This window comes from Papio anubis, chromosome 11 (assembly GCF_008728515.1).
Source record: "Papio anubis isolate 15944 chromosome 11, Panubis1.0, whole genome shotgun sequence".
In the NCBI taxonomy this organism is placed as follows: Eukaryota; Metazoa; Chordata; class Mammalia; order Primates; family Cercopithecidae; genus Papio; species Papio anubis.
Genome location: NC_044986.1, coordinates 1,360,788 through 1,494,299, shown reverse-complemented (window position 1 = coordinate 1,494,299; position 133,512 = coordinate 1,360,788). Strand labels below are relative to the sequence as shown.

Genomic DNA, 133,512 nt, shown 5'->3' with positions numbered 1-133,512 from the left:
TCTAAAACACCAAAAGCTTAACTTGGCAACAAAAGCTAAAATTGACAAATGGGATCTCATTAAACTAAGAGCTTCTGCACAGCAAAAGAAACTACCATCCAGAGTGAACAGGCAACCTACAGAATGGGAGAAAATTTTTACCCGTCTACTCATCTGACAAAGGGCTAATATCCAGAACCTACAAAGAACTCAGAGCAAATTTACAAGAAAAAAAAACAAACAACCCATCAAAAATTGGGCAAAGGATATGAACAGACATTTCTCAAAAGAAGACATTCATACAGCCAACAGACATATGAAAAAATGCTCATCATCACTGGCCATCAGAAATGCAAATCAAAACCACAATGGATACCATCTCACCAGTTAGAATGGCTGATCATTTCAAAGTCAGGAAACAACAGGTGCTGGAGAGGATGTGGAAGGCCAGGAACACTTTTACACTGTTGGTGGGATTGTAAAGCTAGTTCAACCATTATGGAAAACAGTATGGAATTCCTCAAGGATCTAGAACTAGATGTACCATATGGCCAATACATCCCATTACTGGGATATACCCAAGGATTATAAATTATGCTGCTATAAAGAGACACATGCACCATTATGTTTGCAGCACTATTCTAATAACAAAGACTTGGAATCAACCCAAATGTCCTCAGTGACAGATTGGATTAAGAAAATGTGTACATATACACCATGGAATACTATGCAGCCACATAAAAAAGGATGAGTTTCGTCCTTTGTAGGGACATGGAGCCTTGGCGGCTGGTATCATTCTTAGCAAATATCACAAGAACAGAAAACCAAACACGCTGTGTTGTTCTCACTCATAGGTGGGAACTGAACAATGAGATCACTTGGACTCCCAGGAAGGGGCCATCCCACACACGGGGCCTATCATGGGGAGGAGGGAGGGATTGCATTAGGAGTTATACCTGATGTAAATAGCGAGTTGATAGGTGCAGCAGACCAACATGGCACAAGTATACATATGTAACAAACCTGCATGTTATGCACATGTACCCCTACAACTTAAAGTATAATAATAATAAATAAATTAAAAAAAAAAAAAAAAAAAACTCGGCTGGCTCCCCAGGAAGGGGCTAGCTAGGCCAGGCCTTGGGTTATGGGGAGCGAGAGTTCCAACAAGGCCCCTCAGGAACTGGGACTGTGGTCGGGGGAGGCTCACGACTCATCCAGCACCACAAGCGTCCAGGCCCTCAGGCGGGGGTCGTGAGGAAACCCAACTAGGCTTGGACAGCTTCCAGGACACCCTGGAGAGGAAGAGCTGAGGATACTTGTGGTTCCTCCTTGACACAGGCTGAGTGAGAGGCCAGCAGAGACCACGGGGACCTCACACCCACAGCCTCCCGGAACCTGCAGCATTGCCCCAACTCCAGAGCCTCTCTCGGTCCCACACCAGCGGGGTCAGCACACCTGGCGTCCTCTGTCCACACCCGAGGGGTCGGCACATCCCCACACCCCCAGCCTCTTTCCTGCACTCACCTGCTGGGGTCCTGCCTTTATCTCCCCCACACCCTCAGCCTCTTACTGTCCTCCCCCTCCACACACCTACCAGGTGAGGCTTCCTTCTGGGAAAACAAAGAATGTCCAAGAGGCCGTTGGCTGCTGCCAGGGAGAACAGTGACAAGAGATTCCAGCTGGCAGGAGGCGACAGTCACACACCTGTGGGCAGGTAGGGCCAAGAGCTGGAAGCCTCCAAGCTGTGCCCACTCCAGGGAGGTGGCCAAGGGACAGTCTTCAGCATCCCCAAGGAGCTGAGCTGCCTGAGAGTCACTGTAGGAGCTACCACCCTTTGTGTGCCCCCCACACTCAAGATGGTCACTGAAATCCTTCGTGTTCTGAGGCTGAAAAGGACAAGCAGGCCATGCAGCAGGCGTATGGACCCCAGCACCCGGGGTGTATTTGCCATCCACCCCCGGGAAACACACCACCTCCAACTTCAAAGCTACAATAGTGCTTATCCCTTCACTCATTCCGAGGGTGGGAAGTGTCCAAGCACCCTGCTCCCAGTGCCGAGAGCTGAGGTCAAGGTGTGGGCCGGGCAGAGTTCTCCTGTGCCGGCCTCAGGGTGCTGGCAGAGTCCACTGCCGCGTGGCTGCAGGACCAGGGTCCCTGCTTGCTGGCTGGCTGTCATCCAGGCCCACACCCAGGTCAGCGTGTCTCCCCTGTCTTCAGAGTCACGCAGCCCAGCCCCAGAGGAATCCTCCCAGATCCCTCCCGCTTTGAATCCCACCTGCCTGGAATTTCCCAGGCCCCGTTAAGAACTCACCTGACCAGCTCAGGGCCCAGCACACGCCCCCAGTGAAGGTCCACTGAGTGGGGGCCCCTCATTACACCTGGAGAATTCCTTCCCAGAAGCACCTGGACTTGTGTTGATTGGATGACAGGGAGAAGGTGTGTGCCCTGCGAGAACAGGCACTTGGGGGCCGGTGTGAAAATCTGCCTTCCCGGGGTTATGGGGAAGACGAGCGGAAGCTGACGCGGCACTCCCAGGACGGCCAGCACCTCCAGACGCCAGCCTTGGCAGAGCCCATGCCCAGGACCAGGCCCATCCATGGGCTACTGGTTCTCAGGGAGTGGTTCCTCCCTCCGGGACCCCCAGGCCTGTCCTGCCAGGACCCATCCCTGCACAGGGACCAAAGCCCCCTTCAAGCTGAAAGTCTGATTCCCACAGCCACACCTCCCAGAAGCACAGAAGCTGCAGCGGCAGGAACCAGCGGTGCCCTGGTGCTCTCGGGCAGAAGCCAACAGTGAACAGCCAGGGTGGGCAGAGGCGGGGGCAGGGTAGAGCCCAGGTGGGCGAGGCCGGACCTCCTGGAAATGCCGGTGCGGGCACCTCGACCGGGGGAATCAAGAGCTGTGACCGGCTGTGCCCACCCTGCCGGACCGTGTGACTGGCGGTGTCTTTGGGCACATCTTTGAGTGTCTGTAACCCCAGAGGGACACTCTGAATGTCACTGAACCCCAAACATTCCTGCCCTGGAAAGTCAGGAGCAGAAGAGGTGTCGCCCTCACAGGGTGGAGCAGGAGGGCCCATGGTCATAGCTGTGCCCAGACGGGCAGGAGCCTCCTAAGGAGGGAGAGGAGCAAAGCCTTCCAGGGAGTGTGAGGAGCAGCCTCCGGAACCCCGAGGACTTTCCAGGCAGCAGGTGTGAAGGCCCTGGGGCCCCACAACGTACAGGCTGCAGAACGGCTGGGCAGCCAGCCTGGGGGAGGAGGGAGCGGAGAGGGGAGGGAAATCAATCAGAGGAGCAGGGCGGGCGGGGGAGGCTGGGCAGGGCCTTGTGGGCCTTCAAAGCTTTGGCTTTAGGCCAAGTCTGAGATGGGAGCCCCAGGAGGGTGCTGAGCCCCGGAGTGACCTGAACTCTGCCCCGCGGACAGCTGCGTGGAGATGGCCCGGGTGGGGGCCCATGCTGTGTATTGTTCAGTTAATGGCCCTTAAACCACGCTCACAACCCCGGTATTGAGGGGGTAGGCAGAGCACAGATATGGTGGCCCCAGAGTAAGCTCCGTGGCAGAAGAATCCAGAAGGAAAAGCTCAGATTCCCAGAGGCAAGCAGGCGGAAGACACCACAGAGACACGTCAGAACTTAGAGAGGCCAGCGGAGCTCGGCCGGTAGAGGTCTGTCAGCCAGAAACCCGTCAGGGCCAGTGTGAGCTCAGGTCAATGCCTCGGGCAGCCACAGGGAGGGAGAAGCCAGCAGGACGCGTGGAGATGGGCAGCAGGAGTGCAGCGGCCCCAGGTGCGGCCAGGCCCAGCCAGGGAGACGGCGGATCTCACAGTGCCTCGGGCACTGGGCACAGCCCTGGCGTTTTGTTTGGTGGTGCCGATGCGGGTTTCCTTGGCACTGGAACTAACCGCCACGTGCCTCAGTGGCTCACAGCACCACAGATGTCTGTCTTCACACTCCGGGGGTCCGTGTGGAGTGAAATGGGGTCCTCTGGGCTAGACTCCAGGTGCTGGCAGGGCTGGTTCCTTCTAGAGGCCCCAGGGGAAAAACCCTCCTCTCGGCCCTTCCAGGTTCTAGAAGGAAGCTGCCCCCATTCTCAGAGTCAGCAGCGTCCAGCCGAGTCCTCACACTGCCCTCCGCGGTCCTGAGCCCCTCGGCTTCTCCACACTCCTCCCCACGGGGTAAGGTCAGCTGATGAGCAAATTGAGCCCCTCACGGCACCCCCCATGGCCCCCCACAGCCTAGCGTATCTACAGGTCCCAGAGTGGGACAGCAGCATCCTTGGGGACATGATTCTGCCAACTCCAGTGGCACTCTCCAGTCTGGTGTGGAGGAAGCGATGGAGGAGAAGCCTGGGTGCATGCCTGGGGCAGGATGTGGACCCCAGCATGGCCAGAAGCAGCAAATCAAACTGAGACCGTGGACCTGCAGCGGACTTGAGTCAGGGGTGCTGAGAGGCAACACCAGGGCCTTTTCTGAGAAGTCTGTACAGATGCGTAAACCGGAGACTCATCCAGGGGCGGCCCCGGGCACCCCCATCCCGAACAGGTCTCTTGTGGAGTTCATCACCAGCGTGCAGTGGTTCAGAGCCTGCTTCTGACGGAGGCGGCCGCCCAGGGCCACAGGGGCGGCGGGGATCCCAAGTCCTCACGAGGCCATGCTGAGTTGGTTGGCAGCACCCGGGGAGTGACTGTGGAGGTCTGATCCCCATCTGGTCCTCAGGCAGGGGCAGTACAGCCTTCACCCACAGTCTCCTCCAAAGCTGACACCACGATCTCTAAAGCCTGGGGCAGGCGGCCAGCCTCTGCCACCACCGTGCCACCTGAGAACAGGAGCGAGGACCAACGTTCCGCGCTCTCGTTCACACCCAAAGGACGCTGGTGTTGACGGATGGAGCCACGGAGGGGGAGGAAACTGTCTCGACAGCCTCGGCCCTGCTGCTAGCCCATCAGGAGGCTCTAAGCCGGTTTCAGGATGAGGCAGTGCTGCGCCCCATTTCCTCCCCAAGGGCCTGGAGTGACTTCAGAGAATCAAATGCATGGTGAGCGGGTGGGATAGGGGGAGCAGGGGGCTTCCTGATGGTCATTCGAGTCCAAGAAATGCTGAGCAGGAGAGATGGGGGCACATTTTTAGGAAGAATGTTTCTGAAGCATGTGTCCACGGTGCCGCAACCCCTGAGTGACTGCGGGAGGCATGAAGGGCCTTAGATGCATACAGGTTCGACGGCCCCTCGGCAGTGCGGCCCCTCGGCAGTGGGGCCAAAGCGCCATCGCCGGCAGCTGGTCAGAAGGAGGGTGAAAGAGAAATCCTGGCTGCACACAGAAGGCACCAACTGTTTGCTCATCCCAGAGCAGGGCAGTGGTCCCAGGAGGGTAGGGCATCGGATACTGAAACACGAGCAGGTTTCCGGCGTGGAGACTACGGGGCTGGATCAGTCTGAGTCCTCCGGAGAAGCAGGAACAGGAGGACGACCTGTCCTATTCACAGGCCGCACCTGCCCTCAGGGAGGGATTGTACAGGCAGGAATCCCTGCACCTGCAGCGGACCCAGCACAGTGTCTGGCTCGCGCGAGGCCTCACTTAACACGTTGTCATTGTTATGTCATTGTCCCTGACTTCAGGAAACCTCATTTTCTTCCCCAAACATCCACCCTTTTCTTTAAAGTAGGCCAAAGGCCTCCATTCCACGCTGTGTGAGCCAGGCAGACACAGCAGTCAAGGCAGGTGTTTCTCAGGGCAGGCTTTAAAGGTGCTCGGGCCCTTCGGCCGGCGCTCCCTGCAGGCAGGGCAAGTGGTGGGGCCGTGAAGTCCCTGCAAAGATCAGGCACTGGCGGGGAAACTGAAGCTCTCCCAGGGTCACCTGCTGGACAGCGGCAGTGAACGTGGGAGACCCACATGGCTAGTAGGAGGGTGGCAACACCAAAAACATAGTTTTGAGGGAGGACGTGAAGCAGCAGTCAGCTGTGCAGAGTTTCTTCCTTAGAATCTTGGGGAATGAATCAGGACCGGCCAGTGCGACAGCTGAGTCATCAACAGGGATCTGTCCAGGCTGGTCCAGAATTGGCTCAGCCTCTCATCTCACTAAAAATCCTCCAGTGGGGACAGTACCAGGGGCTTGGAATGGAATATTCCCAGCAGAATGACTTTCAGCCTAGGTGCTTGACAGAGCCTGGGGAGAGGTGCACAGGCAGCAACGTCCATTCAGGCTCGGTGAGTCACTGCAACGAGTCACTGCAGCGAGTCACTGCAAACTCCATCCCTTTTTTAGGACTTCAGCTCCTCATCAAATGGCTCAAGAACCAGCGTTTTAGAGACACTTTTTTCCCAGTGTGACTGTCTTGGAAAGGGGTTTCAGGAACAACCCTCTTTCTAGGCCCAGGACCCTCCCAGTGACCTGGTGGACAGAACCAGTTCTCTTTGGCCACCAGGCTGTCTCCTGAAGTAACTAGAGCCTGGGGACCTTGATACAGCGACCTCGTTCCACAGCAGCCTGATAGCCAGTCACACCTGCACGACTCCCATGGGGTTGACAAATTGCTTTGGTCTGGGGATCCCCAGCCACTGAATACTGGCCATCGTTACCTGCGTAGGGACCTGGTCCCTAAACGCCCCATCACCTTGGCTGGACTTGACTTGCAGCCTCCACACCACAGCTACGTCCCAACTGCTGGGAGGAGGAGCGTGTTTTGATCTCTTCACCAGCCATTTGTGTCTCCCGTTCTGTGGGATGCCTTTCCATATTCTCTGCTTACTATTGGTGTCTTTTTATCAGGGTGTCAGAACACTTTAATGTAAGAGATATTCACTTTTTGTTTAAAATTTTTGTTTAAATGTTGCCAAATGTACCAGAAGCAAATAATCGAGGGGGGAAATTTTGCACCTCATAAGACAGACTCTAATTCCCTTTATGGCTTTTAGATATCCCTTCTCATGGGAGAAGCTCTCTCCCATCCCAAGGGTATAGAATGCTATCTTTAGTTATCTTTTAATATTTTCACACTTTACATCCAAGTCTTCATTCTCGATGGAGTTTATTTTTATGCATGGTACGATACAGGATTCTGGATCTTTCCTTCATCGCCCATCATGCCAGCACCTTCTGTTACTCAAGCCCCCAGCTCCCACTGAGCTGCCTGAAATTCCCCTGGAACTCGGACGCGCTCCAGGCAGCTCTTCTTGCATGTTCCTGGGGCCAAAACCATGCCGTCAGGATTCCATCGGCTCTGTTGGGATCTAAGTATCTGATAAGGTGTGATTCTGGCTCACTGTTCTTTCGAAAACATTCTCAACTATTTTCAGACACTATTCCTCGATGTGAATCTAAATATTTCTTTTTATTTCAAAAAAGAAAATGGAAAACATCTCTTTAGGATTTCTATTTAAGTGGCATCCCATTCATACATTCATAGGAGAGGGACTGAGGTTTTCATGACACTACCTCGTTCACCTGCAACCTCCTTGCATTTCTCTAGGTGTTGCTCTGTGTACACGCACCATCTGCAAGTGCTTCTCCTCCACACAGACAAGCCTCCCAGTGTCATCCTCCTTCTTAGAAGCTGCACCTGCTCAACTTTCCGCTCAGGTCTCACATCAAAGATTTTATTCTCCTGCGCATTCACAGGGCCTTTCCTTTGGGGGCACCATTGCTTAAGACCCCTGGGATGGCAAGTTTTATGTGTCAATTTGGCAAGGCCACAGTACCCAGACATTTGGCCAAAAATTGTTCTAGCTGTTTCTGCGAAAGTACTTTCTAGGTGAGATTAACACTTAGATCAGTAGAGTTGGAGTAAAGCAGGTTACTCTTTGGGATATGGTGGATCTAAGACAATCAGCTGAAGGCCTCTGTAGAAAAAAGGCTGAGGCGTCTTGGAGAAGAGGGAGCTCTGCCAGAGGGTGGCCCTCGGCCTCAAGCTGCAACACCAGCCCCTCCCTGGTTCTCCAGCCTGCAAACCACCCTGCAGATTTCAGACTAGCAGCCTCCACAATCCTATGGCCAATCCTTAAAATAAGACTAATTAAATCCTTAAAATAAATCCAGAAAGAGAAAGGTAGAGTGTCAGAGGAGGCGTAAATGAAGGTTAAATAAAAGTATTTGTTTTTCTTATTTTTAATTGGTCTAAAAGATAGCTGTTCAAGGCCAGGCGCAGTGGCTCATGCCTGTAATCCCAGCACTTTGGGAGGCCAAGGCGGGTGGATCACCTGAGGTCAGGAGTTCAAGACCAGCCTGACCAACATGGTGAAACCCTGTCTCTACTAAAAATACAAAAACTAGCCGGGTGTGGGGGCGCATGCCTGCAGTCCCAGCTACTCGGGGGGCTAAGGCAGGAGACTTGCTTTAACCAGGGAGTCAGAGGTTGCAGTGAGCCAAGATTGCACCACTGCACTCCAACCCGGACGACAGAGCAAGACTCCATCCCAAAAAGAAAAAGAAAGCTACATAAAATAATAATAGCAACAATGTATTAAGTGAGTATAACACATGGACAAATAAAATAAACGAAAGTAAAGTGTTGTCACAGAAATGAGAGGGAGGAATTGAGAAGACTTTCTTATAAGTTGAAGGCACCACATGGAAAGGGATAATGGTGTTATTTAAAGCCGAACTTAGATGAGTTAAAAATGTGTATCCAGCATCCTTGGGGGCTTGGTTCTAGGACCCCCCACGGACACCAATATCCAAAGATACTCAAGTCCCGTATGTAAAATGGTATAGTATTTAATGTAACCCACACACATCCTCCCATATTATCATACCTAATACAATGTAAATGCTATGTAAATTGTTGCAATAATGTATTATTTAGGGAATGATAACAAGAAAAAGAAGCCTGTACATGGTGCAGGCTTACCATCCCTTTTTTTTTTTCTTTCTCCGAGTATTTTCAATTGGTGGTTATTTGAATCCACATAACCGGGACCCACAGATGTGGAAGGCCTGCTCCATCGTAAACCCCGAAGCAATCACTAAAAAGTGACTGAAAAAGAAGTATGATTGACATTCTAACAGAGGAGATAAAACAGAATCATAGAAAATGCTCAATTAAAACCAGAGAAGACAGAAAAAGTTGGAGGGAAAAGCAACAAAGGATAATCACAGTGTAAAAAAGTCACAAACATGAATTCAACACTATCAATAATCACTTTAGATGCAAATGGTCTCAACACACCAGTTGTAAGACAGAAACGGTCAGAGTGGATAAAACAAGTGAGACTAGAATAGGTTGAAAGTAAAAGGATGGAGGGAGTTATTCCATGGAGCAGTAACTGAAAAATCTCTAGATTCACCGTACAGGAGCCCCCCTTGTCCTCCGGGATACATTCCAAGGCCCCCAGTGGATGCCTGAAACCGAGGGTAGTGCTGAACCCTGTATATACTGTTTTTGGGGGGTTTTTCTGGTGGGGGGGTATCTGTAACTGAGATGGCTGCTGAGTGGCTGACAGACGGGCAGGGTAAATGACAGGGGTACAATGGACAAAGGGAGACTCACATCCAGGAGGATGGGGAAGGACAGCATGAGATTTTGTCATGCTACCCAGAATGGCATGAAATGTTAAACTTATGAATTGCTTATTTTGGAAATTTCCATTTAATACTTGTATACCATGGTTGATTGCGGGTAACTAAAACCACGGAAAGTGAAATTACAGATAAGGGGTGACTACTGTAATAATTTCGGATTCCTGGACTAGGAACATTATCAGGGATACACAGGGGCATTCAGGCTGGACGCAGTGGCTCACACCTGTAATCCCAGCATTTTGGGAGGCCAAGGAGGGCAGATCACCTGAGGTCGGGAGTTCGAGACCAGCCTGGCCAACATGGTGAAATCCTGTCTCTACTAAAAATACAAAAATTAGCCAGGCGTGGTGGCAGGCGCCTGTAATCCCAACTACTCGGGAAGCTGAGGCAGGAAAATCACTTGAGCCTGAGAGGTGGAGGTTGCAGTGAGCCTAGATGGCACCACTGCACTCCAGTCTGAGTGACAGAGCAAGACTCTGTCTAAAAAAGAAAAAACAACAACAAAAAAGTGGGCATTCCAGGGAGTCTATTCCCCAGAAGACACAATAATCCTGACACAATAATCCTGACACCCAAGTGTCATCATACATGAAGCAAACACTGGGAGAGCTGAAGGGAGAAGGAGGCAGCCACCACTCAGGTGGAGATTTTAACACCATTCTCTCAGTAACTGACAGATCCAGCAGACTAGAAATCAGCAAAGATCAAGTTGAACTGAACAGCCCCATCCATCAAATGGATCTAATTGACATCTATTGAACACTCGATCCAACAACAGCAGAATACACATTCTTCTCATACAGCAAGAAAAGCAAAAGCTGTTACTTTTCTATATGCCAACAATGAACAACTAGAATTTAACATGTATAAAACAATACAATTTACAATAGCTCTGAAAACAAAAATATTTAAGTATATACTTAAGTAAGAAAATATTACATCATCTATATGCAGAAAACTAAAAAACACCAGTGAAGGAAGTCAAAGAAGGTCCAAATGAATGGAGAATATTTGTGGTTACAGATTGGATGTCTTAATAGTGTTAAGATGTTAGTTCTTCCCAACTTGATCTATAGATTCAATGCAGTTGCAATCAAAATCACTGCAAGCCATTTTATAGATATTGACAAACTGATTCTAAAGTTTATGTAGAAAAGCAAAAGACCTAGAATAACCCATTCTAAAACAGGACGAATTTGGAGGACTCACTCTGCCCAATTTCATGAGTTACGATAAAGCTACAGTAATCAAGACAGCTTAATACCGGCAAAATAATAGACACACGGGTCAATGGAACAGAATACAGAGCCCCATTATAGACTGACATAAATATAGTCAACTGATATTTAACAAAATCACAAACGCACGTCAAAGGAAAAAGGATAGTCCTTTCAGCAAATGGTGCTGGAACAACTGGATGCCCATATGCAAAAAGCTGAACCTACACATGGGTGTCACACCTTTCACAAAAAAAAAAATAAGTAAAAGAATTCAAAATGAATTACTTTTTTTTAATGAGACAGAGTCTCACTCTTGTCACCCAGGCTGGAGTGCAATGGTGCAATCTCGGCTCACTACAGCCTCCACCTCCCAGGTTCAAGCTGTTCTCCTGCCTCAGCCTCCTGAGTAGCTGGGACTACAAGCATGTGCCACCATGCCCAGCTAATTTTTGTAGTTTTAGTAGAGATGGGGTTTCACCATGTTGGTCAGGCTGGTCTTGAACTCCTGACCTCAGGTGATCCACCCACCTTGACCTCCCAAATTGCAAGGATTACAGGCGTGAGCCACCATACCCAGACATTAATTACTTCTAATAGGTCCAGGGTTTCTTTAGGGGGTGACTGAAATGTTTTGAAACTAGTGATGATAGATGCACAAACTTGTGGATACACTTAAAAAAAAATTGTACATTTTAACAAAGTGAGTTTTATATTATATTGCAATGAGTTTTACATTATATGGCAATAAAATAAAATTAACTCAAAATAGTTCATACACACAAATGTAATGTGCAAAACTATAAAATTTCTAGAGGAAAACATAAGAGAAAATCTATATGACCTTGGGTTTACTGATGAGTTTTTAGATATCACACCAAGAGCACAGTTCATGAAAGAAAAAAAATTGGTAAGTTGGACTTTATTAAAATTAATTTTTCTGCTCTGTGAAAGACACTGTTAAGAAAATTTTTAAAAAACTCACCAACTGGAGGGAAATATTTGCAAAACAAATATGTGATAAAGAACTTTGTGATAGTCCATTTTAATGTGTCCTCTTGGCTGTGGCATGGGATGCCCACACGAAACATTATTGCTGCAGTGTGTCCTTAAACTGGTGGACTCAGCAACAGAGATTGTCCTCCCCACTGCAGGTGTTTAAACTGGTGGACTCAGCAACAGAGATTGTCCTCCCCAATGCAGGTGTTTAAACTGGTGGACTCGGCAACAGAGATTGTCCTCCCCACTGCAGGTGGGCACCATGCCATTCACCGAGGGCCTGAACAGAGCAAAAAGGTGGAGGAAGAAGGAATTCTCTCTTTTCTTCTTCCTGCCAGCCTGTGCAAGCAGGGCCATTGGTCTTCTTCTGGCCTTGGACTGAAATTTATACCATCAGGTCCTCTGGTTCTGTTTCTCTTGAGAACACTAATACAGATTTGTGTCCAAAATACACAAAGAACATTTACAACTCAACAATATGAAGTCAGGCAAACCAATTTAAAGATGGGCAAAAGATCTAGAAAGCTACCTCTCCAAAGAAGATAGACACATGGCAAATAAGCACATGAAAAGATGCTAAATATATATTATAATTAAGCAATTCCAAATTAAAACAACAAGGAGACCCCACCCCACGTCTGTTAGAAAGGAGAAAGCGTTTTAATTGATGACACCAAATGCTGGTGAGGATGCAGAGCAATGGGAACTCTCATTCGTTGCTGGGGGATGCGAAATGAGCCTGCCGCTTTGGAAGACATCGTGGCAGTGTCTTATAAGGCTAAACAGAGTCGTACCACATAACCCAGAAGCTTCGCACCTACATATTCACCCTATTGATTTGAAAATTTTGTCCACGCTAAAGCTTCCACTGATGGTGGCAGCCTTTATAATCATCAAAAACTGAAAGCAAAGAAGACATTTCTCCATTGGTGAGTGGATAAACTGTGGTACATCCATACAACAGAGTATTATCTAGCATTAAAACGAAACGAGCTACCAAGTCACGTGAAGACATGGATGAATCTTAAATGCATATTGCCAAGATTCCAGTCTGAAAAGGCTACATGCTATATGATTCCGTTTATACGACATTCTGGAAAATGCCAAACTGTAGACAGTAAACAGATCAGTGGTCGTCAGGGGTCCCAGAGGGTGGGGAATGGGACGGGTTAGTTGAATAGGTAACACACGGGATTATTTTAGGGCAGTGAAACTCTTCTGTATGATACTATAATGGAGAATATATTACACTATGCATTTGTCAAACACCATAAAACTTTACAGCACAAAGAGCAAATCTTCATGTATAGAGACTTTTAAAAAATTATTGAGGAGGTTAGGTTAGCTAAGTGTTTTAATTTTTTGCAGAGTTGGGGTTCCACTTTGTTGCCCAGCCTGGCCTCAAATACCCAGCTCGAGCGATCCTCTCACCTCGGCCTCCCAAAGTGCTAGGATGACAGGCATGAGCCACAGGCCTGGCCTATGTTCCCATCTTTTTATAATTCAAAATAAACTTCAATAAACATCTTTGCAGCTAAATCTCTGAAATATGATTAATTACTTCCAGGAAATAGAATGGTTGCAAAGCTGTGCTCAACCTAAAGATTTCGATAAATGCCAGTAAGTGGATGTCAGGAAAAATTTTACGATCTTACCCTCTTATAACTATTATATACAAGCATCTTCCTCCCTAAAGATTTGCTAAATATTTGTAACTTCACAGGTTAAGTGTTGGCTTTAGGATTGTTTTGATTTACACTATCTTGATTGTGAGTGAGGTTAATCATTTTTCACATACATTTCTCCATTTTATTATTTTTGTTGTGTCTATTGACGTACATATTGTTTACATTTTGATTTTATAGCTTTTCCTTTCCTTACACATATGACTTTATTTACATTTGTCATGTAAGTCGCAAATATTTTCTTCATGTAAAAATCTATAGGACAAAAAAAATCCTTTGCAACTATCAGATTGTATCATATGCCCCATGTTCAAAGTGGAAAGCTATTTCTTTTGTCTCATTTTGTGTCACTTACTCTCCTGAACCTTCCCCTCCCTCCCTCCCTCCGCTCACCAGGGGCCACCATGCCAGGCTGTTCGGTGGAGATGGGGTCTCACTTTGTTACCCAGGTTGGTCTCAAACACCCGCCTGTCACGTGGTCCTCCGTATCTGGGCGGAAGTGGTGTAGGCAGGCGATGATGCTCTTTGCTTTTTTAAAATAGAGTCATACCTCTTGGTTTCCTCACTTACTAAATGACAACACAAGACTGAAAGTCCACCAGGCTCATTTTCCCAGGTCGACTCACCTCCGTTTGAAGTGGAGGTGACCATAGTGTTGGTGACCTGCAGGCCCAGGAGACTCACACGCTGGCTGGAGGCCCTGAGGCTCCGTGTGGTCAGCAGCCCCAGCCCAGGGGAGAGAAGAGCCCAGTGTTTACACCCAGGGTCAGGAGTCACATCACAAAACCTGATCCTGCTCTACCCTGAGTCCTGGGGTGACACTGAGCCGTTCATTGGCCTCTCTGAGCCTCAGTGTTCTCATCTGAAAAATGGGGACTATCACCAGACTTACCTCAGAGGAGAGGTCCAAGGATTACACAGAGTCTGTGTTAACTATGGAGTACAGCTCCTCACACAGAACACTCCTTAATAAATATCTGTTACCAACATCGCTATTTCTCTTTTATCTATGCATATAGAGAACTTCCTTTTGGTGAGCCATGGGAAAAAATGAATTGTCCTGAAATTTGTTGGTAGAAGTATTGGGTCTTGTTATAGTCATGGTTGTTTTACTATGTTTAACTATAGTAGTTACTATGTTTAACTACTAGCAAGGAACCTAAACTAGCTAATAAATAAGTGAAATAATTGTGAATACGTCTGCTCCTTCTTGATGCATTAAAGGCACTGAAAGGTGGCACATTTGCCCTCACCGCGCCAGCAACTGCCAGGGCCTGGGATTTTGCGGACGTGCAGGCTGCCTTGTTGGTTCCACAGTGGCTGCAGACACGAGACTCAGGCCGTGTGGCACTCATGGCACAGCGGCAGCACGAGCTCCATGCTCACCGTGCAGAGCAGCCCGGTGGGAGCTGCCCTAGGACAGGCTTCGTCCCAGCCGAGGAGCCCCAGGCTTGGGACACCACAGTCTACAAGGCGCTGCCAGCAAAACTGCTGAACCCTCACCCTGAAGGGAGACAGGGCCTTTATCACCCTGGTGAGAAAGCAAAGCTGCCTTCTGCTCTGAAGGGAGACACCGTCTCTCGCTTCCCAGGCTGTGTGCTGTGTGAACACCCTTGAAAAACAGCCCAGGACAAAAGCTGGACGTCCACGGTCACAAGCCCCAGCAACACCGTGGAGACCTGTCCCCAGACGCAGGGGAGCTATGGGAGAGGCCAGGGAAGGTTTGCCTGCTTGTGAGGCCTGGGGAAGGTCAACACTAGCCCCCTTTTTGAGATGTGTGTGATCTCCACTTCTTCTTCTGAGAAGTGAGACTGTGAAAGCAGCCACTTCTGTCCCAGTTAAGATTGGAGTCAAGGTGCACACGCAATGGAAGTCACTGTGCACACACAGTGGAAGACGAATGGCCAGGATCCTTCTCTCACTGCTCACCCACTGTCATCCTCTTGGCTCTTTCACGAGAGGACTCAGCCGCTAAACCACTTCCACAGTTTGTCATCGAAGCCTGGGGCTCTGTAGAGCCTTGGCTCCTGCCTCTGACCAGCCTGGAATCGGGGGCTGAGGCACTCAGGAAGCTTTTTCTGGGTTCTCTGATGCCACAGGGCAAGTTCAGGAGGCACTGCTGGGTCTGCCGAGCGTTTAGTGCCAAGCAAATCCACCACACTATCCTGGGCCTGCTGTGGCCTTCTGGAAGCTCCTCACATTCTTTCCCTGCTCTCCCTGGCCCATGGAGGAGACTCTGCCATAGCCAGGACAAAGACGGCCTCCTGCCGGCCCCGGCGTTCTGTGTTCCCGCAGAGGGACTGCTGGCCGTGCATGGCCCAGAACTTCCTGGCTGCCGCGCTGCCTGGGACCCGGCGGGCTCCACGGTTACCACCCTTGTGCTTCTCCAGGGCAAAGAGGACATGTCCCGAGAGCACTGAAAATCTGCGTTCAAGTCATTCTCATCTCAGATCACCCAGTCTCATTCGGAACGCCTGCAGAATGGACCACATCCACTTGACATCACTCCCTGCAGTTCCCAAATGAATTCAAGCCAACACCCAGCATGCCCCGCCTCTCAAAGGCGATTCTCCAGAGCTCTGTGGAGAAGAAAGCTGCGGAATGGCCGTCAGCCGTGGGAGGAGGAAGTCGCTGCAAGCAAGATCCTCATGGAAACGACTGTCACCATCAAGCAGAAACAGGCCCGTCCCGGCTCCATTCTGCTTCGGACAGCAGGCTCCGTTCTGTTCGAGTGCAGAAGCCAGGCTTCTTCATGTGACACACCCAGGGGCACCTCCCTTGGGGGCAAAAGGAAGAAATGAAATTATTTTGTCGTTTGTTGGAGTTGGAGTCTCCCTCTGTAGCCCAGGCTGGAGTGAAATGGCACGACCTCGGCTCACTGCAACCTCTGCCTCCTGGGTTCGAGCGATTTTCCTGCCTCAGCCTCCTGAGTAGCTGGGATGACAGGCACATGCCAACACACCTGACTGATTTTCATATTTTTAGTAGAGACGGGGTTTCACCATGTTGCCCAGGCTGGGCCTGAACTCCTGACCTCAGATGATCCACCTGCCTCAGCCTCCCAAAGTGCTAGGATTACAGGCGTGAGCCACCACACCAGGGCCCAAAGGAATCTCTTGAGCATAACTGAAGCCACCTGGAGATGAGAACTAGCTCTGGGCAAGCACATTCTGGGTGGGAACAAAACCCAGGAGGTCAACTCTGCTGATGGCAAAGCTCCCAGTGCACCTGCAGCTCTGGGTTCCCAGCCTCCCGGTTCTGCTAAACGGCAAAGCTCCTCTGTGTACCTGCAGCTCTGAGCTCCCATCCTCCCAGCCAACGCCTGGCCCCCTCTCCCAGGCCCAGAGAAAACAGTGGAAGCCTCAGCGAGTGCAGCTAGGAAGCAGGCTCTCCGAGGGTCCTGTCCGTCCGGAGCCTTCAGAAACCATCTGTTTTCTCCTAGGCCCTCCCTGTGCTGCCGGCCTGTGTGGGTGCAGCATCTCCTCGCTGGTCTCCTGTTGCTAATTATGGAAAATGTTCGTCTCCGCTTTTTGTGCTGGGCCAAAGTTCCAGTGTTAGAGTTGTTTTCAGTGGTTTTCTCAAGGAGGCTTTTTTTCCCACTCACACGTTCTGCAGTTTGACATCACAGCTCCTTGGTGCTTGGGGACAGCGTCTCCATCCTGCTCTGTGGATGAGCGAGTGGGAGGCTTGGATGCAGCCTGCGACGTCCCTCAGCTCCCAGCGTCCAGGGCCCATGTCATGCCCCAGGTGGGCCTTCTGCCTGTGCTCTGTGGGAGGAGGGAGTTTAGGACCCCATTCCCTGGCAGGGAGGACTTGCCACCATCAGACTGGAGCCTGGGCAGGTCTGTGGAGCCCTGTTTGGCCGCCTCGCTCAGCTCCAGCTACTCAAGGCTTCGCCGTTTACCCATCTATCCCCACTGATATGTGGGCTGCACTTAAGTGCAGGGTTAATGTCTGGAATGCGTGTCCTTCTGCAAAAGCAATTGGATTCTCGCATATAAAATTAAAAGTGGCATTTCTCAGTTCATCCTGTCTAGAGCCCATGCCAGGTTTTCGGCAGAACGCCATCTCTGGGTGACCACACACATCTCCGTGGCTCGATGTTGGACCAAACCATCGGGAGCCTCTCTATTGCTCCAGCTGCCAGGTGTTCACCACGGGTCTGGGCTGTGCCAGGGAAACAGCAGAAATTCCAAATTAGAGGCCAAACTCATGAATAGGTGTTTAATATTCTCCAAACATGGAAAGAAAAAAACACGTTTAGGTGAGTTGAAACGTCACAATGAGAGCGCGGGTAAGCTCTCTCCTGGGCAGCAGGCAGCTTTGTGTTAGGGCTGGAGCCGCCGCCCTCACCTTGTTCACCACGTCAAGGATCGAATGCTGGGCAGGTTGCTCCGCAGCCCAGACTGAGCGCCCCACTGCCCACTACAGATGAGGAGCCGCTGTCCAAGCTGAGCCAGGAGGTCATTCTACACAAAAGAACCCAACCTCCACCAGCCAGAGCAAGGCTCCTATTTTCAGAGGTCACCTCCCTCTGCTGGTGCTCCTCGGTGCCCTGCCTGCATGTCCAGAACCCCCCAGGGCTGGTGTCTGCCTTCAAGCAGTGAGCAGCGGCCTTCTTCCGAAGAGCTCACGTTAGCAGATGCCCCCTAGCTGGAGAGCCCCCAAGGCTGGGCCTGGGGCTGGAAAAACAGAGGGACCTCAGGGTGGACAGCGGGGCCTAACTGTGGATGGTCATCAAAGGCCTAGCAGAAGATGCCACTGCTGTCCCCTGACCCACCTGCCAGGAAGGCCCACAACCGCTTCCAGATGGTCTCTGTGCCCCTTTTCCATGACAGATCCCACCAAGCCTGAAAGGAACTTGAAAACACTGCCCATGATCCAAGCAGACACCTTCAATTCCCCAGGGGTGCAGGTGAGGGGTCAGCCTATGAAGAGGCCACAATTCTGCCACTTACTTCCTGGGTGGCCTTGAGCAAAAACACAATTTTACTGAGCTTGATGTCATCGTCTATACATAGGCTGTGAGCCTCCACAAGGCCAAGGGGGCTGGAGGGGCTGGCGGTGGCCACACCAGGGAGTGATGGGACAGGCAGGTAGCTGATGCCTGATCACCGGCCCTCAGGCTCAGCATCCTGGGCAGGTCTCTCTGGGCTGGGCTGGCCCATGACACCCACCCCAAGGGCGTTGGCAAGGACCAAACACAGTGTGTGCAAGAGGGCTTTGTCAATCGCCAAGAACTAAATAAATGCTGGGACTATTATTATTATTATTTCTTAGCCAATTAACTACCCATATTACATAATTGCAAAGTGTTTCTGAGCTGAGCAGATCAGGACAGCAACACTCATTAAAAATTCCAAGTGACTCCACATGATTTGCTGACCTTTGCATTAATTCTTGCCTTTTCTCTCCTCATTAAATCCTATTCCTGGAGCTGTTATTAGCTCCCCAGCCTCTCCCCTGATTAAATAATGACCCAGGATCACTCACTTAGGTGTTTCCCATTTTCACTTTAGCTCCGGCCCCAGGCGCCCCACCCTGGATGCGATTGCACTTGTGGCTGGTGCTGGCTGATTAGGCGAACATCACTAAATCGCCCAGACTCCTATGCACAGAGTGTGCCTCTCACACCAATTATTAAAAGCTTGCAATTTTTTGGGGGGTGGAAGGACTTCACTTTTACAAATAATTAGGTTGGGATTTGATCTTCCCTGCCGTGAAAGGACACTAATGACTCCCAATCTATCCAAATTCTTATCTTGAAGGTTGGGACAGTATGAGGAGTTCTTCCTGCTGACAGCAGAGAGGAAGCCCTCAGCACAATGTCTTCTTTTGAATGGAACCAAGGCCACCTTGTTAGCCGGCACTTGAGCATCAAAACAAGTCTTTAAGATGACCGAAAGAAGCACCGATTCCCTACAGCCCCAGCCCATGTTTTCTCAAGCATTTACTGACTTAAATGAGAAATAATGGCTCTGTCTGGATGCAGTGGCTCACACCTGTAATCCCAGCACTTTGGGAGGCCAAGGTGGGCGGATCACGAGGTCAGGAGGTCAAGACTATCCTGGCTAACATGGTGAAACCCCATCTCTACTAAAAATGCAAAAAATTAGCCGGGTGTAGTGGCAGGCGCCTGTAGTCCCAGCTACTCGGGAGGCTGAGGCAGGAGAATGGTGTGAACCCAGGAGGCGGAGTTTGCAGTGAGCCAAGATCATACCACTGCACTCTAGCCTGGGCAACAGAGCAAGACTCTGCCTCAAAAAAAAAAGAAAAATCCTGGCTCTGATTTCTGGCAGGTACACATGCTGCAGAGTAAGTTTTAAAGTGGGTTTGAAGTTCAAGAAGGATCCATCCAAAAAATCCAATTCAAATATGGGTGAAAGACTTGAACAGACATTTCATCAAAGAAGACATACAAATGGCCAATAAGCCCATGGAAAGATGCTCAACATCACTAATCATCTGGGAATTGCAAATCAAAACTATCCTGAGATATACCTCACATCTTGATAGCCACTATCAAGAAGACAAAAATTAGCAAATTAACTACCCATATTCCATAATTGCAAAGTGCTCCTGGGCAGAGCAGACCAAGACAGCTTCGCTCGTTAAAAATTCCAGGTGACTCCACGTGATTTGCTGACACTCACATTCATTCTTCCTTTTTCTGTCCTCGAGTGTCGAAAGGGATGTAGAGTAATTGGAACCCTGTGCACTGCCGGTGGGGGTGCAAGATGGTGCCTCTGCTGTGGAAAATAGTGTGTCAGTTCCTCACAAAATTAAAAACAGAATTACCATATGATCCAGCAAATCCACTCCTGGCTTAACTAGGTGTGGCGGTGGGCACCTGTAGTCCCAGCTACTCGGGAGGCTGAGACAGGAGAATCGCTTGAACCCAGGAGGTGGAGGTTGCAGTGAGCCGAGATTGCGCCATTGCACTCCAGCCTGGGCAACAAGAGCAAAACTTTATCTCAAAGAAAAAAAAAAAAAAAGTCCACTCCTGGGTGTACACCTGAAAGAACTGAAAGCAGAGGATCACACAGATCTCTGCACCCCCATGCTTACTGCAGCACCATTCACAACAGCTGGAAGGTGGAAGCCACCCGAGTCCATTGCTGGATGACTGGATGAACCAAATGTGGTCTCTCTGGACAATGGAATATTATTCAGCCTTAAAAAGAAGGAAATCCTGACACATGCTACAACCTGCACAAACCTGAAGACATTGTGGTGCGTGAAATAAGCCAGTCACACAAGGACAAATACCGTGTTATTCTACTCATGGAAGGAAACTGGAGTACTCGAATTCGTAGAGAAAGAAAGCAGAGTGGTGGTTTCCAGTGGCTGGGGGAGGGGAGATGGGAAGCTGGGTCTAGGGAGAGCAGAGTGGTTTGTGGTCCTGTTCTAGAAAAGTCTCTACTTGGCCAGGCGTGGTGGCTTACCCCTGCAATCCCAGCACATTGGGAGGCCAAGGCAGGTGGATCACTTGAGGTCAGCAGTTCGAGACCGGCCTGGCCAACATGGCAAAAACCCATCTCTACTAAAAACACAAAAATTAGCTGGGTGTGATGGTGAGCACCTGTAATCCCAGCTGCTCAGGAGGCTGAGCCAGGAGACTTGCCTGATCCTGGGAGGCGGAGGATGCAGTGAGCTGAGATCATGCCACTGCACTCCAGCCTGGGAGACAGAGCAAGACTCTGCCTCAAAAAAAAAAAAAAAAGGAAAACTCTCTATTTGACCATATGAATAGGGTTCTTTACCCATGGGAAACCTATGTGGGCTCTTCAACTGAGGACTTTATTACAAAAAATAGACTGATACAAGCGAAAGGACTTTGGAGCAGCCTTTGAGTCTTAAAACCTGGCAGGTGGGTTTTCCTACCCGTGGAGGAGTTGTCCTTGCTGAGGGAGAGCTGCCACTGCTGCTGCCCAGGCCTTGGGAAGAGATTGCTGGAGGTTTGCTGAAAAGCTGAGGGCAAACGGGGTCATGATTCACCAGTGGTTCACAATAAGAGTCGTAGTAAATTTCATCCTAAATCTACTTAAATGGAGATGAGGGGAAACTGATTCACGTGAAGAAGAATCAAAGGAAGGGGTTGAGGAAAGGTGGTCTCGCCAACGCGGGGGCGGTTGTCATCCCTAGCCACCTGCCTCCCGCCGCCCTTCAAGGCAGCCCAATGCTCCCAGCATGCACGGGGTGGCTGGATCTCCCCTCCCTGGATTCTGGGGTTTTCCCAGCATGCACCACGGCAACCTGGACCACCGCTGCAAAGAGAAGGGTAGGTCGGCTGCAGGGAGAGAGAGACGGCCGGGCGCAGTGGCTCATGTCTGTAATCCCAGCACTCTGAGAGGCCAAGGTGGGTGGATTGCTTGAGGCCAGGAATTCAAGACCAGCCTGACACCATAGTGAGTCCCCATCCCTACAAAGAGAGAGAGAGATGAGCTCTAAGCCTTCTGCCAGAGCCGCGCTTTCCCAAACACACAGGGCTATTGCATTTAATTTTTTTTTTTTTTTTTGAGATGAAGTTTTCCTCTTGTTGCCCAGGTTGGAGTGTAATGGCACGATCTCGGCTCACTGCAAACTCCATTTCCCGGGTTCTAGCAATTCTCCTGCCTTACCCTCCCAAGTAGCTGAGATTACAGGTGCCCACCACCATACCTGGCTAATTTTTTGTGTTTTCAGTAGAGACAGAGTTTCACCACGTTGGCCAGGCTGGTCTCAAACTCATGACCTCAGGTAATCTACCTGCCTCAGTCTCCCAAAGTGCTGGAATTATAGGCATGAGCCACCATGCCTGGCCTAAATTCAAATTAATTATAATGAAATGAAATCTGAAAATCAGTTCTTCAGCCACACCAGCCACATTGCCAGTGCTCAGCAGCTCTGTGTGTCTGGAGGCTGCTGCACTGGGCAGCAGAGACCTAGAACGCTTCATCTTGGTGGGAAGTTCTAGAAGGTTCTATTCACAGAGCTCTCCTGGGGGTAAAACTCGGATTCTAACCTTTCATCTTGGTGGGAAGTTCTAGTCACAGAACTCTCCTGGGGGTAAAACTCAGATTCTGACCTCAGGGCCCCATTCTCCCAGCCTGGGAATGAAGGTCCCAGACCTGGAGGATTGGTTGTTTCGAGTCTACTTCAAGGATTCCACAATTCCAGCAGCAAGAGGAGACACTTGAGAGGACTCCGCCTTCCTGCCCAGGTGTGGGGTGGACGCTCCCCAAATACTCCACAGTTGGGAAGTCAAAAATGAAGCCGCAGTGGTGCTGGTCTCCCAGGAAAATGGAGGGCAGCTTCAGCTGGGCTGGGAAGAATGACATTGTTGGTGTGTAATCTCAGACGACATAAATCCACATCTACTAATAAAATCTCCAGCATCATCTATGTAAGGCAGAGTTGACTTTTCACCTCCTAAAGCCTTCATAATTGCTCCTATTTTTATGCCAGAATGTTATCTCTGTTGAAATGTTGGGATTTTTGCATCCTAGTAAAAGTGTTAATAAGCTGTATTTAAGACCTTATTTGCAATTATGTTGAGCCAACTAAATAAAACAAGACTGACTTTCACCCCATTTAAGGGGTAAAATTGAACTGCTGCTATTTTAACAAATATTTTAAAAATCAGAGCTGATGAACATGTTAACAATGTCTAAAATAAGTGTATTTAATTTGTGATGATAAACATATGAGGCCATCGCCCACCAATCCTTCGGCGGAGGGGTGGGGAGGACACAGGAAGAGGGGGGCAGGCAACAAACTGCCTTTGGCGGGGCCGGACTGCGGGGCCTTCCCACACGCCTGTCCGTGGTTTCCACTCATCTGAGAAGCAGCGTTTTCAAAGCACCGCCTTCCCCTTGAGTCAGCACACGTCCAGCAGAGGCAAGTTCAGAGGAGCTCTGTGGGGGTCCTTGGGTCCCCAGGACCTGTCTTGCCAAATACTTTCCACAGCTCAATTCACCAACAATATTGCCTTTCTTCCCCCAAAGTGTCACATGCTGTCATCTTTAAAAGGTAAAAATGAGCCCAAAGACTAAACTCCAAATCAATTCCCAGGCAAAAGCTTCAAAACCTTCAGATGGTCATGTCTTGAATAAACAGCAGACGTTGGTTTAGATCAAAAGGTCTGAGTGACTGAAGCTGACGTCACCCACCAGCCTGGGGGGAGGGAGGGGCCGGGCAGGGACAAGCCTGCCCGGGACCAGGTCCCCTCACGCTCGCCTACTGGGATCACACCAGGGGACAGAGCCTGGAAACAGAGGCTCTCCAATTGGAGCAACTCATCCAAGATCACCCACGGAGTAACTACGGGGCCTGACGGCCAAGTTGGGCAGGATGACACCTGCCCCAGGGCTGCCGGGGCTTTCCCCAGATTCAAGGCGAGTGAACTTGCTGCACCAGGGATCTGGAATGTGGCCTGGACCCACCAGCCACACAAAGAAAATGTCCTACAAATTTGATTAACTCTTTTGTAATGCCAATATTTCACTATGTATAATATACTTATTCATTTTAATACGGAAAACAATGTTTCCGTGAGTCGTCATGGAGTAAGATCAGTGCTCCGGGAAGATGCATCGTTTTTATGCAGATACATGGTGTATACATTGTGTGCTTCTGTGACTCGGCGGTGAGGGAATCGATCGGCAATCTGGCCTGAGGTTGGATTACAGACGGGAGCTCCGCCCAGCAGATGGAGAGTTGGCAAAAGACACACATTTTCTTTTCCTGGCATTAGCTTCTTATCAGCCTAGATCGCATGATTAGGGATGAGGCAAGGAGACTTCCAACGCGAGAGCACGCTTACTCACACGCCTTCCCGTGAAGCTCACTGCCCGCAAGTCACAGGGTGTGGCCCGGGGCCCAGAGCATCCCTGCCTCCAACTCGTGGAATCACACGTCCTTCATGGCAAACTAGTGACAATAAACAACACGTACCATTCTAGACCAGCATTCAAGTCCTCAAATATCCTGCAAATGCACCCAAATTACTCTTTTACTGTTATTTATATTATTTATGGAGTCTTATTTTTCCAAGTAAACTATTCTCTGCTTGACTCTGATATATTAGTTTGAAATGACAAGTATTAAAATAGGGAACACAAAATGAGCTCCCAGATAAAGGAAAATGAATCTTCAGTGCTAGTGATAGAAGTTCCTGGAACCCTGTTTGAAAATCTGTGTACTTAGAATATCAGGTGACTGAGAGACACTGTGAAGTGTAATGAGTCACACTCCGTGCTCCTCGGAATCGTCTTTGTGGCAGGAACTCTGTGAGGTTACACAGCACCAAGGGGTCTCGAGTGTCTACAGCATGGGGCGCTCACTGTTCTCAGCTGCAGATTTCAGACACCCTCACAGGCTGAGTCCAACCAAGAGGGAATCGGGAGGCTGGGCCCAGGGTCCATGCAGGGCCTGCCCTTGAGTCCTGCAAAGGTTTTCTGAACAGCTGTGGGTGTTCCAAGCGACAGAGGGTTCTGGAAAGTCCTCCTGGGGACCGGAGGTCGGAACTGAGTTCATCGATCTATAACCAGAAGAATCAGAAATCCCTGCTGTCTCGGACCAGTGGAGTCTCACCATGACGGGGAGCTACCAGACAAGATGGAGAGGAGAACATGGAGTCTTCCCAGCTCTGGAATTAACAGCAGGGTATTAACCCCTGACGTCAACGCAGGAGCCTTTAGTCCCAGCCAGGGACGCAGTTGAGAGGCCCCATTCGCAGCAGCCGGAGTCCACGGCAAACCCTGAGCAGGCCCGGGGGTCTCTGTGGTCCCTGAAGGCAGAGACAATGGCAATCAGTGGGACCCTTGGTTGGACCCCAACTCAACTCACCTGAGGCTTACATAGGGGGTCCTCTGCGAACAAGCACCCCCATGGTGTGCACCCTCAGAGAGGTGGAGGCCCACCCTGGCCCTCCAAGAGACACAGGGCTGCGTGCTGTGTCTTGGGACATAATTCTGGTCCCTTCCCTTTTGTTTGCCGGGTAATGTCTTCCCAGGAAGTCCCTCTCACCTCCTCCACCCCACCCTCAAAACGCCAGGAACCCGGGTGGGTTTCTGAATCCACCACGGTTGCTCTTGCTGCCACCAGGTGCCACTGCTGTGGACAAGTCCCCCCCAAGGACGGGGGTCCCCACAGGTCCTCAGCGGCACCCATCCCTGGACTCTGGGCTTCATGCTATGGCCACAACCACCGCCCCAAACACCCCATGCATCAGGGAGGCCTCACAGGGCCCAGGCATCACCACACCTGCTGAACCCACCTCCTACTCAGCCAGACCCCGGGCTCTCCCTTCCCTCAAGCACCCTGTGATGTCCCCGGGTCCCACCCTGCCTGGGATCTAAGTCAGGGCCCTCCTAATCCAACAGAGGACTTGCCCGAATCCGAGCCTCGAGAGGAAAGGATCTCTAACTGGATCCCATCCTCCAGAAGTTCCCAGGCTGTCACGCCCTCCCAGGGAACTCAGGGAGGCAGCCCCGGTCCGTGATTCCATGAAAGCAAAGAGCCTGCTGCTGACCCCCCGGCGCTGCACGTCCACTCTCACTAACCACACAGGGGAGAGGCCCCGGCTCGTCCTCACACTGCACTCGGAGCAGGCAGGACCCGGGCGGCCCAGGCTTGGCCGCTCCCTCTCAGAACAACCCCAGGTGGTGGTGGCTAGAGGCCCAGCTCCAGGTTCCGCCCCTGCTAGGGAGCTGTTTCCTGAGTGAACAGTGGTACTAGGCGTGACGGGCGTTGGGGGAACGCAGGCAACGCAGCAACCTGGACGCTGGCTTTGGAAGGGGTGGACTCTGCTCCTAGGTGGTCTGGGGACGCCCCCATTCCTGGGTCGTAGCAGCACTGAGCAGAGGCCCTAGGCACTGGAGCTAGTTCTGGATAGCACCTGGCCACTTCCCCTCCACAGCCTGGCATGTCCGCAGCTGCACCCTGCAACCACTCCCTGCAGGAACCCCTTCAAAGTCAGAGGATGCCTCAGGCTGCGATTCTCCTCAGTAGGGGACCCCCATAAGCAAGGAGGCCTGTTTCTACAGGCAGAGCTTCCTGGAGATCTGGGATTCAGAGCAGACATTAATTCTACTTTTTTTTTTTTTTTTTTTTCCTTGAGACAGAGTCTTACTCTGTCCCCCAGGCTGGAGTGCAGTGGTGCAATCTCAGCTCATTGCAATCTCTGCCTCCTGGGTTCAAGCGATTCTCCTGCCTCAGCCTCCAGAGTAGCTGGGACTACAGGCACATGCTGCCATGCCCGGCTAATTTTTTGTATTTTAGTAGAGACGGGGTTTCACCGTGTTGCCCTGGCTGGTCACCGGCTCCTGAGCTCAGGCCATCCACCAGCCTTGGTCTCCCAAAGTGCTGGGATTATAGGCAAGAGCCACCGTGCCTGGCCAACATGAATTCTTTAATTCAATAAATGTGTATCTGGTCTACCCCAGAGCTCGGTGGGAATTCCTGGGAGGCCAGGAAGGACAGGTGCTCAGGCCAGGCCCAGTGCCATGCAGGGAGACCTCAGAGGCTCTGACCAGTTCCACCAGGAGAGAGCAGAGTGGTCCAACCACACCCACCCCAGAAGGAAAATGCCTCATCGTGGCCGCTCTTGTCTGGCTTCCTCAGTATCTCTTTCCTCTGTGCTAGAAAATGGCTTTGTTTCCCTCAGGGTGCTGGAACAGGACCCCATGCAACTTCTTCCAGGAAACCGGCCCATGTGGCCGCTCTGGGAAGCCCTCATTCCTGCATCCTGACACCTGCTCTTCCAAGGGGAAGATTCCACAGAAACAGACTCCTATCCCCCACCTGAGACCCCTCCACCCTTAGACTCCATTCTGGGGGGCTAGAGCTTTGAGAGGCGTCTCCACACTCACCCAGCCAGTGCTTCCCTGGCTGGGGGTGGGGGGGTCAGGGTTTGGGGGGCAGCCCCCGAGGAGGTGCGCACTCACCTCCTGGCTGCTTCCTGGGACGCTCGGCAATGCTACGCATGCCCAGCCCTGCTCCAGAAATGCAAAGTTGAGGGACCCGTGGAAAGGGTGGAGGTGTCCCTGTAACCAGCAGCACATCCGCAATTGCACCCATGATTTGGCAAACCTACTTCTTTTCTCTTAATGTTACTGGCCCGATTTGGTGACGTCAATAAGCAAAGCTCTAAACCCAACATCACAAAACCTTTTTGAAGACTGAGTCGCAACAGAATCTCGCACACTTTCTTCCTCAGAACTCGAGTGGAAACCAGATTAATATTTAAAATGAAATAGTCATGGAATATTTTAATAGCATTTCTGAGACCAGAACTTTGTTCCCCAGTGGCCAACCCAGGAGGAAGATTTTGTGTCCAGACTCAGGAGAAATGAGCTTTTTTTTTTCCTACCTGTTTCTTATAAGGTGAATGAAATGGGCTTTTTGTTTGTTTGTTTTTTCTCTTTCTTTCAGAGAGTGACAGGAAAATGCCTCAGTCTCCTCCTCTCTAACACAAGGAAAGTTAAAAGGTGATGACAGATGAAAAAGGTGGAGGAGAATGAGGAGGAGCTCGAGGAGGAGGGGAGAGTAGTCTTGGGAACCAGAACCTGAAAGTTGTGATAAATTTCAACAATGCTGTGTCTCACTTCAGATGTCCTGCGTGTTTTGCAGACAACTTAGCGAAGTCCAGCGAAAAGTGAAGTTGCCTTTAAAGATCCGGCTCCCAGTCCTTTCAAACGAGGTACGAGGGCGCCACCCCGCGGCAAGTCCCTGTCATCGCTGTTGCTTGCGTTTGCTTTCGGAGACCCTCCTCCGATCTGGTGCATCTGCCTCCTCCTGCCAGGAGCATCCCACGAAGGAGCCAGGAAGCGAGAATGCACCTCCCCAGGGGCTGCCGGCCAAGCCCTGAGCCCTGCCCTCCCTCCCCAGCCAGGGAAGCACCGGCTGGGCGAGTGTGAAGGTGCCTCTCAAAGCTCCAGCCCTCCAGAATGGAGTATAAGGGCGGAGGGGTTTCAGCTGGGGCGGGTGGGGGCGGGAGTTTGTTTCCATGGGAACTTCCCCTTGGAAGAGGCAGGTGCCAGGATCTCCTGGTCAGGGACGGTGTTTGCATTCGGAATGGGTCCCAAGTCTAAATATTTAGGCCTTGTCTACACAACCTGCCAAAGAGTGTTTTTGCCCCGCCTGCCCCTCCCCAGAGGATATGGCAGTGGCGCTGAGGGGCCTGGGTCCTCCCCTCCAACTGGATCTTAAGGAAAAGTGACCCACAGGCCACTGCCCCCCAACACCTTCAGCTGCTTCTGCCTCAAGGGGGATGCTGCCCTCTGTTTCTGCACAGTTTGTGTGTTTGGGGGCAGGCCCAGGCCCATGACAGGTGCAGGGCTTTGTCTCCCATTGGGTGGCTGTGGGTGGCCCTGTTCCAGGCCATCAGCAGGACCCTTGGAGCCCCAGCCCCAGCCCCAATCCTCCGGGTGTGGGAGGGTGGACATGCCCAGGCATTAGGGCACAGTCCCCAGGAGCCACACAGGGCCTGAAGGGGCTTCCACCTGGACCCAGGCTTCTCCCTCCCCTCCCTTGCAGGGAGGCTGGCATCCTGGACGCAGGGTCAGGGGTCGAGCTCAGGCTCTCCTTCTGGTGGCTGGAGGAGACCCCACAGTTCCTGCCTCCCCTCCACAGGGACCCCACAGTCCCTGCCTCCCCTCCATAGGCCCCACTGCCCACTTCTCTCTTCTTAGCTCTTCCTTTCTTTCAAGACAGCCTTCTTGTCTCTTGAGGCCTAGAGAGGGAGGGGACCACTAACCAATTCCCTGCCAGTGGTCACTGCAGGCCCCATCCCATTCCCCACCCAGCTGGTCCGCCCACCCTCGCCTGGAGGCCAGGATCGGAAGGGAAGATAGAGAAGCATCTTCTCCTGCTCAGACTCAGGTTTCAGACTCCAGGCCTTGCTTGCCACAAATTAGCCGTGTGACTTTGGGAAGTTACTTCCTCCTGCTATGCCTCAGTTTGCTCATCTGTAAGAGGGGATAGATAATAGGCGGCCATGTCCCACCAGGTCGCTGCACCCCCACCAGGAGTGTCACTGGGACTCTGCCTAGGTCCCACCTTCCTTTGTCTCCTGAGACCCCCAGGTAGGCACAGGACTCCCTGGGAGGGGGGTGGTGATCCTGAATCCTGGCCAAACATACTAACTGCCCCTCGAAGGTGCTAATAAGGTATTGAAGGAAGCCTCAGCAGGGATTACAGCACCCAGCATGTAAAACTTCGTTCTTCAAATCTGCTTTAGGAAAACAACTTTTCCTTTAAAAAAGGCTGATTAAATCCAAAGATGCCACTTCAGTGGTCTGACAATTTTCCAGACTGAAGGAAAGGCTGGAGTGGCTGAGGGGACTGGAGCATGGGAGGCTCTGACAGTGAAGAGACCAGCAGGCAAGGGGAGGACAGAGGCCTAGGTGCTTCGGGAGACACACGAGAGGGGCCCGGGGGGTGGGAGCTGGCGGGTCTGCCTGGAGGGAGGAGGGGTCTATCCTGGAACAAAGAGGATAGGGGAATCTACAGGCAGCCCATGGAGAGAGAGCCTCCCTGAAACATGTTTCCACTCTTAATTCTGGAAAATAACTTTCTAAATAGATTTTTTAAGAAAAGAACTTCTTATAGTAACTTAGTAAACTTTCTTTTTTTTTTTTTTTTTTTTTTTTTTGGAAAAATCGTACTTTTTTCCCGGGGCTGGAGTGCAGTGATGCGATCTCGGCTCACTGCAAACTCTGGCTCCTGGGTTCAAGCGATTCTCGTGCCTCAGTCTCCCGAGTAGTTGAGATTACAGGTACCTGCCATCACACCTGGCCAATTTTTGTATTTTTGGTAGAGATGGGGTTTCACCATGTTGGCCAGGCTGGTTTTGAACTCCTGACATCAGGGGATCCGCCCGCCTCCGCCTCCCAAAGTGCTGGGATTACAGGCATGAGCCACCATGCCCGGCCGTAGTAACTTAGTAAACTTTTTACATAATGGAGCTTCCCCAAATAGATAAGGAACACCTACAAAGAATCTACAGTTAACATTAGGTGGTGAGAAACTAGATGTTTTTCTTCTAAGACCAGAAAGAAGGCAAGGATGTCCCCTCTGGCCACTCCTATTCAACGCCATACAGGAAGTCATAGCTAGTGCAGTAAGACAAGAAGAGGAAATAACATGTGTATAGATTCAGAAAGAAGAAACAAAACTGTTCACAGATGACATGATCTTCTATGTAGGAAATCTCAAAGAATCACCCCCAAAAATCCTAGAATTAATAAGTGACTATAGCAAGACTACAGGATACAAAGCTAATATACAAAAGTCCATTTCTTTACTCTATAGCAGTCATTGGACAATTGGAATTTGAGATTTAAAACACAACACCATTTACATAACCTCCAAGAAAATGAAATACTTAGGTATAAATCCAGCAAAATATGTATAAGATCTATATGAAGAAAACAACAAAACTCTAATGAAAGAAATCAAAGAGCTAAATAAATAGAGAGATCCTCCATGTTCATGGATAGGAAGACTCGATATTGTCAAGATGCCAGTTCTCCCCAACTTTATCTATAGATTCAATGCACTCCCCTTCAAAATCCCATTGAGTTAGTTCGTGGATACTGACAAACTGATTTTAAAGTGTATTCAGAAAGGCAAAGACCCAAAATAGCCTACACAGAGTCAGAGGACTGACACCACCCAACTCCAAGTCTTATTATAAAGTGAGAGTAATGAAGACAGTGTAGTATTGGCTAAAGAACAAGCAAATAAGTCAACATCGTAAAATAGAGAGCGCAGAAATCAACCCACATAAATATCAACTGATCTTTGACAAAAGCACGCCGCCAAATACAATAGCACAGAGACGATCTTTTCAACAAACACTGCTGGAACAACTGCATATCCCATGGGGAAAAAAAATCAGTCTAGACATAGATCCTCTACACTTCACAAAATTTACTCAAAGTAGATTAGAGACCAAAATGTAGAATGCAAAATGAACAGTTCCAGAATATGCCATAGAGAAAATGTATGTGACCTTGGGTTTGGTTTTCAGATACAACCCCAAATTGAGGTTTGATTTCATTAAAATTTCAAACCTCTGCTCTATAAAAGATGCTGTTAAGTAAATGAAAAGACAAACCACAGACTGGGAGAAAATATTTTCAAAACACACCTCTCATAAACAGCTTGTATCCAAAATACGCAGAGAAGTCCAGCAAAACTAGGTTGGAGGGCGTCTCAGTTTCCCACGGCTGCTGTAACAAGCTGCCATCAATTTTACAACTTAAGACAACAGAAATGTATTCTCTCACAGTTCTGGAGGCCAGAAGTCCAAAACCAGTTTCACAGGGCTGAAATCAAGGTGTCAGCAGGGCTGTGCCTCCTCAGGAGGCTTTCTTTCCTCCTCCCGCGGCAGGGGCTGCCGGCAGTGGTTGGCTTTCGGCCACATCACTCTGCTCTCCCCACCATCTTCACACCGCCTCCTCCCCTGAGTGTGTCAAGTCTCCATCCGCCTCTCTCTAATTAGGATGCATGTGGTGACATTTAGGGCCTGCCAGGATAATCCAGGATGATCTCACCATCCCAAGACTTTTAATCGCGCTACAAAACCCTTTTTCCAAGTAAGGTCACATTCACAGGTTCCGAGAATCACGACGGGGACTGATCTGTGGAAGGCGTGATTGACCCACCACGTGAGCATTAGAAAGGGTTCTCTTGGCTGGGCGCGGTGGCTCACACCTGTAATCCCAACACTCTGGGGGTCCGGGGTGGATGGATCACCTGAGGTCGGGAGTTCAAGACCAGCCTGACCCACATGGAGAAACCCCATCTCTACTAAAAATACAAAATTAGCCAGGCGTGGTGGCGTATGCCTGTAATCCCAGCTACTTGAGAGACTGAGGCAGGAGAATCGCTTGAACCCAGGAGGTGGAGGTTGCAGTGAGCCAAGATCGTGCCATTGCACTCCAGCCTGGGCAACAAGAGCGAAACTCTGTCCCCAAAAAAAAAGAGTTCTCACCGAGGAAAAGACAGCACATCCAGACCCACAGGGAGAGGCTGGGGACTGAGGAGAGAGCGCCCCGCTTGGTGGGCAGACGCTTTGGGGAAGGGCAGGATCCGTTTTTCATTCGGCACCATTCCTCTCAGACACTTCTTGAGACGCTACAGCAAAGGTTTTCAGTGGTTTTTCATTCCTTTGGGTGTCAGCCCATCTTTCTCTGCATTTCTTCTAAGCGCAAGGTGGAGCTCAGAAAGACGCCGGGAGGATGAGGCGGCACAGGCAAACCTCGGGGCCTCGTGGGCTCGGTTCCAGACCGCCGCAACGCAGTGGCGATCACAACAAATCCAGCCACACACACTTTTTGGTTTCCTAGTGCATGTCAAATGTATGTTTGCACTGCACTGTGGCCTGATAAATGTGTGATAGCATTATGTCTAAAAAATGTACATACCTTCATTTTGAAATATTTATTGCAAAAATACACTAATGAAGTGAGCACGGGCTCTTGGAAAAGTGGTGCCTATGGACTTGTCCAGTGTGGTATGCCGGAAACCAACGTGTGAAAAACGCAAAACAGTGAAGCGCGATAAGAGGAGGGGAAGGAGGTGGGCCTGCACGTGGAAAACTGTCGTCGGAAGAGTCACAGACAATGAGGTGGATGCAGGCAGCTCCAGCCAGGAGGCTGGTCTGCAGGGGGGCCGGGATGTGGGTGGGACCTGGCCGGGACTGTTGGATAGGTCCATGTGGCCAAAACTCTGGAGGCAGGTGCGGTCGGGCTCAGGGGCTGACCCGGGGTGCTGATGGGTGGGGGCTGCATGAGTCCACTGGAGAGATCCCACACCCCTCCTTCTGGCCTCAGGCGTGGGCAAGGGGTGAGGAAGTGGCCCGGGCAGGCCCCAGAGCATCCCAGGCTGAGATGCAGATGACCAAAGTGTAGTCCTCCCCTACACAGGCAGAGTCCTGGAAGCCAAGGTCTCCACTCCAGGCTCACGAGGTCCTCACTCCAGGCCCGCGAGGTCCTCCCCACCACTACCACCATTGCTGTCCTCCGTCCTGGGGATTCCGGCACTCTCCGGCCCCACTGGCTGAGCTGATTCCACCCCTGCCTGGGCTCAGGGGCATTTCTCACTCTGACCCCTCTCTCTGCTTCCCTCTGACCCCCCACCGTCAACTTTGCCTGGAGCCGGGAAACAGCTCCAGGCAACACTGAGCTTTATGTCTCGACAGCCCCATGACCCAAATCCTCCCCTACCAGGTCCCGTCAGAAATCCTGGGAAGAGCTCAGATCAGGCTGACCTGGGTTCTGCCCACGAGTGGCCCAGCTAGTTTGCAGTGAGCTCCTATCACTCGGGGGTACTAGTGACAGGGAGAGGGTGTGCGGGAGAGGAGAAGGCCATCACCTCCCTCCCCTCTGAGGCAGCAGAGAGCAAGGACCAGGAGGCCTCTGGCCAATCAGCTTTCCCTGGAAGTGCAGCCCCTCCCCACACTTGCTCCCTGAGGCTGCTCACATCCCCTGGGAGGCCACACTGGGTCCAGGCTCCTCTTCTCCCCCTTGAGCCCTGCTCTGGTGGAGCAGAGGCTGGTTCTGCCTGGGCAACTTTGCAGCCACTTTCTAAAGCACTGGGAAGCTTCCCGGCTACAGGGTGCGGGGAATCATCCTGAGACTAAGTGACCAAGGACGCTCGCCCCATATCAAACATCACCTCCTCCACACCATGCTCTGAGCCCTGGGCTTAGAACTGGAGACCACCACGGTAGGAGGGGGTCTCCACCCTCACAGAGCTTCACATCCGCCAGAGAACAGAGAAATTGATGCCCCGCCACCCAGACATCGTGGTGTAGCAGGACGAGCACAGACAAAACCCCTCAGACACTGGATTAAAGAAGGAAGTGGCTGCTTTATTCAGCCGGGAGAGTCAGCCGACTTGCGTCTCAAGAACCGAGCTCCAGAAGAAAGAGTTCCTTTTAAGGGCTTACAACTCTAAGGGGTCTGCGTGACAGGGTCGTGATAGGTTAAGCAAGCATGGGGTACGGACTAGGTAGGCGTAAGCAAGGCAAGCATTCTCCATAGCATTGTCTGTGATCTATAGACAGCACAAGCGATTTAGGGTTGGGGTTCATCTTTAATCTCAGGCCTGGCCAGTGGCACTGATCAGTCTGTTATTTTTCAGTTTTACTTCCTCCTTTTCTTTGGAGACGGGAGACAGTAAGAGAAATGGCCTCTCTCCTCACTGGGAAGAATCGTTGCTGTAAGAGACGGCAGGCTTCCTCCACATCCAGCCCAGCCCAAGGCTGGCGGGAGAGAGGCCCGTTCCTATGGAGTGGGTGCAAGGCTGCTCCCCGAGGTGGCTGCACACCAGGTACCACACTCACCAAGTACCATGCATAGCAAGTGCCAGGCAAACCAAGTACCATGCTTACCAAGTACCAAGCTCACCAAGTGCCATGCACACCAAGTACCAAACACAGCAAGTAGTAAGCACACCAAGTACCACACTCGCCAAATACCATGCACACCAAGTACCATGCTCACCAAGTACCATGCACACCAAGTATCACCCACACCAAGTACCACACTCACAAAACACCATGCACACCAAGTACCATGCTCACCATGTACTATGCAACCAAGTACCACACTCACCAAGTACCAGGCACTCCAAGTACCATGTTCACCAAGTACCATGCACACCAAGTACCACACTCACCAAGTACCATACTCACCAAGTACCAGGCATACAAAGTATCACACTCACCAAATACCATGCACATCAAGTATCATGCTCACCAAGTACTCTGCACACCAAGTACCAGGCTCACCAAGTACCACACTCACCAAGTACCATGCATGCCAAGTACCAGGCTCAGCAAGTACCATGCTCACCAAATACCATGCTCACCAAGTACTATGCTCACCAAGCACCATGCACACCAAGTACCACATGGGCTACATCTGTCTGGTCCGACGACAGGAAGAACAAGGGCTCCCTGCAGCCCACTTCCTGGAGCATTCCCTGAGGCTGAAAGGCAGTGAGCTGGCCATGCCCGGCATGGTGAGTGGCCCAAAACCTGCAGCCATGCCACATGGACCCTGCTAGAAATGGCCAAGATGGCCTTCGAAGTCAGTGTGGGGCTGGAGGGCCCAGCCAGGATCCTGCTCCCCATCCCCCGCTAACCCCTGACAGCCCCAAACACTGTGCCGAGTCGCAGGGGTGCCCACCCGTATCTCCCTGACTGCCTCCTTCCAGGGCACACTCATCCCAGGAGGCAGGCAGCTGTGTGGTTGGCACATTGGCACCAGCCTGCACCTTTGAGTGTTGTGGTGTGTGTGAGTGTGTGTGTGTGCATACGTGCAGTGTGTGGTGGGGAGTGCGATGTGTGCCATGTATGTGTGTAGTGTGTGTGTGTCTAGTTTTCAGTATGTGTGCTGTGTGTATGTGGGAGGGCTGTGGTGTGTGGTGTGTGTATGTGCTGTGTGTGATGTGTGGTGTGCATGTGTGTGTGATGTGTGTGTGTGGTGCATGTGTAGTGTGTATGGTGGGTTTTGTGTGTGTGTGGTTTTGTGGTGTATGTGTTTGGGTTTTGTGTGTGGTTTTGTGTGTGTGTCATGTGGTGTGTGTGTGGTGTGTGTGTGTGGTATGTATGTGGTGTGTGTGGTGCATGTGGTGTGTCCTTGTGTGGTGTGTGTTGAGTGTATGTGGTTGTGATTTTGTGTGTGTGAGGTTTTGTGGTGTATGTGTGGTTGTGTTTTGCATGTGGTTTTGTGGTGTGTGGTGTGTATGTGTAGTGGTGTGGTGTATGTGGCGTGTGTGTGTTGTGTGAATTATTATTATTATTGGTTTTGTGGTGTTATTATTGATGTGTGTGTTGTGGTGTGTGTGTGGTTTTGCAGTATGTGTGGCGTGTGTGTGTGTTGTGTGGGGTGTGTGTGTGGTTTGTGGTGTGCGTGGTGTGTGTGTGTGTTGTGTGGGGTGTGTGTGTGGTTTTGTGGTGTGTGTGGTGTGTGTGTGTGTTGTGGGGTGTGTGTGTGGTTTGTGGTGTGTGTGGTGTGTGTGTTGTTGTGGTGTGTGTGTGGTTTGTGGTGTCGTGTGTGTGTTGTTGTTGGGTGTGTGTGGTTTTGCAGTATGCGTGGTGTGTGTGTGTGTTGTGTGGGGTGTGTGTGTGGTTTGTGTGTGGTGTGTGTGTTGTGTGGGGCGTGTGTGTGTGGTTTTGTGGTGTGCGTGGTGTGTGTGTGTGTGTTATTGTTGGGGTGTGTGTGGTTTTGTGGGTGTGTGTGTGTGTGTGTGTGTTATGATTATGGGGTGTGTGTGTGGTTTTGTGGTGTGCGTGGTGTGTGTGTGTGTTGTGGGGGTGTGTGTGTGGTTTTGTGGTGTGTGTGGTGTGTGTGTGTTGTGTGTGGGGTGTGTGTGGTTTTGTGGTGTGTGTGTATTGTTGTCGTGTTGTGTGGGGTGTGTGTGTGGCTTTGCGGTATGTGTGGTATTATTGTGTGATGTGGGGTGTGTGTGTGGTTTTGTGGTGTGCGTGGTGTGTGTGTGTGTTGTGTGGTGTGTGTGTGGTTTTGCAGTATGTGTGGCGATGTGTGTGTGTGTTGTGTGGGGGGGTGTGTGTGGTTTGTGGTGTGCGTGGTGTGGTGGTATTAATGTTATTATTAGGGTGTGTGTGGTTTGTGAGTGTGTGTGGTGTGTGTGTTGTGGGGTGTGTGTGTGGTTTCTGATTAATGCGTGGCATGTGTGTGTGTGTTAGTGTGGGGTGTGTGTGGTTTTGTGGTTGTGTGTGGCGTGTGTGTGTGTGTGTTGTGTGGGGGTGTGTGTGGTTTGTGGTGTGTGTGGCGTGTGTGTGTGTGTTGTGTGGGGTGTGGTGTATTATTGGTTTGTGGTGTGCATTAGTGTGTGTATTTTATTGTGTGGTGTGTGTGGTTTGCAGTGTGTGTGGTGTGTGTGTGTGTTGTGTGGGGGTGTGTGTGGTTTTGTGGTGTGTGGGGTGTGTGTGTGGTTTTGTGGTGTGTGTGGCGTGTGTGTGTGTGTTGTGTGGTGTGTGTGTGGTTTTGCAGTATGTGTGGCGTGTGTGTGTGTTGTGTGGGGTGTGTGTGGTTTTGCAGTATGTGTGGCGTGTGTGTGTGTTGTGTGGGGTGTGTGTGTGGTTTTGTGGTGTGCATGGTGTGTGTGTGTGTTGTGTGGGGTGTGTGTGTGGTTTGTGGTGTGTGTGGTGTGTGTGGTTTTGTGGTGTGTGGTGTGTCCACACTCACCCGGCTATGATGTACCTGCTGGGTTCCCTGTCCCTTCCTTGGTTCACCCACATCTCTCTACTGAACGCCCAGTTTCTTCAGAGCCTTCTCCAAGGCTTCCGCTTTCTCCACGAGGAAGGGGTGTAGCCCAGGCCACTGGGCTCCTAATGGCCAGGCACCCAGGGGCACACAGCCCAGGAGCACTCACCCCAGGGCCACTCACCTCAGGAGCGTTGACCCAGGGGAAACTCATCCCAGGAATGCTCACCACAGAGGCACCCACCCTAGGAGATCTCATCCCAGGGATACTCACCCCAAAAGAACTCACCGCAGAAAACTCACCCCAGGGCACTCACCTTAGGAAACAGTGATCCTGGCAGAGAAGGGGTCAGGCAGTGCCACTGGCTTCCTAAGGAGAAAGCCAAAGGGACAGAAGAATTCTTTGTGAACCCTGCCAGGAGAGGCACTGGCCACTTGCTGGGGGGCACAGACACCTGCTGGGGGGCATAGACGCCTGCTGGGGAGGGACAGACACCTGCTGGGAAGGGACAGACACCTGCTGGGGGGGCAGAGACACCTGCTGGGGAGGACAGACACCTGCTGGGGGGGACACAGACACCTGCTGGGGGGCACAGACACCTGCTGGGAGGGACATAGACACCTGCTGGGGGGACACAGACACCTGCTGGGAGGGACAGACACCTGCTGGGAGACAAGAAACCTGCTGGGGGACACAGACACCTGCTGGGGGGACAGAAACCTGCTGGGGGACACAGACGCACCTGCTGGGGGGACAGAAACCTGCTGGGGGGACACAGACTTGCCTGCTGGGGGACATAGACACACTGGGGGACACAGACACCTGCTGGGGGACGGGAACACCTGCTGGGGGGACACAGACACCTGCTGGGGGACAGACACCTACGGGGGGCACAGACACCTGCTGGGGGCACTGAACACCTGCTGGGGAGGGACAGACACCTGCTGGGGGGGGGACACAGACACCTGCTGGGGGGACACAGACACCTGCTGGGGGGGACACAGACACCTGCTAGGGAGTACAGAAACCTGCTGCGACCCACGCCAGAGCCAGGGTTTCCGGACTTGGTGTCTCCACAGCAGGCGCCCGCGCCCCACACCCAGGCAGCCTCCGCTCCCTATCCTAAGTCCCTGGGTGTCCACAGGGTCAGCACGGGCAGGAGTGCGGGCCTCGGCCCGGGTGCGCTTTCCATTCCGGAGGTCGTTTGTAGGAACTGGGGTGATGCCGCCTCCCGCCGGGGCGGAACCTGCCAGGCTGAAAGGAAGGTTTGAGCGGAGCGGCTGCTCAGGCTCGGCCAGCAGGGGGCAGCAGAGGGCAGCCGCACCCTGGCTGGGAGACGCCCGGGGCGGGAGGGTCGTGGTCTGCAGGGTGTGTATCTGCAGGCCTGGGCTCAGCTGGCGGGATCGCGGGTCTGCAGGGTTTCTCGGGTTGTTTGTACTTTGACAGTAAGAGCTGGGCCCAGAAAATGATTTCCTAACTCTGCAAAGATTCACAGTAAGAGCATTTCACAGGTAGGCAGCACGTCACCAACGTTCGGAGAGCTTTCATTTATTTTCTTTTGGCCTCATAACTCTTTATGGCAGGCAGGTCGGCAGAGCAAGAACTGTGACTTTTCAAGGATGAGCAAACAAACCCGGAGAGCCTGGAAATGCACGCGGAGTCCTTGGATTAAAGCTGGGCTGGGAATACCGTGACTCAGAATCCCAGTGCCCCAGCCCCAGCCCCAGCCTGGCCAGGAGGGTGGTGGCCCTGCCCCACCCAGCTCCACCCAGCTCTCTGTCCACCCTGCTTCTGGTGGGCCGCCTGGGGCTGAGGCATCTCCAGTTCTACTCCCATCCACCGCGATTCCAAGGTGCCAGGGTCTTGGTCTTACACCCCCAGGCTCATGGACACTCGCTGAGACTTATTTTTAGAACTCGGAGGACTTGAAGTGCTCCCTGAACCAGCATGTGTGGGTCAAGTTGGAAAGGGCACATTCTAGAATTTCTTGTTTTCTGTTGGTTTTTATAATGCCTTTTGTTTGAATGTATTGACGGAAGACTCAGTAACGGGCCCCTGAGAATGAGTCACCCCTCTTAATGGTGTCCTGCCCTGACGGTGGCACTTCTCAGGAGGTTACCCACTCAGCAGACAGCAAAGTGCTGAGCCCCATGATGGTTTCCCAGGGAGAAGGCAGATCCGAGTCGGTGACGGGAGAAGGGAAGAGACAAAGGCCCACACTGCGTCTTCTGGGAGCGGAGGAGCCTTTCTGGAGCAAGCAGAAAGTCATCTTATCAATCAACTCGGCACTTCCTCCCACGAGAAAGTGAGAAGATTCACATTGTTAAGGAGCCTTTGATGTACAAAGATCTTGTTTCATTGTACAGGATTTTTAAGTTACTCAGATAAATAGGGGAAGACTTGACATTTATTGTGCATAATTTAAATTCAAATAGGCTCCCAGCGAAGGGAAATTACCAGACACTCTGAACAGAGTCTGTGCCTTCCATTCTGTGCCTTCTGCTGATATTTGGGCTCAGAACTGCCTTGGAGCTGCCCTGATTTTTATAATCTAGAGAACAAAACCATATTTTGGAATACCATAAAGCTGGTATTTTTATTTTTGAAATGCAGTTATCCCTACTTGTGAATTATTTCTAAAAACAACAACAACAACAACAACAACAACCTCTTAGGCTGGGCGCCATGGCTCATGCCTGTAATCCCAGCACTTTGGAAGGCTGAGGTGGGCAGATCACTTGAGGGCAGGAGTTTAAGCCCAGCCTGGGTAACATGGTGAGACCCGTCTCTACTAACAGGACAAAAATTAGCCGGGTGTGGTGGCACATGCCTGTAATCCCAGCTATTCAGGAGACTGAGACACAAGAATCGCTTGATCCCGGGAGGCAGAGGTTGCAGTGAGCCAAGATCGTGCCACTGCTCTCCAGCCTGGGCAACAGGGCCAGACTCTGTCTCAAAAATAAATAAATAAATAAATAAATAAATAAATAAATAAATAAATAAAATGGATCATAGACCTAACTGCTTCTTGGCCTTTTGGCTGTGGTAAGTGTAAAATAGATCATAGACCTGTGTGTAAAATGCAAAACTATAAAACTCCCCCAAGATTACACAGAAGAATATGTCAGTGATTTCTGATTTGGAGATGAGTTTTTAGATATAACGCCAAAGGCATAATCCACAAAAAAAAATATGATAAGTTGGACTTCATTAGAATTAAATATTTCTGCTCCATGAAAGACAATGTTAAGAGAATGAAAAGACAAGCCACGTACTGGAAAAGAATTTGCAAAACACATACCACATTGCCCAGGCTGGTCTCAAACTCCTGGGATCAAGCAATCCTCCTGCCTCAGCTTCCCAAAGTGCTGGGACTACAGGTGTGAACCACCATGCTCAGCCGTGAAATGGTTTTATATGATACTATAATAATGAATACGTGACATGATGCATTTGTGAAAACTCATGAAACCATACAACACCAAGAGTGGCCCCTAATGTACACTATGAACTTTAGTTAATGACAAGATATCAATAATAGCACTTCATCAATAGTAGTAAATGTCAATAATTACTAGTTACACTAGTACGAAACATGACTAATAGCAGAATTTGTATCTGTGTGTGGAGGAAGGGAGTATGTGTAAACTCTCTGTACCATCTGCTCAATTTTCTGTAAACCTAAAGCTTCTCTAGAAAATAAAGTCGGCCGGGTGCGGTGGCTCAAGCCTGTAATCCCAGCACTTTGGGAGGCCGAGATGGGCGGATCACGAGGTCAGGAGATCGAGACCATCCTGGCTAACACGGTGAAACCCCGTCTCTACTAAGAAATACAAAAAACTAGCCAGGCCAGGTGGCGGGCGCCTGTAGTCCCAGCTACTCGGGAGGCTGAGGCCGGAGAATGGCGTGAACCCGGGGGGCGGAGCTTGCAGTGAGCTGAGATCCGGCCACTGCACTCCAGCCTGGGCTACAGAGCGAGACTCCGTCTCAAAAAAAAAAAAAAAAAAAAAAAAAGAAAAGAAAGTCTATTAAAAGTCTATTAATTTTAAAAAGCAATTAGGAGCCAGACATGGTGGCGCACACCTGTAGTCTGAGCTACTTGGGAAGCTGAGGCAGGAGGAACACTTGAGGCCAGGAGTTCAAGGCTGCAGTAAGCTATGATCATCCCACTGCACTTCAGCCGGGGTGACAGAGCAAGACTCCATCTCTAAAACAAAATAAAAATCATTATCTGAAAAATTAAAAAGCAATTAGGGTATCATCTTGGTTTAAACAATGTCAACAACCTTTACCCTAGATTCATACTAGTATATTCACAATTCTAAGGTCCACATGTGGGTTCCCTTGCCTGGAGTAACTAAAATCCCAGACGTGCTCTAAGATCCTGTCAACTCCCTCTTGGGAAAAGCACCATCCGCTCAGAAGTCATCACCGCCTTCTCCTTTGTTTGAAGCCACATGAGTAAATCTCTAACGGTGGGATGATTGTACTGCAAGGCTCACATATGCATGGAGGAGGGTGACATGCAGGTCTTTCCCATTCTTTCTGCAGCCATCCATGTGGTCGTTGTGCCCCTGTATCACTCCCATGCTCCCTATCAGGCCCAGGACACTTGGGGAGGCCTCAGGGAGCAGGTGCTAAAGTGGCCTCCCCACTGAACAAAGCAAGTGTGCTGGTGAGACACACATCCAGTGTGTTTGCCTTTCTCAGTCTGCAAACATCAGGCGACAAGCATGGCACCATTCTACAACTTGGTTTAGGGTTCATATCAGGCCCGGGCTCTGTCAAATCTGTGTAAACGCACTGGTTTGAGGTCCCGTCCCTCTTTCTCTCTGTTGGTGTCTCGCAGGGGAGGGCTCTGGCTCTCCGTTGGCAGGCGTCTACACTGGTGTCTCTCAGACCCACAACTACCCTCCCAACCCTCGGCCAACACCTTTCTTCACCCTCTGGTGGGGGCCCCTCATGATATACAAGACCTCTTCCAGGGCCTACACTGCTTTTTTACATACACAGAGACACACAGAGAGACAGACGCAGAGACGGACACACGAAGAGACAGAGACACACACACACACACGCAGAGACAGAGACACAGAGACAGACACACACAGACACACACACAGACACACACATAGACACACCTACAGAACAGACCGCACAGACAGACAGACACAGAGATGAACCTACCACCACGAACCTGAACACACAGAGACAGACACACAGAGACACACAGAGACAGACACACAGACAGACAGACACAGAGATAGACACACACAGACCACAGACACGCACTGAACCTGAACCACCACAGGGCAGAACACACACAGAGACACACACATGCCCACACACAGAGACACACACAGAGATATACGCACAGACACACACACAGAGACAAACACACAGAGAGACATACACACACACAGAAACAGAGACATACAGAGACAGAGACACACACAGAGACACACACAGTAGATACCAGAGACAGATGCCTCACAGAGACAGGCACACGCCCCAGCAATATGGACACAGACACACACAGGCATGCTGAGCTCAGTCCTCACCCATACAGGGAGAGCAGGAGCTCCTCCACGCCCTTCAGGCACACTCTGGGGCGACTTGGTGCCCTGCAGCTACATCCTCTTCCTGAGGAGAGCCCAAGGCCTCTGCTGAGGCCACTGCTCCAAGGGTCCTAAAGAGGCTGCTTGGCCCCCAGCCCCCATATTCTCCAACTTCCCTGGGGATGCATATTCATTCTCTGTGGCTGCTCTAGCTAGTGACCAAAATTTAGTGGCTTAAAACAGCACAAAGTTCTCGTACGATTCTGCAGGTCAAAAATCTCAAAGCAACCTCACGGGTCTGAAATCAGGGCTGGTGCCTTCTGGAGGATCCAGGGGAGCCGCCAGCCCTCGCCTCTCCCACCGTGACCAGCCCGCCAGCCTCTGCTTCTGAGTCACCTCTCCTCCCTCTCCAGCCCTCCTGCCCGCTCTGCGACTCCCCCAGGCCACCCGGTCTCCCAGGATCCTTCACTCAATCACGTCGGCACAGTCCCTGTGCTCCAGAGGCTGCAGTCACAGGTCCTAGGGGTTAGGACGTGGATGTCCTTCAGGGGCCGTTCTCCAGCTGACCACAGGTGCCAGTGTCCCCGGCCCCGCAGGGTGCGACACTTGTGGCAGGCTGGCTTCTCCTCCGAGGCCCCCCTCTAGCTGTCCTCTCAGACATCTGCTCAGACATCCAATCCAGAGACTCAGGGACGGAGAGCTGGCACACGGGGCAAGGAGCCTTCCACATTTTTCTGTCTTACACCTGTACTTCAGCTCGTAGTCTTAAATTGAACAGTGAAGCCTTTGAGAGTGTGTCCCCTGCTTCCGTTCGGAGGGCCACACCTAGAAGAAAAGGAGCTGCTCCACCCAATGGGAGGAGTCCAGGGAAAGATAAGGGGACAGGGTTCGGTTCCCCACAAATCTAGTCCCCTCCAGCTACCTGGGAAAGGACCTGAGGAATACATGCCTCTGCCTCTGCCTTTGCAAGGTGAGCTCCAAGGGCCACGCTGCCAGGCACTCTGGGCTTAACCTTCTGCACAGAAGATAAGAACACCAAATTCTGGGAAGGTGGGAGTCCTTCCTGGTGGCTGGGCTTAGAAGGAAGCTGGGAACCGGAGAGAAGGCCTTCGTAGAAACTGTAGGGAGGCTGCTCCAAGAGCAACCGGGAGAAATCCGAGGGGAGAGAGCAGAGCCTACGGCAGCCACGCATGTGGAGAAGACTGGAAATCCTTGAAAAAGAGAGCTATTGGGAGGAAGGGCTAAGGAGTTCACACGACACGCTCCCCTGGCCAATCTGCAAAAGTCAAGGACGGTGGGTCAGAAGCGGCCCCTCCAGCCACGGCACAGGATCCACTGTGTGTTCCCCGCAGCACCGGTGAAGGAATCAGCCACAGAAGCTGGGTGGAAAATCCCGCCCCACAACCATCCTCTTGTCCCCAAGCACGACGATCCCAGGAGGCGGTGACCAGAGGGCTCAGCTTCCAGGTCACTGCATGAGGGTGTCCTTCTTGCCAGGCAGAGCCAGTGCTGAGGCTCCCGCTGTGGCCTCCCTGTACCTCGGAGCATGGAGTCTGGAGCATAAAAGCCCCTGCACTGCTCCACGTTTAATAACATCCAGACTCGAGGTTATGAGCCCCAGCCTCAAGGTTAGAACTTACCTGAAGCTGGGCTTCGATTCTTGGTGATTGTGAAGCCTTAAGCAAATTATTTAATCCCTCTGAGCTTCAGTTTCATCATCTGAAAAAACAAGATGACAATACTTAGCTCATAGAGCTTATTAAGCATTAAATGAGATGCATGCGAAGTGTTCAGTGCTGTTCTGGACACTTGGGCTGTGTCCACGGTGCCGCTAAGAGCAGGTCGACCCCTCTTCATACCTGCACCTGCCAGCTGCTCAGATGGTGGCCCCTGCTGAATAAAGCAGGGGCAATTAGTAGTGGTCAGCTCATACCCGGCTACGGTGTCAGCATGTCAACATGAATCGATGATTGAACCAGACACCGCGGCTCAAAGATAGCAGGGACGGCAAGATGAGTGAGTATATGAAACTGCATGTATTTCTGCACGTACACGCACTTGCTTTCTTTCCCTGCCAAAGCACATTACCGCAATCTTAACGGCTTACAACACCTATTTATTCTCTCACAGTCCCTTAGGTCAGAAGGCCGGGCAGTTTGCCTGACTGGTCTTCTGCTTAGGGTGGCGGGAGCCTGAACTCAAGATGACAGCAGGGCCGCGCCCCTTTCCGGAGGCTCTCGGAGTGAATCTCCTTCCAGACTCTTCCAGGCTGTTGTCTGAATGCTGTTGGTTTGGTCAGATTCCCGTCTTCATGCCGGCTCTCAGTCAGGGGCTAGTCTTGGCTCCCGGAGGCGGCCCAGGTTCACACTCACGCCTTCCACGCAGCCCTCCAGCACCTGCAGGCCAGGTCCCTCGTGTGCTCTGACGCGCTCTGACTCTCCTTTCTGCTGCATTTCTGACTGCGGCGGAGAAAGTGCTCTGCTTCGAAACGTTCACAGGATTAGATTGGGCCCGCGAGGATGATCCAGGATAATCTGCCGAGGTTAAATCCTGGAACTTTAAGCCCATCTGCAAAGTGCCTTTAGCCACGCAATGTGACATAGCCACAGGCTGGCTCTGGGGATTGGGGCATGGACATTTGGAGGGTCATCATTCTGCGGACCACACACGTGCACACATCTCTCTTGTTCCTGGAACCCTGATGTTCTCTCCACCACATTCCATTCAGCATGTAGAGAATTTTTGTTGTTGTTGTTTGAAACAAGGAAGGAGTGCAGAGGAAGACAGGGGACAGGCAGATGCCCCCAGGCCAGAGAAGAAAGGCCCAGGAGACAGGAGAAGGTGACTGTGGGGTTTTCCTTCTCAATTCACAACACAGGGCTAGTCACAGCCTTCCGTCCATCCCTCTCTTCCCACCTCCCTTTCTTTTTTCTGTTCCTTCATTTCTTCCTACCTTTCTTCCATTCCCTCAGCCTGTGACAAAAATATGAGGATCAGATCCTTTCTGGCAGGAGGAAAGAAGGAACAGAATGATGGGATGACGTCTAATGCCTTGCTGGGCTCCAGCAGTACGAGGCAGCCACGTATCAAAAGTCAGAGACACAAACCAGCATGTGCCCCTCTCTCCACAGAGTCCCGGTGCAGGTCCTCCTGCCGCTGCTTCCCAGCCAGCCCACAGGCCGGGCAGACAGGGTGCCTCCTCCTCCTATTAGCAAAACTTCTAAATGTGGTTTATTTTCCACAGAAAGATTGCACATCCTACCAATAGGCTACATCTATGATAACACTGAGATTGCTATTAAGTCTGAACTTAAAAATAATAAACATTTGGCATTTTTGAATAATATTTAGTAGTTGAAATCTAAATAAATCTAAATTATTTCAGTCTGGGTGTGGTGACTCATGCCTGTAATCCCAGCACTTTGGGAGGCCAAGGCAGATGGATCACTTGAGATCAGGAGTTCAAGACCAGCCTGGTCAACATGGTAAAACCCCATCTCTAATAAAAATACAAAAATTAGCCGGGCATGGTGACACACACCTGTAATCCCAGCTGCTCAGGAGACTGAGCCCAGGAGGCAGAGTTTGCAGTGAGCCAAGATTGCACCACTGCACTCCAGTCTGGGCGACAGAGCAAGACTTTGTCTCAAAAAAATAAAAGTAAAGGCCGGGCCAGTGGCTCACGCCTGTAATCCCAGCACTTTGGGAGGCTGAGAAGGGTGAATCACGAGGTCAGGAGACAGAGACCATCCTGGCCAACATGGTAAAATCCTGTCTCTACTAAAAATACAAAAAATAGCTGAGCGTGGTGGCACGCACCTGTAGTTCCCAGCTACTCCAGAGGTTGAGGCAGGAGAATTGCTTAAACCAGGGAGTCGGAGGTTGCAGTGAGCCGAGATTGCGCCATTGCACTCCAGCCTGGTGACAGAGTGAGACTCCGTCGGAAAAAAAGAAAGAAAGAAAATTAAATAAAAAATATTTTTAAATAAAGGTATTTGGGGGAAGTGTGATTTGCAGACTCTTTAGATATAAATTCCTTTATAGACTTGGAGAAAATGTATGTTAAGTTAGACTTTAAAACAACCCATTTGAGCTCTTTCCTTTCGCTGCTGCAGCCACAGCCATGAGAATGCTCAGGCTTCAGAAGAGGCTCGCTGCTCGTGTCCTCCGCTGTGGGAAGAAGAAGGCCTGGTTGGACCCCAAGGAGACCAATGAACTCGTCAATGCCAACTCCCGTCAGCAGATCCAGAAGCTGATCAAAGATGGGCTGATCATCCACAAGCCAGTGACTGTCCATTCCCGGCTCAAGGCCGGAAAAGCACCTTGGCCCGCTGGAAGGGCAGGCCCATAGGCATTGGTAAGCAAAAGGGTACAGCCAATGCCCGAATGCCAAGACGGTCACGTGGATGAGGAGAATGAGGATCCTGCGCTGGCTGCTCAGGAGAGACCGGGAATTGAGGAAGATTGAACACCACGTGGTTCACAGCCCGTACCTGAAGGAGCAGGGGAATGTGTTCACAAACAAGCGGATTCTCATGGAACACAGCCACAGGCTGATGGCAGACAAGGCCCGCAAGAAGCTCCTGGCTGACCAGGCTGAGGCCCGCAGGTCTAAGACCAAGGAAGCACGCAAGCGCCGTGAAGAGCACCTGCAGGCCAAGAAGGAGGAGATCTTCATGACTTTGTCCAAGGAGGAAGACACCAAGCAATAAAAGCTCCCCCTTTGTCTGTACATACTGGCCTCTGTGATTGCATAGATCAGCCATTAAAATAAAACAATCCGTTAAAAAAACATCCATTTTATGTAGGTACCATTCACGTACAATAAATGGGTCCACTTTAAGTTTCTAGTTCAATGAGTCTTGACAACCACACACGCTATGTAACAGCTGCCGCCATCAGAACGCAGAACGCTTCCACCAACCCAGGGAGTTCCTTCCCGCTCTCTCCAGTCAATCCCCCCACCCTCGTGCCTCACGCCTTTTTTCTTTGTTTTTTGAGATGGAGTCTTGCTCTGTCGCCCAGGCTGGAGTGCAGTGGCGCGATCGTGGCTCACTGCAACCTCCGCCTCCCGAGTTCAAGTGATTCTCCTGCCTCAGCCTCCTGAGTAGCTGGGATTACAGGTGTGCTCCACCACGCCTGGCTGATTTTTGTATTTTTAGTAGAGACGGGGTTTCACCATGTTGGCCAGGCTGGTCTCAAACTCCTGACCTCGTGATCCACCCACCTCAGCCTCCCAAAGTACAGGGATTACAAGCGTGAGCCACTGCGCCTGGCCCCACGCCATTTTTTAAATCCCTATAGAGCAGTTTCGCCTGTTCTTGAACTTCAGGATTCTTCAGAGAAACCGTGTATGGAATGAGCTTTATTTTCAGGAACTTGCTCACACGATTGTGGAGGCTGACGAGTCCAAAAACAGAGGGTACATAGGGTGAGCAGGGCAGGCCAGCAGGCGAGAAGCTCAGGCAAGGGCTGATGCAGGAGGCTGGAGGCAGAATTTGTTCTCCAAGAAACCTCAGTATTTGTTCTGAAGGCCTTTGATTAACTGGATGATGCTCACTCAAATTATTATCAAGGGTAATCTCCTTTTCTCAAAGTCAACTGACTGTGGGTGTTAACCACATCCACAAAACATGCTCATGGCAATGGTTGGCTTAGTTTTGATGAAATAACTACATACTATACCCTCGCTATATTGACACATGAGGCAAAGTATGGTAAAACAAAGGGGTGCATGCAGCTTGCACGCCTCCGTGTCCGGTTCCTTTCATTTTCATAATATTTCGGGGACTATTTGGGACTGCTGTTCGTATCAGTAGTAGCTCATGCCTTTTTGTTACTGAATAGTACTGCCTTCTTTGATGACAACAGGCTAGATTCTAATATATACCAAGCGTTTTCAATTCAGTTGTGAGAATTTTAAAAAATAAAATTGCTGTCAATACTCAGAAACTTGTAAACACCAATTAGAATCCAAACACAAAAATTCATTGAGCTATTATTAGGTTGGCACAAAAGTAATTGTGGTTTAGCCAAACATTTTAAGTTTTTAGCATCATCAGAAGAATAGTTAAAAATCTCTTGCTGGTCAGCTGATGCACAGTGGAATGCAGGGAAGGCAGCCCACCAGTCTCAGAAATATGTTACTTTTGTGGCTACATCTTGTTTTTACAGTTTAATGGTAGCTAATTAACCAGAAAATATATTCTAAACAAAAACTAATTATCTTGTCATCACTTCAAAAGACATATTTAATACACATTAAAGCAATTACATATGAACTAAAAATCCTATGTCCCCCACTGGCTGAACAAACCCCCGCTGTGGCCAGGGGGACCCCAGGAAAACCTTAACACTGAGGCTATAATGGGGGATGGGAAGTCAGACAGGCCTGATACCCCCTCCCTTTTGTGGTTTAGACACAACAGACCAGCGTTAACGTTAAGCTAGAGACCGTAAGACTGACAGAATGGACTCTGTGGCAGTAAGATGCCAAATTATAAACAGGGCCTAAGGCTGTGCTAGGGGAGGGTGAAGCCACACACGGCACACTTACAGAGAAAAGGACGTTCCCACTGCTGTCGGGTTGCCTTCCCTCCAGCAGCTAACTAAGCACTGGCCTCGAGATGAGCAACCTTAAGCAACTGCAGCTCCACCAGCCATTAAGTGACCCCCAGTCCTGCTCCAGGAGCCGTAACTACAGCTTTCATTGGACAGAAGACTGTAACTTTCTCCTCATAAGAAAATGCTGACCTGGGACCGGTTCTGGCCGGTTTACAGAGGCTGCACATCTGCATGCCTTCTGTCCTGAAAAGACCTCTGGAGGTACAGGGCCTAGTCGTAAGTTATTTATTTATTTATTTATTTATTTATTTATTGACAGAGTCATGCTCTGTCGCCCAGGCTGGATTGTAATGACACAGTCTCAGCTCACTGCAACCTCCGCTTCCCAGGTTCGAGGGATTCTCCTGCCTCAGTCTCCCAAGTAGCCAGGACTACAGACACATGCCACCACACCTGGCTAATTTCTGTACTTTTAGTAGAGAGGGGGTTTCGCCATGTTGACCAGGCTGATCTCGAACTCCTGACCTCAGGTTATCTGCCAGCCTTGGCCTCCCAAAGTGCTGGGATTACAGTCGTAATATATTCAAAGGTTTAGTCTGCCCCACAGAGTGAGATTGGGTCCGTGTTACACAATACGCATGTGTCAGGACCCCCTTCCTGAGTATTCATAGCTCCTCCCAAAGCCTGTTGACTATGTATGTTTAGCCAACCTGTTCAGCGTAGAGCTTCTGCCCCAATCCCTCCTCCTTCGAAGAGCCATCTCCCATCTTGGCCTGGGGGATGGCCACCTTGCTGGCTGTAACCATGTATAAGAAATAAAGTTCCTCTTTTTCCAAATGTATAAATTGTCGGGTTTTTATAAGAGGGATCTGGTCATTAACCCACTTTTTCAAGTGCCTTCCTGGGCAGATAGGCTAAATCTACATTTTAAAAAGGAGATTACAGCCCGATTTTTCTGCTCTTCTCCTCAACAGAGAAGTAGGTATTCACTGCCTCCAGTTCCCCTCCTGCCACTGTCCCCAGAGCCCTCTGCAAACTTGTCATTCCATAGTCACTGCTCCATCCAAGTCAGTAATGGCCTCCCAGTCACTACAACCAAATGGTCTATCCTGTATACTCATCACACAGCATCACAGAGCAGCCACTCCCTCCCGTCTTCAATGGGTCCTGAAGTGGGTTCTCCAGGAGCCCACCTCGCAGGCTGATCGCTCATCCTCCACATCCTCACCCCTTCAGGGTTCTGTCCTTGGTCCTGTCCCCCATCTGTCCTCCCTCCTGGGGTGACCTTACCCAGTTTCCTGACTTGAAACTCTAAGTGCTCTCACCTTGATGCTCTGGCTCTGACTTCCCTGTGTGCTCCAGGTTTGTCTGTGCAACAGCGCTATGTGTTGACAGCGAACCTCTGGTCGGGCTGCACCGCCCCCACCCAGATGGGCCTTTTGCAGCCCTTCTGTTGCAGAAACTCCATCCTTCCAGGTGCTCAGACCACCCGAGAGCAGTCATTCCTAAGTCCCTGCATTCTCTCACACCACATCTTTTCCATCAGCGAATCCCAGAGCCTCTGCTGTCAAAGTGCTTTTCTCTGAAATCTAACTGGTTCTCACCATCCAATCCCACGTTCACCACTCTATCCTCATCCCCATGCCTGGTCAGCCCAGCTGGCCACTTGATTGGTCTCCCTGCTTCCTCTCTTGGGGTCCCCACAGGCTATTCTCAGCAGAGCATCCACGGTGGCTCTGTGAAAGCCCCAGTCCATCACGATCCTCTTCTGTTCATGAGCCCATCTCACTCAGAATTCAAGTCCCCTAAATGGCCTGCCCACCGTCCATCCTCCTCCACTTACCTCCCTGCCTTGACCCCAACCCCTGGCCTCCCCTCCACTCACTCTGCACCCATGCGGCTTCCGGCTGCCTCCTGCCCATGCCAGGCATGGCCCTCCTTCCTGTCCTGGCACTTGGTAGTCTCTCCTCCTGGCCAAGCTTTCCTAGACGTCTGCATGCTTACTCGTTATCCCTGAGTCTTCTCCAGTCACCCCCCTGCAAGATTCCAACTCTCTCCATACACGTTTCCTTCTTCTCTGATTTTTCTCTCCAGCTCCGACTGGAGTGGACGAATGTTCTTGATTTGCAGCGACTGTCTTTTAGTGGTGCAATACCATCAGCGCCCACTGCAGCTATACTGAAAGAAGCTCTGATTCCGGACATCAATCCCATAGGGACAGTCTCCCTGATGATAGCTCGACTTCACATTTTTCAACTTTACGATGGGTAGCTTGGGTATTAGATGCATTTTTGACTCAGGAAGGGCTTATTGGCGGGGAGGGTAGCCCCACTGCAAGTCGAGGAGCACCCGTAATCGCTCAGTATGCCAGAGAAAACCACCCGCAAATGAAGAAACGATCGGCCCTGTTTCCCCAAGACTGCACTGGGAGCTCCGAGAACCTGTAAGGTAGCCATCTGGTGAGCAACGGTGCGCTACGAAAGGGAGGTGGACGGGGTTGGGAGACCGAGGCAGGCAGACGGCTCGAGCCCAGGAGTTCGAGACCAGCCTGAGCAACATAGACCCCCGTCTCTACAAAAAATTAAAAAATTCGCGAGCCTGGCAGCGCGTGCCTGTGCTCGCAGCTACTTCCGAGGTGAAGCAGTAGGATGGATTGAGCCCAGGAGGTCGAGACTTTAGAGAGCCGAGATGGCGCCCCTACACTTCGGCTCGGGGTACCGAGCGAGACACCGCGCCGGGGGCAGTGGGCGGGAGGTAGGGCTCAGGTGCGGCGCGCTCAGGTGAGGACGGCCCACATGCCCGCCCACCGCCGCCAAGCGCGCCCTCCATTGGCGGTTCGGTGGAGAACCCACGCTCCCATTGGCCGAAGCGGGATGGGGGCGTGTCCGGCCCAGCGGCGCCCTGAAGGCGTGCCCGGCCGCAGTCCAGGCCCGCCCGGAGTTCCCGGAAAGTAGGGGCGTTCGGCGGCGCTAGTCTTCAGGGGAGCGCCGGGCGCACACCGGACCACTGCGGGAGGCCTAGCGCGGAGGGCCGAGGACTCGGCCTGCGCCCGCCGACCCCAGCTACCCTCCGCAGTCGCCCAGGCGTCCCTTCCCCCCAAAGCCGAGCGGCGCCGGGCCCAGGGCCGGGGTCGGCAGGCGCAGGCGCATTGGACGCCCCCGGCATCCCCCGCGTCCCGCCCCGTCCGCTGCCTGTCCGAGGAGGCGGAGGGCGATGACGTCATCGAGCGGGGCGACGGGCATTGGGCGCCATTTTGAAAAGGGAAAAAAATCCCTCCCTGGCGGCGGCGGCGGCGGCCGGGGCTGAGCGCTCGGCTGTAGCGGCGCGGAGGCCGTCTCCCTGGTCCGCCGCGGTCCCCGCCCGTCCCGCCGCCGGCTGCCATGGCAGGTGAGGGGCCTGCGCGGGCCGGCGGGGGCCGCGGGGGCGGGCGGGGGCCGCGGCCGGCCTGACCGCCCCGTTGTGTTTGCAGGAGCCGGAGGCGGCGGCTGCCCCGCGGGCAGCAACGACTTCCAGTGGTGCTTCTCGCAGGTCAAGGGGGCCATCGACGAGGACGTGGCCGAAGGTGAGGCCCGCGCCGCGCCCCGCCCCGCCCCGGGACCTTCGCGGGCAGCCCCCAGGCCGACCGCGGCCTCCGGTCCCCAAGCGCCCGAGGAAGGCAGGCAGGAGGATGGGGGCCGGGCGGGGCAGGGGCCAGGGGCCGGGCTGGGGTCCGTGGTGGGGGACCGTCGTGGGGTGGCCGTCGTCTGTCCGCTGTCCTGGCCCGCGGGGCACGGGCGGAGGCGCCGGGCCCGCGGCGGGGCTTATGTAAGTCACCAAGGTCACGGGCGGCCGGGCCCTCCGAACCCAGCGCCCGGGGCTGCCTCCTGCCCGGGGCGGAACCGTGGAGACCGCGGCGGAGTCGGGGACGGGAACGGAGTCCAGATTCTGCGCTCAGGCAGCGCGGCACAATGGCCCGGAGGATGGGAACGCGCCTAGGGCTGGGTCGGGGCCTCGGCCCCCACCCGGCTCTGCGTTTCCTCGCCGGTGCGCTCTTGAGCAAGCTGGTTGCCTCGGTTTGTCCACCCTTAACAAGAGAGCTGGACGCCCTGATTGTTAAGGTCTGCTTTCTGAGGTTCTAAAATCCTTGAATTTTACTGTGAAGTATTGCTCCTTTCTCTTGATATATTTTGAAGTCTCTACTCCAGATTTTAATCTTGAACTTTATGGTATTACTGGAAGTTCGCTGGTCTTTTCCTTAAATCATACCCTTAAATTGGTCCAGGCGCAAAGTTTTAGGGTGGTAGGAGGAAACTGGGGAGTGCCTCCCGCTTCAGCTTCCCATGAAGCTTGCATGTCACCCTCGAGTGAAAAAGCTGTGTAGCTTTCCTTCTTCACCGTTGAATGGAGAACTTGGTCGAGTCTTAGAAGTTTGATTAATATTTCAGATTTAGAGCCATAGTGACTTTTTTGTTGTTCATATATCTTACTGAACATTGTAAACCTTTAACCTTTTCTTAAAAATGATTTGTGTTTGCACCAAATACACCTTCCCTGCCTCAAGTTACTAGAAGCCCCTTGTCAGACATTGTGTTCACTTCCCTCCATCTCAGCCCCTCCCATGACATTTTACTCCCTCTTCCCTACCCTGTACCTCTCCCTGGCAGTGTCTGGTTTGGAGCATGACCCCTGAGGACATCTGGAAATTCTGAGCCCCCTGGCACAAACAGGGCCTAGGTTATTAAGCAGGTGAAACTGCGCTCTAAGAAATGCATAATGTATACTGTTTGAGATTAAAACTAGGTACATTTTATGTGATGTAAAAAGTTTATTGATTTTATTTATTTAAAATACGTGATCTTTTTTTGTTTGATTTTGTATATGCCAAGCAAGTTTGAAGTGTGACTTCTATCGCAAGTAAAGCAAAACTTGTTTGGGAGTAAGGAAGGTGAGAGGGCTTAATGCCTTCCTTAATTTCTGTTTTTTTTTTTTTTTTTAACTCTTACTTTCTGTTTTGGAGACAGGGTCTCACTTTGTAGCTCAGGCTGGATGGAGTGCAATGGCGTGATCTGGGCTCACTGCAACCTCTGCCTCATAGGCTCATAGGCCCATCTGAGCCTCTGGAGTAGCTAGGACCACAGACATGCACGCGCCACCACACCAGGCTAATTTTTGTATTGTCGTAGAGGATTTCACCATGTTGCCCAGGCTGGTCTGAACTCCTGGGCTCAAGTGGTCTGCCCACATCATTCTCCCAAGGTGCTGAGATTACAGGCGTGAGTGACCACACCTGCTTCGTTTCTTTACTTGAAAAAAAAAAAAAATGATAAACTGAATGAATTAAAATTTAAGTATAACTAAAGTAGTGTATTTTAACTGTGAATTTACACATGTGAAAATAGCATTCTTTCTTTAAAAAAAAATTCTTGGGCCAGGTATCGTGGCTCATGCCTATAATTGCAGCACTTTGGGAGGCCAAGGTGGACAGATCACTTGAGGTCAGGAGTTTGAGACCATCCTGGCCAACATAGTGAAACCTCGTCTCTTTTAAAAATACAAAAGTTAGCTGGGCGTGGTGGTGCATGCCTGTAATCCCAGCTACTTGGGAGGCTGAGGCAGGAGAATCACTTGAACCCAGGTGGTGGAGGTTGCAGTGAGTGGAGATGGCGCCACTGCACTCCAGCCTGGGCAATAGAACAAGGCTCCATCTCAAAAAAAAAAAAAAAAAAAAAAACTTGACAAATACTTTGTTCTCTGAATTAAACTGATGGGAACTTTTTGCAGTTTTAAATCCCTATTTTAAGTTAAATTTTGAGTAAATCCAAAAGTTTGGTATTTTGAGTTGTCGTGGTTTATTTTTTGTAATATTGTTTTGTGGTAATTATCCACACGTTTTGGTTATTGTAGGTATTCACAGCTTTCTATTTTAATCCATGTATGCTTTGGCCATAGTAACCCATCCAGATTAACACATTTATAACTCACCATCGATTTGTCCCATAGTTGTGATACTGTTGGTTTGTATGAAGACCACACAGTCAGTGATGATGAAGGGAAGTGTAGTCGTTGGTCACCAGTGATTGCTGAGCAGCAAGAATCGAGAAGCTGGTCATGCCCAACGCAGCCTTGAGGGAGAGATGTTGGTGAGAGATAAGAGATGGGTGGCCGGGTGTTGTGGCTCACACCTGTAATCCCAGCACTTTGGGAGGCTGAGGTGGGTGGATCACTTGAGGTCAGGAGTTTGAGACTATCCTGGCCAACATGGCGAAACCCCGTCTCTACTAAAAATACAAAAATTAGCCAGATGTGGTGACACCCACCTGTAGTTCCAGGAGACTGAGGCAGGAGAATCACTTAAACCCGGGAGGTGGAGGTTGCAGTGAGCCGAGATTGTGCCATTGCACTCCATCCTGGGCGTCAGAGTGAGACTCCATCTCAAAACAAACAAACAAAAAAAATAGAGATGGGCAGTTCACAGGGGTTTTTATTGTGCACTGCTGCGCAGGCTGTAGAACTTAAGGTATAGCGGATTTTATTTGTTTAGATTTGTGGCTCGTGAGGCATTTTGTTCTTGAAGGCTCTGTTCTGGGCCTGGTTCAGCTCTGTAGAGCTCTACTGTAGCCCTGCACTCTGGCCGTCTTTCTGCCCTCTCTACAATGGGTAAGGAGAAAGGGCCTTAGAGATTGAGGCCTGGGTCCTCTCCTGACTTCAGTGGGGTGGTGCCCAGGGCACAGGAGGTGGCGCAGAGGTAAGAGCAGGCACTCCTGACTTTGGAGGTCATGAAGTGAGTAACATAGGAAAAGCCTTAGGTTTTTGCTTTGATTTCTGTCTTGTTTCTAAAACTAATAATTTTGGGCTGTGGGTCAGAATCATAAGCTCTGATGAAAGTGATGGCCTGTGTAAAATTTGATGCCCCCCCAATTTTTTTTTTTTTTTTTTTTTTTAGAGAATTGGGTTTAGCTGTGGGTCAGGTCATTTTGCTAAGAGTCATGATCCCACTGGGTAATCAGACTTCTCATCCCCTGCAAGTAGGAGTAGAGCTGAGCTCACAAGGAAGTTATCAAGTGTCCTGCTGGTAAGCAGGTGTATGGGCAGCAGTCAGTGGTGACTTGCCTCTCCTGCCCTTTCTGGAAGGTGAGACTAGGTGAGTTCGTATGCTGAGGTGACCACGAGTTAAAATAGTAAAACCAGGGGGCTTCCGGCAGGAAGCGAGGAGAAGAGCTGTTTGTTAGCTTCTATCTCCACAGTGTTTCGATTCTAAATGGTGGTTCCCTTGGAAATTAACTGTTGTGCAGATTTTTTCTGCATGTTATGGAGTCACCTTCACCCAGCCCCTGCTCCCTCTCCTGGAACGTACTCATTCAGCGTGTGATGTGTTCTGCAGTGTCACATGGTACTTCATCCTTTGCTTCTCTCTCTGGTAGACTGTGAGCTCCTCAAGCTTGAAGGCTGGGTGTCCCCCTTCCCACCCCAGCCCTTGTAGAGGACCCGGCACGAAGGTCATGATAGGTAACCGTTGCTGAGTGGTCATTCTCTGCTAGAGATTGCGCGCAATGCTTTTCCCACGTCAGTTAATCTTCACACAACCCAAGAAGGAGGAACTATTGTTCTTCCCAGTCTCAGATGCAGAATCCAAGGTGTGGGAGCAATGAACTTGGGTTACAAAGCGAGTATATGGCAGGGCCAGGGTTTGAAGCCGTGCCGACTGGCCGCAGAGCTGTGGAGTTCTGTATTGCTTCAGTGACCATTTGCAGCCAGCACAGTACTGACGAAGCTGCATTGTGGCATGTGGCCGTCCAGTCTTGGGACGGAGCTGTTCTAAAGCTCGGTAAAAATCTTACCACCAAGAATCGTATGGAAATGTTTTTGAAGGCAAATGAAAATGGAATGCCTTTAAAGGAAGTGCGTATCAAAACGATAGAACGTTAGTAACAAGGATTCAAGAATAGCATCGCTTTCCAACCAATTCTCAAACTATTTGAAGAGTAGATCTCACAGAGACAGTAAGTGAGTGAAACACCTGCGTGTCAAGCAAGTGCTGCGGTACCTTTGCCTGCGACGTCACTTTGCACATGACTGTGACCTGCTTACCTGCAGGGAAGCTTTGGGTCTTGCTCCTTTGTATGTTACACTAATTGCTGCTGTGGAGAAACCATGGGGAGGGGTTGGGGGAGGAGAGTCTTATATCGAACCCAGTTTTATGTAACTTTATAGCTTGATAACAGCTGGTTCCTTCTCAGAATTTGTAGTTTTAAGTGTATTGAGTTTTTGTTGATTTTGCTTTAATCAGTTTCTTAATCCATGATTTATTGCTTTGAATTAGACATTAACCTGTTTCTCAAGAGACACACTAAACAAAATTGAAGGTTTGTTTGCTTAAGTCAAGCTTGAATCTGGCTAGTTGTGTAAGTAACATGGATATCTGGTTAATCTGGTAGGATAGCCTTTCCAAGGGGTTTACATTGGTACTTTGAAAGAAACATTTGAGGCCGGGCGCGGTGGCTCAAGCCTGTAATCCCAGCACTTTGGGAGGCCGAGGCGGGTGGATCACGAGGTCAGGAGATCAAGACCATCCTGGCTAACATGGTGAAACCCCGTCTCTACTAAAAATACAAAAAACTAGCCGGGCGTGGTGGCAGGCGCCTGTAGTCCCAGCTACTCGGAGGCTGAGGCAGGAGAATGGCGTGAACCTGGGAGGCGGAGCTTGCAGTGAGCCGAGATCGCGCCACTGCACTCCAGCCTGGGTGACACAGCGCGAGACTCCGTCTCAAAAAAAAAAAAAAAAAAAAAAAAAAAAAAGGAAACATTTGAAGTCACAAAAAGGTAACAAAACTCAAGGTAACTTGAGCATCAGTACCAGAAAGTTACTGTGTTTTCATTGAATGTAAGATAATGTCTGGTTTGGTGGCTCACGACTGTAATCTCAGCACTTCAGGAGGCCAAGGTGGGAGAGGATCCCTTGAGCCCAGCAATTCGAGACCAGCCTGGGCAACATCGTGAGATGTTGTCTCTACAAAAAAAAAAAAAAAGAAGTTTAAAACATTTGCCAGGTATGGTGGTGCACACCTGTAGTCCCGGCTACTCAGGAGGCTGAGGTGGGGGAACCACTCGAGCCCGGGAGGGAGAGGCTTCAGTGAGCTATGATTGCAGCACTGCACTCCAGCCTGGGCAGTAGAGTGAGACCTTGTCTCAGAAAAAAAGAAAAAATATGTAATATGTAATATATATAACATATAAAATATGTATTATGTATTATATAACATATCTGTAATATGTATTATGTATTATATATAACATATAAAATATGTATTATGTATTATATGTATGTTATATATGATGTGTATTGTATATTATATATGTCTGAAATTAAGTATATCTTTTACATATAATCTTTTATAATATCTTTTATATGTGTATATATAAAATCTACATCTAACTTTGGAAATACTAAGATGTAGGGAAATGCACTGAGAATCAATGAAATATGGTATTGGTGAATGCAAAACTTGTCTGTCATATTTATTGATTTCTTCTGTGTGTAGAAAATGGGCGTTTAGTATTTATCATTGATTTTTTTTTTTTTTGGTCTTGAAGGGACATGGTGTTTGCTTATTTGAGTTATTCCTGGTTTGATTTCTGTATTCCATTGTAGAATTTTCATTTACTTAATATTTACATCTGTGTCATTAAAGAGAACTTTTCAGGAAAGCATCCTCTGGGGAAGGCCGTCAAACAAGCAGTCAGTCTAGTAACATTTTGCGGTTTGACTTAGAGAGTTTCATAGGAAGCCTCTGTCTTTAGGAAATCAGTTGTGTGCCTTACGATTCACAGACTCATCATGCTTAGTACAGCCAAATCTTAATGCTCTGGAGGCTGGCCTGGTCATAGGTACGTCGTGAAGTTAAGTTTGCAAGATACATGGTGGTACTGAGTCATAGCTGGTGATTTTCCATATTCCCTGATTTTAAGCAGTCTGCTGTTCTGATGGGAAGTTCCAGGTTGGGTCTGTGTCTGCTGTTTTCAGCTCTGAGGGCCCCTTCCTGAGCCTCAGCTCGCTTATCTAGAAGTTAAATCGGAAGATTTTTGTTAAGATCAAACAATGTGCAGTGCTTTTATAACTTGAAAAATGCTTTTCAAGTGTTAGATACAACTGTTAATTCTTTTGTATTTTAAGGTATTGGGGCTTGGTTTTAGCTATATTTAAACACAAAACACAAAAATAGTTTCTTGTTTTTCTTCACCTGCTTCATCTCCACCTGCCCAGATCCCTTCCACTGGACCTGGCCTCTTAATGTTTCCATTATTATTCAGTGATTATTGCCATCCCTTGATCTTTGCCTCTGTTTCTTTCTCTCCCTAAAGTATTCTTTTTGCTTCCTCTTCACTCCCTAAGCCCTGTTGATCCTTCTAAATCCATCTCCAATCCCCCTTGGCGAGTCCCTGCTCCAGCTCCCCTCAGCATTCAGTGTCGTCTTAGACTTCCTTTCACTCCCTATTCCGTGTTGTTTAGCAATTGGCTGTGTCCTGCTTGTGGTTCCCTAATTTTATCACATGTATCATTAGGCTTGTCTCTCCCACTGGATGTCACTCAGTGTATGGAATGTCACTATACTACTAGGTGATAGAGAGGCATTGTGAATGTGGAATTTGGTACACATCCCTTTTCCCCCTCTTCAGGCTTTGTGTTAACTTGGCAAGTTACTTACTGTCTCTTTTCTCATCTGTAAAACGGGTACTATTACTTGTGACCGTTGCAGGGTTGCTATGAAGATTCCAGAAAATGTATGGAAAGTTCTGGCAAACACACACGTAACTGGTAACTGTTTAGAGGCTGTTGTCTTAAGAGACCCTCTTGCGTAGGAGAATAGCTGGCTCGCTCTCTCCAGGGAGCCAGTTTAAGAAAAATGAAGGGTAATGCAGGGGCCAGCTTTCAGCCTGGCACGTCTGAAAAGTTCACAACAGTGTACCAAGGGGCTGCTAGTGCTGGCTGTTGGAAATAGAAATGCGGTTCTTGCCTTCAGGAAGTTCTGTTCGGACACAGACAAGCAGGTGGGTCCTGCACCATGGCTGGGCCAGGGCACATTGAGGCAATGTGAAGAAGTACCCAATACACAGGCTTGGGTCGGGAGTGGAGGGGAGGACATCAGGGTATAAGAAGAGGGAGGAAGGGAAGGGGAGAAGAAGGTTCCAGGTGGAGAGGGCTTGGTGTGGAGGTTGGACAGAGCATGGTATGTTCTGAGAAGTCAGTGCTTGGCATGGTCTGACTTCTGGCAGAGAAGGAAGTGGCTGTGATGAGCAAGAGGCTGGCTGGGGCTGGGTGATGATGAATAAAGGACTTGAATACTGTGCTGAGGACTCGGAGTGATTGTGAGCTTTTCAGATCCTAAGCGGAGGAGTGACATCAACTTTGTTTTTAACAAGGTCACTCTGCCCTTTGGAGAATGGATGGTGGTGGATAAGAATGGAGGTAGGAAGTTACTGCAATAAAGGTTGGGAAAGTTGGCTTACTCTAGTTCCAGGGTGGAGAAGCTTCTTTGTAAAGGGCCAAATGGTAAGTATTTTAGACTTTGAGGCCATACTGTCCCTGTTGCAACTACCGAATTCAGCTCTGCCTTTAGCAGGAAGACAGCCATAGACCCTGCAGAGATGGATGGGTGTGGCTCTGTGCCCTGCTTCCACACGAGTGTGCCTACAGAAACAGGCAGCTGGCCAGATGTCGCCCAGGTTGTGGTTTGCTAACCTCTGCCCTAGAGTTGGTTCGCAAAGTCTATTGGTGCTGGAATACTTTTATGTTCTTAATAGTTCTACTCAGGATCCAGAGAGCCTTTGTGCTGGTTATAGCTGTTGACGTTTTCTATATTTGAAATTAAAAGAGAACAACTTAAAATATTTATTTTACTTTAAAATAATCTACTACATGTTAACATTTTTAGTGAGAAACAACTTTTCAAAAACAAATTGAGCGAGAAGAACAGTGTTTTTTTACACTTTTGCACACTTTTAAAATATGTGGCTTAAGAGGTGATGGCTGGATTCTCAGAACTGCTTCTGCATTCAGTGTGTTCCAGTTACTTTATTGAAATGTGTAAAGAAAATGTGGCCTGACGCTTCCATGTGGGCAGAGGAGGGGTCATCCCGGAGGCTCTTCGCGATGCACCATAACTCGCCAGGTGGCAGCTTGAGTGTGCTGGCCCTGTGGGGTCAGTGGCGTTTCTGTCCTCTCTTCTGTCAGAACCCTCCGTGTGGGGTCAGTGGCGTTTCTGTCCTCTCTTCCATCAGAACCGGCCCTGTGGGGTCAGCGACATTTCTGTGCTCTCTTCCGTCAGAACCTGAGGTCTGTCTTGTGCTCAGAGTGGGTCTTTTGCTCATGGACATGATTTGGTTACCATCACATGGGGGTCGTTCGGAAATGTTGTTACATAGAGTTCTTTTTTTTTTCTAAATGTTAACACATTCCATTATATAAAATTGAAGAAAATCGTATTTTTTAATGTCACCACTGACCTCATCAGAAGAGAAAGTGAGAAACTGTCTAATTAGCAGTGGTAGATAAAAGTTTTCCAAAATTCTAATTTTCTGTTGAAAGCTTGGATTTTATCATTGGTAACAAATACCGTCAGTTATTTTCTGTGAAAGGAGAGGCTCACTGTGTTCATTTTCAAGTAAATTTCTGCCATATACCAAACTCTTAATAAGCCAAAGTTGGTCAGTTTTTTCAAATAAAAATGGCATTCCATGAAAAAAAGGGCTAGTTCAGTTTGTGTGGGACTGTGGAATGTGTATTTGGTCTTCACTAGTACACACCTCCTAAAATCATTGGGCTCTTCAGTGGTGTCTTTTGGGAATGAGTTGGCTAAGGGCTGGCAACCCCTGGGTAACTTCACAACGGGGGCTGGTCAGGTCACCAGAAAGACTAGGCAGGATTAGAGGGTTGGGACTTTCAGCCCTAATCCCCAACCTTGGGGAGTGGTGAGGGGGAGCTGAAGGTTAAGCTGATCACCAGTGGCCAGTGATTTAAACAGTCTTGCCTATGTATGGGCTGGGTTTGAAGATAGCTTCCAGATGTTTCTGTAGGGGGACCCGCCCGAAGAGGGCATGGGAGCTCTGCATCTCAGCCCCCATCCCTCGCCCTATGCATCGCCTCCGTTTGCATCGCCTCCATGTCCTTTGTGGTAGCCTTTATAATAAACCGCTAAATTAAAGTGTTTCCCTGAGATGTGTGTGCTCAGTCGGGGTTGTGGACACTCTGATTGATAGCGAGTTAGTCAGAAGCACAAGTAACACAACGTGAGGCTTGCCTTTGGCTTTCGAAGTGGGGGGCAGTCTCATGGGACAGAGCACTCAACCTGTGGGATCTGATGCTTTCTCCCAGCGTCAAGATCTAATGGAATCAGGGGACCCCGGCCGGTGTGCGGCTGCAGAATCGATTGCTTCCTTGCTGATGGGAGAGGTCCCCACACATCCGGTGTCTTAAGTGTGCTATGAGGATGTGATGGGAGAAACTCAATTTTGTGTTTTATTTTTCAACACAAACAACTACTGTGTGCTTTTTCTTGGGACAGTTGTACTTGGGGATGCATCAAAAGTTCTTTTGTGGCACATTTTATCACAGGGTTGGAATTACATAAAGTGGAGAATTATTTTAACTGTTCATCAGGGAATAAGCTAAGCAAAACTGGCCTTTTTCCTTTTTCTTTCCCTTTTTCCCTGCCTGTGTAGGGTGTGGAAAGGAGAGCTTGGGGCTGCTGCCACAGATCGTGCTGAGCCGCCAGCAGCTCCACCTGCCCTTGGCTTTGCTCATCCGTGGAAATGACAACAGCATGAAAACGGCAGATGACGTACAAGGATTATGATGAAAATAGTCTCGACCTCATGGACCCTCTGAGAGGTTCTTGAGGACCGTTGCATCCTCAGAGGCCCACAGACCACCCTTTGAGAACTGCTGCTTGAATGCCAGCCGTTAGCAGTAGGAGTGAAGGACAGGGCAGACCTCAGGGTTCACTGTCCTCTCTCCTCTTTACCAGACTGTACTGGTTTTGTCTCACAATACAAAAATAGAGTGTTTATTATTTAAAGAAAATCAAATGATAGAACAGCTGAGAACAGCTGGATCAAGAGCACAGAGCGCAAGTTCCTCTTCATCCCACTGCTGTCCTGGAGCCTTCCTCAGAACCCACTGCTCTTAACTGTATCTTTGTAGATCATTTTCTATGTGTTTATGTGTTTGTTTATATTTTAAAACCTAGTTTGTGTATCGGCAATCTTTTTTAATCCACAAATGTGGAACGTTTTTGTAGACGTTGAATAAGATTTTCTGTATTAGTCAATATTGTTTTTTGCTATTTCTTTTCCTTTCCTTTCCTTTTTTGGAAATAGGGTCTTACTTCTCTGCCACCCAGGCTGGAGTGCAGTGGTACAATCAGAGCTCACTGCAGCCTGATCAGGCTCAAGCAGTCCTTTCCCTACTTAGCCTCCCGAGTAGCTGGAACTATAGGTGTGCACTGCCATGCCCAGCTTTTTTCTATTTCTTTGTAGAGACAGGGTTTTGCTCTGTTGCCCAGGATGGTCTTGAACTCCTGGACTCAAGTGATCCTCCCACCTCGGCCTCCCAAACTGCTGGGAATACAGGCATGAGCCATGGCATGCAGCCGCCACTTGCCTTTTTTCATTAAGAGTCTATAATTGGAGATCTTACAGTGAACCGGGCTTTCTGCTCAGCCATACTCGAGCTCATTTGACCCCCGGCCGCAGCCCCTTGAGATGTAAGTACTACTGTGTTGCCTTCATCATATACATGAGATGATCGAGTATCAGGAGGATGAAGTTACTTGGTGAAGGTCTCAGAGTTAATCGGTGCTATACCCATTATTTGCACGCAGACGTTCTGAGTCCAGAGCCCATACTTAAATTTTTAACCAGGCTGCCTTTTTATGTGGCTCATTTCATCCTTTTTGATGTCTGCATAGTATTCCCTTACCTATTTAGTCCAGTGTTTCTAATGACAGTGCGGGAGAGTCTCATCCTTCTGCCCTTCCTGGGTGGCAGACGCCCAGGAGTGGGGATGCGCTGTCAGAGGCCATGCACATTCGTTGACTGTTTCTCTTCTGTGAATTGCTTTGGTCACATCTTTTGTCCATTTTTCTACTGAACTTAAAAAAGTCAGTCTGTAAAAGTGGGTTTGTTTGTTTGTTTGTTTGTGATGGGATCTCGCTTCGTCAGCCGGGCTGGAGTGCAGTGGTGCAATCTTGGCTCACTGCATCCTCCGCCTCCCAGGTTCAAACAGTTCTCCTGCCTCAGCCTCGTGAGGCGTGATTACAGGCATGCCACCATGCCCGGCCAATTTTTTTTTTTTTTTTTTTTTTTTAAATTTTTAGTAGAGATGGGGTTTCACCATGTTGGCCAGGCTGGTATCGAACTCCTATGCTCAAGTGATCCGCCCACTTCGGCCTCCCAAAGTGCTGGGATTACAGTTGTGAGCCACCGCACCCAGCTTGTAGAAGTTCTTTATATGTTACGAATATTAGTATTCTGAGTTTTTAAAAATTATTGACCTTGACTTTTAATTCTTCTGCCCCCATTCCACACTCTCCTCTCCAAGTACAGTTGAATTTATTATCCATGTGTCTTTGACTAGGTTTTTTTATTGCTGTTGCTACTCTGGAAATGAAGAAAAAGAGCTGAGATCCATGTTTGAGTCAGTAGTGGGGTGAAAGAGGAGTAATGAGTGGGACAAAAGGCGATTGGTGAATTGAACTTAAATACGTCATGCGAGGCTTAATGATGGGGGTGGATATTTTCTGAGCAATGCGTCGTTAGGCCATTTTGCCATGCGAGCGTCTGAGAGTACACTTACCAAGCCCAGGTGGTAGGGCTCACTCCGTTACAGGCCTCCATTATTATCTCATGGGACTGCCATGGCAGATGTGGACTGTCAGGAGTTCAGAGCTCAGAGGCAGGGGCAACCACGAAAACAGGCAATCCTGGAGTAGTCACAGAAGTCTTGCTAATGATGTTAGATACCTGAGAGCATGAAACATACTTGAGCTTATTCCAGAGATGATAAAACCACAACTAAAATAGGAATGCAGCCGTGTGAAGACACAGGCTGTGCTGATCTTTTCTGCATTGTGCGCAGCACCTGGCACTGCACCGGTACACAGGAAGTGCTTTTAGGAGTCCTTGGGTGAGTCACCACACCTGCCCGAAAGAGGCAGTCAGTTCTCTGATAATTAGCAACATTTGAGTGAAAAAAACAATAGGTCTGCATGTTTAACCACATCTAATGGCTGATTTGTTTTAAATGGGTGTTGAGTAAAAGAGTTAACATAAATCATCATAGCAATGGCATTAATGAGCGAAGATACGACCGGCCTCACACCTGTAATCCCAGCACTTTGGGAGGCCAAGGCAGGAGGATCCCTTGAGCCCAGTAGGTTAAGGCTGCTGTGAGCTGTGATCACGCCACTGCATTCCAGCCTGGGAACAGAGTAGACCCTGTCTCAAATAAAATAAGCAAAGACATTCTAATTAAAGCAACAGTAATGTTCCATTTTTCCTAGTCATTTCTGGAAAGCGTGTATACTCATTTTTTGGAGGGTAATTTGACATTTCTCTCTCAAACTTAACACAAGGGTTAGGACCCGAAGGTTCCACTTGTAGGAATCCTACAGGAAATAGGCCAGCATTTCCGAAAGATGTGCACTGCAGCAATACAATGTTGAAAACGCTAAATGCCTAAAAGTAGTGAGGCGGTTAAATGTGTTAGAACACACACTTTGTGGAGTGAGAGTGTTCTGTGCCCCTCGGAGAGCAGTCTGGGTTGGGCGAAAAACAGCAGCTTTTGCAGAAGAACAGTGACCCCATCCGAAGCTGAGTGTGGTCGTAAATGCTGCTCTGGAAAGCAGATATCCAGGGGCAACATCGGGGTGCCTGGGGGAAGGAGGGGGTCACGTCTGCACTGAACAGAGACTTTGCCTTTTGTTCTGCACATTTCTTTTTTTTTTTGAGACGGAGTCTCGCGCTGTGTCACCCAGGCTGGAGTGCAGTGGCGCGATCTCGGCTCACTGCAAGCTCCGCCTCCCAGGTTCACGCCATTCTCCTGCCTCAGCCTCCGAGTAGCTGGGACTACAGGCGCCCGCCACCACGCCCGGCTAGTTTTTTGTATTTTTAGTAGAGACGGGGTTTCACCATGTTAGCCAGGATGGTCTCGATCTCCTGACCTCGTGATCCACCCGCCTCGGCCTCCCAAAGTGCTGGGATTACAGGCTTGAGCCACCGCGCCCGGCCTTGTTCTGCACATTTCTGTATCATTTTATGTTCCACACTAAGAATGCATTGTTTTGTAGATATAAGGAGAAAAGTGCCCTTAAGAAAAGGTAAAGAGGGAGTTCTAGCAACTCGAAGGAGGAAGGTTTTTCCATCCGTGCACCTCTAATAATGACTCAGCACTGCTTATCACCCCACCTTCTGTTGTGCTCCGGTTTTCTGGAATTTTAACTGTTTTAGGCTGCCATTTTGTCGTGTTTGAAAATACCTTAAACTTTTTTTTTTTTTTCGTTTCAATAGTTCTGTTCCAGAATCTAGAATGGCAAAGTAGTATCCCTGAAAGTGTATTCATTCCAAAACTCTAGTACATAACTAGATTTAAAAGAAAGCAAAACAAAAACTCAGCTAATAGTAATGATTGAAAAGGGGGGAGTCGTACCTTACATGTATCAGTGCATTTGTAAAAGTTCCTGACTTTCGTAGGCATTGAAGGCGGCGTCTCAGCTTTGTTTCTGTCCTTTGCAGTAACCTGTGTACGGGAGGCTCCATTGTTTGCCACCTCACATTTGGATAGACATATAGGTTGCTTTTAGAATAAATAATTATATTATTAGCACAATATATAATATAAATAAACACCCCCGTACTCCACACCTAACAACGGTCCATTGTTTTGGGTTTTTGAAGACGTGAAGGCTACGGTCACGTCGAGGGTCTCCGTCTCCGTTTTAACTCCCCAACTCCGTTGCCCGCACTCCTTCCTCGCTGGAGGCAGTGTCTGTGAAATAGGTTCATAGCCTGTCCCTGCTCTTGAGTGTTTATCCGAATAGATCCATGGGTTGCCTTTTATTTTTTTATTTTTTTATTTTTTTTTTGAGACGGAGTCTCGCTCTGTCGCCCAGGCTGGAGTGCAGTGGCGCGATCTCAGCTCACTGCAAGCTCCGCCTCCCGGGTTTTACGCCATTCTCCTGCCTCAGCCTCCCGAGTAGCTGGGACTACAGGCGCCGCCACCGCGCCCGGCTAGTTTTTTGTATTTTTTAGTAGAGACGGGGTTTCACCGTGTTAGCCAGGATGGTCTCCATCTCCTGACCTCGTGATCCGCCCATCTCGGCCTCCCAAAGTGCTGGGATTACAGGCTTGAGCCACCGCGCCCGGCCTTTTAAAAGCACTTTTATCAGACAGGGGCCGATGGTGGATTGCAGCTCCGCCGCGGCCGTGCTTCTCCGGCTCCCTGCAATTTTGTCAGACGCTAGAGATCTAGTTGAATGTCACAGGTCACATTTAGTAGATTTTGACTTCGTTTATGGTAACAGATAGATGTATCAGTAAGTTGTTAAAAGGTGTCTGAAATATCAGATAATCCTTGAAGTAGTATTAACCAAAATTATTAATCTCCTCTGCCATAGAGCCCCGGTTAAGTTCAGGTGTGTAATAGTGATCTTGACTTAAAATGGAGAGAATGAGAAAGTTTTTACTTTAACCATTCTCAGTTTACTTACTGTTCATTAAAGAATTCAGTAGTAGAAGACGTAATCTATTTGGATTATGAAGGTATCAGCATAGGGCTTTCTGCATACTCCCTGAAGTAGTGATCAGTACGTCATAGGTAAAATAGTAATCGTAGAAATCCATTAAACGTCTGCTGCTGGGTTATTTAAAAAGTAGATGGAACCTCTCTCTGGCCATGCGCGCTGGTGACCTCTGTGTTCCCCGCAGGACAGACTGTGGTGGAGGCGCACACCACCACCCAGAGATGGGCTCTGTGGAGTTCGCATCTGTAGCTCAGCAACTTAGGGTGGTTTGGGCCGTGTTTCACTTGACCTACAGAGAGAAACCGGACACCCAGGTTGGCATAGATTGGGATTTTTTTTTTTTTTTTTGAGGTCTAGGAATTTTTTTTTTATTGTGATAAAATATACATGGCATAATATTTATCATTTTAGCCGTTTGTAAGTATACAGTTCAGTGGTGTTAAATGCACTTGCAGCGTTTTGTAGCTGTCACCACTACCTATTCCCAAAATAGCTTCATCATTACCAGCACAACTTTGTCCTATTAAACAGTAACTCCCCTTCTCCCCTTCCCCAGCCCCTGGCAACCACCATTCCACTTTCTGTCTCTGGATTTGCCCAGTCTAGGGGCCTCATGCAGGTGGAATTGACATAGTGTTTGTCCACTTGCATCTGGCTGACTTCACATGATGTTTCCAAGGCTTGGCCATGTTGTGGCGTATGCCAGAATTTCATTCCTTTTTGTGGCAGAATTAGATGTGGAGTTTTTCAAGTAGGAGGTTTGTTTCTAACCTACTTTTGTTTATTTTAAAAATTATTGCTGGGCATGGTGTCTCAGGCCTGTAATCCTAGCACTTTGGGAGGCTGAGGTGGGTGGATCACCCGAGCTCAGGAGTTCGAGACCAGCCTGGCCAACATGGTGAAACCCCATTGCTACTAAAAATACAAAAATTAGCTGGGCGTAGTGGTGCATACCTGTAGTCTCCGCTACTCAGGAGGCTGAGGCAGGAGAATCGCTTGAACCCGGGAGGCAGGGGAGGTTGCAGTGTGCCAAGATCACGCCACTGTACTCCAGCCTGGGCAACATAGCGAGACCCTGTCTTTACAAAAGATAAAACAGGAATCTCAGGGTTGTGTGTGTTTCTCATAAATGCTAATAGAAGACGAATTTCAGGGACAGGTTATTGGGAGAGAACATGAGCAGCTTGTTTTGCTGGTATGACGGGCTAGGTTCATTTCCTAAAGTGTGAGATGTGCTTTTCCCCTTTCGATACCAGTTCTCAGAGTGATCTTTTCTGTAGAGGCAAGGGAAATACTCGTCACCACCTTCTTGCTAGTTTGACTCTGAAACACTTAAAGATAGTCGTATTTGTTGTTGCATGTCTAGATCTGCCACAGGAGATGCCAGAGGGGCTTTGCTGACGTGCAGGGAGTGACCGGGGGTACCGCAGCCTCACTTTGCGGATGCGGTTTGAGAAGGCACCATGAGTAACGGTGCTGCCCCACAGCGCACAGGGGTCCTAAGGCTTCGGCAGTTAAGTAGTTACCTGTTGCCATTAGACGAGGGCTCTAGGAGTCAAAAGGCTTCCCTGAACAAGGAACGCTTGAGCTCAGGTGTGAATGAGGGATGGGCCTGGACAGGGATGAGGGATGGAAGGAGCCTGCACACGGGAGAGAGGGTGGGAGGACTTGACGCAGGAGAGAAGAACAGGCTGGGCGATGGGGTGTGAAAGCGAAGAGGGAGTCAGATGAGGATTTCGGTCTTTCCTGAGGGCAGTGAGGATTCAAAACCGCATGGTCAGATTGGAGTTTAAAAAATAGAACTCAGCAGCTGCAGTGTGCGGAGGTGGGCTGGAACCGGTTTTGCTCAGTCGGGGAGAGTGTATTTTTAATTTTCCAAAGTGACTATGCTGGTGATCGTGTCAGAGCCCCTGGCCTGTTGTTGGTTATAAAGTGCTTTGTCTACCATGGCTCACCCTGTCTTTACAAAAAATAAAACAGGAATCTCAGGGTTGTGTGTGTTTCTCATAAATGCTAATAGAAGACGAATTTCAGGGTCAGGTTATTGGGAGAGAGACATGAGCAGCTTGTTTTGCTGGTATGACGGGCTAGGTTCATTTCCTAAAGTGTGAGATGTGCTTTTCCCCTTTCGATACCAGTTCTCAGAGTGATGATCTTTTCTGTAGAAGCAAGGGAAATACTCATCACTACCTTCTTGCTAGTTTGACTCTGAAACACTTAAAGATAGTCGTATTTGTTGTTGCATGTCGATAGTTCTTATTTGCAAAAAGAACTTCTAAGCATGAAATTGAGCATAAAATTGCCTAGTAGTAATTCAAGTTGCTTAATATGTTTGAGAGAAAGGTTAATAAATTCAGTCAGACAGCCTTTTGGATAAAGATGTTCTCATTTTTCAGCATGGCATGGGGGAAATAGCATGGAATATTCTTAGTAAATCAGATTTTCCTTGAAAAGAGTGGTCCTACCTCTCATAGGCTTCAATGGCAGTGGTTTAATATGGTTCCCAAATTCTGAAGGCTTCTGAAATTTGTTAGACAAGACAAGACTTATGATAACAGAGTGATGCAAACACTGATTTTCCAGTGAAACATAATAAAAGATTGACGGTTTCTCTCTGATGTCATTTACTTATGTATATGCTTCTGAGAAGTCAAGTAACGGTATTTACAGTAACTATTGTTAATGCTGATGTATTCTTGAAAAATAAAAAGAGTGGATGTTAAGTACTCCTCATCACAAAAATGAGTTGTGTGTCAACTTTTTCTTAAAAAAAAATTGGAAAGTAGCCAAAAAGAAAACAAAGTCCCTTTAGGTTTAAACAGGAAAATGAATTTAGTAATTTGTGGAAAACAAATTTGTAGCAGATTTTTGTTTGTTGATTATTTTTAAAACTTGTAATAATTTAGTCTACTTTTAGAGTGTATTTGAGAATGTTCGCAAGTTGTGAGGCCCTTTTAGTGACTTGATCCATGGGGTAGTTTTATTTAAAACAGCTTTTGAGCTGTAATTCATCGAGCGCAGAGCTCATCCTTTGTGAAGTGTGCGGGTGAATATTCAGAGTTGTATGGCCATCTGCACTATCCAGTTCTAGAACCTTCCTCCGTCACCCCCAAAAGAAACCCACTAGCAGTCCCTCCCATTCCCTCCCTGCTCCGCCCTCTGGTAACCACTGATTACTTTGTTTCTGTGGATTTGCGTGTTCTCCACATGTCATATACGTGGAGTCATGGCCCTCTGTGCCGGCCGCTTCCCACCAGCGTGATGCCGTCGAGGTGTATCCTGCAGCATGCATCAGTCCTCCCTCCTTTCCTGGACAAACTGTTTTCTATTTTTGTTTATCCATTAATCAGTTGATGGGTTCTTCCTACTTTTTGGCTCTTACAAATGCACCTATGGACATTCTTGTACATGTTTTTGTTTAGACATGTCTTTTCTGTGCTCTTGGGTCTATAGAATGAAGCTTGGTCATATGGCAACTGTGTTTAATGTTTTTGAGGAACTACCAAACTGTTTTCCAAAGTGGCTGCAACGTTTTATAATCCCGCCGTCAGTGTTTGAACAGTTTTTCTTCACATCTTCACCTACGCTTGTTATTGTCTAATTTTAGCCATCCTAATAGTTGTGAACTGATATCTGGTGTTTTTGATTTGTATTTCCCTGGTGATTAATGATGTTGAGCATTTCCTGTGCTTATTTGGACATTTTTATATATTTTTTTTGAAAAATTACATTTTCAATTGGCTTGTCTTTTTATTTTATTTATTTATTTTACAGATAGGGTCTTGCTCTGTCACCCAGGCTAGAGTGCAGTGGTGCGGTCGTAGCTCACTGTAACTCCTGGGTTCAAGCGATCCTCCTGCCTCAGCCTCCTAAGTAGCTGGGACTGCAGATACACACCACCACAGCCGGCTAACTTTTTAAAAATTTTTGGTAGAGATTGGGTCTTGCTATGTTGCCCAGGCTGGCCTTGAATTCCTGGGATTACAGGTGTTAGCCACCATGCCCAGACCAGTCTTTTTATTGTTGTAAGAGTTCTTCAGGTATTCTGGATACAAGTCCCTTATCAGATACACAATTTGCAAACAACTTCTCCGATTCCATTAGTTGTGTTTTCAGTCTCTTCATGGTGTCCTTAGATGCACAAGAATTTTTAATTTTGATGATGTCCACTTTATTTTTTTATTTCAAAAGTTTGTGCTTTTGGTATTATATGTAAGAGACCACTGTCTAATCCAAGATTGTGAAGATTTATTCCTTTAGCTCTTACATTTAAGTCTTTGATCCATATTTATATATAATTACATATATGTAATTTATGTGCAATGAATTATAATGATATTTATATGTAATTTTTATATGTGGTGTAAATAAGGGTTCAGCTTTTTTCTTTTGCATGTGGATATTTAGATGTCCTGGCATCATTATTAAAATAGTATTCTTTTCCCATTAATTGTCCTGGTACACTTGTTGAAAATCAGTTGACCATAAATGTCCTTCTAGACTATGACCTCTTATCCATTGGTGTATATGTCTGTCCTCATGCCAATACCATACTGTCTTGGTTACTATAGCTTTATGGTGAGTTTTGAAATCAGGAGATGTCAGTCTTCCACCTCTGTTCTTTTTAAAGATCGTTTTGGCTATTCTGGATCCCTTGCACTTCCATATGATTCTAGAATTAGTTTGGCGATTTTTGTTTTAAAAAAAAAAAAAAAAAAAGGCAGCTGGGATTTTGACAGGGTTAATACCTTGACTATTGTAGAACAATGGAGATATTTTCTTAAATTTTCCAGTCGTGACACAGGATAACTTTCCTTATATTCAGGTCTTCAATTTTTTTCTACAATATTTTGCAATTTTCAGTGTACAAATCTTGTCATTCTTTGATTAAATTTATTCCTAAGTATTTATTCTTTTTGATGATATTGTAAACAGAGTTGTTCTCTTGCTTTTGTTTCTGAATTTTTCATTGCTAGGTGTAGAAATGCAGTTGACTTTATTGGCCTTGCATCCTGTGTCCTTGCTGAACCTGTTTATTAGCTCTGATGGGTTTTGTGTTTGTGGATTCCTTAGGATTTCCTATATGCAATATAATGCTGGCTGTGAATAGAGATATGTTATTCCTTTTTAATCTGGATGCCTTTTATTTTCTTTGCCTAATTGCCCCAGCTAGAATTTCCAGTAGAATGTTTACTAGAAGTTAACAAATCAAACATCCTTGTTTTGTTCCTGCTTTCAAGGGAAAAGCATTCAGACTCATCATTAAGTGTGATGTTAGCTGTGGTTTTGTAGGTACTCTTTGTCAAGTTGAGGAAGTTGCATTTTATTCTTAGTTGGTTGAGTGTTTTTATCATGGAAAGATGTTGGATTTGTTAAATGCTTTATCTTCATTTATTGAGATGACCTCTGTGGTCTTTGTCCTTTAATTTTGTTAGTATGATGTATTACGTTGATTTGTTTTTGTATGTTAAACCAACCTTGCATTCCTAGGATATGGTATACTTCTCATATTTCAAAAATACTGTTTGTTCCTGTAGCAGAGAAATTAAGTTTCAGTTGTTCTTTCTGACTTCTGCATTTTAGAATAATTTGCCACAAACTTTTTTTTTTTAGTGCCTGAGTGACTAGAAAGTAATATGCAGAATTTTCTGCTTTGTCACATTTTATCCAGTCTAGTCATAATGATGCAGGATTTTTTTTTTTTTTTTTTTTTTGGTCAGCTAAATTCAGGTTCTTGCCTTGCAACCAGGAGAAATCAGGCATGCGGACACATTGAAGGGTGAGGAGGGCAGAATTTATTAAGCAAAGGAAAGCTCTCAGAAAAGAGAGGGGTTCTCCAGGCAGGTTTTCCCCTCATAAATTGAATACCAGGCCACCACACAGAGGTTGAAGAGGCCAGGCCCGTCCCCAGCATAAGGTGAGTATTCCTGGTGGCTTCGCCCCGTTCTTCAGTGCGCACAGGCCCTTAGTCTGAGCCCCTCCACATTGATTTATTTCCCTTACTGGGCATGTGTTAAGGGACAGGATTTTTCAATGTGGGTTGTTGAGGTGACTTCCCCCACCCCATGCACAATGACCTGGACGGGACAGAGAGTCTCCCAGGACCTTTCCCTACTTGCCTACGTATTGTGTTTGGCTGTCCCCTGCCTCTGTCAGTAATTTGGATAAACTCAATTTTGGATGCTTTTAGATTATAGTGTCTCTAGAGTCTTACTGGGTCTCGGACATAAATAGTTTTCCAATTTTTTTAATATATGGTAGAGGCTTATAATTCACTTCTATTTAGTTTCTGTCTGGTTTTTGAACAGAATGGACTTTTTGCCTTTAGGTGAGTTTCTTTGAAAAGACACAGAAACGTGTATATGTGTGTATCTGTGTCTGCTTGTAGAAAATGTCTTACTTCCAGCTGAGTGCAGTGGCTCACGCCTGTAATTCAGTACTTTGGGAGGCTGAGGCAGGAGGATCACTTGAGCCCAGGAGTTTGTGACCAGCCTGGACAACATAGTGAGACCCTGGCTCTACAAAACATTAGAAGAGGTAGACTATTTCCCACTTTCCTTGTCTGTCAGTTTGTCATATCCAGAGTGCCCTGTGTTAAGCTCACCACCTGGCAGCCTCAGTAAACTGTGCATCCTTGGAGAGCAGCTCTACTCCTCTTTCTGCACACGTACTAAATTCTTAAGAAGTTTTATGTGAAAGAGTTGTGATTTCCAGAAACCTTCTGGCTGGATGTGTGTTTTGACTGTTGTGTGTGCACCCAGCTCTGTCAGGTGCCGCAGAGCAGGAAACAAATGGCCTCGCCCAGCAGCTTGTCTCTACCCAGCGTGTAGGGGAGAGAAGTGATTGGGTGGGTAACGGTAGGAAACGAACGGGTTGCCAGAGTAGGGGTGTGTTGAAATGGGTGAAGTTGGTGAGTCAGGGAAGCAGAGCGCTCCCTACAGTGAGTTCACAAAGGACTGGGAGGAGAGGAGAGGGTGTGGTGACCACAAGTCCAGAGAGCTGCCCGGCTTGTGTCATCCCACTCCAGGTGGTCTCTGCTGGAAGCGGTGGCTTCTTCCATTGCAGGGGGTGTCTTTGGCAGGGAGATTATGGCTGTTCTCTTTTGGGTTCTTCTGTTTTTCATGAAAAATTAATAGGAAGTGGGCAGAGTGAGTGGCTGGGGCGCTGGAAGTTTGAGGGGAGAGGAAAGGTGTGAGACAGTCATTTTGAGGAGGGAGGAGCCGTGGTCTGGGAGCATCAAATGGAGGAAGGAGAAACTCTCCCCAGGGAGTCGGGTGTGAGAGAACAGAGACCCCCGTGGAGAGGGCCTGGGGGAAGCTGCTGTCAGGGATTGCACGTTTCAGACCAAGAGGATGAAGGGAGCCTTCAGAGAGGGCGGGTGCGTGGGTCAGAGGGGTGTGCGGGTCGGAGTGCGGGAGACACAGAGCTCGGAGGCGGTGAGAGTCCGAGTGAAGATGGACAGCTGCTTGTGCCTGAAGTCCGTGGGATGTTTGCTGCAGTATGGGATACCTGCAGAAGGCACCGATCCCAGGCATGCAGTACTGACTGTCGCCCAGCAAAGACCCCCAGTAAATACCCAGCTGCACCAGGAGCACATTGCCAGGACTCCAGGCCCTCCCTCCCTCCCTCCGGGGCAGCTCCTGCCCCAGCTGGCATCGCGCATTGGACACCCATTCTTGAACGTGGTATAAATAGAATTGCACCCTAAGTCCTCTGCAGTGTTCAGCTTTCTGTAAGTAACCTGTGGTGTTAGGTGGTGGTCATTTGATTATTTTCATTGCTGCGTGGTGTTCCGTTGTATGAATATGCCACAGTTTATGCATCTTTTCTACTGTTGACGGACATTCGAGTTGATTCTTTTGTGAAGATTCTCGTAAGTGGTTCAGTGATGCACATGTGTAATTCTGGTGGCTGTGTGTCTGGAGTGGAGTTTCTGGGTCACCAGATACGCATGTTTCGCCTTGGTGGATGTTGCCCGATGGTTTTCAGAGTTGCTGTACCCGTTTGCTCCAGGAGCGGTCTGCGAGAGCTGCCGTGGATATCTTTAAAGGTCAGTCTCATTTCAGCCGGTGTGTGAGAATGTGACATTGCAGTGTGGCTTGTACTCGCCCTTCCCTGACGGCTGGGGATGGTGGACACCAGTTCCTCTGCCCCCGGAGGGAGGGAGAGAGAGAGGGTGGGCGGGCCTGGCATCCTGGCAATGTGCTCCTGGTGTGGCTGGGTATTTACTGGGGGTCCCATTTGCTGGTGCCTCCAGTAGGGCACTGGTTTTCCTTATAACCACCTCTTGGGCTGCTAGGCCACCTCAGTTCCTGGTGGCCAGGTGGAGACCATCGGGAAGGGGCCGTGGTCTTGTGAGGAGTACCTGGTCTGTGGTTATGTGCCAGGAAGTGTGTTTAAATGACCACTCCAGAACTAGCCAAAGAGGGGAAGCAGAAACGGACCTGCGGGAAACTTTCATGTTGTGTCTGTCGTGGATGCCTTTTGTCTTGACAGTGACTCAGTAATTTTAGGTGATGCGTTTTAAGGACTGTACCTTTTCTGGTAATAGACTGATTGTGGTATTTGGGTATTGATAGGGTGTTTTCAGGCTGGTAATGTTATCTTTATGCTTTTTCATGAGCTTCCTCCTGCTGCTTTCTGGACATTGGGCTCTGAGGCTCAGGAGAGGAAATGGGGGAACCCCTTGAAGGCCGCAGCAACCCTCCAGCAGAGGTGGTGGGTGCCGTGGGCGGAGGCTGGCGGAAGTGAAGATCCAGAGAAGTGCAGAAGTGAAATAGTCACATTTTTATGTTGTTTTGAAAAACCTAGTGAGTTTTCAAAAACTATGAGGAAAAGTCTCAGGACATGAGCCATGCAGCCAGCAGGCTTCCAAATGGCCATCCAGGCAGGGGAGACGGGCCAGGAGACATTGTCTCTGGGGACAAGAAGATCTGAGAGCGGATCTGATGCATTCATATTTGACAGACCAGTTAAAGAAAGTAGTTAGAAATGGTGTACATATAAAAGAAAAGTAGAAGAATAATACAACAGGCGCCTCTGTCCTCAACCCCAGAAGTCACCCTGGAGTTGTTTGTCTGCCTTCGTTGTGTTTCTCTCCAGATGCAGTTTCTGGATCTCCTGAAGGCTGATGGCCCCAGACAGTCTTGTCATTGCCCCCTGCGCTGCCTTGGAAATCTTGGTTTCAGGCACCCCCTTGGATTCCTGTCTCCTGTGCTTCCAGCAGAGTGACCCTGCTCCCCACACCGGCTTCCTCCATGCCATTGTCTCCCCTGGGGCTCAGACTCGGGCGTCCCTGCCCTGCTCAGGCTCCCCCTCCTGATCCTCTGAGCCTCTGCCTCCTCCCAGCCACTGGGCAGGCTGGAAATGCCATCGTGGGAACGGTACCTGATGGTCTCGTGTTGCCCTTAGTGTTTCATTCACTAAAGCGTAAGCCGCGTGAATACGGGCTTTGTGTTGTCTTGAGGCCACCCACACAGTGCTTGGTTTAGAGCCACTCAGGTGTAGGATCAGCTTAAAAAGATAAGCTGCTGGCCTCAGGTCCGAAGTGGGCATGGATACTGCGAGGCAGGCCTGCATTTCTCAAGACTCGTCACTCTTCTCTCTTCTGAGGGGACTTCCGCCGTAGGCTCCCCACATCACCCGTGTCCCCTCTCTTTCACTCCTAGCGGATGACCCTCCCTCATGCCTCATGGAAACAGTGCAGCCTGAGGGGCTGTGCTCTGTCCCCCACAGCTGCCCTCTCCATTCTCACAGCAGCTCCTGGCTGTGCTCCGTGCCTCCCTCCCTACCACTGGCGGCCGACTCTCCCTGGGGCATGTGGTTGTGACTTCTAGGCCATCTTTTACAGATCCCACTGACTCCACTTCCCCTTCCCCATCCACAGCTCCTAGTCTGCTTCCTCATGGCACCCAAATGGCCTTTAAACCTGGGACCTCCTCGTCACTTGCCCTTCCTCTCCTGCCATGTGAGGCCACCCTGGTTCTGTCTCCCGTGCTGGGACTGCTCACTTTTCGTTCTGTGATTTCGAGCTGTAAGTGCCAACCTCCTGTGTGGCAACTGATGATTCCGCTTTTCACTGATACTATCTTCAGCCCACCTGTACCCCCACTCCCCACATATCAAGAGGTTGAAAGAAATCTGTTGCAAGTTTTTGTTACATAGTATTTTGTTAACAGGTAAATATTGTGTATTACTGAACTATGCCTTTTCTTTTTCATACAAGTTTTCACTTTCCTAGAGCTAATGATTGCCTGATTTTCTCATATGCTTAGTTATCTGTGTCTTTAGTGCATTTATTTGTTTGTTTTTTGGTTTTGTTTGTTTTGTTAGCAAACACTTCAACAGGTCTATCAAATACCAACACATCAGATCAGCTCTCAGCTCTTCTTGTCCCCAGACCAGTCTCCTGCGCCTGGACGGCCACTCTGAGGCCTGCTGGCCGCCTGGCTCGTGTCCTGAGATTCTCCTCACCATTTTTTGGAAGTCAGATCCCTGATCTTTCTCTTGGCTTTTTCTCTCATTTTGCCAAATTGCCTCTCGCAGCAGTTTCCTGAGAACACGTTTGTTTGTTTGTTTTGGCTCTTTGCGTATTCAGAAACATTTTTATTCCTCCTTCAGATTTGATTGAAAACTTGACTAGGTCTAGCATTTTGGGTTGAAAATTGGCTTCTCCCAGAATTTTGAGGGTGGCAACCACCCATGTTTCCTGCAACCCGTGTGATGCCATCTGACTCCCTCTCTGTTTGTGACCTGTTCATTTGCTTTGGAAATTTTTAGAATCTCCTATTTGTCCCTGGTATTGAGATGTGCACAGCCTGGGTCTGCCGTCAGCCATGTGGGGCTTCTGAGCCTGGGAACGGGGCCTTGGATGCTTCTCCCTTGCTTTCTCTGTTGTGTTTCTAGAACTCATCAGCTGGGAGGTGGGCCACCGAAACGGATCCTCTGGTTGTCTTATCCTTCATGTTGTCCATCTCTTTTCTTTCTGCTCTACCCTTTGGAGGAGATCTGAAGGTTTTTGTTATTACTGTTGCCCTTTGGATTTCACATGGCACTTTTTCCTCCTATTTCCTTCTCAAGCATATTCTTCCCTCCCTGGGGGCCCCGCTGGATGTCCTGGCTGAGACCAGCCCAGGTGTTCTCCCCCACTCACCAGCAGGGGTTTGTCACCTCGGGCGCAGGGTCCCACATCCAGCATCCCTCTCCTCTCCGTCAGGCGGGGTTGATGATAGCCCTGCTTCCTGGGGCTCCTAGAAGGCCTGATGAGGTTAGTGCAGGCTCGCGTGTGGTTAGAATAGCACCTGGCTCCTAGTAAGCACTCAGCCAAGCACTGGGACTGCAGCGTCTGGTAGTAGTTAACAGCTCCCCAGAACATGAATTGGGCTTTCCCGTCTCTCTTTGTTCAGATTCCATCCTTGTTTTTGTTTTTTGTTATCTTTTACTGAGATGGAATCTCGCTCTGTTGCCCAGGCTGGAGTACAGTGGTTAGAGATGGGGCTTTGCAATATTGGCCAGGCTGGTCTTGAACTCCTGACCTCAGGTAATCCACCCACCTCAGCCTCCCAGAGTGCTGGGATTACAGGCGTGAGCCACTGTGTCCGGCTCCACCCATTTTTGTTTTGGTGACTTCTTGAGGCTCTGCAGGTCGAGGCTGTTGGTTTCTATTTCTGAGTGGAGCGAGACTGCTGTTTCTGTGGGCGTGGGCTTTTCAGCTGGCGGCTTCACTGTGGTTGGCCATGTCCTTGTGAAACCCCAATGTTCAAATATTGAGGCCCTTTCCCCTGGGCTGGAGTATTTCAGAGGGCACCCTGGGGACAGTGGCTGGTAGCCAGTGTCTGAGGAACAGGAAGCTGGAGTAGCTGTGTGCTCCCATCTGGCAGGGGGAATGGGGGGTGACCTGGGGAAAGCAGCTGCGGAAAGACTTTCTGCATCTCTGTGCCAGCCCCTTGCTGTCCCCACGTTTGTTGAAGCTGCTCACATAGATGCTTTTTCTGCTTTCTTCTGACACCTGGGCGGGGGTGGGAGGGTAAAGGAGATGAATACACACGGGTGGCTGCCGACACCTTGCGGATTTGATGTGACCCGGATGTTGGGTGAGGATTGCACAGCCAGCCGGCAGTGGTGCCATGGCAGGTGCGTTGTGACATCGCAGTGGAGCCCATCTGGCTGAGAAGAGACCCGATGCCTCCCCAGGACTGCCAGGAGGTGCCAGGCTGTACTGTGGGCAGAAGCTCCCCCTACCCCAGCAGGGAAATGGAGGCAGAATGCAGCCATGGTGAAGTTTATGGTAGTTTTAAAATACCTAACTCAACTTTGGGACGCTGAGACAAGTTGGTCACTTGAGACTGAGGCGGGCCGATCACGTGAGGCCAGGAATTGGAGACAAGTCTGGTCAACATGGCAAAAACCCCATCTCTACTAAAAATACAAAAATTAGCTGGGTGTGGTGGCGCACGCGAGTAATCCTAGTGCCTCAGGAGGCTGAGACATGAGAATCACGTGTACCCTGGAGATGGAGGTTGCGATGAGCCAAGATCGAGCCACTGCACTCCAGCCTGTCTCAAAAAAAAAAAAAAAAAAAAAAAAACTGAAAACATAACTTGGTGTCTTTAATACCATATTTATGCTTTCAGCATCAGTCTGGTTATTAAAAACTATCTCCATCAGGTTAATTTGATATTGATAATTTAAATGTTGGTTTGTAATTTTGTGTATTTAGTTTGGGTTTAGACATTGAGCGCTGCAGTATTTCTAACTTTAGGTTCACGCATGTTTGCGTAGCTTAATGAAATTTCTCAGCACCAACAGTTATGGGAGTTTCTCTTTTAAAAGACTCAGTCCATTTTAATTAAGTTCGAAAATCACTGACAGAGCTAGAATACCATTAATTATGTAATTTTATACACCCTCTGGGTATAAATGACATAGATGTAGACCTTTTTAATCCGATACATAGTATTTTAGTTTCGTTTAAGCAAATTAGGTTATTTTCAGTAATTTAATAGTGACACTTCTAAGAAGCAACCTAATCCTTCTTCCAAAGTCTGAAGGTTTTTAAAAAGAAAGAAATCCCAGGCCAGGGATTCCCATGTGAAGCCGGTGAACAGTGCCAGTCGCAGGAGCTCGCTGTGTAGATGTTGGTGGAAATCCTTCACTAACACGATTAAAATGCCTTTGCAGACCTTTCAGACTTGCATTCTAGTAGAGCCACTTTTAGGGGGAGCTCTTCGAGTTACTTCAGCTTTAGGGCCCATATGTTAGTAAGTAGGTTGTTTACAATACCATTTAGTGGTTTTTTACTTCTTACTTTAAAGATACCATGAGCCCTGGGTGAGCCCTTGAGTTAGTGCCCAGCAGGGGGGTGAGCTTGTAGTGTTCTAGCTGTTCCTGAGACTCCCCCACACTGCAGGGTAAGGCGAAGAGTCCCGCTGTGACCGTAGGACAAGCTCCGGTAGGCCCCTCGGGAGACCACACCAGGCCTTTAGGCCCCTCGGGAGACCACACCAGGCCTTTAGGCCCCTCGGGAGACCACACCAGGCCTTCTCCTCGTCAGTCCGCACACGACACAGCAGCACTGCAGAGAAGCCAGCTTCCTCCAGAGTCCATCATGGAACTGCTCCCTGAAAATATAAAATCTTTGTCCAAGTGACAGACCTGGGATTTTTTTTTTTTTTTTTTTTTAAATGTCTGTCATAAATCCAGACCCTCCCCTCCCAACCCGAAGGGTTAGCCTCAGGACATCTGAGGACTTCTGCCCTGTTCAGTGATGGTGTTTCTTCTGCCCCGGGGTCTTGGCCTCTGTTGAGCTGGTATCTGGGGTCTTTGTTATGGTGTCAGAGATCTCAAGGCCTCCCTGACAGTTGTCTCACTTGGTAATGATGTCATCATTATCAATGGTGGTAACTGTATCCAGACAGTGACATGGAACTTCTACTGTCTAGAATATTACATTGTACAGAAGCCAACAAAGCATAGAATGTTACAACGTTTTTATTACTATTGTATAAGAATCAGATTTATTGTAAAAGTTAACATTAGGTGTGCATTATAAAGTTAGGCAACATTCTTCAGGACCCATTTTTTTCCATTTTTTTCTTTTAAAAATGAATTTTCTAAGTTTCTACACTTTATCCTTGTATCAAGACAACGCAGTCTAGATAAATCCTGGTGCACCGGGGGCCCAGGCGTGGAGGTGGAGTAAAACTCCCATTCACCTGTGCTGGCAGGTTCTCTGCACCAGAACCAAGGGAGTGGCCGCTTGGCAATTACAAGTTTGCCATGACAATTTTGCTTTATTCTGGGAGAACGTTGTATATGTTTATCTTTCTTTTGATCCTTTTTATTAGTTTTTTGGTATCGTGACTCCTCCCCAAAACCGCATCTGGTAAATCGCTTCTGTATTTTGTTGACAGCGGACATCATTTCCACCGTTGAGTTTAATTACTCTGGAGATCTTCTTGCAACAGGAGACAAGGGCGGCAGAGTTGTTATTTTTCAGCGTGAACAAGAGGTCAGTAATTTTCAGTCCACAAACCAAATGCAATTATTCAACCTTTCGCATATAACTTAGAAGGGAGGAAGCAAAATTATTTTCTCATTGTCTCATTTCATTAAGATTCAGTTCCATCACATTAGCCATACAGAGTCTCCTTTCGGAAATTCTCTAAGTTCTGGCTTCAGCTGCTGAGCCCCGGTGAAGTCTCCAAGGCCTTTGTCTTCAGAGTAGGGAGGAGATTCCGCTGGGGACCCCATGAAGGATGCAGGGTGATGGTGAGGTGCATTTATGTGCTTTCATTCCATAAGAACTCAGGCGGCTGTCTCTGAAAATCGCTTTATTCGCCTGTGCGGGTTCTGGCCCAGCCCCGCCATCCTGCCCTGCCGTGAGGGAGAAGAGCGTTCTGTAGGGCACTGTGCTGTGAGCAGCTTTCTCAGCACTTGTTGCAGAGAAGTCTGGCAGGGGTGTGAATTCTCTCTTCCCTTCAAGGAGAGGTGAGCAGCACTCACTCCTCCATGCCCCCTTGAAGGCTTCACCTGTCCAGAGGGAAGGGAACCTTCAGAGTGTGGGCCTTGGAGGAGCCCACAGCTCATAAACAAACACTGGCTTCCAGGTCACGGCACTTCCTTTTCACTGATGCCTTGCCAGCCCCCTCCCTCTTCTTTCTGGAGCCTCGTCAGAGGTCCTCATGAGCAGTGATAAAGGAAGCGAGATCATGATTTGGTAGGCAAGGATGCCGGGCAGGAACCTTGGCTCGGCGCAGCCATGCCTGGAGTCTGAAATATTTGTCCTGCCTTTTCCTTAACAGAGTGTAAATACTGTCCCTTGCCCTTCCTGTCTCTGAGTTTCCTAACAGATGAAAGGGACAGTTTATCATCTCCAAAGTCTGGTCTCTAAATTTACGTGGTGAACTTTGGTTTAGAGGCTGGTGGGCCCTGGTTCCCCACTCTGCAGATCTGTACGCAGGATGCGCTGGCCCTGCCCCCAGGAAGGGGAGCCTGGAGGAGGCTGTCCCTGGGCCACATGGGGAAAATTGACAGGTGCTAACCAATTTCATTATCAAAACATACCTGTTGCAGCTTTAATTTTGATTATGTCCAGGTAGTTAAAGATTTTTTATAATTCCTGTTTTCTCTGATTTGGGATGGTAAGAAATCCTTTTGTGAGTAGTAAATATATTATCAATCTTTCTAAATCTTCACAGTTTGATATATTTATAATTTTGTATTTTTATCTCAGAAGTAGAATATCACATGATGCTACTTAAGAACCATATACCTTGGCCAGGCGCAGTGGCTCACGCCTGTAATTCCAGCACTTTAGAAGGCCAAGGTGGGCCGATCACCTGAGGTCGGGAGTTCGAGACTAGCCTGACCAACATGGAGAAACCCTGTCTCTACGAAAAATACAAAATTAGCTGGGCATGGTGGTGCATGCCTGTAATCCCAGCTACTCGGGAGGCCGAGGCAGGAAAATCACTTGAACCTGGGAGGCGGAGGTTGCAGTGAGCCAAGATCGCACCATTACACTCCAACCTGGGCAACAAGAGTGAGACTTCATCTCAAAAAAAAAAAAAAAAAAGAAGAACCATACACCTTACCTTTTTCAACAGAAGTAAAAGTGGGTTGTGGTGTTAAATAATACTTTTAAAGCGGAACGAGTTTTTGTTTTTTTGAGATGGAGTCTTGCTCTGTCGCCCAAACTGGAGTGCAATGGCATGATCTCAGCTCACTGCAACCTCCGTCTCCCGGGTTTAAGTGGTTCTCCTTGCCTCAGCCTCCCGAGTAGCTGGGATTATAGGCACGCACCACCACACCCAGCTAATTTTTGCATTTTTAGTAGAGATGGGGTTTCACCATGTTGGCCAGGTTGGTCTCGAACTCCTGACCTCAGGTGATCCACCCACCTCGGCCTCCCACAGTACTGGGGTTGCAGGCATGGACCACCACGCCTGAGCAGCAGGAGGATTTTTTAACAAATTGCTGAGTCATGGTTATCTTACTGCAAAACTTCACTTTTAGCTTCTTTAAAAAGTCTGTCCTTGTAGCAGCAGCCTTAGGGAAAATACCTCATCCCCGCCTAACAGATTTTAGGATGGAAAATGGAATTTCTCTTGTTTTTGTGAATCGTTGCTTAACCCCAAAAATAAGAGTCTCAAATATAAAACAGACCATGATAAAAGTCAAGCATCTCGTTCTAAAATATGTTGGGTATTGGAGTTTTAAGTGCTTATTTAAGATATATTAAGTTGTTATGTGAGTGACAGATTTACACAGGAGCAAGTCCCTACTAAAGTTCTTTAATAAACCCAGTCAACTGCAACTTGATAAACCCCAGGCAGTTTTTTTCTTTTCCTTCATATTTTGGTTAACATCTGAAAGGCCTGCATGTTCCATCTGTTTTTAGAATATTTCGCTGGTTGCCACGTGTGACCCTCACTGTGGTCCTGTGTTTCTGTGTGGGTGAGGGTGGCAGTGCACGTTTTCATCCGTGGTCGGAGAGGCCGCGGATGGTGTTGCAGCTGCCAAGAGGATGAAGCTGCTGCCCATTAAGCGACCCCAGCTCCCAGTTAGAAGCTGCAGCAAGGTTCAGAGGTGTCCACCTGCGCATCTTAGAATCAAAGGAGCATGGGGGATTCGGAAGGCTGGTGAGTGCCCCAGCAGATTGTGGAAGGTGCAGGGCCTGAGGTTCAGGAGTCAGGCCCATAGAAGCTTGTTGGGAAGCTCTGGCTATGCAGAAGATGAGCTAGGGAGCATAGTCAGCACCTTGAGTTTCAAGCTTTTCTTATTTTTCTGTGCAGATTAAGTCTTACAGGAAAGCCCAGCTGGTAAAACTAAGGCACACAGAATTTATGGATGTGGCTGTGCAGCTCCCTGCCCTCCAGGCTCAGCTCTAGTCCCCAGGAATCAGGTTAAATCAGAAATCAGCATGTCCAAAAAGAGAAGGTGCTTGCTTCCTCCTCCTCTTCCTGTGTGTTACTCCCCTACTCTCCTGTCTCTGTCCTCGCCGAGGCTTCCTTTAGAGTTCCTTTCCCTAGCAGAGCGGCTGTCCATGAGATCTCGGAGTGTTGGAGGAGGCTGAGGGGTTGCGTGGGTTTTGGGTGTCTGGGATGGGAGTTGGAACCAGTACATGGCAGAGAGACAAGCCTGCAGCCCAGGGACCATTCTTGTTCTGGCTCCTGGGAGAAAGGGTGGCGCAGGCAGCACTTTGACTTGGACATTTTATTTTTTTGCTTATATTCCGCTGGTTTTTCTTGATAGATGAATGTCTCCGGTATAGGACTAATTTAGTTATACAGATTTTTCTTTTTAAATAATTCGGTTCCATTTTTCTCCCTTGCAATAGAACCGTCTGTTGAGGGGCTGTGCTTTTTTGTGGAGGGGTAGGAGAGGGTCAGAGGAGAGCAGTTTCGACATCTGCCCTGTGCAGCAGGCACACGCGGGGCAGTCAGCGGCGAGGCGCTCAGCTCCTGCCCACGGAGGCTTCAGTGGAAGGAGTGCCCTGCACATCGGACTCCGTGCAGCAGAGAGGTGTGGGTAGCTTCTTGGGATGTCTTCTGATACTTGATCAGATTGGAAATATAAAGGAACATCTGTCGAGACTTAAAAGTTCGTTTAGTTCTGTTTCTTTAGCATATATACTAAAATGTTAAACACCTAAGATATTAGATATTGGTTATAGAGCAAGAATGAAAATACTGGCGTCCTTGATTTTGAATTATGAAATATTTAATACTTAATAGAAAATTTCATTTAGGGCATACAGAAGATTCAGAGGGTAATATAGATGTACCTGCAAACCCACTACCCGGAGATTATCCCTTCATCAAAGGAAAGAGAGTGCTCGGGATACCGATGACACTCCTGTTGTCCCCTCCCCGTTTCATCCTGCTACTTTCCTCCCAGTCTTTTTCCTTCTCCCTCTCTCTACCTTCCCAGAGTTGCTCATGATTTCAAAGATGGTATATATCTTCCCAAGCATGTTTCTCTACTTCTGTAACAGAATCGTTCTGTACATATGTAAGCAGCGCCTCACTCTGGGCGCCTGTGCGGCCTGCTTCACTTGGGCAGCACTGTGCCGTTGTCTGTGCTGGCTCATTTATCTCAGCCCGCACGGCTCTGTGGCTTACTGGTGCCCTTCTCCTCTGGTTGGCACGCGTGTGGCATCTGGTTCACTACCACCGTGTTGGAGCCGCCACATCGCTGTGTCGCGCTCCTCGGGCCCGTGCCGGCTATCTCCTGTAGAGCAGACTCTGCAGACGCTTTCTCTCCAGGGCCAGATTGCAAACATTTTTGCCTCTGTAGCTCATGCGGCCTTTCCACAACCACTCACCTCTACCCAGATGGTACAGAAGCGGCTGACTGTTCCACTAACACTTGCCTTAAATACAGCAGGCTGCATTTGGCAGACCCTGCTCCAGATGCATACCTAGAAATGGAATAGAAGAGTTGGAAATCAAGTTCTTTCTTTTTTGTTTTTTTCCCCAAAACATTGATTCTGAGTTTCGTCTGTTTGAGATTTTTTTGAGCCAGGATTTTTTAGCTTTAAAAAATATGTATGGTCATTTGATATTCAAATTTATAGTACAGAAATTTTCTCTGCACTGTGCTTTGTTCATTAAAACAGCTCTCATGTTTCTTTGCAGAACAAAAGCCGCCCTCATTCTAGGGGAGAATATAATGTTTACAGCACTTTTCAAAGTCATGAACCAGAGTTTGACTATTTGAAAAGTCTAGAAATTGAGGAAAAAATTAATAAAATTAGGTGGTTACCACAACAGAATGCTGCTCATTTTCTACTCTCTACAAATGGTAAGAATTGTTTTCTAAGTGGCTGATTTAGTGTTTTATTTTTAATTTTCTGTGTGTAGATTTCTTTTTATTTTAGAAGTTATTCCTGCTTTAAATTTTGTGGGGAGGGTAAGTTATCTAGGGTAGCAAGTGATAGGTTGAAAACTCAAAGTATGCAACAAAAACCACACGTGCAAGTTACTAGGATGTTACTCTGCACGTCTCCACATCTTTGTTTATTGTGCAAAACACCTCCAATTGGAAATATTCATGTTCAAAGACCCCATAGCTTATAAACCAACATAGGGCCACACTGCTTTCTAATATAATACTCAAACAGTAGTGATGCATGTTACAGTTTTTCTTTTCATATGGAGAATGAGGTTTTTATTTTCAGATAAAACTATAAAATTATGGAAAATAAGTGAACGGGATAAAAGAGCAGAAGGTTATAACCTGAAAGACGAAGATGGAAGACTTCGAGATCCGTTTAGAATCACAGCACTACGGGTATACGTTGCCTTTTCTTTATCCAATGCCGTTCAGAAGTTAAGAATAAACGTTTACGTCTGCTGTTTGGAGAGTCCTGCTGGGTGGAATACTGTGAGGTCCGCCTCCTGAGTCATGAAAGGCATTTGTGCTCATGACACATGTATTTAAAGCAAGGTCTTTCTCCTATTTTCACAAAGGCAAAAAGTCACATGTGGTCTTTAGACAATACTGCAATACTAAGGGGAAAACTCACATCTAATTCTACAGCAGAAATCTTGGTGGACACACCAACCACCCTTCTCTCTGAAGGTTCGGAACAGCACCTGGCAGGTTGAAGTTCAGATGGAATTCCGAACACTTCGCAGGTGAAGCAGCACAGGCTGCAGATGGAAAGATAAGCTGTGGGCCACCAAGATGCATTCAGGATGTTCTCATGGCATTTCTTTGGGGTTGACTTAGGCAGATGCTGACAGTGCAGAACTCTTCACCTGTCCGTCCATGAGCATCATTACTTTTTTAATTGTTAAGCTATTTGCTCCATTGTTGGTGCCCCCTTACCCGCCCCCCCCCCCCCCCCCCCCCCCCCCCGCCCCGCATCATGCAGTATGAAATGACCATATTTCGTCAATTCCAGGGCCTAGATTTTTTCACATTTTAACATCTATGAAATCGGGTAAAACTTAAAACCTCAATGTCTTATAATTGGCCTGGTGCTACGTACGACTGATGTGTGTCTTAAATTAGATGGAACATGGTGAAGGGTGTCCAGCAAACTGGACTCAAGCCCGGGTGTGTCTTGGTGAGAAACCAGCACCTGTGCAGAGGTGTGTCCCCTGGAAGGAAACCCTGCCTGGTCCCAAGGGAGTGCCATTACTAGATCTGAAAACGGTTGGTGGGTGGGTTGGTTGGTTGGTTGGTTGGTTAATTGGTTGGGTGGTTTGGTTGCGGGGGGTGGGTGTGGCTGGTTGAGTTGGTTGGGTTGGGTGGCTGGTTTTTAATGAGATTTCAGCCCGTTACGCTATTGTTTATCAAGTGAAGACCGAGTGAGCGAGCCCATTCCACATTAGCCTTTGAAGTGCTACATAGAAGGACGCTGAACTGCAGAAGCCTTTCCCTAACACACGTGCCCCGGGAGTGATGCTGGGTCTGTTCTGATGCCATTTCTCCAGCTTTGCCGTGCGGGGTGGGTGCACCTGGGGTCGTGCATTCCCCAATTTCCCAGGAGGAGTGTCCTCAGGCTTCTCACATCGATGTTATCACCCTGTTTCCTATGAGCTCATCAAAGTGAGAAAGGCTGTGGCATGTGCTGAAAATGTAGTTTATAGGGTCCTAATGTGAGCCAAGATGTTTCAGTCCAAAATGGTGGTGGTGTCTGATACACAGTGCCGCTGCCTTTGCATCCATGAATTAGTGTAAATCATTTTTAGTGACGGTAACACGAGTTGTGCAGTTCCTTCATCATGAAACTGCTGACCCTAAAGTAGAAGTGTGATGGGATCCCCGAGGGTGGGCACTTGACCCCCTCCAGTCTCGTCCATCTCTTCTGCAGGCAACACCACCTCCCACCCACGTACCTGTGCGTACCCCACCCTCAGAAACCCCTGTTCCTCCCGATCAGACCCTGCCACAACCCATGAGTTCACATGCTCGTTTTGGGAAAACAGTGGGCCTTTACTAGGCCCAGTCTTGGTTTTATTCAAGGCTGCTTTTGTAGGTTTAGCCTAAATAAAATGGGTATAATTGGTGGCCCTACTGAAGGCTTGTGAGAAGTATAGTTATTTCATTAGTCAGTGCATGGGGAGGAGACCACAGACAGGTAATTCTGTACAATGACTTAGGTCAGTATTTGAGATTGTACCTCTCTAACAGTTCAGAATGGGCTATTTAGGTATCTGAGCCTAACTGGGTAAGAGTCAGAAATGTTGCTATTTTTAAATTTTTGCTCTTAAATTATTTTAGTGCCAGAAAAGGGATATAATTAAAAGAAGAAATCTTGGCCAGGCACGGTGGCTCATACCTATAATCCCAGCACTTTGGGAGACTGAGATGGGAGGATCACTTGAGCCCAGGAGTTCAAGACCAGCCTGGGCAACATAGCCAGACCCCATCTCTAAAAATGAAAACAAATCATTTTATATGTAAATTAAAATTTTTTTAAATAAAAGAAGGAATCTTTGTAAGTATTGCAGCTATCATGTGTTTTGATTAATGGGAGATTTGTTAGAGGATTGTGGCAGGTGTGTGTTTTTTAAGCCTGAACTTCGTTGAACTGACTCTTCTTGATCTAGAGAATCCAAGGCTGTGGTCAGCACTAACTGGGTTAAAATGGGGGAAGTCTCACTACACACACTTCTCCACGTTCGTTTTTTACAGAATTTGGCCAGACAAGACTCAGTTGAGAGATTTTTTTTCCCTAAGCTTTCAAGGCTCTCCCTTTTGGTTTCTAATTACAAGAATAACAAAAAATACTCTCATTAATTTTTTGTTTTGATTTTAAAGCTTATGTTTTTCTTCCAGCTGGGTGTTAGGGAAATGCAGACCTTTGTCCTTTTTTCATGTGTGATGCTATTCCTCACACCTGAGCTCTCACCTCTGACCTCAGGCGGCCTCCAGCCAGCACCCTTCCCCTTTCTGTCCTTTCCATTTCAGTGTGAATTGGGCTTCCCTAGAAGCCTCCCTGACCACAGCACTCGACATAGAGATGGGTGCGGGAGGTACCTTTTACTTTTTGTTTTAACCTCAGATGAAGTGTAATGAGTGATACGTACCTCCAGATAATATGTCTGCCCTATAAGTGACCAGCTCCATGAATGTTTGTAGACTGGACATGCCCATGTAGTCAGCCCCAGACCAAGAAATGGAACATCCTCAGCTCCCCAGCACCCACCTGTACACCCTGCCAGTCCCTGGAGCCGGTGGAGGCTTGTGGGGTTTGCACCAAGAAGCATAGTCCTGGTGCAGTGAGAGGAGGTTTGTGCATGTAGCTGCAAGGAGAGGACAAAGGGAGGGGCTCAGCTGAGCCACCCAGGAAGACTTTGCTGTCCAGCGTCTCAGTGTGGCCACCAGAGGACGCATAGGAGAGGGAGCCGCAGGCCTCGGTGCCTGGGCAGCTTGTATCGTGGCAGCTGATCTTCTTTTCTTCAGCAGGAAGAAAATGTCGACCTCGGTAATGGAAGCAAGGGGGAACACTTGGAATAGACAGTATTCAATTTTGTAGCGTATTTTCATAACTCTGCTAATTGGTTATTTGGGGGTATTGCCTGAACAGAATTATTAGCCGTGCATATAAACTTGTCCTCTTTCGTTATCTACTGTAAGTGTTCTAATTACATGCTGCTGTGATCTTTGTTTTGAATTCCTATTTCCTTCCATTTTTAGGTCCCAATATTGAAGCCCATGGATCTTATGGTAGAAGCGAGTCCACGGCGAATTTTTGCAAATGCTCACACATATCATATAAATTCCATTTCAGTAAATAGTGATCATGAAACATATCTTTCTGCAGATGACCTGAGAATTAATTTGTGGCACTTAGAAATCACAGATAGAAGCTTTAGTATCCTTCCTCAGAGGGACACTGGCGTTTTCCTGAGGGTGCTCTTTAGATAGTGATTCCTCTTGTTCCTTTATACACCTGTATCTCAGAGTCTGGTCTTGTAAATACCGTCGCTGCACAGCAGCCTGTGATATAAGTTCTCTGTGATTTGAAATGTTTGTCCCTAAAGATACAAATTTCTTTCTACCTTTGGGAAAAAGTTATCTGTGTGATGGGAATTACCCGAAGTCCACTGCTTGCCTGCTTTAGTCAGAGACAATTTTAAATAGGCTGCATTTGAAAAACCAACTTTATGTGTTTTTTTTTCTAAATTTGCTGCATTTGAAAAACCAACTTTAGGTGGTTTTTTTTTTTCTAAATTTGCTAACGGATGATAGAAAATACTGGCTTAGGTTAGAGCGGTGTTTAATCACCCATCTGAGCAGCAGCTTCCAGTTAGAACTTGCATTCTTCTGTGGCCGTGCACGGTCTGGGCGGCCCCAGCCCTCCTCATATGGGCCCTTTTCCAGCCAGCAGGCGGGAGCAGGGGGCTTGCTTCATCTGCAGCCTCTCCAGGGTCCCTGCCGTCCTCCCTCTGCTGTCCAGCGGCTTGAGCCGGGGTTCCATGTCATGTTGGTTTTCTTAGTTGTTTCAGCTTACGGGGTGAAACGGGGCCGCTGGTCTGAGTTGACCCACAGCTGAATTCTGCCCTTCCTTCGTTTTTTCAGTCGAAGGATTTCTGTATAGGGCAGCCTGCCATGTTGGATCTGCTCTAACTACACAGAATAAACTTCATGTCAGGAAGAGCAACGTCTTTTGCAATATGGCGGTTTTCTTGCATTTGTAGTTTTGTATGGGAGTGTGGGATTTTGCACAGATGGTGCTAGCTTGCTCTTCCTATTTATATGATTAAGTATGTACTATCTTGCTATTAAGGGCTTTCTGTATAACAATAATAGCAGCAAGATGAAAGTGGTGTTCGTGTGTCGGGGTCTCCCCCGGGCCGGGGCGTTGCTGCCGTCTGAGTGTGCTCATCCCAATCCTCTTACCAGGCGCTCCTTTGGAATTCAGGATGTGTAATCGGCCTTCTTAATAGCTAATCCCCTAAACCTCACCGTGTGGATTATTTTCATCCTATTTCACGTGACTGAATGTAACTAATGAAAACCAGCTGAGCCGAGCACTGTGCCTTAACCACGCCCTTCCAGACATCGTGGACATCAAGCCTGCTAACATGGAGGAGCTGACCGAAGTCATCACCGCAGCTGAGTTCCACCCACACCAGTGCAACGTGTTCGTCTACAGCAGCAGCAAAGGGACCATCCGACTGTGCGACATGCGCTCCTCGGCCCTGTGCGACAGACACTCCAAGTGTAAGTGCCTGCGTCTTGTTTTTGAGACGGAGTCTCGCTCCGTCGCCCAGGCTGCAGTGCAGTGGTGCGATCTTGGCTCACTGCAAGCTCCGCCTCCCGGGTTCAAGCGATTCTCTTGCCTCAGCCTCCCGAGTAGCTGGGACTACAGGCACGAGCCACCATGCTCAGCTAATCTTTGTGTTTTTAGTACAGTCAGGGTTTCACCATGTTGACCAGACTGGTCTGACCTCAGGTGATTCCCCCATCTCGGCCTCCCAAAGTGCTGGGATTACAGGCGTGAGCCACCATGCCCAGCCGTACCTGGCGTCTTTTAAAGCCTCTCATTTAGAACCACTTGTTCTTCAGACGTTGACTTGTCTCCAAAGACTTAGAGGGTTCTTCCTGTTCCCCAAATACTTTTGCGCACCTGGGGAGCCCTCCTTTGCTGGGGCCGTCCAAGCGTGGCTGTCAGAGCTGCTGCTAGTAAGTGGAACTCGAGGTCGTGCTTCCCACAGGCTTGCGGCTGTAGGGTGGGTGCTTGTGGCACCACCGAGAAGCGGGTCATTTATGCCCAGAGCCTGGGTGTCTCCTCAGAGGCTGCCAGCACTGGGTCCCACCAAGAGCCACCCGTGCCTCTGCCTCTGTGCGTGAGACCTGGGCTGAAGCCGCCAGCACACAGGAGGCTGTTCCCAAGTGCTGGAACAAGCTCTGTTTGTGTTGAGCTTGGCTGGATTGGAAGCCACTTCCCTGAGCTGAAAGTCTAGCATTTTAATCCACTGAGCTTTCAAGTTCCTTCTAGGTGAGGGGGGTTCTGGTTTTGTTTTTATTTTTAGCCATAAAGAATAGGCTCGACTTGACAGAGCACTGTAGTCAGCGTGTCCCAGTGTCCTGAAACATTGCTGACCATTCTCCAGTGCCAACAGGTAGACACGTGTCCATTGACTTCCTCTAACGGGGAAGCCGCCAGTCAGTCCCACCAGACTGAGGCACTGCTCGTGTGCAGCGGCGCCCCCAGCGCCTCGGTGGAATGTGCCACCGACCTTGCTCAGCAGCCTTTTTGCCTGTTCTCTTTCCTGAGGTTGAGGTGTGTTTTTAAGAATTCTGTATTTCTACTAGAATTCCTGCGATGAAGATAAGTGTGTCATAGCGTTTGGCCTGTATCTTAAGCGTAACATTCTTGAGTAAGTAATTTCAGATTCCAGTTCTATTTGTCATCAGAGTGACTTACTTGAGTAAATGCTTGGTGTCGGCACAGCTGGCTTCAAGTTAACTTCAGATACTAAGCCAACAAACACACAGGCTCCTACATCAAGAAAAAAGGAAAAAACCTAAAGCAGCTTAAGGTCAAGGAAGCACAAGCCAGGTGCAGTGGTGCGCACCTGTGGTCCCAGCTACCCTGGAGGCTGAGTGGGGAGCATCACTTGAGCCCGAGAGTTTGAGACCAGCCTGGGCAGCATAGCAAGACCTTGTCTCTTAAAAAAAAAAAAAAAAAAAAAAAGAAGCACATCTCTCCTGGCCTGAAGTTTACAAAACCTTAAGGCATGACCTTATGCTAGGGCGGTCAGTGGCCCAGTGGGGCCGTGGGCACCTCTCTCTGCCACAGGTGCAGGTGGAGGGAACTCTGTCAAGTTACTGCAGAGAAAGCAAAGTCTGCTGAGGAAGCACTCAGATCTTTCTGAAAATAGGAATCCAGTTTTGTCACAGTAGAACTTGAGTGTTCAGTATTGGAGACAAACCTTTGCTGGCTGGCTTTGACAGGCGGGACCATCTTGGTGGTTAAAATCGGGACCACAGTGTTGCCGGTCAAGGTGGTCACTCCTGCAGACCCACAAGCTATCAACCCTCCGAAAAGCAGGCAGTTTCTCAGAGGCGCAGACCGCTGTGTCTGCGTGACCATATAATGCTGTTTATGTCTTCCTGTGATGTGTATGCAATAGGATTTCACGTGCTCGGGCCTGGTGCCATGAGGATGCAAAGACACTCCTACAGGAATGCGGTGGTGCTGAACCTGGGCCCACATCAGGATGCCCCGAGGAGCTCCCACAGATTGCAGTGCCCAGGACCTTGCCTAGAGGTTCTGATTCAGGGTCTGGATGAGACTTGGGTGTCTCCGCTTCTGATGCCCGTCCCTTGTCCATAGCTGGTGCTAGAATGTCGTATCCGAAGCTTTTGCCCACGGAAGTCACAGAAGATCAGAAAACCTAGAGAATCAGAAAGATCAGAAGACCTAGTGTTGTTGAGGCCAAGCCCTTGCAGAGTCTCTGTGAAGGGGCCACGTCCTACTTGAACTTGAAAATGATTTGTTCTCTGATTTTTAAACAGAAGCTGAAAACGTTTTATTTTGTTTTTCAGTTTTTGAAGAGCCTGAAGATCCCAGCAGTAGGTCCTTCTTCTCAGAAATAATTTCATCCATATCTGATGTAAAATTCAGTCATAGTGGGCGGTACATGATGACCAGAGACTACCTGTCGGTGAAGGTGTGGGACCTCAACATGGAGAGCAGGCCGGTGGAGACCCACCAAGTCCACGAGTACCTGCGCAGCAAGCTCTGCTCTCTCTATGAGAACGACTGCATCTTTGACAAGTTTGAGTGTTGCTGGAACGGTTCGGATAGGTAAGGCCTGCGTGGAGATGAGCCGTCGCCCCAAGCTTGCTGGTTTCCCAGAGTGCAAGGTCAGTGAGGGAGGCGAGCTGTCCTCAAGCGTCAGGGGACACTCATAGGTGGTGTTTTCCAGACGTTTTGATTGATGGATGATAGTATCAAGGTAGAGAAAATAGGATCTCTGAGCAAGTTTCTCACCTAGCTTGTCATTCCATCTATATTTAGACAAGAAGTATGGCACTAGGTACAGGCCAGCTGTGTTTTAAATGATTAGTGAATGTTAGTTTTATTACTTTTTATTATGCCAAAGATGAGTGAAAAGGAAGGAAGTCGGGAGGGATTCACCTCACTGGAACGGCCGCGTTGCAGTCCGCCTGTCCTTCCGGAGAGAAGTAGATGGAAAGCACCCCAGAGCCACTGCCTGTTGTGCCCAGACACAGCGTGGTCGTGGCTGGTGTGAAACGCTGGTGTAATTTGTAATGTGCTGCTTCTAGGACCTTGATAATTTATTTTGTATACATTCTTTAAAGATATTATGATTAGTGTGGTTGACAGTTACGTTTTATTATTATGCAAAAAGTTACGTTTCAGATGATGGAAGATTATCTTGCACCATTTTAATACAGAATTTTTGTTCAGAATTTAAAAGTACAGAGGAGTCTGCTATTGGCAATAGGTGATTGACTGGATATTCTGCGAAACCCTCTGGCATAAACACCTAGAAATGCTGGATATGATACAGCAGGTGTCTCTTCAGGTGCGTAGTTGAGCCCACAGATAAGCAAGGGAAATCTCACAACAGCCAGAAACTAAGAGGCAGCGAGACCAGAACAGCAGCCTCTGAAGGCGTCTATTCTGAGAGCAGCCTTGCAGCCCTGGCTGGCCTCAGGGCCGTCAGCCCATAGCGGGAACCACTGCGCCCGTGAACAGCAGGTTGTGGTGCAGAGCTGAACCTTGGCCCACACGCAGTGACGTGCTCACGGTGGCTCTTCCTGTGTGAGCGTGGTATTTTCAAGAGCTGAAGCCTTGGCCCACACGAGGTGTGGAGTTGGAGCAGGGACCCTGGAAGATGATGTCTCCCTCCACTGGCAGGTGGAGTCCAAAGGGCAGTTTATCTGTCTGAGGCCTCACATGGGGGTGGCCAGCACTCCCTTGAGACGTGGAAGCATAACCTCCCTGCACAGGGTTTGCAGTGTGGGTTTGTTCGGCTGCGTCATGATCTGTCAGGTCTCACGCCGTGGAGCTCCTGCCTCCACCAGGGCTGTGTGCGGGCATCGGGACGGACCGGCGTGGTTCCAGCTGTGGCTTCTACTGCGAGGGCTGTGTGTGCGGGCATCGGGACGGACCGGCGTGGTTCCAGCTGTGGCTTCTACTGTGAGGGCTGTGTGCGGGCATCGGGACGGACCGGCGTGGTTCCAGCTCTGGCTTCTACTGCGAGGGCTGTGTGTGGGCATCGGGACGGACCGGCGTGGTTCCAGCTGTGGCTTCTACTGTGGGGGCTGTGTGGGGGCATCGGGACGGACCGGCGTGGTTCCGGCTCTGGCTTCTACTGCGAGGGCTGTGTGGGGGCATCGGGACGGACCGGCGTGGTTCCAGCTCTGGCTTCTACTGTGAGGGCTGTGTGCGCACATCGGGACAGACCGGCGTGGTTCCGGCTCTGGCTTCTACTCTGTTTGCAGACTGACCTGTCAGCCTGTAGCATCTCACGGGTGTTGACTGAAGACATGAGGTTCCCGGGTCCTCGTGGCACCGCAGGCAGCATGAGCCTCTCGTTGGTCTGGGTTCCCCATGGGTGGACACATGAGGCCATGGCTGATGCACACTGAGCTTAGAGAACCCCACTGCTCTCACAGTGGGCAGTAAACACACCTGCACTTTGACCAGAAGAGACATGATCTCATTCTTCAAGGCCGCTTGCTGGAAGCACAGCCCTGAGAAGTGGCCCAGGTGGAGAGAATGGCGTTGTTGGCAGACTCCATGAGAACACACATGCTGGGTGGCTGCTGCCAACACACCCAGATCTCTCTGGATTTCCTCACATTAAAATCATCTGAACATGAGCTCACGGGTGAAAATTACCAAGCACATACAGGAAAAGCCACCGTGAGCAAGTCAGCAGAACCATGGTGGAACTGAACCTCCAGGAAGGCAGCTGTTGAGATCCTAAGTTAAAGAAGATAAACTAAGAATGCTTGAGATATTCACAGACTAGAGGAAGGAAAGAGCCTAAACCAGGAACCACATGACTGCTAAACATGACCTGGAGACTGGAAAGGAATCAGATCATCTAGAGATGAAACTGTGTGGGTTTAGCGGCAGGTCCATTTTGGCTAAACAGATCTTCTATTAGTGGATGGAAAGGAAAACCAGAAGAAATTGGGGCTAAAGAGCCAAACAGAAAACGTGAGACACTAGGAACTGTGGAGGCCAGGATGAGGCACAGCACACGTTTAAACGGAGAAGTGTGGGGTGTGAGGCTTAAAGTGACAGTGGCCAGCAATTTTCGCTAATTTATGAAAGCCTGAATACACAGAATCGGGAGGCACAGAAATGCTCATCCATGTCATCATGAAATTGCAGGACACCAAACACAAAGAGAATATCTTAAATGCACCCAAGTAAAAAACACAAATTGCCTCCGAAAGCGGACACCGAGAGTGAGACTCGGCTTTGCCATGGCCACAGTGGGAGCCAGAAGCCGTGTGACAGATCCAGCAAGTGTGACTCGTGACTCTCCACCGCCAGCTTAGAGGCAAGCCTTGAAATAGATGACTTGTTCAAGAATCTGCTTGTGATAAAATTATTTTCAAATGGGAAACAATGTATCACAACAGGGAACTCAGTAGAGTGAGCTGTGAAGGGAGCGTGGCCCTGCAGAAAGGGGCTGAGACAGATGGGGAACGCAGCTGGCAGGGAAGAGCAGTGCGGACTCTGCAGCTCTGCCAGCTGGGCGACCTTAGTTAACTGTGCTGGGGGGAGAAAAATTAGAGCCCTCGCCAGCCCCACACAGTAAATAAGCTCCGAGTGCTTGTAAGCCTGAGGCGTCTTCGTGAGCTCTGGAGACAGAAGGGCTTTAACAGGCCCCAAAGCCCAAGGAAAACATTAAGAAATTCAACTACCTTAAATTTTAAACTTGTTTATATTGAAATTAAAAGTGAAAATCCCCAAAAACGTAACGAACAGAGATTAAGTATCCAGAAGATGTGCAGAATTAGGAGTCAACAAGAAGGTGGCAGACAACTCAGAAAAGAGCAAACACCATGAATGGGGTTTCGGAGAAATGGAAAAATAAATAGAAATGTTCATCCTTTTTAGTGATCAGCAAGTAAAGCCAGAGGGACGTCCTTTCACGCCCGTCAGAACGATGAGGGTGTAGGGGAGAGGATGGAGACTGGTGGTCTCACCCAGTGCCCTTCTTGTGGGCCTCGGTGACATTCAGTCCGGTTGGGAGCTTCTTGCGTGTACAGACAAGAAAACATGCTCAGGTACCTGAAACAGCAAACACCTGGAGACAGCCCACAGGTGCAAAATTAGGGGAATGGACAGGTAAGTTGTTCTCTGTCATAACATATACTGAAAAGCAGTGAGAATCAGTTATTAGAACTACATGGATCACATAGGTGGATGTCACAAATTTCAGGAGGAACGTGTACAGCACAATGACTACAACGTGTTTAAGACATACAAGACAGTTTTGTTTTAAGACTCGGTAACTGTTGGCCAGGCACAGTGGCTCACGCCTGTAATCCCAGCACTTTTGGAGGCCGAGGAAGGTAGATCATGAGGTCAAGAGTTTGAGACCAGCCTGACCAACATGGTGAAACCCCATCTCTACTAGAAATGCAAAAATTAGCTGGGCATGGTGGTGCACGCCTGTAATCCAACTACTCAGGGGGCTGAGGCAAGAGAATGGCTTGAACCTTGGAGGTGGAGGTTGCAGTGAGCTGAGATCATGCCACTGCACTCCAGCCTGGGCAGCAAAGCGAGACCTTATCTCAAAAAAAAAAAAAATCTGTAACTGTTCAAAATGTAAATGTGTGTGGGGATGACACATATGTACTCTAGCAAGTGAAGACCCCAACTGGGAACGGGATAGATCATCTTTCTTTCCAGAGTGGTAACACAGTGTGGGGGGTTCACTGTCATAGCAGTGACTTGCGGGTGTGGGGAGGTCCCTGTCTTAGCAGTGATTTGCGGGTGTGGGGGGGGTCACTGTCTTAGTGACTTGCGGGAGTGTCGGGGGTTCACTGTCTTGGTGACTCGCAGGTGTGCGGGAGGGTTCACTGTCTTAGCAGTGGCTTACAGGTGTGCAGGGGGGTTCACTGTCTTAGTGACTTGGGGGGGGTTCACTGTCTTAGCAGTGACTTGCAGGTGTTCGGTGGGTGGTCCCTGTCTTAGCAGTGACTTGTGAGTGTGCGTGGGGGGAGTCCCTATGTTAACAGTGACTTGGGGTGTGTGGGGGTGTTCACTGTCTTAGCAGTGACTTGCAGGTACATGGATAGTTACTGTATTCTTTATTCATCTTGATACATTTCAAATATTGCAAAATACCCTTAGATTACATATCCCCAAGACCATCTAAAAGCATTCCCAGTAACACTTGCTTAGTCCATTTACTTTCACAGACACGCCCATCTTCCTGCCTGGAAACTTCTGTTGAGGGACCTGATGAAGGGGAGTGAGGCGTCGCAGTGCTGCCTCAGCCCAATCCTGATTGTGTGTGTGGCAGCGCCTCCTCGTGTTCTAGGTCGCCTCACAAAACCAGTTACGCGCTTGTGTCTGTGTCTGTGCTGTTCCCTTCCTGGGCCAGCACCGGGCTGCTGGGCAGCGCCCTTGTTTGCAGTGTGGAAACACCCGCTCTGGGGCTGGCACTGTCTGTGAAGAATTTAAAAGTGATCATCTATCTGTGTAAAAGCTGATCTGCTTTTCGTTATGACCACGCACCAGCAATTCCAATGTCGGCCATACATCTTTTGTCGTCTGTGTTGTGAATAATGGTTGCTGTTGAGTTTTAATAACATAAATGTGAGCTTCAGATTCACACATTCTTATACTTACCCTTTCGTAAACGTTGTGTTCTATGTGGAAACTAATTTCGGGAACTCCCAGTCGATGGCCCTCACGTGCCAACTTGGCTGCACACCCCTGTTCCAAGACCACGTGCACAACTTGGCATTGCTGGAGGGCGCTGGGCACATCTTGTGTCTCCTGCCCCTGTGGTGCCGTGGACTCCTGGATGGAAGCAGGAGATGTGAAATAAACGTGGATAGCTGAGTGCAATTTCTCTTTTCTGAGTTTGTCTTTTTTTGTGTGTGTATGCTTTGAAGTTTTAGACAAGGTCAGCCAGACACTAGATATTTGCCAGCAGCTGGGGTCAGTGCTGGGCCATGGAAGGGAAACAGCCTGCTTCTTTCTCGTGGCACCTTGAAGACGTGCGGGCGCGAAGGCCTCTCGCCGTGCATGACCCTGGGGGCAGGACGTGAGGGTGCGGGTCAGTGTCAGAATACGAAGAGCAGACGAGCTTCGAGGACTGCTGGAGAAATCAGAAGGGCATTGTTTGAACACATCTTTCATCAGAAACTGGACTCATAAAGCCATGGGTCAGATCATGGCAGTGTTTGCTATCATTCAGCCATTTTTCTGTCATTTTTGTAGAAAAAGTAAGATTGCAGAGGTGTTTGCCAATATGAAGTTATGAGGGTGTGTGCGTTAGTGGAATTTTTCAACTGCAGAGAAATTTGAAAGCCATGCAGGCGGTGGTGGCTCAAGCCTGTAATCCCAGCACTTTGGGAGGCCGAGGCGGGGATCCACGCAGTCAGGAGATGAGACCATCCTGGCTAACACAGTGAAACCTCGTCTCTACTAAAATACAAAAAACTTGGCAGGTAGTCGCAGGCACCTGTGATCCCAGCTACTCGGGAGGCTGAGGCAGGAGAATGGCGTGAACCGGGGAGGCCGGAGCTTGCAGTGAGCTGAGATCCGGCCACTGCACTCAACCTGGGTGACAGAAAGGCGAGACTCCGTCTCAAAAAAAAAAAAAAAAAAAAAAAAGAAAGCCATTACAATTGATCTTGAAGAAACAAAAGCATGGACAGTATTGTATTGTCTGGAATGTGTTGTGAAATGCAGTTGTTCTAAAATTCTGCCACACATCGCCCAGTGTTTAAGATTTTTACTATTTCTATCCGTTGCTTCATTTGAAGGAAACTTTTTGAAATTAATAGAAAAGCAGTTTAACTCTGAAGAAACATTGACAGATATGACTAGTAACTGTTGAACATGATAAGGATTATGTTCAGGTCATTATGAATTACTGACAGATTGCAGAATTTAAGGCTTAAAAATAAACTGTACTGTTATTCATGAGTGAGATAAATAGGTGGGATTGTTTCAGAAAATATACTAATGTCATTAAAAGTATGACTCCATTATTTTGTTTCTCCTGTGACTATTCTTACTGACATGATTATATATAAAGTTCAGTAAGAATCTTCACTGCATTTCTCTTCTGTTATTGTGATTGTTCATTCCTGATTTCTGAAAGTAACTGGGTTGTGGGGGAGGGTGGTGTGCACTGTGCACCCCAGGGGTGGGGTCTGAGTCCTTGTTGCTGCTCCCCCCACTTAGGAGTGCTGCTGTCTGCTCTTGTTTTGAACAGCGCCATCATGACCGGGTCCTACAACAACTTCTTCAGAATGTTTGATAGAGACACGCGGAGGGATGTGACCCTGGAGGCCTCGAGAGAGAGCAGCAAACCACGCGCCAGCCTCAAACCCAGGAAGGTGTGTACAGGGGGTAAGCGGAAGAAAGATGAGATCAGTGTGGACAGTCTGGACTTCAACAAGAAGATCCTGCACACGGCCTGGCACCCCGCGGACAATGTCATTGCCGTGGCTGCCACCAATAACTTGTACATATTCCAGGACAAAATCAACTAGGGACGCGAACGTGAGGACCGTCTTGTCTTGCATAGTTAAGCCGATCATTTTTCTGTCAGAGAAAGGCATCATCGTCCACTCCATTAAGAACAGTGACGCACCTGCTACTTCCCTTCACAGACATGGGAGAAAGCTGCCTCTGGAGGCCCGGTGTGTTTCTGCCTTTGGCGAGGCGCGAGGCAGGCGCTACTGCTCACATGGAGACGCTCTCGAAGCAGAGCTGACGGACACTGCTCCCAAAAGGCCATTACTCAGAATAAATGTATTTATTTCAGTCCGAGCCTTCCTTTCCAATTTATAGACCAAAAAATTAACATCCAAGAGAAAAGTTGTTGTCAGTTACCGCTCTTCCTCTGACTTTCCCTCTTTCTCTGCCATCGCACTTGGGCCTTCACTGCAGCGTGGCGTGGCCACCGTCCATGTCCTCTCGGCCTTCCTCTGAGTCCGGGTGGGCTCCGTGGATGTGTGGATGTGGCCCGAGCAGGCTCAGGCGGCCCCACTCACCCACAGCATCCGCCGCCACCCCTTCGGGTGTGAGCGCTCAATAAAAACAACACGCTATAAAAAGTGTTTTTAAATCCATACGTAAGCATTGCCTTTTCATTGCATAGAATGAAGTTAGGCAGGGTTCTTCTTTGGAACTACCTGTTTGAGAAATGTGTCCCCTTCTTTGGCAGCGTGGGGGGATGTGTGCAGCATTTCTGTCCCCAAGCTGCCACCCGCTGTGTTTCTATAGAAGGAGCCCATCGGATACACCAGGTAAGGTCTGGGAAAAACCAGAACCGAGGCCACCTCTGAGAAAGAAAATTGCAAGGAAGAACCGAAATTGCTGCCATCTAATTAGCCTGGTTTAAAGTAGCCTCAAATTCACTACAGATGAAGAAACGTGCTTTCTTTCTAAGGCTTTTGAAAAAGTACTTTGGGGGAAGTATACTTTTTAAATATTGCTAAAATTATATGCATGCTAAATTGCATCCTGCATTTCAAGCCAGGAAAATTAAGTAATTTTAATTACATGATGCCACCAGCACGTTGGTTTATTTTCAAGTAAGATCTTTGATACCAGAAATCAAGATTTTCCAAGACAAATAATACAGAGCTGTAACAATGCTGAGTGACCAGAGCTTGCTTCTGTGGGATTTAACACACACCCACTACGTGTCCCCGAGGGGAGTGAGGAGTCGGGCTCCCGTGCCCCTGTGGGGATGAAGGTGTGTGCTGATCCCCCATCCTCCTGTGGGGATGAAGGTGTGTGCCAATTCCTCATGCCCCTGTGGGGATGAAGGTGTGTGCTGATCCCCCATCCCCCTGTGGAGATGGAGGTGTGTGCCGATTCCTCGTACCCCTGTGGGGATGAAGGTGTGTGCCGATTCCTCGTACGCCTGTGGGGATGAAGGTGTGTGCTGATCCCCTGTCCCCCTGTGGGGATGAAGGTGTGTGCTGATCCCCCGTTCCCCTGTCTAGATGAAGGTGTGTGCTCATCCTGATTCCTCGTGCCCCAGTGGAGATGGAGGTGTGTGCTGATTACTAATCCACATGCACAAGAACAGGGTGTCCGTCAATACCCTGAATTAATGCTAACACAGTGCCACTTGAGTTCACATTAAGTTAGAAATTGAAAATCTAAAAGTACTTTTATTTTAACTTAAAAATAATTTCTATACTGTATATTGATTGATTGTGACACAATTTACAAAGTCTGAGGTGTGGAACAGAGTTATTTAAACATTAATCAACCCTGGTCCTTAAAAAGACAGTTCTAGTAAAATGGGATTGTATATATTTGTTCAACTATTTTGACCAAAAGAAGTTTAATAAATTTTAAATGTTTAACTGGATTCTCACTACGTATTTGGACACCTTTTGCCATCTTTCCTCTAGAACGTATTTCCAACTAAATAGCCACCTCCTCCACCTCCGGGGCAGAGCAGAAGGTGCAGCCCAGGTGGATCCGTGTGCAGAGGCTCTGTGTGGCACTGCTGCTCCCATGGGACCGCCAGTGCCTCGAGGTCTGGGGTGCACGTTCCCTGGAGGTGTCCTCACCTGGCTCTGGGGTCCCTGTGGGGGAAGTCACCTTTCCAGCAGCCCTGTCCATTTCCGTGGGTTCTCCCCAGTGCAGTCTTCATGTTCTGAGAGGCGCTGGCGATTGCAGGCACCTACGTCCGCAAAAAGCAGGATCCATTCACTTCTGAGAAGGAAGTGCCATCAATAGGCATGGAGGAAGTTTCTCCTGGGTTCTTTTCCCTTTTATACTTCAGATTCCATTCAAGCCTTTTTCCATCGCAGTGAGGTGAGAATCCTGTCTTTTTCAGACTTAATATTTATTATTTATATTCAAGCTTATGAAATATCTGTTATTTCTCTTGTTCTAACTTTCCTCTTTTCTGCTTAAAGTGAGAACAGTGTCATCAGCTTCTGAAGGTTAATGCTGAGCACACTTTTCATTGATGAAGGTTCTGTGCCTGTGGTTCACATGAAGGTTTGCTGTGCTCTGGGGTGATGACCTGGATTCCATGAACACACTTCCTTCATATGTGGATTTAACATGCCTTTTTTGAAAGAAAAATGGAGCTCCTATGAACCAGTTTATGATGCCATTGTGGACACACTCTGTCTGATTTCGGAAGCCACACGACTGGCAGGTGTGGGCTGGAGACTGCAGCATGTGCATGTCTGTCTGTCCTTCTGTGTGGAGCCAAGTTACCGCCGTTAGCGCCAGAAGCCACCCAAAGCGCGGTGCCATGGGTTTGGTGTGTGTCCTGCTCCCCGCCAGACGAAGCTGGCCCCGGATCCGCCTGGCCCGGCTGCTCTGCGTCACCCCTTTGCTTGCTTGGGAGGAACAGTGGGTCTGGATCTGCGGAGGCTGAGTGGCCCTAAGCTTGCGTTCTCCTAAACCTGTGCCGTGTGTCCTTGGCCAGCGGCTTTGGCGTCAGCCAGGGAGTAGGGGAATGAGGTCAGACCCAGCAGGAGTCCAGGCTGTGCAGGACAGCAGAGGTTGCATCTTCCCAGAGCTGCAGGCGAAGGGACATGAATGAAGTGCCTGCTGTATGCAGGGTGTGGCTCTGCTCGTCCTGGGCTGGGCCAGGGGTCCTGAGTGGGGCTGGAGCGGCATTTTCCGTGGTGAGCTGTCCTGTTGGTGCTGTGCTGGGATCACCAAGGGAGTTGGATGGAAGCCGTCTGTGAGCTGGTGAGACAGCCAGCCAGGAATCCAGCCGCAGGTGGGGAGAAAATGCAGCTCAAACCCGTGGAGCTGAAAGGAGCCTGCAGACCACCTTCAGACGCTGCCTATGGCCACCGCTCCCCCAACTCCCAGCAGAGGCCTGGGCCTGGGGGCCTGGCAGGCCCCGTGCTCTTACCTTGGGTCCCATCCTGGGCAGAAGGACTCGCTCGTGCCCTCCGAGGGGGCTGCCTGCCGAAGCTGAGCTCAGCAGTCCCCGACAGTGGGTCTTCTCTGCTCAGGCAGTGTGCAGGGGTGGGTGGAGTGTAGACCAGATTTGAGTAAGGGCAGCACCTCCAGCCCCATGGGGCTGTCACAGGTCAGGCCCTGCAGAGCTGTGGGGTTTGACTGGTGTGGGTGGCAACCCCTCCTGAGTGCCTGCTACAGGCAGGCTGTGTGCCAGGGCTTTCCCTACAGCCATCCTGGCCATGGGTCACAGATGCACACACCACAGCACCCGGCTGGGCACTGGGGTGATGCTGGGCTTGGCTCTGAGCTCCGTGCCTCTGTGCCCCGTGTGCCCCTCAGAGTGCTGGTGACAATGCGGGGCTGCCTACAGGACACCCAGGGCTCCTTGATCTTTTAGGAACTGCGGCACCCCTGAAGCCGTGAGAGGTGCAGAGGCGCTGCCGTCCTGAGCCAGGCCTCAGCTTCCGCTGTCTGCACCTCTGGCTGCAGCGCCCGCACCCAGTCCCAAGAGCACAGCGGCTGCGACTTGTCTCTGGCCAGGGGAGGTGGTGGCGTCATACCCAGGACAGGAGCCCACACTTGATGTCCTCCGGGGTCTTTTTACATTATCTTAAGGACTGACAGACTCTCACCCCATCTGCTCCCACCTGTCCCTAATTTCATGCGCCTCCGCCTGAGTTCCTGCACGCATTTCCTGAATAAACACCCCCCTGTGCCAGTCAGAACCCGCAGGGATTTTGGAAGTGAGAGCCCAGCAAGGCAGCTGGCCAGGGGGCGGCACTGCCCTCTGGGGAGCACCGGTGCCCAGGACTCTGCTTCTGAGGCTAGCCTGTACAATGATTTTGTATAAATATCTCCAATTAGAACCTTTTACTGTATTTCTTAATATAACAGAAACTGGTGTCTTAAAATACAAGACTAGCTGCCCAGTGATAGACACCAAATCGATCCTGGTTTGCAGTGGCCAGGATCCCTGACAGTGGAATGGTGAGGTTAGAACTGAAACCGCAGTTCATGAAATCACACCATCACGCGGGAGAAAAAAGGTTTGGGGTGAGGGGCAGTACCGTCCTAAGAAAGCTCACCAGCTCCATGCATCACCTTCACTCACCAGATGCAGACCGCAAAGAAGCGAAACCTGTGATTTCTTTAATCATCACAGTCTCCATCTGGTGAGTGGTTGAAGTCACATTCTGTTTTCATTTTCCTTTTGGTTGCTGGGAAATGCTTCGGATAGTAATAGTTTTCGATTCTGCAACTCCCATTGTCTTAGGCTCTGTAGCTCTCCATTTTCTTCTTATCCTTGGGACGTGTCTTAGACATTGCTAACAGGCTGTGTTCCTGGACCTGCAACTCAGCTGGAGATTGGGTCCCTTGCGGATTTGCAGGGACTGTCCATCACTGGTGTATAGATGCAAAACACTGGCACCACCCAGTCAGAACTGGCAGGGGCTGCCTGCACTGCACCAACCTCGAAGATAGCCAGGCCCAGACCACACAACTGCCCACCAGGCTCCACCCCACAACCTCAGCCCAGCCAAGGCCGAGAGGTGGCTGCACTTCCGCCGATCAGAGGTCCAGATAGAGCTGCGTCTGCTTGGAGTGGTCGACTGTATGACATCGAGTTTCATAATCAGTGGTACTTACTTTCCATTTATTAATATTATACCTTTGAAGATGACTGTGTGACCTTAGACAATTCACTTGCTTGCCTTGGAGTTATTAGAAAATTATCTTTGGGGGCCGGGCGCGGTGGCTCAAGCCTGTAATCCCAGCACTTTGGGAGGCCGAGACGGGCGGATCACGAGGTCAGGAGTTCGAGACCATCCTGGCTAACACGGTGAAACCCCGTCTCTACTAAAAAATACAAAAAACTAGCCGGGTGAGGTGGTGGGCGCCTGTAGTCCCGGCTACTCGGGAGGCTGAGGCAGGAGAATGGCGTAAAAACCCGGAGGCGGAGCTTGCAGTGAGCTGAGATCCGGCCACTGCACTCCACCCTGGGCGACACAGCGAGACTCCGTCTCAAAAAAAAAAAAAAATTATCTTTGGGTCCGGGCACAGTGGCTCACACCTGTAATCCCAGCACTTTGGGAGGCCAAGGCGGGTGGATCACGAGGTCAGGAGTTTGAGACCAGTCTGGCCATCATAGTGAAACCCCATTTCTACTAAAAATACAAAAGATTTAGCCAGGCGTGGTGGTGAACGCTTGTAATCCCAGCTACTTGGGAGGCTGAGGCAGGAGAATCACTTGAACCCGGGAGGCAGAGGTTGCAGTGAGCCAAGGTCACGCCATTGTACTCCAGCCTGGGCAACAGAGTGAGACTCCATCTCAAAACAAGGTTGGGACATCTTTTTAAGTGTGTCTGTTCCAGCAGGATGGGAAACATTAATTTATGATTCCAACAACTTTAGGGGAAATTTGTTGTCCAAACCTAAATATGTGAACACAGTGTAACCCTGGCTCTTACTGAAGTGTTTTTTCTTAAAGAAGCTGTGAACTGGTCACACGTACACCGTTCACAAGTCCCCAGAGGAGGGTGACAAAGTCTTGCCCTTGTGAATCATTTTGGATACTTGTTTCTTGGGGGTACTTCAGTTTTTGTACAAACACAAAATAAGATTCACTCGTTTCCTGTTTCTACACATGGGGTAGTAACCTGTGCATGCCGGGGGGCACTTGGCTGTCCTCACTGCACGCGCCTGGGCAGGCTGTCCTCACCCATTTGCGAAGCCGCCTCACTGGCCGCTGCACGGTGGCGTCGCCTCACATGTGGGACGCGGCTTCTGACGCCACAGGGCTCTGCTCTGAGGCTCTGCCTTTCTAACAAGCCCCCAGGCAGCGCTGATACCCCTCATCCAGGGACCACACTTTTTTTTTTTTTTTTTTAAGTAAAAAGGTATATTTTCCTTCTTAGTGTTGTACTTTGGAATAATTTTGAACAGGTTTTGGAAATCCTGCAGCCTTCACCCAGCCGCCTAACTGGTGTCTCCTGCAGCCTCGTGCGGACTCGCACCGTGCAGGGCTAGCAGCCTCAGCTGCACCTGTCTTGGCACCTGCCTGGCTGTCTCACAAGTGTCCATTTTTCCTGTCCAGGGCCCTTCCAATGGGCCCACATTGTATTTTGTTGTCTCCCTGTCTTCCAGTCTCTCCTGCAGTCTTTAGGGCCCGAGCACTTGGGAAGTGTGGGCAGGCATTTTGTAGACTCCTCCTCAATTTTAGTTTGCCTGATATTTTCTCGTGATTAAACTGCAATTATGCATTCTGGCAAGAACACGGAAGAGATCTGGCCTCCTCTGCATCAAATCAGGATGTAGGTGGTGTCTACCAGGTCTCTTCACTGTAGAGTCACTATTTTCCTTGGTGTAATGAGTATCTTGCAGGGACACAACGAGAATATCCTCTCAAGAACCCAGTAACTTTAGTTTCCGTCGACAAATCAGCAGTTATTGGTATTTGCCTCATGGTGACTTTCTATTATTATTATTTTTTTTGAGACAAATAACCATCACCAGCACCGGGACCCAGGGCTGGCCGCGCACAGGCTGCTGGAGGATCATTGCTTCCAGGCCTTTTTGTGGAGTGACACTTGGAACACCCCGCCACACACAGCTCCAGCTCTAACCGCGACTCACTGCTAAACCGAACCCAGCAAGCCCACGGCTTCATGCTGGCCTGCCTTGTGACTGTCCAGCGGTGGGAAATCAGGCTGTCATTATGTGTAACATCACACAATGTTAGTACGCCTGTGGTTTCAGGATTGCCAACCCATGGAAAGCAAATCCACTAGCAAGAGTATACTACGTTCTTTTTTTAAATATGTCACTTTAACCTTGCAGTATCCATCCCGAATGGTGTTCTCTGGCCATCATTTAGCTCAGCAGCCTACCCCTTCAGTGTGGTTTTAGTATTTGTAACAGTGAGGTTCCGTTATTGTAGGTATTCCATTTTGGATTCCCCCCACAATAGTTTATTGAATTTGGCAGCATGTGAAACATTCGTGTGGTTCTAAGTCTGTTACACAAAAAGCTGCACCCCTCCCACCCTCTTCCCATTTTCCATCTCCACCTGTTTCCACCCCGTGGTAACCAATCTCATTTATTTCTACCTTACCTCAGTTTTTTTTGCACAAATGAGCAGGTATGTGTATATATTTTGCTTAGCTTTTTCACATAAGTATACTACATATTTAAATAATCCTGTATTTTGTCCACCCATTTGCAGTTTGGACAGGGCTTAGCAGGTTCAGTTCATCTGTGCTCCAGACGGTCAGCGAGGGCATCGCTCCTGGCACTGGAGGATCCACAGGGGGGGACAACATGGCTGGCAGGGATGCTAGCTGCTGGGTCCTATCTGACCAGGCCTCTCTACTGAGCAACGTGGCTTCCTCCCAGCACGGCCAAGAGCATGTACCCCCAAAGAGACAGGAAGGGGCAGCTGCCAGCTTAAGGCTGGGTGGGCCCAGGAAGTGGTGCTGCACCACTGGCATCACTGCCTCCTTGTCCTGTTGGCAAGAGTCCAGAGCTGAAGGGGCACAGACCCACATCACTCATTAAGGGCGGTTGTAAAAAAAAAAAAACTAGGGGACTTTTTTTTTTTTTTTTTGGGACAGTGTCTTGCTCTGTCGCCCAGGCTGGAGTTCATTGGCGTGATTTCGGCTCACTGCAACCTCCACCTCCCGGGTTCAAGCAATTCTCCTGCCTCAGCCTCCCAAGTAGCTGGGACTGCAGGTGCACGCCGCCACACCTGGCTAATTTTCTTGTATTTTAGTAGAGATGGGGTTTCACCGTGTTGGCCAGGCTGGTCTCGAATTCCTGAGCCCAGGCAATCCACCCGCCTCAGCCTCCCAAAGTGCTGGGATTACAGGCGTGAGCCATGGTGCCTGGCCGGGGGCTGTCTTAAAACTGCTACAGGTTTCCTGTTTCAAAGAGCTGCTACCAAATGTTCTTTCCTTTCTGCTAGGGACACATCTATTTTTGCACCTTGCTTTACTTCACATTCCCTGGAAACCCCTCATCCCGAGCTCTTCCCCGCCGTGCCTGAGTGGCAGAGCGCCGGCCCTGCAGGGCAGCACTGTCGCTTACTCGCCTCTATGCATGGGCACCTCAATTGTTTCAAGTATTTTAATACAATCATGTTATAATAAATACTACCTATTTAGTTATATCCTCGTGCATGTGCACGTAGAAGTTTCTAGGTCTGTCTCCAGAGTGAATTCCTGGAAGTGGGTCATGCGTCCAAAGCATAGATGCAGGGCTGGAGTTTTTTGAGGTGTTGCCGACTCCTCTCTCGCAGCCATGCGCATTCCTTGTAAGCAACGTGTAGGCGTCCCGTTCCACACCCTAAGCAGTTGTGTATGGGCAAATGTCTGCATCGGAGTAAATATTAGCTAAATAGTGGCCAGGTGTACAATGTTTTTCTACCAAAATCATTTAGGTAATGTTAATTTTGTAAACTTGTTAATGAAATGAGTGGTGTGGGCAGTTACTTGTATTCACCACTGTAGAAAAGAAGGGCTGTTTACAAAAGCTATTCAGAAAGGCTCACTTACTGCCATTACCCTACCTCAAAGATAAAAACATGGATACACACATCAGACTTCGTTTTTAATGAATGTCTAATGTTACAATCTAATGAAAAACACCTCTAGAAAACTTGATTCTTGTCCCATCTGTCTAAAGCACTCCAGTCCCAGAGTTCTGGTTTTTTTGAAACAGGGTCTTCCTTGCTCTTGCCAGGCTGCGTGCACTATCCTGGCTCACTGCAGCCTTGAACTCCTGGGCTCAAGGGATCCTCCTGCCTCAGTCTCCCGAGCAGCTGGGGCTACAGGTGTGTGCCACCACACAAGGCTAAGTTTTGTATTTTTTGTAGAGACAGGGTCTTGCTATGCTCCCCCAGGCTGGTCTCGAACTTCTGGACTCATGTGATCCTCCTACCTGGGCCTCCCAAAGTGTTGGGATTACACGTGTGGAACCATCACACTGGCCCAGTCCCAGAGCTCGGTACCTCCAACTATTCTTTTTTTTTTTTTTTTTTTGAGATGGAGTCTCATTCTCCTTTCCCAGGCTGGGAGGCATGGATTTCTGCTCACCACCATCTCTGCCTCCCAGATTCCAGCGGTTCTCCTGCCTTAGCCTCCCAAGCAGCTGGGATTACAGGCACGTGCCATTGCTCTTGTTTCACTGGTATTTTATTAGAGATGGGGTTTCATCATGTTGGCCAGGCTGGTCTTGAACTTCTGACCTCAAGTGATCCGCCCACCTCGGCCTCCCAAAGTGCTGGGATTACAGGCGTGAGCCACTGAGCCCGGCCGTACAGCTGGTTTCACTGAGAGTTCAGCCATTATCATCTGTGAGGGGGACACGTGGTTGGCTTTGTTGTGTGCTAACTTTGATGGTGAGCAGGGGGTTCACTAAGCTCTGTAAGGTGCTGAAACTCCACGTTTGCGATGGAAGACAAACAGCAAACATATTTGCTCTAAAACAGAAACGAATTCCTTGACCAGCGTGCTTCGAAATGATCTCAGACTATTCTGAGGTTAAATTATATAAAGGAATTCTGATGTCATGCCATCCACTTCCTCCAGAAGTGACTGCTTCCAAGGTAGTATCAACAGAGATCTTTACAAATGACAATGTTAGATTTCACACCCGAATTACGCGTGGAAAGATGAAACACCAAGGCCTGGACAGGCAGCCTTTCTAAAAAGCTTGCTGTAGGAAAGATAATATCAAAATAGGGACCAGTCCTGGTTTCATCAAGAAGCTATTATGATGTCTGATTTGAAACCATATGTAAATACAGTAATCTGAAGGATTTGGCAAAGATTTATTTATTTTTTCCCCATTTCCAGTCTTTTAAAGTAGACACAGATTTGCTTAGAATAAAGCTGATTTTAAAAGCACACACAAGTTGGGCACAAAGGAGAGGATTAAATTCACCAATGCAGAGTGATAAAGAGGAAAAGACACTGAGCAGGTGCCTTCAGCAGAAAACTGATCATCCAAGGTGATTACCTAATGATCGGAGACTTAATTCCTTATACTGCAAAAGCAAGAAGAGTTTAGTGTATGAACGGTACAGCTGAGTTTGTAGCTCTCTCTTAGTTTCTGTTGATTACGAACAATTAGCATAGTTATGTATAATCTTTAGTAGACAACCTGCATCCATTTAAATTAAATAATACTTTCTACAATAGTGTGATATATAAGGCCACAATATTTATTTTGGACAAACCCCTTAAAGTAGCGATTTTATTATCAATGTTATTCATTCTTTTGAAATATAAAGTACTTCAACTGAATTAAGGTTGCAGATAATTTTTAAAATACAACATACATCAGGAATAGGATATTAAAATTATATTCAGGTATTTATATCTAATATCCAAATTCACTACCAAATTTTTACAATAGATATTAATCAGTCTGACATGCTTATTAATTGACCTCATAGGTATAATTATAGATCAACATGATTTTAGTGTCTGTTGTTTTGTTTTACTAAATTAGGAACGCAGCATTTACAGAACAAATAAACACAAGTGACGCGGCCACCCCAGGATCTAACAGCTCTTCAGTGAGCTGCATTGCAAGCTCAGAAGTAATCCCACTAATGAACCAAGTCAGACTCCAGTTCTTCATCAAAAGGTGCTGGTGGAGGTTGTCAGACGCCTTCCAATATAGATCCTTAACAGAAAAAGGAATCAGTAGTTAATGTATCTTGTGATTCCCAGGAGATTGTGTTACAGCTGAAACAGGGTAGCTCACTGTGGTTAGAGCTTATGCAAGAGACTGGTGATTTTATATCCATTATAAAAATTTTGTAATGAATCTATCTGTAATCTTTTACCGAGTGTTTTATCAATATGTATTTTGTATTAATTAGAAAACATCAGATTGTATTCTTGCCTAGAAGGATCACCAAACTGAAACGCTGTTTCCAGACAGAAAGCTGCTTTGTTCCAACTCAATGCTGGGGGAAGTCACCTACCAGGGCAAGATGGTGTTGCCAGTTCATCGCCACCAGCCTCACCAAGGTCAACTGCTTAAAAATGAAGACCCTGCCCTCACGTGGTTTAAGTTCAGTAGTGGGAGAGATGTCCCAAACTAAAGATGCAGGAGTGTCGGCAATAGAGAGGCTCGCTCCAGCGGACCAGCGGGCATCACTGCAGGAGGGAGGAGGATGGGTCTCCAGGAAAGGGGGCAGAATCGGAAGCCTGGCTGGCCTGGCCTGTGGGTGGTGGGGTGGGCACTATGAGCACAGACCTTGCTGCAGCAGCTTTCGGGGGCAGATTTTATAGTGCAGTTCCGGACCTATGGGCGCTAGTGGTACTGTGAGCACAGACAGTGCTGGCCTATGGGCAGTGGTGCGGTGGGTACTGTGAGCACAGACAGTGCTGGCCTATGGGCAGTGGTGCGGTGGACACTGTGGGCACAGACCATGCTGCAGCAGCCTTCGGGGCAGATTTTATAGTGTGGTTCTGGAAAGCTGCTGAGGGGGTGTGGGTCACCAGTGGCAGTATCAGGCTCTGAAAACCTGAGCAGGACAGAGGACAGTAGTTGGGAAGCAGTGGCTGCAGAAATCCATCCTGAAAGGAAGGGCTAAACCTCGTATTTAAAATGAGGATCCTGAGGCCTTGCCCCCGGAGTCTGCTTGACAGTTCTGGAAAAGGCTCCAGAAAGCAAACTGCCTGGTGATGCTGATGCAGTCTGTGGGTCTGACTCCAAAAAGCACTGGCAGAAATAAAGGTGACGGGGGTGGACGTGAGAATGTGTACAAGAGCTAGGAGAAAGCCGTACACATGGGAGGGCGAGGTGGAGACATGGCAGCACTCAGGCCCCGGCCCAGGAAACTCAGTGGCTTTTATCCCGTTTCCTTCGACCCCAGATGTGAGCCCTCTGGCCAACGGAACCCACCTGCCCCCAGTGGCATTCCAGTCTTTCCAGTCTGTCTAATACACAGCAGCCATAGAACACTGTTTGCACACCAGGACTAGATCCCTCCTCCCCACTGAGAGAGGGTGGGACCAGCCCTAAGAGGAGCGGTTTTGGCTTCCCGCTCTGGCTCTTCACCACTGCTGCAGCTAACGCTCTTGAGAATCCACAGTGGCACCTGCCTGGTCTCTGTGTTTTCTGCAGAATTAGTTAGTATAAGAAGCCAGAAAAGGTCAGGCATGGTGGTTCACACCTGTAATCCCAGCACTTTGGAGGCCGAGGTGAGCGATTACTTGAGTTCGAGATCAGCCTGGGCAACATGGTGAAACCCCGTCTCTACTAAAAATACAAAAATTAACCAGGCATGGTGGTGGGCACCTGTAATCCCAGCTACTCAGGAGGCTGAGGCAGGAGAGTCGCTTGAACCTGGGAGGCAGAGTTTGCAGTGAACCGAGATCACGCCACTGCACTCCAGCCTGGGCAACAGGAGCGATACTCAAGCCAGAAAAATCAGAGACCGCACTGGTTTCTTTATTGCTGAGAGTTAAGTAGAACAACAGTCCGGTCCTGGAGGAAGTACAGCAAGTAACTGAGGCCCTCCATCTACAGCAGACAGCTGGGGGCGGCCCCACCATGCAGTACTACGCAGAAATGAGACTGCTTTTAACTACACACAGGACAAAGGTCAGACATAAGAATCCCTGCTGTGACTCCATTTATATACAGTGAGCAACAGGCAGACTCGTCCATGCCACACAGCACCACAGGGCGCCTGTGCTGGGGCCTTTTGGGGCTGTAGGCTTGTGGTTTCTTGACCTGAACAGTGACTGTGGGTGTGTTTGCGAAAATGCACCAAGCTGTAACTGATGAGCCGGACTTCAGGAAATAGTTTACGAATAAATCACCGCGACCCAGAATTGCCCCACGACATGCCATGGCGGGAGTCAGAGAGTCACATCACCTACCCCAATCCGATGGCCAGCAAATGAGAGAGCAGCAGAGACGGAAGGAAAACTTTCAGGAACTCCGCAGAGAATATGCCCCCTTTCTTCATGACGCTCGTGTTCCTCATGCTGAGGGTGGCCGTGCGCTTCGGGTGTTTAAAGAGGAACTCCCTGAGGCGGGAAGAAACGTGTCAGCCGATGTGTCCTCTGTCAAGGGGAGCCCCCGTGACACTGAGAACACACTCACTTGGGGGGAATATTTTCCGGCCGACTTGACCAATCCCATATCCAGTCTGAGTTTTTCTTCAAGATGCTTTCAACTTCTTTCCTTCTCTCAATATCATCTTCCTCAGACTAAGATAAAGTCGATGTTAAATGCCGATTAACGTACCACACATGACACCCACCTCCCACCCGAGCTTCACAACTGCAGGCTCCATTCAAGAGCCCAAAGGCACATGTCACTGCCCCGGACTGTGGTCCAAGGGGAGTCCTGGGGCTGGGGGCCTTCCCCGGGCCGTACCACACTCCCGGCTCCCGGCTCGCTCGCCTCCTCCAGGTACAGATCACCTCGGGGGAGTCCCACCCAGGGCGTAAATACATCTGGTTCACTGTGAGATGCTGGAGTACTGACAGCGGCAAACACTGTCCTAGGGAAGTCACGTGACATGAGGGCAAAGATGGTGACTGCAGCACTGGTTATAACAAAAGAAAATGAAAACAGCCGAAAATGGCTCAAAACAGGGACATGACGAAGGAAACGGACACTGGATAGTGAGCAGGTTTACAAGATGCTTCCGGGAAAAGCAGGAGGGAAAAGGCAGAAATGTACACACAACCACAGCTGCGGCCAAATCCTCAGAATTATATAACAGCACGAAACATTAAAGAGGACTTTAAATCCGAGAGTCTCAGTGCTTCTCTACTTTTTTGCATTTTCAGAATTCTGTACCTGAACATCTAATTCCTTTTAAAACTAAGGGGAAATTTTTGTTTTAAAACAGTGAAAACGACAATACCCTGTCTCAAAAAAAAAGAAATAAAATTGAAAATCAGAATATAGCTCCCCAAACCCACCAAACATCTGGGTATACCCAAGCTGGATATAGCCCCATGTGCCGAGGAGCGGGCCGCACGCCCTGGGGTGCACCCACACATCCACAGCCAGGGCTCCCGGGGCTCCCAAAATCATGCTGCGCTCTGGAACCCTCAGAGTGGGGCCAGGGGGATGTCCCTGAGAAGGCCTGGGTAACAGGGACTCCTTGTTTCCTTGGTGAAGGAAGCCTTGAGGGAAGCTAGCACTGAAGAGCCAGCTACTAATCCTGCCTGGAAGGCCATGCTTCCTCACAGAGCTTCCAAAATACAGAACACGGTCCGTCGTTAAAGTTCTCACCATCAACAAACACCCAAGAAAACATTTATCGCGCATCTCGTCTGCAACAAGGTAAGTAAGGCACTACCAGATATAACTGAGCAAGACAGTACTGATCACTGCCTCGAACCCTATCTGCGAAGGGAGAATGATAGTAAACCAAGGCAATAACCCGAGGCACACTTTTTCCTCTAAGACTCCGTTTTCACAACAATGCTGAATGACGGCATGTAAAGCCCATTAAGTATCTGTTACCATTAGAAAAGTCATCTCAGGCTGGACATGGAGTCTCACACCTATAGTCCCAGGATTTTGGGAGGATCACTTGAGCCCTGGAGTTCAAGACCAGCCTGGGCAACACAGGGAGACCCCGTCTCTACAAAAAACTTTTTTTAAAAAAGATGATCTTACACTAAATTACCAGGTTGATCAGCCACTAATGCACTGCTCAGGCACCAGTTAGCTCAGGACTAATGCTAGGAAAGGCACAGGGTGTAATTTCCAGCAGGCAGTGACAATGTCTAATGAGGAGGACACCTCAGAGTCACAGCCACAGTGACCGAATGGCCTCAAATGGCCCCGCGGGTAACGCCTGAGTCCCACACAGCATGCAAGTATTAAAACCCACTCACTGTCCAACTAACCACCACAAGGAAAGACCAGCCAGTAGCTGGCTCACTGCCACCCTTTCCAGTGGTCCCTCCCTCCTCTCTAGGCTGCAGCCACCAGGGAGCCCTTCCTCCTTTCCAGTGTATCCCTGATGGCAGGCAGGGACACCCTTAAAGCCCGACTTTTCTCTGAGGTGCTCAATTACATTTTAAACCATTTCCTGTACAAACAGATCACAAATACTTATGACTCACATTCTTCTTCCAGCTTACCTGTGAGCTGTTTTTCTCTCCAATGCTATGGGTATCTGGTTCAGAGGCTCTGTTAGTATCTTGTGGTGTCTGTGAGCGAGGTGGGCTTGGCAATGTGAATAGAATGAGAAAAACAACATCATATGAACATTCTATCATTAGAAGCTCAAACCCCAAAGGCCTCCAGCCGCCTCCGTGATGAGGGGCTCTAGCCAGTGTGCGTCTTCCCTTCCACCCAGCACCAGCCAGAGCCAAACTACTCCTCAGCCCTGTCGGCTGAGCCCGACAGGAGTTAGCTAGCCAGTCTTCAGAGAAGAGGCGGGGGGGAGGCAGCTGGCGAGCGGCTGGCTTTGTCACCTGCCGCCTTCACGGTCTGTTGCACAGTTCTCAAGGGCACGCGACCTTTGACCACTCAGCCACTCTACCCTGGAGTCGCTCAGAAGTGCTGCTACCCAGGAACCACTCCTGCGACCACGGCCCTGCTGAGGCGCGTCAGGAACCACTCCTGCGACCACGGCCCTGCTGAGGCGCGTGAGTGCGTTTCTCAGAGCGGGGTTCGTGGCTGTTCTGCTGCCTACTGGCGACTTGAACATGGCTCCCCACAGACTAAGTCCCAGGACGCTGCATCCCCAAAGAGGGCAGCAGGAGCCACTCCCGAACGCGGCCTGAGGGGAACAGCAGCCCCCTGTCCTAGAGGTGACTGTCACCCACTGAAGACATCAGCACTGTAACGCGTACGCTTGCTGGCGTGCACCTACCTGTCACAGTGAGAACTCTTGGAGCTACTCCGTCCAGACTCATGCTGTGCGTCCAGCAGTATTTTTTCCATGTCACCATTATAAATAGAAACCGAGGCTGGAACGCTGCTGCCGTTCCCATTATTGCTGAAGTGCAATTCCACCCAGGAGCCTGGTGGGAACAAAAAAAGGGGCACAGATGGAATTTTCTACCCACTCTGGAATCTGGTCTTAATATCTAACCAGCCTGCCCCTCCATTTCCAAGAGGTAGCCATGGTGACACGCCAGGAACCATCCCTTAACCCCACCTTGAAGACATCCCTCTGCCCACTTGCATGGCAGTGACTGTCTACACACACACTCTCTGGGTACAGGAAGGAAGCCTCCTGGGGCTGAGACCACATATCTGTCCATGTCTTGCAGTCCGTTTATACCAAGCAAATGTCCAGGAACTCTGCTGAGTCGCCAGAATCCAATTAGAATGCTTTCTTGCAGTGAGCTTCTCTAAGAAAAAGGCTATTATTTGGAAAAAGGGGTCTTAAAAAAATAATGTCAACATAAGCTTAAGGGATTTAAAGTTTTCTTTAAAAGGTTTGACCTCTATTTTCTGTTTCTTTTAGAGACGGAGTCTCATTTTGTCACCCAGGCTGGAGTGCAGCGGCACAATGAAGGCTCACTATAATCTCAAACTCCTGGGTTCAAGCCATCTTCTAGCTGACGCCTCCGGAATAGCTGGAACTACAGGCATGCACCACTACTCCTGGCTATTTTTTTTAGGAGATGGGGTCTTGCTATGTTGCCCAGGCTGGTCTCGAACTTCTGGGCCCAAGCAATCTTCTCACCTCGGCCTCCCAATGTGCTGGGATTACAGGTGTGAGCCACCATGCCCAGCCTCTATTACTTGTATTTTGTGGCTTACTTTGCATGTATTTAATTTCTAACAATGTTAAACACGATTTTACAAGTTTGCTAGCCATCTGGATAGCATCTTTTTTGAACTGGTTCTTCAAATCTCTCATTCTTTTCTATTATCTGTCTTATTTGTGGGCACCCAGCAGTATTTTTTCCTTGTCACCATTATAAATAGAAACTGAGGCTGGAACGCTGCTCCCGTTCCCTTACTGCTAAAAGTGCAATTCTGGGATAATTCTGTACTCTAGATATGCATTTTTCTGGGATAATTCTGTACTCTAGATATGCATTTTTCTGCATATTTAAATGCGTTGCAAGTAACTTTCACTTGGTAGCTTGTTCTTTTCACTTACCATGCCTTCTGATGTACAGAAGTTCTTGATTTTACTTCAGTCAAATGTAGCAGTCCCTTCCTGAGCTATTCTGTTCTGTTCTGTTATTTTCACATAGCTCTACTGTTATGACATTCACATTTAGATCCAAAATCTACGTGGATTAATTTTTCCACTGATGTGATACGGATGCCCCATTTATTGCAGGCAGCTCCCACCTCGCTTCTGCTCTGCGCTGCTTCCTTTGTCAGACATGAAGCGTGCACATAGGCACACGTCTATTTCTGGGCCCAGGATAATTTCTCTACTTTGTGTCATAGGTTTATTTATTTAAAGCAAATCTGGTAAAAGCTTCCTCTGGTAGCGTATGGAGGATGGAGTGCAGTGGGAGGAAAGTGCAGGTCACAAAAGATGGAGAAACTTACGGAGGAGAACAATGGAATTATCTCATTTTGCGGTCACTATAATTTGAGTAAGTAGAATAATCACCCTGAGCTGCTGACTGTCCTTAAACCAACACAGCACTACCAACACCATGCTATTAGAGGGAACGGAGCAGCCTCTTCATCCGTCATGTTCACTGGAAGCAAAGGCAGGCGTTCAGCCTTCCACACACACTAGGCATCTCTCCTGAAAGAGGCCTGGCCCAGCCTCAATACGCCACTTGTTGCTGAGTATATTTCATATTAACCAGAAAAAAGCAAACCAAAGGCCCAGGAAAGAAATGTGGATTTGCAACTTATACCATCAAACAGCCTCCAGTAAGTTGCTAACGAAATGATCACACAGATTTTCAAATTAACACATGACTGTTCTCTTTGGCCTCTCACGTTGCCTCATGTCCTGGCCCACAAGAAGCACATCCCTAATACAAAGGCAGGCCAGGGTCTGTCTTGGAGCCTGGAGCTCACTGCAGGAGAAAGGCCCAGGCCAGTCTGCCCCACACTCTGGCAGAGGCTACACGGTGCCTTCCGAGATGGATAGACCACACCATTCCTGAAACCGCTCATCTGACTAGACAGTATGGCCAAAAGTGTTGTTCAGATATCTGACGATATGGAACACAAATGGAGCTTGAAGATGTCTCTTCTCCGATGCCACTCTTATCATCAAATGTGGGACACCAAGTCACCACCACCGGGGTAGTCCAACGATTCAATTCCATTCTGACTATCTACCTAGAGTTAGTGTCGAGCCCACAAGGCTGTTCCCACAGATGCAAGTGGAGAATGGGGTGTCCAGGTTACCCACATTTTTGCCAGTCCCTCTACCTACTCAGGGGATCCCACACACCCCCCTCAGGTTCAATAATTTGCTACAACTCATAGAACTCAGAAAAACATTTTACTTTATCAATTTACCAGAAACAATTACAGAGGAGCCAAATGGAAATGACATACAGCCCAGATCCCCACCTACCCCACACATCCCAACCCTAACCCCAACCACGCTCTCTGAGATGAGACACCCACCTACCCCACATCCCAACCCTAACCCTAACCAGACCCCCCTACCCCACACATCCCAACCCTAACCCCAACCATAACCCCAACCATGCTACCCGTACCTCATGGCTCCCCCATCTCCATCTCCAGTCCTCTCCCCTCCTAGGAGGGGCTTCCCTGGGAATTTCTACCTCAAATAACTAGCCTGGGGCCGCCCTCCAACCGCTGTATTAGCAGTGTATTCTGAAGGGGCTCCTTACAACTCACACCAAAAATGGTGAACCAAGGAGCACTTTTGGAGCACACTGCTGACAGGGTGACTATGAATAACACACACACTGGTCAGGCTGCTCTGCCTATGGAGTTGCCACCCTTTTATTCTTTTACTTCCTTAATAAACGTGCTTAAGACACTTATTGGCACAGTGGCACACGCCCGTAATCCCAGCACTTTGGGAGGCTGAAGCAGGCGGGATCACCTGAGGTCAGAAGTTGGAGACCAGCCTGACCAACATGGTGAAACCCCGTCTCTACTAAAAATACAAAATTAGCTGGGCGTGTTGGGTGCCTGTAATCCCAGCTACTCGGGAGGCTGATGCAGAAGAATCGCTTGAACCCAGGAGGTGGAGATTGCAGTGAGGCGAGACCTGCCACTGCACTCCAGCCTGGGCAACAAGAGTGAAACTCTGTCTCCGGGGGGGGAAAAAAAAGGACACTTACTGCTCAGGAAATCCCAGGGGTTGAGGTGCTCTGCACCGGGAAGTAGGGTCAAGACCAAACACATGTATCTATCACACAAGGGGCAAGCTGAAGACGATAGGGAGAGGAAGATAAAGTGGAGACAAGTGTATCTCTGTCTTCCTCTCTCTGTGCTACTGTAACAGAATCCCACAGACTAAGTGATTTACCAACAGAAATTGATCTCCCTTCTAGAGGCTGGGAAGTCCAAGATCCAGGCACCAACATCTGGTGTCGGGGGAGGGCCTTCCTGCCCCATCCCTTCAATGAGGGCACAGAGGGACCTACCTCCCTCCATCCAGCCCCTCAGAGCACTAATCCCATTCACTAGAGAGGAGCCCCCATGGCCAAGCCACCTCTTAAAGGTCCACCTTTTACTACCATACCACGGGCAACATGGGGAGGACATATTCAAACCAAAGCAGTGCTTTTTAAAAATCGCCCCAGAAAAGATCCTAAAAATCCAGGAAACAAAAAAAACCCATTCCGGATTGTCTATGGCTAATGACTTTGGGCCCAAAAGCTGTATTCCCAGGAATGATTTACTAAGGGACAGGAGTTTTATTATTAACCTACAGCAACCGGGTAGGAAAGGCACTTCCTGGAGAATGCAGCATGCTGCGTATCTACTCACATGTTACAGTTCTCCACTCAGATCATTCACCTTTTCAAAGAAAGATGGGGAGTGAGGTTGCTTAATGACCTTAGAAAACCTGCTCATAATCACAAGTAGTTTACTTCAAATAACTGTAGCATAATTAGGCCCCAGAAAGAAAGGTGCTGCTGTGGCTGCTGCAACAAAAGCCCTCCTTCCTAATCTCGTTTCGCCTCCCTCTCCTTAGGTTCCTCCCCCTCCTTCCTTAGTTATAATTTACAGTGCTAACAAGACACACAGCCAGTAAGTCTTACCTCCCTTCTATATCAAGGCAGATGAGATTTTGAAAAGCCTAGACTATATTTACATCACATTACAAAAAGAAAACTGATAGGTCTATCTCAGAGACAGAATACACTCCAACAAGAGTTCTTAATCCATGTCTTATTCTCACTTTATGTAAAAAAAAAAAAAAAAGAAAGAAAAGAAAAGAAAATCATCTGACATTCAGCTTCTCTAGGTGCCCGAAGCAGTTCTCTCTCCAGTGACAGACTCCGGGGAATGCCTTCGATTCATTGCCCTCTGTATGTCCCCAGGGCAACTCCCTGGGTCCCATTCTTCAACATGGATTCACTGGCCACAGCCATGAGCCCCACGTGGAGTAAACACAGGGCCAAGTTCTCAAGGCCACCCTATGCCCTAACCTGGGATGACAATCTCAACTCTGGCTATGAAGGGAGAATCACCTGTGGTATTTTTTCATTGTTTTCCAAAAACCCAGCCTCAGCCCACTCTGAAAGTGACTATTTGGGATGCTGGGGTGGAATCCAGAAAATAGACTGAAAAAGCTCTGGGATAAATGTCAGAAGAGAGGGAGGCAGCATCCCAGAAAAAAAGCCTGAAGCAGAGGCGCTGTGAACCCCAGAGGGAACTAGCACCCCCAAAACCATACAAAGGGCTTCTTCCCCAGGGGAGGTGGGCTCTAAGAAATTGCTGTTTTTACCTTTAAAGCTTCTCAGGTTAGTGTGGAGAGGAACAAAAGTGACTTGCCTGACAAAATATTTCAAGCATCAAGTCAGCCCGGTAGGTAAATCAGGTCCCTGGCTTCTAACGGCTCGTTTCCCTCGACCTTCCCCTTGCCAGGCTCTCCTCCAGGACCCTGGCCTATGGCACACAGTCTCAGGCATCTGGGCTCCAGGTATCCCACTGGTGCTTAATGCAGAGTCCTTGGCTTCTCCTTAAGTTGCCAGCCTTATCTTTCACTCCACCTCTAGAACCTCATTGTGACCATCTATGAAATGCAGGTCTTGGACAAGAATCTAGATGTCTGCAACCCCTTCAGGTCTCAAAGCACACAATGCTACAATTCCGCTCCAAAATAAGTGGAAGCATCTTTTCCCCTATTACAACTTTACCCATGGTGAGCTGCCTCTGACAAGAGAACCATCTGCCAGTTGCAGACACAGTAGTGGGTGAAGAGCTGAGGGCTTGGATCATTAAATACGGAAGCTCCAGAGTAAATGGGCAAGCAGTTTACTGAACTGATGCCCTCCTGGTGAAGACAGTGGGTCCTTCAAGGAAGTGATGCCGCGCAACCGTGACCCGGTCTCATCACAGAATCCTACCTCTCCTGCATGTCAGCAGTGACATGCCTAGGAGAAAAAGGCCAAGTTCTCGGCTGCAGTGAGCTATATAATGATTGTGCTACTGCACTCCAGCCTGGGCGACAAAGTAAGACTGGGCTCGTAAAAAATAAAGAGGAAAAAAAGGACGAATACGAGCATCCTGCGGGTCAACAACAATAGCCAGAATGATCAAGAGATAGAAAGGAACGGAATCAGCCCATTTTGCCGTCAACTCCTCAGGAAAAGCAGCTGGCCCCAGAGGGTACAGGCAGAGAGAGTGCTCGCTGCTTCCATCTGCGGGTCTGGCTGCGAGGCTCCCACAGTTCTCTGTTCCGAGGTAAACAAGGGGCAGTGAAATCAGAGGGGCAGAGGTGAGCGCTGCCTGGGCGAGCCACCGCTCCGCGCCGGATTTGCAGGCGGCTGGAGCCCGCGGGACAGGCCAACCCCGCCCACGCCGAGCCCACGGTGGCCCCGTCCTGACGCGCGGACACTCAGGGCGGCCCAAGGAATCGCCTACATGGGATCCACCCCGCGGGTAACTATCCTTTTACAGAATAAACAAAACAGAAAAACAAAAACCTCGCAACTCCGGCGCTGGCCGTCTTGCACTGCCAATGACTCAGCAGCCTGTGTAAGTTACATACTGGAGAGAGGACCGAGGCCCCCCCGGGGCCCCCTCCACCTCCCAGCGCCCAGATCCCAGCCAGGCAGTGAAACGCACAATGTCAAGAGTAACACAACCGGAAAATGGGTGATTTTATGGCAAAGAGTTTATAAAAACATCCCTTGGATTTTATAACAAAAGACAGGAAAACACCCCTTAATATATTCCAAAATAGTAATAGCCAATGTTTAAATTTCAAGAGGAAAAATCCGAATTACAGGATTTTTAAAAATATGGTTCTAGGCCAGGCGCGGTGGCTCAGACCTATTAATTCCAGCACTTTGGGAGGCCGAGGCGGGAGGATCGCTTGAGCCCAGTTCAGACCAGCCTGGGCAACATAGACCCCGTCTCTTAAAAAAAAAAAAAAAAAAAAAAAAAGTTAAAAAAATATGGTTGTAGTGTTCAAATATATATATATATTTAATATATTACAGTAACTAAGTCCTGCCTAGTAAAAATTTTTTTTTGTAATAAAATTAGCAACTCACTGAATTTATGTGAATACATGGTTTAAAAAAATCTCAATGAAGATTAAAAGTTCACAGTCAAGAGGTTTCAGCAGCCCGTTCCCAAGCTTATTTACATGCTAATTTTGCTTAGTAAACTCTGGCTTCAGAGAACACAAAGGTCAGCTGCCACCAGGTCCCTCCTCCTAGGCTTGGGCCCTAGGGACCCTGGGAAGGCGGCTTCAGTGTCCGCTTCCCTGAGCAAATGCTGTCTGGACTCTGACGCGGACCCACCGGGTGGGGAGGGTCTCCACGCCACCTGGCTGTGCGTGGGGCAAGTCCTGCACCCCGGGCCTGCGTTTCCCGCTGCGCGAACGCATGGTCTTGCGAATCTAGCCAAGGGCACAGGGCGAGCCTCTACTCGGGCATTAAGCAGGCTGTAACGACTGAGTGCGGCACTGGCAGCGTCCTTGTGCTTGTGTTTTCTTAACCCGTAAGTAATTTAAAGCTTTGTTTTGGAACGACCCTCTAGTAGAACTGGAACATGCCCATTAAATGCCGTATTTTAAAAACACTGTAACCCCCTCCCATCTCCGCCTTCACCCTTCAGGAAATCCTAAATCACCACGGATATAAACATTAATAACAAAATTAAAGCACATAACAGTCCACTGGCCACGCCTTGGTGTTTGGTCGTTAAAACCAATACGGGTCTGAACTACAGACCGCGGAGGGCAACGTGGACTTTGAGGCTTCTCGGACCAACTGCGAGACGCAGATTCACCTCCAGGTGGAATTCCAGCTTGGCGGAGCTGGAGAATCGGGGCTTTCCCGTGCGGTCCGACCCGGGTCCAAGCCAACCCCCGCCCGAGCGGCGAGGCCGCGAACCCCGGGCAGTACGTGGGGTCCCCACGCCCCGGGCTCCGCACGCCCACAGGAGGGGCGGGCACGGGAGGGGCGGGTGGCGCAGCCTCGCCCGGCCCGCGATGTCCCCCAGGCCTCCCCGGCAACCTCCCTTGGCGCCCCCTCGGCCTCCCTCTGGCCTTCCTCCAGGCTTCCCCCCGCGCCCCCTGGCTCCCGCGCCGCCTCCTCGGCCTCACCCTGCAGGCTCTCCTCCTGCATCCCGGGCGCTCCGTTCTGCGACATGGCGCCGGAGGGCGACTGCGGCGATGGGAGTCCGCGCCGGGCTGCGGGCTGCGGGCTGCGCTTCAGCTGCGGGCGCTGGGAAAGCGGAGGCAGGAGCGCCGCGGCCCAGCTGCGCTCCTGGACTGAGCCCAGCCCCGCCGCCCGGCGGGAGGAACTCACAGGGCGGGGCGGGGCCAGGCGGATCTGCGGCCGCGTCGCCCATTGGCCGCGACGCGGGGCCTGCGCGTGCGCACGGGCGTGGAGTGCGTGTGGCACGTGCGGCGCGTGCGCGGGGCGGGTCCTGGGGGTGGGCGAGGGGCTTGCGGTGCGCGGGACGCGGGCGGGGACAGGGGCGGGACGAGGGGCGCGCAGGCGCTGGGGCTTCAGCGACCGCCTGAGGTGAGCCGGAACGGGCGGGGCGCCGCGGCCTCGTGACGAGTGGGCTGCGAGGTCGCCGCCGCGGTAGGCGGTGGGCCGAGTCCTTTTAAAGGGGCGGTGGGGCCGGTGGGCGCCCTGGGCACTCGCTATCACGGGGACGGCGCTACGCGTCGGGGCGGGGCCGGTCTTTACATCCTGCGAGTGGGGAAACTGAGGCGCGGGGCTGGCGGCGCCGTGCGGGGGGCGTGAGGACGTGCAGGGAAGCGGCCGCTGCGGCTCCGAGACGGCCCGTGGGGTCGGGACCTGCGCCGGGGAGGGAGCTGCGAGCGGTGGCCGGAGTTGAGCGTCTCGGGACGGGGCCGCGCCCCCGGGTCTCTGCCCGCCCCGCCGGGGCTCCCCTGCGTGAACAGCGGGGCCCGTTGTATTTGGGGCGTCCGCCCGCAGGAAGAAGCGGAGGCTCGAGCAGGGTCGGAAGAGTCCCCCGAGGGAGACGCAGACCCAGGGGCCCGGGAGAGGCGCCGTCCGCCTCTGCGGCGAGGGGCTTCCGGGGGGCGAACGCGGTGTGGGGCGAGCGGTCCCCGGGGGTGGGCTGGGGCCTCCGCGGGTCACGCGGCGGAGTGGCGCTGGGCCAGGCCGGGTGGGTGCCCGGCTTCCGTGGGAGCCAGCCTGGCAGGGGGGCCTCGCGGCCTCGGGACCGGGAAGAGGCGCGCAGTCTTCAGAGGAAACTCAAGTTTTCTCATTTCCCGCTTTTGATCAAAAGTCTTCCTTTTTGAAAGCATTGTTGATCCAAATCCAAGTATCGAGGTGCGCCCCAGAAACGCTGCTTCCCAAACAGCCGTGCCTGGTTTTGCGGGGAAGGAGGACGCTTCCCGCCAAGGAACCAGGCTCTCAGAAGCTGAACCGAGGTCACAGCCGCGGAGCCAGACCTCAGTCGCTGCGTGCTTTTCATCGCTGCTCTTGCCTGTTGAATCGTCTCTAGTCTTTGGAGTGCCATGATCTTGGTTTTCTGAGAAGTAACAAACATCCAGAGGCCAACGTGGGGCACAAGCCTTTCATCTCAGCACTTTGGGAGGCCGAGGCGGGAGGATCGCTTGAGCCCAGGAGTTGGAGACCAGTCTGGGCAACATGGCGAAACACTTTCTCTACCAAAAAAATACAAAAAGTTAGCTGGGAATGGTGGCACCTGCTGTTGGAGGATTGCTTGAGCCCAGGAGGTAGAGGCTACAGTGAGCCATGATTAGGCCACTGCACTCCATCCTGGGCAACAGTGTGAGATCCTGTCTCAAAAAAAAAAAAAAGTAAAACAGCCAGAGATACATGGCATAACATTAATAATTTCAATAGTAGAACTGTAATGCTGGCCAGGCAGTGGCTCTTGTCTGTAATCCCAGCATTTGGGGAGGCCAACGCGGGAGGGTCACTTGAGCATGATAGTTCAAGACCAACCTGGGCAACACAGAAAGACCCCATCTCTATTAAAACAAAAATGCTACCAAGTACAGTGCACATAAGGATTACAATGAAAAAGAGAATGTGTGTGCCAGAATGGAAAAAGGAACCTGTTCTAGGGAGTCAACCAAAAGTATTATGAAGAAAATTAAATGGAGAATTCTTTAGAATAGTGTAGCCAAGTGGCTTCTAATTTTTCCCATATGAGTTTCTGCGTCATGGAAAGGGTATATGCACAAGAGGTATTTGCCACCATACATACACTTGCTTGCTCAGCTAATAATCGAAAGCAGTGCAATTGTCCAGTGCAGCCTCAGCCAGTGAGTCAGTAGCTTTTTGTTGAGCTGTGATGGAGGCAGCAGTTTCATCAACAATATTTCCTGATAGACCAGATATGCTCACAGTCATCCCAAGTAAAAGCAAACAAATACTGACTCTGGGTCCACTGGAATGCTAAAGAAAGCACTGCATGAGTCAGTCATAGTCTCTCACTTCCAGATGTCAAAAGAGGATGGGGCTTTGGTACTACCAGGTGTCTGGGGATCACAAGTGTTGAATGGCAGTTCTCAAATCTTGTACAAAATACCAGCTCTTCCCATTCGGCTTCCTTACAGGAAGGACTGGAGTATTACATGCTGGTGCAAGGAATAATTAGACCCCCTTTTAATAGTCTTTTGTTATGGATCTTATTCCTTTAGTTGCTTCAGGCCTTAGCAGATATTGTCTGATATTGTTAAAGGATCAATCAGGTCTACTTCCACTTTAATGAAAGTGGCTGAATATATTTTTGATACCTTGGCTAAAGTCCTTATTCGAGAAAAGGGGTCTTTGGAATTGACCAGGAAGGTGGAGCACCAAAGCCCTACCCATCAGCTCTCACACTTTGGCTTGTTGGGTGAATCTCACTGTCCTCTGGGAATTATGTACTTGTTTTCCCCCCACCCAAGGCCATCTCCCATCTGGAGCCTTTTTTTTTTTTTTTTAGACAGAGTCTCACTCTGTCATCCAGGCTGGAGTGCAGTGGTGTGATCTTGGCTCACTGTAGTCTCAGCCTCCTGAGTAGCTGGGATTACAGGTGCCCACCACCACATCTGTCTAATTTTTGTATTTTTACTAGAGACAGGGTTTCATCATGTTGGTCAGGCTGGTCTCTAACTCCTGACCTCAAGTGATACACCCACCTCAGTCTCCCAAAGTGCTGGGATTGCAGGCGTAAGCCACAGTGCCCGGCCTTGAAGCCTCTCTTCAATGCTCTCCAGCAAGCACTGAAGAATCCACATGCTTCATTTTAGGGAATCTTTGTTTCAGTGAAATAAACCTCTCTGTCCTTAAATTTCGGATTCACTCACCCATTGTCATCACCTCTGCTGTCTCTGATGCAGATATTTAAAGAAAACAGGTTTATTTTATGGCAGCAACAGTGGACAATGAAACTGTCATGTGTGGCAAGACAGCATATAGCAGGGAGCAGGCAGTTGGTGAGAACTGAGGTTCTGTGGGCAGGAATGGAGTGGGAGAGGCCCTCAATGATCCAGTATTTGGGAGGATTCTGTACCTAGTTCCTGTAAAAGCTGCCATGTATGTTCAGTCTTACTGGACTAGGTTTGCAGACAGGGAGTCCCCAGAGTTTTAGAGATTGAGATTTCCTCTTGGTACAGCTATGGGTAGATAAAGCAGGTGTAGGAACCCCAAAAGGAGCTGATTTGGAGAATGTCTGTTTGGAAACAGTGGAGAGGTGGATGCAGCCAGAAGCAGAAGTTACTTTCTGCAGGGTTAACCAATGAAGGCTCGTACACCAGAAAATGGACCCTGCTGATATTTAAAGAAACGGGCCGGACACAGTGGCTCACCCCTGTAATCCCAGCACTTTGGGAGGCCAGCATGGGCCGATCACCTGAGGTTGGGAGTTTGAGACCAGCCTGACCAACATGGAGAAACCCCATCTCTACTAAAAATACAAAATTAGCTGGGTGTGGTGGTGCATGGAGGCTGAGGCAGGAGAATTGCTTGAACCTGGGAGGCGGAGGTTGCGGTGACTCAAGATGGCGCCATTGCACTCCAGCTTGGGTAACAAGAGCAAAACTCCATCTAAAAAAAAATAAATAAACACGTCTGCTGCAGGATTGCAGGGGGCATCACAAGTGGTACATTACTTTTATTAAAAAATTATTTCATAGATTATTTTTTAAAATCTGACGATACCAAATGTTAACCAGGATATAGAGAAACAAGAACTTGACAAATGGGATTTAATTAAGAGTTTCTGCACAGCAAAAGAAACTACTGTCAGAGTGAACAGGCAACCTACAGAATGGGAGAAAATTTTTGCAGTCTATCCACTGACAAAAGGGCTAATATCCAGAATCTACAAAGAACTTAAACAAATTTACAAGAAAAAAATCAACCCCATCAAAAAGTAGGCAAAGGATGTGAACAGACACTTCTTAAGACATTTATGCAGCCAACAGACAGATGAAAAATTGCTCATCATCACTGGCCATCAGAGAAATGCAAATGAAAACCAAAATGAGATACCATCTCACACCAGTTAGAATGGCAATCATTAAAAAGTCAGGAAACAACAGGCGCTGGAGAGGATGTGGAGAAACAGGAACACTTTTACACTGTTGGTGGGACTGTAAACTAGTTCAACCATTGTGGAAGACAGTGTGGTGATTCCTCAAGGATCTAGAACTAGAAATATCATTTGACCCAGCCATCCCATTACTGGGTATATTCACAAAAGATTATAAATCATGCTGCTATAAAGACACACACGTATGTTTATTGTGGCACTATTCACAATAGCAAAGACTTGGAACCAACCCAAATGTCCATCAATGATAGACTGGATTAAGAAAATATGGCACATATACACCATGGAATACTGTGCAGCCATAAAAAAGGATGAGTTCATGTCCTTTGTGGGGACATGGATGAAGCTGGAAACCATCATTCTGAGCAAACTGCGCAAGGACAGAAAACCAAGCACTGCATGTTCTCATTCATAGGTGGGAATTGAACAATGAGAACACTTGGACACAGGGTGGGGAACATCACACACCGGGGACCTGTCGGGGTAGGGGGAGAGGGGAGGGATAGCATTAGAAGATACACCTAATGTAAATGACAAGTTAACGGGTGTAGCACACCAACATGGCACATGTATACATATGTAACAAACCTGCACATTGTGCACATGTACCCTAGAACTAAATAATAAAAAAAAAGAAACAGCAAGGCAGCCTGCGGTCATGGAAAATGCCCTGGACAAAAAGTCAAAGGACTGGGATTTGAGCCCAGCGCCAAACTACAGTTCCATGGCCTTATCTTTGGCCTCAGTTCCCATGTTTATAACAAGGGGCTGACACTACTTCTATGCTTGTGAATGTCAAATTAGGTAATATATGTAAAACTGCATTATAAACTTGAAGTCATAAAGGAATGTTATATATTTTATTCTTTCCGTTGAGTGGAAAATAAATGTGTAATTTACCTTTGGTGAAAAGGATTTATGACAGAGGTGGAATTGCTGGATCACAGGGTTGAGCGTTTTCACCTTAACTGGATCCTGCCAAATTGCTCTCTCAAACGATTATGTCAATTGTCACTCCCACCATCAGCAGCATATGAAAAGTCCCATTGCCTCTCCACCCGGCCGGTTCTCTCTCATTTGCTTTGGCCAGTCTAATGGGTCAGAGAGACATGGACAGAGGGGACGCACGTTCAAGTACATTCTTTCCAGCCTTTTTGTCAGAGATAAATCTGGAGGTAAGCCAGATGTACCTCATTAAAGGGATGAATAAATCAATTGTGATGTATTCCTGCATTGGATTGCCATATAACAGTTACAATGGATGGACTAATTTATAATATATATGCATCCACACATATATATGACAACACTGAGTGGAAAACATTAGTTGTACAACATTATGTAGCACAGAATGCTGTTTACATATTTTTTAAAAGCATGTAAAACCATACCATATATTGTTTATGGATACACGTTTGTCATAAAAATATTAAATATATGAACTGAGAGAAAAAAAAGACTCCATCTCAAAAAAAAAAAAAAAAGAAATGCTTCTAAGTTACTCTTACATAAATTTAAAAATCTAAAGAGGGCCGGGCACAGTGACTCACACCTGTAGTCCCAGCATTTTGGGAGGCTGAGGCAGACAGATCACTTGAGCTCAGGAGTTCAAGACCAGCCTGGGCAAAATGGCAAAATTCTGTCTCTACCCAAACGACTTTAAAACTAGTGAGGCACCAGCTACGTGGGAGGCCATGGTGGGAGGATCGCTTGAGCTCAGGAGGTCAAGCCTGTAGTAAAGTAAGCCATGATCACGTCGCTACACTCTAGCCTGGGTGACAAAGCAAGACCTTGTCTCCAAAAAAAAAAAAAAATCACATTTTATAACACCTAATGAATCAGTGAATCTAACTACTAATCACAACTGCTAGTATTGCAAAAAGAGACACAGACAGAAATCCTGTGCCTCCTGATGGAAGAGCCTAACACGGCCTATGAAATAGTTTTGTCCGGCCAGGCGCAGTGGCTCATGCCTGTAATCCCAGCACTTTGGGAGGCTGAGGCGGGCGAATCACAAGGTCAGGAGTTCAGGACCAGCCTGGCCAACGTAGTGTAACACCGTCTCTACTAAAAATACAAAAAATTAGCTGGGCGTAGTGGTGGGTGCCTGTAATCCCAGCTACTCAGGAGGCTGAGGCAGGAGAATCACTTGAACCCGGGAGGCAGAGGTTGCAGTGAGCCCAGATCGCGCCACTGCACTCCAGCCTGGGTGACAGTGCGAGACTCCATCTCA

General features: G+C 49.1%; 2 protein-coding genes and 1 pseudogene across 11 annotated transcripts; 2 read left to right on the top strand and 1 right to left on the bottom strand.

The window, feature by feature from the left end:
• Nucleotides 1–47,295: 47,295 nt before the first annotated feature.
• LOC101012288 lies at nucleotides 47,296–47,964 on the top strand (annotated as a pseudogene). The gene has a single exon (XR_004177169.1). The product of XR_004177169.1 is annotated as a 60S ribosomal protein L19 pseudogene (transcript).
• A 4,667-nt stretch (nucleotides 47,965–52,631) lies between these two features.
• PPP2R2D (protein phosphatase 2 regulatory subunit Bdelta) lies at nucleotides 52,632–103,303 on the top strand. Of its 9 annotated transcripts, XM_003904424.3 has the most exons (9): nucleotides 52,632–53,132; nucleotides 53,215–53,307; nucleotides 82,930–83,027; nucleotides 87,658–87,823; nucleotides 88,200–88,312; nucleotides 91,673–91,850; nucleotides 93,038–93,202; nucleotides 95,534–95,795; nucleotides 102,442–103,303. In XM_003904424.3, exons 1-9 carry the CDS (start codon nucleotides 53,126–53,128, stop codon nucleotides 102,719–102,721), a joined length of 1,362 nt encoding a protein of 453 aa, XP_003904473.1. In that variant the 5' UTR covers nucleotides 52,632–53,125; the 3' UTR covers nucleotides 102,722–103,303. The 9 variants fall into 9 exon arrangements, with proteins under 9 accessions (XP_003904473.1, XP_009213917.1, XP_009213914.1 ...); XM_009215653.2 differs by lacking the exon at nucleotides 82,930–83,027; XM_009215650.2 differs by lacking the exon at nucleotides 88,200–88,312.
• Nucleotides 103,304–112,934: 9,631 nt separating this feature from the next.
• Nucleotides 112,935–127,097, bottom strand: BNIP3 (BCL2 interacting protein 3). Its single transcript, XM_003904425.5, is given in 7 exon segments — nucleotides 112,935–113,813; nucleotides 116,027–116,176; nucleotides 116,253–116,359; nucleotides 118,259–118,343; nucleotides 118,996–119,146; nucleotides 126,832–126,934; nucleotides 126,936–127,097. Coding segments are annotated over 7 exon segments (786 nt in total). The 5' UTR covers nucleotides 127,080–127,097; the 3' UTR covers nucleotides 112,935–113,767.
• Nucleotides 127,098–133,512: the final 6,415 nt, after the last annotated feature.

Bases quoted from the DNA above. Each gene is read 5' to 3' on its own strand.
- PPP2R2D (XM_003904424.3), top strand. The intron at 83,028-87,657 runs GTCAGTAATTTT...GTTTCTTTGCAG, and splicing joins TTTTTCAGCGTGAACAAGAG to AACAAAAGCCGCCCTCATTC. The intron at 95,796-102,441 runs GTAAGGCCTGCG...TGTTTTGAACAG, and splicing joins TGCTGGAACGGTTCGGATAG to CGCCATCATGACCGGGTCCT.